This window comes from Harpia harpyja, chromosome 15 (genome assembly GCF_026419915.1).
Source record: "Harpia harpyja isolate bHarHar1 chromosome 15, bHarHar1 primary haplotype, whole genome shotgun sequence".
NCBI classification, from domain to species: Eukaryota; Metazoa; Chordata; class Aves; order Accipitriformes; family Accipitridae; genus Harpia; species Harpia harpyja.
In genome coordinates, this window is record NC_068954.1 from 1,226,555 (window position 1) to 1,367,834 (window position 141,280).

The 141,280-nt window shown below is 52.6% G+C and overlaps 2 protein-coding genes across 28 annotated transcripts; one reads left to right on the top strand and one right to left on the bottom strand.

The window, feature by feature from the left end:
• Positions 1–273: 273 nt before the first annotated feature.
• Positions 274–2,081, top strand: LOC128151891 (uncharacterized). Its single transcript, XM_052809680.1, has 2 exons — positions 274–1,256; positions 1,686–2,081. Exon 1 carries the CDS (start codon positions 329–331, stop codon positions 1,235–1,237), a length of 909 nt encoding a protein of 302 aa, XP_052665640.1. The 5' UTR covers positions 274–328; the 3' UTR covers positions 1,238–1,256; positions 1,686–2,081.
• OTOF (otoferlin) lies at positions 2,029–110,719 on the bottom strand. 27 transcript variants are annotated; one of them, XM_052809656.1, is made up of 53 exons: positions 110,475–110,719; positions 103,398–103,456; positions 92,390–92,478; positions 72,919–73,018; positions 67,753–67,964; positions 64,465–64,551; positions 56,903–56,938; positions 54,891–54,926; positions 53,891–53,911; positions 52,951–52,998; positions 50,654–50,683; positions 45,196–45,269; positions 42,518–42,644; positions 42,264–42,318; positions 40,372–40,503; positions 39,860–39,922; positions 38,907–38,991; positions 37,607–37,766; positions 36,196–36,382; positions 35,670–35,856; positions 34,852–35,075; positions 33,690–33,798; positions 33,017–33,200; positions 30,586–30,706; positions 29,843–29,943; positions 29,294–29,384; positions 28,327–28,443; positions 26,964–27,116; positions 26,294–26,483; positions 25,832–25,956; positions 25,038–25,172; positions 24,395–24,556; positions 23,082–23,201; positions 21,776–21,937; positions 21,317–21,479; positions 20,282–20,352; positions 18,690–18,719; positions 17,903–18,037; positions 17,422–17,488; positions 14,758–14,912; positions 13,931–14,065; positions 12,867–13,004; positions 11,526–11,653; positions 10,769–10,939; positions 10,039–10,199; positions 9,194–9,336; positions 8,578–8,666; positions 6,636–6,734; positions 6,304–6,402; positions 4,542–4,783; positions 3,991–4,169; positions 3,715–3,815; positions 2,029–3,177 (listed from the first exon to the last, which is right to left on the bottom strand). In XM_052809656.1, exons 1-53 carry the CDS (start codon positions 110,551–110,553, stop codon positions 2,997–2,999), a joined length of 6,348 nt encoding a protein of 2,115 aa, XP_052665616.1. In that variant the 5' UTR covers positions 110,554–110,719; the 3' UTR covers positions 2,029–2,996. The 27 variants fall into 27 exon arrangements, with proteins under 27 accessions (XP_052665616.1, XP_052665611.1, XP_052665610.1 ...); XM_052809651.1 differs by having other exon boundaries at positions 14,758–14,882; positions 20,282–20,412; XM_052809650.1 differs by having other exon boundaries at positions 20,282–20,412.
• Positions 110,720–141,280: the final 30,561 nt, after the last annotated feature.

Genomic DNA, 141,280 nt, shown 5'->3' on the forward strand with positions numbered 1-141,280 from the left:
TCAGCCCCTGGCCTGGGCTTGCCCCATGTTCCCGAGACCCCAGCTTCACCCCCAGCATCCCAGAGCTGGCAGGGCTGGCTGCGGGCAGCTGGGAGATCACCCAGGAGAAGGCAGCGAGAGGGAGCCGGGTGGGTCCTGTCCCGCAGCAGCCCCCACAGTCCCGCCGGTATGTCCCCCCACAGGTCGGGGAAGCCCCATGGAGGAGAATGGTGGGAAAGCGGCTATGGCAGGGAAGCTCCTCTCGGAGACCGGAGACATGGGTCAACCTGGAAATTCCAGTGCTGCCAGCAGCTCAGAGCTCCTCCGGAGCCAGCCCTCCATCGCCAACATGGAGGAGCTCGCCAGATCCCTGATGGAGTCCCTGAACATCACCCAAATCTGCTGCAACCTGCTGGGAAAGCTGAACATAGCTCAGGATAGCAGCACTCCAGTCCTGTGCGGAGCCACGTGGGAAGAATATCCCGTCTGCCTGCAGTGCCGTCGATGCCTCACCGGCAGCTGCCCGCACTGCAGCCAGCCCGCGGCAGAACCGGACCTGCCCACGCTGGCCGTCACCCTCTGCGCTGTGGACATGCTGGTGCACGAGGAGGACCTCCAGCTGGAACTGGCGCTGGGCTTTGAGCTGGCCATCAGCGGGGAGCCGGTCTACGTGTGGGAGATAACCCAGCGGCTCCCCAAAATCGCCCCCGAGAGATGCTGCGAGGAGTGCAACGCGCCTCTGCCCAGGAGCCCCGGGGACGGCAAGGGCTCGCGGGCATCGTTCCCCGTGGCCAGATCCCCGGGAACCCCAGCGGGACAGATGAGGCTGGGCAGGCAGGACGCGAGGGCTCCTCCTGCACGGCAGACCGGGGCAAAAGGCGGCGATACCAGCCGTGCCGACCTGCAGCCAGCCGGGCGGGGGGAGTCTGTCCCCGCCGTGGTCCCCACGTGGCCCCTGCCCCCCTGGGCACAGCCTCCCCCTCCCACGGCCCTGGACCGCCTGCGGAGAGTCGGGCTGGAGCCCCTGCCCTTGGTGGGCTACAAGGGCCTGCGGCAGGGGGTCGGGCTGCAGCGCATCCGGCAGTCCTGGTGCAAAGTGAAGAGCAGCGTGCGGAGGATCGTCGGGGCCGAGCAGGGCCGGCTGTGGCTGGCAGGGAGCTCGGCACCCAAGGGCACCATGAAAGGGGACCCGGAGCTGCCGTTCCACCTCCGGTTTCAGGTCAACGCGCTCTTCCACGCCATGGCGATGGAGGCGTGAGGAGCACCGGCGAGAAAAGGTGGGACGGGGAGGAGCGTGGGCAGGGCGAGCGCAGGACGGGAGGACGGGGACGGGTCTGGGCTGTCTTCTGCAGCCGTGGAAGCTGTGCTGTTCGGGAGGCGTTTCTGTGGGACGAGATCGTGTGGCGTGGGAGCGCGGGGGCGGCGGCGAGAGACGCGATGGCCTCTCGCTGAGTTTTGGTGTTGACACCGCTGGGGAGGAAAGCACGTGGAGAGGCAGGGTCCGGCTCAGAGCCGGAAAGAGGCCGGGGCAGGTGGGTGTCCTGCGGGGCTTGCGGAGGGCAAGGGTTAATGCCGGGGATGCCCAGGAGATGCCGCTTGGAGCCCAGGGCCCCCCTCTGCCCCCAGCCTGGGCCTCTGCGGGGGGGATCCTGCTCGGGGACGAATGGAGCCCTGGGGTCCCTCCTCACCCCCCTTCTCTCTTCCAGGGCAGGCCAGAAGAGACCACCCGCTGGGCAGCACCCCCAGCCGATGGGGAGAAGTGACTGGGGCTTCCCGGCCCAGCAGCAGCCCCTCTCGGTCCCCGTCGTCCCCAAGACATCGCCGTCTGCCTGCTGCCGTCCTGCCCAGAGGGGAAGGCAGGGCCATGCCTGCTCTGCTCCCCGTGCGGCTGAGGGACCAGGCTGCCGGCCGGGGCACGGACACTGGGGAGAGGCAGCGGGAAAAGAGGCTGCCACTGGGAAGGCGCGGGGAAGACAGAGGGAAGGAGGAAGGGGCTCGTCTGGAGAAGCAGCCAGCGACACGCCGTCTCCCCACTAACGCGAGAACCCATCAGGGAAACCCACCCTTTATTGATCGATTAAAATGGTAGCGTCTTAAAAACATCCCCGAGATCTCTTCAATTATTCAGTGAGGGTCTTGCACACTTGAAGCTGAGAAAGGTGACATTTCAACAGCTGAATATTGTAGTGAGCTGAGAAAAGAGCCCTTCCCTAATATACATGGCAAGAAAGTCTCCAGCCGCAGTATATACCAATCCACACAAAATAAACCGAGAATCAAGAAGACCACAGGGAGCTCACACTGTGTGAGAAAACCTGGCTCCCTGTGAGCCCCCAGGGATGTCCGGCCACCCCACCACCTCTGGGCTGGTAACCTTAGGAAGATGTTTGAGCGGCTGGACACTTCCCTGCCTCTGACAGAGCCGTGGGGAGGGAAGGGCAGGGAGTCCCCTTGCACAGCCCCAGGGCTCTCTGCAGGGCCTTGGCAGCTGCTGGGGCACATGATGCCTGGTGTTCCCCCGTGTGGGATGGGTCCCTGCACCGGGATGCAGTGACCTCCAGAGCTAGGAGTGGAGCGGGGACAGTGTTGGCAGCGGGAACGGGTGTTGGGGCCGCTCGGTGCCGTCCCCACACTGGTGGGGCTGGCGTGTCTCCAGCTGTCCCAGGTCCCTGCTTCACCCTTGTTCCTGAAGTCTCTCCAAGGAGCCTTTCGGGAGCGCTCCCATGGCCCCGGCCCCAGCTCTCCCTCCCTTTCCCCCGGGGCCGGGGGCTGAGCTCCCTGGGAGGGCTCCGAGACTCCCAGCCTGGGTGCCCCGGTGAGGGATGCACAGCCTTGTGATCGACGCCATCCTCCAGCCCCATTTCTCTGGGACTAAAGTCACGAAGGGGACCCATAGAGGAGGAATGCGAAAGAGGAGATGTCCCCAGAAGCTGCTGAGAGGCTGCGGGGAGGAGAAGGGCATGGGGCCAGGGAAGGTTGTGCCACGGGGCTGGGGACATGGGGGAGGGTCCCATGCTTCATGCTCCCAGCAGCTTCTTGACCATGTAGCCTGGCATGCTGTAGAGGAAGAGGGCGATCATGATGAGGAGCAACAGGGCCAGCACGATTTTGATGATAAGCCACTTGTAGCGCGTGCAGATGAGGTATTTGATGGACTTGAGCGGGTTCAGGAACCAGATGAAGGACGTGTCCGGGCGGCTGCGGGGGAAGCAAATACCCATCATTAATGCCTTGGCCATAGAGAAGGGAGGCACAGCAGGCAGTGCAACAATGGACATGGTGGGCAAAGGGAGGTGCAGGATCGCATTCCCTGCGTAAGCCTGCACAGAGTGAAAGAGCCCAACCAGGAGGATCAGGAGGGTGGACAAAGGGAGTCAGCACGACACATGCCAGATGGACTAATGCCGGTTTGTGAGGGAGTGTGAGGATTCCAGTCAAAGCTGGAATCTGGTGGTGAGGACCAGAGGGGTGGAGGAGGTGGTAGGAGGCCAAGGAAAGGGGATGGAGCCAAGAAGAGAAGCAGAGAAGGAAAAAAGTAAGGAAAAGCAGCAGGGCAGTGAATAGCAGGCAACGGGGGGAACCAGTAGAGATGGCTCTGCCCATGACTCTCATTCCTACATCCCCCCCAGTGCGACCCCTCCTCTCCTCCCCATGCCTGGCTCCCTCCCTGGGGACCACCTCACAGCATCTCCCAGAAGCCCAGGTGCCTGCTGGGGAGTGGGGTTTCCTACTTACTTGGGTTTCTCCAGTGGATCAGGCTCATTGCGAGCCAGCCCGGCGGGGGATTTCTCTGCCTCCTCTGCTGTCAGAAGGTGCAGTTCAGCCTCGACTTTCCCCTGCAGGGAGCAGAGAGTTGTGCTGAGACCTGGGCAATGCTCCCCACCTCAGCCCCCAAGACATGGTGACAGAGGGGACCTGAGGGAACAGAGGCAAGTGCAAGGGGGGTGGAGGTTGTCTGCAAAGAGTTGCCATCCCCAGGATGCAAAATCCCTCCCTTTTCCCCTTCCTTACGGTGACCTCCAGCTCATCATTCTCATCTCTGGCCACGAACGGCCACCAGCCCTTCACCCGCTTCTGCTTGAAGATGGAGACCATGGGCAGCTCTGCCTCGTTCGTCACCATCTCCAGGCTGCACTGTTTCGATGTCTTGGCTCCCCGGGGGAAGCGGTTCAGGTCCAGCTCGATGGCCCCTGGCAGGAGAAAGAGGAGCAGAGATGTTGGCACCCCCAAAGTGCTGAGTCCTTGGCTGGAGGTGCGCTGGGCCAGCATCTCCTCCCTGGAGAGCAACGTTGAACTAGCTCTGGGAACTAAAAAGCTGACATCTTGACTACAGGAGCAGCCTTTGAACAGCAGCAGCAGAGACAAGGGCTCTCATCCTGCCTGCTCTTACGAGCAGCTTCTAAGGGGGTTTGTAGGATGTTGTGGACTTGAGGAGCAGAGCTGCCCTTATGGGTTCCGTTCCTATATAGGCTTTGCCTCATCCCACGCTGCTCGCTGCTTGTCCAGCCATGGGGTCCCTGCTGGCTGCCCCATTGCCCCACCTCAGCGGACCCTCCACTTACCGAGGAAATCATCGGCAGAGAAGTGGTCAGCATCCCAGACCTGCAGGGTGAGGCGAGCTGGGATCTTGTACTCGGTCTCATCCCAGGAGAACATCGACTCCTTCTTGGAGATGACGATCTTCTCCTCCGCCATCAGGTAGTCAAAGGGGAAGATGTAGCGCCAGTTGAAGTTGCCTTCACCAGTGAGCGAGTGGTAATGGACGTCCGTGTCTTGCTTGTCCTCCTGCTGACCCTTCAGCCACCTGCAGGGCCCAGAGGGGTGAGAGGGGTGGCACGCGTTACAGGAGGGAGGAGAGGGCACAGGACCATCCTGTCCGTGCAACCAGGATGTCTCCAGGACAGACTGGAAGGACCTAAAGGGCACGAGCAATGGGCTGGGGCTGCTCCAATCACCGCAGCAGCAGCATCTCCAAGGGGTAGAATGGACACGGGGGCAGGAGGGCCCTAGGAGGAACGGGGGAGTTTGAGAGTGAGAAATGCAGGCGGGTTGTCAGAGGTCTTTCTCTGGGCAGGGAGATGTTAAAGAGGTGGACAGGAGCAAGGAGCATTGCTGGGGAGTCTGGAGCAGAGCATCCTGGAAGGAAGTCCCCATCCCGCACTGGTGGAGCGGGGAGGCTGTAGAGACCTTCTCACTCCGCCGTGGGGTAGTTAGGCCTCCTCTGATGGCAGCTGTCCCTGCGGAGGCAGCTTGGTCTGTGCTGGTCACCGCAGGCTCCCTGTGTCAGGGCACATCTATCCGAGCCCATCAGAGGTATTTAGCGCCTGCTGCAGGCTCTGCTTGAGGGTGGGGTTGTCTCTGCTGACCTAATCTCCAGTGAAGGGACCTGAAGTGCCCATTCAGACAGCCACCGTGGGCACCAGGTCACTGGAGGCAGTGGGATCCCCATCCTCCTGCCCTGGGAGACGGGGTGGCCGTGCTGACCTTGCCGTCGCATGTACTTCTGCCCCTAATTTTCTGGCTCTAGGGAGCAGGGTTCCCAGAGCAAAAGGGACACAGAGGACAGTCCATACCAGCAAGTCTGGGTCTCCAGGGAACACAGTTTTTTTTTAAAGACTGTGAGTGCCCCCCAGCCCCTTTCTCTGATGAGCCAAGGCATCTCCGTTCCCCAGGGTGCTCTCAGGTTTTTTGTGCGTCTGTTTGTCCTGAGGGGCTGCAGCCAGCAGCGACATGACTCCATGCTCGAGCATCCAACGCAGGGTTGGTCTCTCAGGCTCTGAGCATGCCGATGCCCTGCTTTGCCCCGCAAAACTAAAAGGTCAAGTGATCCCCCACCATACAGATGGGGAAGGGCTGGAGCATCTCAGATTCAGAGCCACTGCAGAAAAGCCACTGGGCTGATGGGACCCGAGACACCAAAACAGACCCAGTTTCCTGAAAGCAGCATGAGATGCAAGCAGAGGAGACCTGGCCTGAGCTGGTGAGGCTGCAGAGAAATCACCGAGCAGGTTAACAGACTGGTGGGAAGTCACTGCATAGTCAGCCACCAGCCTGAAATGCTGTTGCATTGATTTGAGGTCCTGGGAAGAATTGGGCTATGGGCAAGAGTGAGTCCCCTCACCTCTGTACAGGCAAGTTTTGGAAGGGCCTTTCCCCTGCTGCTGGGTGAGAGCAAAGCAGAGATGGGAACTAACCACAGTTTGGCTCCAGATGCTGGAATTGGAGGTTGCAGGACAGAAATGCCAAGTGGGGTCATCAAGACAAGCTCAAAAAGGGGTAGAGGGGCAGACGGCGGGGACCAAGCAGCGAGGCCTCGGCCATTACCCCCTGACATAGATGTCAGACATCTTCTCTCCCGCCAGGAAAGCATCATCTTCCAAAACCACCTCATCGGTGTTCCAGATAATAACCCGCAGTTCAAAGCTGGGCAGCCAGGCCAGGCACACACAGCGGGTCGTGCAGTCAGAGAGAGAGATGGAGAGGCAAGAAACACAGCACAGAAGACAATGGCAGCGTTGGCTCTATCCGACCCCGCACCACAGTCCACGTCATACCCCCCCTCCCCTCTCCAAAACCACCCCGGGGACCCCAGCCAGCACTAGCATCCCCCAGGGAGAAGCAGAGGAGCTGGCACTGGCATGCCACGCTGTACCTACCCCCTGACAAAAATGTCACTGGATTTCTCGCCAGTGAAGTAGTCATCGTCCTCCAGGATGACCTCGTCTGTGTTCCACACTATCACTCTAAGCTCATATCTGGCAGGAGGAAGGGAGACAAGGAGGTGAGGCACAAGGGCAAGAGGGAAAGGGGTGACGCTGCCAGAAACCAGGGCCAGGCACCGAGATGGCAGGGAACTGCTCACAGGGAACTTATCTGAGGGATCATGGGGACAAGAACAGGACGGGGAATCTCTGCATGAGCTCAGATTAGCCCAGGCAGGGTGAGCAGAGCAGCAAGGGGACCTTTACCTCCCTCTGCTCCGAACCTCTGCAAAGCCCATGCCAAAGGCTCAGTGGAGCAGCCCAGGCTTGGTCTTTGGTGGATTTGTGGCTAAAATGGTGTCTGCAAAACGGTCTTGAGTCCAGCTTTCTTCCTGGTTTCCCCACGTTACTCAGCAGGGCTGTCCCCCCTTAGAAATGGGCATCACAGTCCTTCTTAGGACTCCAGCAGGTTCAGAGACTCTGAGATATTCCCAGCCCTGCCTTTTGTGTGCAGCAACCCGGGGTTTCCCAGTCGCATTTGGCTTGGTTGGGAATTTTGGTGATGGAGAAAGCAGCTCTGGTGGGAGTGGGCGGAGGAAGAGCAGAAGCCAGATTCCTCGCAGGGCGCAGCTGCAACGTGGAAAGGCTGGAGGAAGGCTGGGGGACGGTGGCAAAGAAAGGCAGCCATGTGGCCACAAGCACAACTCATTGCTAGAAGTACCTACAGGGGAGGGGAAGGGGATTTACAGCTTCCTTAACCCACCTCCTCTGGTATCTCCCTCCAGCAATGCCCTGGCTGAGCCCAGCTGTGGGACTCCTGCCATCTCCTCCAGCCCCCTCCTGTCTGCAGCCATGGGTGGGAGCTTGTCCCATGCTGTGCCTCTCCAGCACCTACAGCTAGTGTCAGGTGGTGCCCAGTGCTCCCAACAAAGACAGAGGAGATGGATTCAACCCCTAGGATAAATAACCAGGCATAACCTTGCTTGAAACAGGCTATCTACCTGCAAACCCTCTCTTCAGTCCATCAGTAGGAACATCTCAGCTCCAGCTCATGGGTCACTGCTCAGCATGGCTGTCCCACAGACAACCCTCCGCTTTTCTGATCCGCGCTGGTGTCTGGACCTTGCCCTTGGCCTCAGCTTTCCTGCAGCTGCCTGCTCTGCTCCTCAGACCCCAGCTGCAGCCCACTGGGATCAAGGGACGTTCTCTCCATCCGAGGCATCATCTGTGCAAGGGCACAGGGGTGCAAGAGATTCCCACCAGGATGCCCAGTGCTGTCCCCGTATCTCGGCCCTGAGGGTGGGAAAAGGGGTCCAAGGACAGAGTCTAGCAGGGTAAGGCAGGGATAGGAAGGATGTCGAGGGAATAAATGTCTGTCTTTTCTCTAAATGAGTTGGGAGAGGGCAGGGTGGGGAGGGAAGAACTCTTTATTACCCTGCCTGTTGCCTGCTCTGTCCTGCTTGGATTGACCAACTCTGTCTCAGTAACCTTCCCTGCTCCGGGCTCTAGCCATCACCTCCTGGAAAGGGCCCGTCCAAACTGCCCAGGGATGCCTTGCCCTGGGCTAACCCAGGGTCTCAGGGCTGGCTGCACTGGTCTGCCCCGGCCCCATGCCGGGCACCGGGGAACAATTTAGTTTCCTACTCTACAGAGACGAGAAAAATCGGGAGCTGCAGGAAATGGAACGGGCATGATACCACCCTTCAGGAGCAGCGCTGGAAGGGGAAGACATCACTTGATGCCTCCAGTCTTGGGATCTCTGGAAATGCCAGCGCGGTCGAGGTACCCAGGCAGAGGGCTGGGCTGGGCCATGGAGCAGCAGCAGGAGAGGGGAGAAGCAGGGCTCTGTCCCCAGCCTTGAGTTTTCCCTGGGGCTGGCTGGCTGGGAGGTTCTTACTTCTTCGGTTTCCTGGGGGAAATATCAGTGGCAGGGCCAGGCGCTGGCATGTCCATGGGGAACATGTCCACCCACATCTCCAGGCGACCCTGCAAGGTTGGAAAGGTGCAGTCAGCTCCCCTGGTCCCTCCTTGCCCACCCCCCCCACCTAGCAGGGTCCCCCCCAGCTCCTCTTGCCCTTCAACATCAGTCTGGCCGTGCCAGATGTGGGGTAGGGCCCTGCAGCACTGAACTCTGCCAGATATGGGGGGCAAGGCAGGGCTCCCCCGTGCCATCAGTCCTTTCCCACCCCTTGCAGAAGTATCTCATGGCATAGCGTGGTGCTGAGGGGCACAGCGTGGGGAGTCAGGGGACCAAGGGACCTGGGGGGGGACGAAATGGACGCAGGCTGGAGCAGGAGAGGCACTAAAGACTTAGTTTGCTGGTCAACAGATGACTGTTAAGGGCTGTTGATGCCCAAGTGCCACTATTTGCAGGATGCCTCCCCCGTCTCCGCTGCCCATGACAAGGTGGGTTACGGCTGCTCTGCCCAGCTGACATCTCTGCTCCCTGCTTGGAGGGTCCGCAGGCTCGGCAGCGTGGGCTGCCTCCAATTCTGCTCTGGGACTTTGAGGACCTGCTCGATGCCCGGCTTGTCAGGGTTCAGCAGCGGACGCGTCTCCACGTGCTCGGGAACCAGCTTGCAGCCCGCCCGTGGGATGTCCTCCCAGTGGCGCAGCACAGTCAGGGCCAGGTGTTCATCTGTCTGCTTCTTCTGACCTGTATGGGCAAAAGGAGGGATGAGCTTGGAGGACCGGGCAGAGAGACACCAGGCACAGCAAACTGTTCCTCTACCCCTAACTCCAAGGGAGCAGAACTGCCTACTAGTTACTCCTCTCCATTTCCTTGTGTACGCTTTGTCCTTCAGCCAACACTTCCTAACACCTCTCTTTCTCCTCTCTCTAATCCGTGTCATTTACAGAAAGTCCAGATCCCCTGCCTGTCTGCATTTTCCCAGGCTGAACAAGCTCCGTATCCATTGTCCACGTTCTCCTCCTCTTCTGCACCCCTCCTGGCCTGCCTTCATCTTTCTTGAGCACACGTGAGTGCATTGGGACACCACCATTGTTTGGGGGTACAGTTACATGGAGAATGGCTTCCTAAACCCTGGGAAGGCCAGGGTGGGCTGTCTTCATTGCTCCTTGGACATACACTTCCAGGAGGAATTTCTCAAAGGCAGCTTCGATGATGCTATGCCACGGATACCCATGAGTGATTCTGAGAGCAACCCACTGGCCTGGGTGGTCTATAAGACTCTGACTGGTCACATACTGGAAGGTCCATTTAAGGTGGTGGATGGAGAGTGACTGCAGTGCTGCTTTGGGGTGATGGGGCCACTACATCTGTCTCCAGTCCTGGATGATGAGGGGACACCCCAGACCCCTGCTCCCCTCCACAACCTTCATCCCATGGGGCAGGTACCATTTTCATCCTCAATCTCCGTGGGGCCGGTGAAGACCCTGTTGGCAACTTTCACTCTTCCTCCTGGCCCAAAGTGCGGCCCATCCACCTTGCCCTCTTTGCACAGCTTGGACAGGATTTGGGAGGGCTTCATGGGGTCACGCCAGGTGTTATAACCATGTCTGTGAATAGGAGGGCAAGGTCAGTGAAGTAGTAGCAAGATTTGGAGGAAAAAGCCATTTTGTTCCCCTCTGCCAGCAAAACAAACGCTGCTGCCATGAAGGACCCGGGATTCACAGGGAAAAGATCTGAGTCAGCAAACGTGACACTTCAGAGCAGACCAGGTCCCTCTGTGCCCCCTCTCTACACTTTGCTAACACCCTTCCACCCCAGCCCCTTTACTCCATGCTGACTCAGACCTGAAATTCCCAGCGCACCCCACTTGATTCCTGATGCTCAACATTGCTCCTTTGGCACTGCTGCTATTTCAGCTCTGGCCTCACCCCTCTACCCAGTCCCACCAGTGCCCCCCAGTCCCTTCCTCCCTGCCCTGGGCTCCTTATAACCCGCTCCGCTGCTGCCCTGCCGTGCTGGTCACAAAACCTGTCTTAAGAGTGAGGGTACAGCACAGACTCCTCCATTAGCAGGCGATAAAGGAGGGAGATTCCTGCAGGAGATCTGGGCTTGGTGTGGCAGATGAGACAGGCATGGGTCCAGGCAGAAGTTTGGGCTGGGAAAGCTTTGCTCGTACATGGAGTAAGTCTGTGACACCCCGCAAGTAGCTCGGTGCTTGCTGTAGTAGCGGTTCTCCAGATCAATCTTGGTCTCTCCAATGAGGTCGTCAGTCCCCACCAAGTCCCAGTCGTACACCGCCACTGTCAGCATGGACTCCATGGGGAAGGTGGCCTCGATGTCGAAGGATCTAAGCCGGGGGAAAGCAGGTGAGGGGAAAGAGAAAAGCTGTTGAAGGGTTTGGCTGCTGCTCAAGACAGATACATGGGTGAGGTGGGTCTGCTCCAGTCTGCGGAGGGTGTTTAATTTGCACCTACCGCTGCAGGACATTCGAGGTAGGGGTTTTAACTAAATCTCTGCGTGGGCTGTTTCGGACCCAGCAGCCCTAGACAGGAGCTGGCACAGGGTGATTGCTTGGCCTGGGTGTCTCAGTAGCCCTGAACCTAAGTTTGTGTGTCACCAGAGAGACAGGCCATACCCTCGCTCGAGTTTTGGCCTAACAATTCCTAAAGTAGGTACTTAATCTTGATCAGATATGGACGTCTCTTAAACACCCTTTACTATATTGACCACACAGCTGGCAAAGAAGGACAGATGGCTGAAATGAGGATGCCTACGCTGCTTGCAAGGGAAGTTCTGTGTGATCATTCCCATCTTCTGAGCTCAAGCAGCAGCTGTGGGACAGCTAGGGTGCAGGTCCAAGGGCTGGCAAGCTTGGCTCAGGCTTAGCTCACCACTTCCAGATGCAGACAGGTAACAGGGCTGGGGCAACTCACTTTCCAAAGACAGGGTTCAACTGCTTGGAGATGTAGTTCTCCTTGTCTTTGATGTCCGTCTTCCCCAGCCTGATGGCAATATAGGGGTCGGCTTTCCCATTGATGTCAGCTGGGTGAAGGTCCGTGGCCTGTAGAGAACAGGTGAGATAAATCAGTGCTGTCCACAGTAGCAAAGAATTCAGGGATGATCCCATTCTCCGTCCCTGAGACCATCCGGCCTTGCCTAGCCATAGGCATGTGGCTAAGCACTTTGGTCCCCCTAAATGGAGTGTCTTGGTTTAAACTGGGGATAAATCCTGCCTTGTGTCAATCCCTGTCCTGATTTGGGGAGGGGTTGGGGCTGGCCGTGTCCCCTCAGAGAGACATAACCACAGTCGTCTTTGGCATCTCTTTCATCAGTGGAAAGAAACAGGCTCCTCTAAAGAAATAACCCGAGCAACAACCTGACCAAGATGTCAAGAAGACTGTCCCCTTCCCATCTTGTTCTCTCCGCTGACTACATTAGGGCCAGAGGCTTCTGGCTTCTCCCCATAAAGGGGGTGAGTATCCCCAGACTCTCCAGTCCCAACCTCCATCATGGCACACAACAGCAGATGCCCATGCCAGGACACATCCAGCTGGTCCTGGTTGTTGTTGGTGGTGGTGCTGACCAGGCTGGTGTCTACTACTGCAGCCTCAGTCTGTTGGTAGTAGATGGGAGACTCATTACCGCAATGGGGTGCAGCACTGGGTGGAGAATCAGGCTAGTGGGAAATGTAGCCGAAAGTAGGTTGCATTTGTAAAACACCGGGATAAGGTGGTGACAAAGAGCAGTCCCGGTGCTACTAGCAGGACTGAGATCCCTCTCAAGTGCCTGGCTATGGTACCTCACTCATGCTTGGGGACGCAAGGATGACTAGTGTAGGGGTCAGGAAAGGACTTTTTCCGGACCGCACTCCATACAAAGAAATGTGCATTAGCTGGATCGATCAAAAATGACCCAGTGCAAGTTTAAGGAGGTGCCATGCCCTTCAGCCAGCTCTACTAGCTCCTACCAGCTCCTATTCTGCTCTGCATGTACTTCACTGAGGTGTCGTGGCTATGTAAGGAACCACCACCTCATAGTCTGGGCTGATCCAAATTATTCACGTGAATTAAGCACTAGGACAGATATGCTGGACCGTCCTACACACCAGAAGAAAGGTCTCAGGATCTGGCAGGAGCTTGGATCTGGCTTGCTCCCAGTGCTTGGAGCACACCCCCTCCCCCCAGCATCCCTACAGCTTTGGGACCAGCTCCTGGATGTGTGCCGTAGAAGGGAGCGCAGGATCTCACCTTACCACACCACACAGTTATACTCACCCGCACAATATAGACTCGGACCAGCACATTGATGGGGTCATTGCTGGGGATCCCCTGGAACATGCCGAAGTTGGGGTCGTATCCTGCCTCCTTGGTGATATCATCAGGGAGCGGCACTTTGTAGACACACATGGAGCCCTAATGCGAGGGAGTGCACAGCCCGATGAGAGTCCTTCTGCCCAGGGGCTCAGGGTGGGCAGACCCATCCCAAACCACCCTTCCTGAGGACCCAGTCAATATCCTTGTTTCTAGCGATGTGCTGGAGCAGACAGGCCAGATCTGGAAAACTCCTCCACCGCACAAGCACCTCTTCAGAGATTGCAACCATGAGCAGAGAAACTGGACAAAGGGAAGGAGGCCTGCAGAGGAATCAGGCTAGCAAGGTGCTCATGGACAGGGATTTCCAAGAGTAAAACTGACAGGAGGACAAAATGGGAATGAAAGGGTTGACGAGGGATGGGCTGGAAAATCTGGGAACTACCACATGAAACACTGCTGATTTCTATGCACCCAAAGCATCTGATCCTAGCTAGGGTGGGGAACTGCCTGCTCATCTCCTCCACCAAGCAAACAAAGGGCAAAACTGGCATCAACAGGCTTCATCTGGTCAGGATCACACCCTCAAAAAGGTTCTTGTCTAAGAATCTTATAGCTGGCAGATGTGCTCCTACATTGCCTGGGGGCTGGCAATGGTGCAACATGGCTGTGAGCGCAGGTGACTGGTATTGGTGAAAAACGGTTCACAGAGATAACCCAGGGCATGATTTATTTTCACAGTGGGCAAGAAAGAGAAGCTGCTTTTCCCTTGGCCTTCTATAAGAACCGTCAAGGATCTGTTTGCCTGCAGATCACCACCTCTGTGGCTGCGCTTTTTGAAGCCATCTGATTTATGGGGCTATCCTTAGAGGCTTTCCCTCCCTGCAAGGTGCCTGCAGCTGGGTCAATGCAAATTGGATTCTATTGCATCCAACCCTTTCCGGCTAAACCAGCTTCAGCAGGGAAACCCGTTGGCAAGAGCTCCCCAAACTGTCCCTGCCCTGGCCTGACTCGGCAACCAAACTCACTTTGAACCTTCCCACTATCCGTTCTTCTTCTGTTGCATTGTCATCATTGTCCCCAATCTTCCCACGGAGCAGGTTGAAGGTGTGCAGCCAGTCCTCAAAGTTATCAAACTCTGCTTCCAGCTCTTTGTTGAAGACCTGAGATGACAGATAGTTAAAGGAGGGGAATTAGGTTTAAAAAAAAAAAAAAAAAAAAAAAGTGAGGAAAAGATATGGTGACTGCCCAAGTCAACTTAGAGGGAACCTGGACACCTCAGCTCTCAATGCCCAATTCTCTAGGAAGGAAAAGGATCTCCAGGATCATTGGTTGGACCTTGACGCCACAAGCACTTCCCTGAACTGATAACGTACAAGAGGGAATCTCAGCTGAATGGGCGAGGCGGCTGTCCCTGCTCTGTGCAAGACCCAGGTTCAAGCCCTTTCTGAGCCCCAGAATCACAGACTACATTAATCCTAATAAACACCATGGGCTCGTACATCGAACCAGAGCCCATCCTTGCCCTGAGTCCTGACTGGGCCAGCCATGGCCAGGCTGGAAAACTCTCCCCTCCAGCCAGGGCACATCCAAGCTGTCCCAAGGACAATCCTATCCCAGGGCAATGCCTTTTCCACAAAGCATGTTACCGCCGACTCCTTCAAAGTATGGAGAGAAGCTGGCGGTCCCAAGGCACATCTCGCCAAGGGGGGATACCCCTCGGATAGGCAAGGTGCCTCAGGCAGGGTTGATCCATCCTGCTCTGATCTCCAGATGGCTGGGACTGCCATCCTGCCAGACTTCCAGCCTGCCACCGAGCAGGCAGGACCTTCTCCTCCCCTGCCGACACACGCACCTTCAGTTCGTCAATCTTCTGCTTGTTCTTCTTCTCCGGAAGCTCGGGGGCTGACTGTTGCTTCTTCTTCTTATCGTCTTTGGGCGTCTTGGACTTCTCCTTGTTCTTTGCCTGACCCTTGGAGCCTTTCATGGGAGAGTCATCAAGTTTGATTTCTGAGCCCGAGGGGAAGCGGCAGGGAAGGAGGACATGGAAATGAGGGTGAGGAGGGGTGGAGGAGACAGGGAGGGGGGAACTTGATCAAAGTCCTTCAAACAGGAGGAGCATGAAAGCTGACAGCTGCTACTGCCTGCAACTCCCATCTCAGCCCTCTCCTGTCTTTTCTTGACTCTGGCCACTTCTGACCAGGTCACAGCATCTCCAGAAGACCAGAGGTCTCTGTGCAGGGAACTTCCAGAGCTGACCTGAGCAGAAGTCATTTGGAGGACTACAAAACACGGACTGAGAGTGCTGGACACTGGCTAGCTTCAACAGCAGTGAGAAGACCTGATCCTGCCCATAGCATCTCCTTTCCTTCCTTCCCCTGGAGACTTTCCCAGCTGTATGCAACCTGGAGATAAAACCCCAGCCTAGGTATTGCAGAGGGGACAGCGCTTGATGCTCAGCACCAGAGCACAGGCTGCTGCCCATGGCCAGCTGCAGCGGCAGGTTGTTCAGGTCTCTATTCAGAGGAACCACCAGCCAGGGACATCAACTACAGTCGGAACAGGCTGCCTGGAAAAGCACGTTCAGAGAACACTTCTCCCACCCTTCTACAATCCCTGTCCCTCACTGCCTCTGCCAGCTTTCATGACTGCTGGGCAATGCAGATGGGGACAGAGAGATGACACAGACTTAATGTGGAAGAGGAAAGGAGGAAGGAATGGGAGTGCCAAGGGAAAATGGATCCTTCTCAGAAGACAGAAAGAAAACAACGGGGGACACAAAACACCCTCCCCAGCAGCCCTGCCATGGCAGCAAGCCCAGGAAGAAGCTGCTTAGAGTTGTCTCCAAGCTCAGCAAGACCCAGCCTCATCTTTCTCGTGATATGAATGCTAGTCTTCCAAAAGAAACCAGGCTTTGTATTTTTCTCAGCTAATGGATTTTGCATTGCCTGGGCATGACACCAACCAGCTGTCATGGGGACATGGAATATATGGAGAGCACAGGTAAAAGTCCTCAGGGAAACCCCTCCAAGCCCCACTGGTGGGACTGGCAAGGAGCCTCCAGGCTGCAAATGGACAAAGTCACCCTTGACCAACATATCCCAACTCACCAGTATTCTTGGCCCTCATCGCCTGTGGTACAAAATTCATCTCACCCAACTTTAGACATCTGCAACACCCCATCTGAGCTACAGACCCCTGACTTCCTTCAGAGAAAAACGCTTTTAGGGCGCAATTCATCTTATTGTAGCATAGTATTGAAAATTGGTCAGAGAACTTGCCCTAAAATTGTGTATTTTTCTTCACTGCCTGTGCTAGAACAGCAGACAAGGAGGCCTCTGCATGCAGGTAAAAGCAGTCAGATTAGATGAATCCCAGACCTTTTGTCTGGTTGAATCTTTCCTCATAAAAATAAAGCAAAATTAAAAAAAACCAAAACAAACTTTAAGCCTCCTGCAAAACGAGGACAGAAAACCCCACAAAGGTGATCTAGAAGTATCTGTTACTTGGTGTGCTGTCGTGGTTTAACCCCAGCCAGCAACTAAACACCACGCAGCCGCTCACTCACTCCCCCTCACCCAGTGGGATGGGGGAGAAAATCGGGAAAAGAAGCAAAACCCATGGGTTGAGATAAGAACGGTTTAATAGAACAGAAAAGAAGAAACTAATAATGATAATGATAACACCAACAAAATGACAACAGCAATAATGAAAGGATTGGAATGTACAAATGATGCGCAGTGCAATTGCTCACCACCCGCCAACCGACACCCAGCCAGTCCCCCGAGCGGCCAATCCCTGCCCCCCCACTTCCCCGTTCCTATACTAGATGGGACGTCCCATGGTATGGAATACACCGTTGGCCAGTTTGGGTCAGGTGCCCTGGCTGTGTCCTGTGCCAACTTCTTGTGCCCCTCCAGCCTTCTCGCTGGCTGGGCATGAGAAGCTGAAAAATCCTTGACATTAGTCTAAACACTACTGAGCAACAACTGAAAACATCAGTGTTATCAACATTCTTCGCTCTGAACTCAAAACATAGCACTGTACCAGCTACTAGGAAGACAGTTAACTCTATCCCAGCTGAAACCAGGACATGTGCTCAACAGACTTCAAGCACAGAGTCCTATAGCTAACACATCTGCACGGCCAAAGCAACAGGACTTTTACTGACATACTGACTTGTGATTGCACAAAAATGTCCATGGACAATAACGTGGATCCCGGTCACTAGTCTGCATTACTTGCACATGGCCTTCCTCCCAGCACGGATGGGCTGGAGGCTGCCACAATACTGTGCTCTGATTTGGATTCACCTGGCATTAGCATGTTAAACCAACACAGCCCACACCAGACCTGCATTCACAAAAACTGATCCTGCGTGGGGATATACAGCACGCTGCGAGCATCTGGTTTGGCAGAAGAGCAGCGGCAGGCTCCGAAAGGGATGCCTGAGCACCAAAAGGAGTCCTCGTCCTACCTTTCCCTGCCATGCTCCCTCTCTCGTTCGCAACCTGCTTACCCTCTGCAATCTCCATTTCTTCCTTCTCCTCCGCTTCGGCTGCAGCCGCTTCTTGCTGCCGGAGTTGCTGGGGAAGAAATGAAGCGAACAGGGAGTGGGTGCTGGTGCCGAGGTCTCTGTGCTCACTGGAAATGCCTGTAACTCAGGCTCACAGCTCGCTCTTCCCATCTGAGCCACGAGCGAGGTTCTGGCAGTGCTGGAGAAATAGAAATTGCTCACTGCAGCCTTCAGCACCGATGCTGTTAAATAGTCGTGTCCGGGTACAAACCAGTCACAAAGTCCACCCAGAGTGCAATCAAGGAAGGGGAATCCTGTTTAGCTCTGCCAGCTAAAAAAAGCCTTGCTGACAGCCAGGCACGATTAGCGAGGGAAGCAGCACAGCCCAAAGCCTTTGGAAGTAGCTGGAAATAAGCGAGACCTTGCAGGCAGGAAAAGTTTTCCTCTCCCCCCCACATACACCCCTCCTCTGCTCTGCACCCACCTCCTTCATAGTCTCAATTGAAGCAAAATACTTGGACCACCAGTCCAGCATGCTCTCGTCCGGCTCCTCCTCTTCTACTTCCTCTCCTCCTCCTCCTTTCTTCTTCTTTTTCTTTTTCTCCTTCTCTTCCTCAGACTGCAGGGATGAGGGAAGCAAAGACAGAGAAGAAGAGGGATCAGATGAAAGCAAAATGTCTGTTGAAGGGCAAACGTGGTGGGCGAAGCACCTGAGAAGGCAGAACTCTCCAGCACTGTCCCCCTTTTACAGATGCAGACACTGAGGCACAGAGCAGCAAAGGAAGATGCCCAAGGCTCCGGAGAGACACAGTGTCAGAGTCCTGAGACATCCCCTCCTGTCCATCATCCCTTTCATCCACGCTTTTCCCAGGCTACAGCACCCGAATCTTACACGGTAGCCATCCTCCCTCTGCCCGGCAAAGTACCCCAGGTCCACTCAGTGGTGCAATAAAGCCTTTTGCAGCTGGAATCTGGTTGTGGTGGGAATAACCAGCATCTCTCCCACAGGGCGCTGCCTGCCCTGCTCCTCCCAGGACAGCTGGATTGAGAAGTGCTGGCCCAGAAGAGCTTCCCCACCTGCAGGAACCAGACCACTGCCATATCTATTGATGAGACAACGCTGCTCTGTCTCTGCCCTGGGATGAAGAGGCGCTGGTCCCCCCCCCATCTTCGGGTTGGTGAGGATGCATGGTCCACTGAAAGCTGCACGGAAGGGTAGGATGGGGTGTGGAGGGTTGGGAGCAGGGATGCAGAGCAGATCCATCACTTACCACGTCCACCTTCACCACTGCATCGGAGTTCTGCCGCCCGGAGAGGAAGGGAACAGGGAGAGGGAGAGCAGGTTAGCAGCGCAGCCTCAGCTGAGTACAAATACACCCCGGCACACACATGCATTAGAAGTCACGGACAGGTCCCCAAAGATGAAGGAAGCAAACACCTTGGAATGAAGAGCCCTGGCTGGGAAAGCTCTGCATACAGGGGAGAGGTCTGCCGGGACACACCAAACCCACCTCCGCGTGGGAGACGTCTCTCTTGCATTCTACTAAGGGAGAACCACAGTCCCCGACAGCAAGGGACTGGGGCTGGAAAGACACTTTGGCCTTCGGCGTGGATAACACCTCTCTGCTCTCTTGGAGCTGTTCTTGTCTATCTGGGAAGGTCTGCAAGCTACTGTGGTAGATTTCAAGAAGCATGTGTGTGCTGGGGCATTCCAGACATACCCACATACACATACGTGTATGTCTGGGAGCAGACATACACGATACAGCTTCTTGGGCACAGACGAGGAACTCTACATACAGGTGCGTATGTGAATGCACCAGGGACCTTGTGGGGGGTGTGTATGTACCTGTACATGTGTGCTTGTGAGGCTTTGTATGTGCCATAGCCTTTCTGTAAATGTGCACATGTGGGCTCCAAATATGCATTGGCCCTTCACAACATGCCTGTAGGCACACATATGCACATGTGCTGCTTGTCTGGGGGGCTGTGTGAGCATGTTGCTGCAAAGGGCCTGCTGCAAAAAGAAATCTGTTTCTTTCTGTGGAGGAAGCTCTGGACCAGAAAGGTATGAGAAGGAGCTGAAATTCTTGTTCCGGGCAAGAAAATGGGCACAGGCACATTCCGTGTGCGAACAAAGCCTGATGCCTCTGGGGCACATTGCCGGTCCAATGCATACAACGCCAAATTTTCAGGGCAAGCACAATAGGTCCAAAGAGCTTTGGCTGCCTCAGACTGACTCTGTGTGCCTGGATCAGGTCTACACCACGTCCATCTGCTGTGTCCTGTAAGGTGCAGGCTTGCTGTACAGCAGTTGTTCAGTGACACTGTGCTGACCACCCATCTAGAATGCTGAATGGGCATTTCAAAGAGCTGATGTAGCCATCTGAATGTCTCAAAACTATTGTAAAAAGGAAAAAAAAATCAGGGAAATCTGCGTGACCATGGCTGCTTGCAGAGACTGCGCAGTGTGCGGTGCTTTGAAAGGGCAGGATCGCTGCAGCTGTGCAGATGGGGAATTTCTGATGGGTCACTTGTGTCTGTGCTGGTCACAGACAGGGACAGGGTTGTGCTCGTGGGTGCTCATTCCCATCTGACTGTTTTTGAAGGAAAACATAAAGCTGTCTGATTTGCATAGCCCAGGACAGTCCTTTTCTGAGCAGCAAGCACCGGCTAATTTCAGAGAGGACAGAAAGAGGCCAACTTGTAGGACTGACAATGACCCAAAGCCCTTCATTCCAGACATCAGCCCAACTCCATGTTCAGCAGGACAAGGCGGCCTCTGTTTGGGTTGGGTTACTCAAAGACTGGCAATTCAGTGAGGAAAGAGATGCTAAAGTGGTGCTGACATACGGACACTCACAGCTTCCAGCTTCACCATCGTCTCCATCTTCTTGATGGGAACCTCAGGTTCCATATTGACAACGATCTCCCCTGTGGGGCGAGAGCGATGGGCCCCGTTGGCCATTGCCAGGTAGCCATTGAGGTGTTTTGCTGGACAGAGGACAGAGAAAGAACAAGAGAGAAGGATAGCATAGAGGAGAAACGGAGAGCTCAGGAGAGATCCTACAGGATTCATGCAGGAGTGATGTGTGACTGCCTTGTTCAGAGAAGAGCAGAGGAAATGAGCACAGACCCTTACAGCATGAGTAAAAAACCCCTTCCATAGCAAAGGAAAGCAGATGGTGAGAAAGAATTGGTTTTTCTCACCTGCACCAGTGTCCAGAGGAGAAGAGGCAGAGAGGGTGATTGCTCTGAAAGTATCATAGCATGGACACAACCACAGGTCCAGACCTCTGGCTGGAACCAGGGATGGCCCTTGGCAATCCCCCCACAGACCTCCTGTCTCTGCCTAGCCAAGAGACCCTCCACTTCCACCGAGGACTGGGAGGAGATGAGCAATTCCTGTGGCTCACCAAGCCCTCCGCTGCTGTGCTGGGTGCAGGAAAAGTGGGTTTGTGATGGGTTTTGCTGCGGGTGCTGATAGATTGGGTGGTGGTTGGGACTGAGAGGGTGGCCTCAATCTGTAGCTTTCTAGTCTTTACTTAAATAATAGCAGCAGCAGGCACTGAGCATGGCAAATTCAACTCCCAGTCTTGAGGAACATTTGGGAAGTCTAGAGTCATGAAGCTGCAGAGATGTTAGAGGTGAACCAGCCTTTCTTGTCTTACAGGTGTCAGGGGGGGCACACAGTTTTCGCTGTGAGACCCACAGATCAAAAAAATCAAAGGGGAATCATGGCCTCACACCCCCTTGACCCAGAAGCATTTCTTGCTTAACCAACAAGCAGGCAATATCCCATTGTCCTTACAACCCTCTACCCATCTCCCTCTTCTCTGTGCACAACCCCCCACTGATGACCCATACCAGCCAGGCCCCCATGGCCCAAGCCTGGTACCTGTCATATTCCAGTGCTGGGCATTCTTATCTGGTGGGCGGTAGATGAACTTTCGGAGGGAGCTGACAGCGTGGGACCCCACCAGGGTGTAACGCCCAAAAGCCCGGCAGTCCACCACACGGATGTTGAGGGGTGGATGGAGCAGCTCATTTTCTGGGAGGTCCTGGGAAGCAACGGTGTGCTGGTTATCAAGGGCTGGGTGTGGGCTGTGGGATGTCTACTTTGGTAGTTGGAAAGGCCAGTAGGGACTAAAGCAGGGATTGTGTTGGAGGAAGAGGTCTAGAGCAGCTCCAGCAAAGCATGGCTTGGGAGCCCTCAGAGAAAGGCCATCACCAGCTGGGATGGAGCTCACGTCCTCCATTGCTGTGGCAAAACTGAAGCAAGGGCTAGGAGCCATGGTTTGGGCTCCAGAAAAACTGGGTTTCAGTTGGTGGCTCAGAAGGAAGAGGAAACACTCACCACTTCAAACCACTTGACCAAAGTGCTGAAGTTGGGGTTTTTCTTGTAGTTCTGGATGAGGGCTGACTGGACCCCCTTCCCAGCACACTCAATGTCCACACGGGGCCGGTCCACCTGGGCCAGGTTCACTCTCTTCAGATCCCTGAGCCCCCAGAACAAGATCTAGGGCAGGAGGAGGAAAAGAATGAACATGGATATGAGAGGGACTGCCCCTGGCTGGAGCCAGGCCAGAGTCAACGGAGTTGGTTCTCCGTATCCCCCAGGAGCAGGGACCCTACTGCGAACGTCATTGTCCAGGCAGTGGTGGATCCCTGAGGTATCTTCTTCTCCACGTGGCTCAGGGCTGCAGCACAGTCTCTCTCTGACACCCCACATAATCCACCCCATACCTGACCTGCAGCAGCCTAAGGTCTCCAACCTGCTGCCCTAGATACTCTTCTGCCTTTCTCTTTTTCTAGCCTTTTTCTGCCGTGGGACTCCATGGAGCAGGACCAGACCAACTTTGGCCATCCACAGTGGCTCTTGATTCAGCACTGGCAGCATTTTGTCAAAATTATATCAGTATCACTGGGGAAACTTTCCTCTCCCTTCTTAGGGTAACAGACTGCCACCGTGACCAAAAGTTCCCCTAAACTGAGATTTTTCCACCTCCTGATTCCCCATGGCTGTATTCACCTTGCACATCAGAGGAATACAATTTATTTAACCAGATGCAAATGTCTCAAAGACCAGGAACTAGGATCCCTTTAGAGACTTGGAGATCTGGTCAGCAGCATCTCACCTGGGCAGAGACACCTACAACCATGGGTGAACTGTGCACAGAACGTCACTGACTGTATTGCCTGGATCACCACCATCTACCAAGACAACCAAGGGAAAGGGATGCTGATTGGATGCATCGCCCTTTAGATATCTACAGATACATGAGAGGCATCTTGCCCTTGATGCCTGATGTTGGTGGGATGCAGCTCACCTACCCTATGTGACTGCTTCGCGCGGAGATGTATTTCATGTGTATCTCTAATGTGCCCTGCATTGCATCTCAGCCCAAGTGGCATTCACTTGTTATGGTGCCCACATTTAAGACAGCAAAGAGTGATCCAGTTCCCTGTTCTTTTAGGGCTGCTGCAACCTCGCTCCCTGTGCAGACAGTACAGACAGATCCTTGCAGTGCAGACATCTGGTCTTGGTGCCCAGCTAGTCATCAGAGCCTCAGAGATCCTGCCTGGCCTTCAAACACCCATGGACGGGCTCTCTTGCCCCACACAATGCTGAACATTGAAATTTGGTGCTTCGAGGCAATTACCTCCACTCTGTATTTACTCAGCACTGGCCGAATCCCCAGTGGCACTGGCAGGATGGGGCCCCGGTCCATGTCTGTGGGTCCATCGACTGGGGGCAGGTCTGACTTGCCCCCAGGGCCAATCTGGAAGAGATGCAGCATGGATTAGGATCTGTTCCTCTGAGCTGGTGCTCAGCTCCTGGGAAGCAGTTTTTTGTCACTCAGCTGTAACTGGCACACCCTGGTCTCACACATCAAGTCTGTGTTGTCTCAGAGGGTGCAGGAGCAACAAGGGTTGCTGAGCATCCAGCTGACTGTACAGCGCAGGTACTTCAGGAGAAGGCAGACGTGAGCAGAAGGTGCTGGGCAGTGCTGTGCTTCCACACAGGACAGACCCAGCAGCAAAGCAAACTTCTCAGCCCACCAACATACCCCAACCCCAAGGCTGTTCCTTTTCTTCCTGCAGGGAATCGCATCTGCCTGGGCTGGGTGTGAAGAGATGCAGAAATGGTCTGAGAGCTCAGCCCAGGAGCAGGTTTCAGGTCCCGTTTCCAGCCCAAGGCGTGAGGGAGATCAAATATCCCACGTGAGCCATTCCCTACAGAAACCACCCCGCTGCAAGGAAAGTTGGGTGAAAAAAGGGCTTGGATGAGCACCTGCCCTGGCAGACAAAGGAGATGGGAAAAGCACCCTGGGGAGTGGGACACCAGGCTCAGCAGCAGCCTGCAAGGCTGCCCTGATCTCACCACCGTCATAGGGCATCTGACCACATTGCAGACAGACAGGCAGGTAAAGCAAAGTCTCCTTTGAAGTCTCCTGCACACCAGGAGACTGCCGAGACACGTCCATACAAATACAACAGTGACAGCATATGGGAAAGGAAGTACGAAAGCAGGAGGGTTTAACTCTGCTACCCCACAGACTATGTGGCTAAAATGTCACCATATCCTTGGGATGCTGCTATAAATTCACACCCCTTTTTTCCTGAGACCTTCAAATTGGCATCACTGAGAGCACCAAGACTCCCATTGGCATCTCCTGTATCCCAGTGACGTTGTAGAGAGTTTTGGCTAACACAACACTTTTAGTGGGGTGTCCTGTCCAGCAGGATACCTGGGATTCACTGCACATCATCTTGACCAGTGTATCTGGGCAGGATCTGCCCTCTCACTGGGTTAGTAGCTGTGCTAAACCCTTCTAGATTTTCTAGGATGTATGAACTACCTGTTTTTTGCAGCACCTAAGATATATAAGCACAGGTTAAGCCCCGCTCCCTTGCAACCCTCCATCCTGTCCTTTTCCTCCCTTGGTCTGGGGTGGCTTTGGCCAGCTGGTACCTGGAGCAGCTCGAAGGCAGCCAGCAGGTCACCGGCGGTGGAGTTGCCCCGGTAGATCTGGTAGTACTCCAGCTGCGGGGGGAAGCGCGGCGGGCAGTAGTGCTCATCCGACATCTTCACCACCGGTTTGGCAAAGGTGCGGCCCATGAAGTCAGCTTTGCCCTGGAGAGGCGAAGAGAGCACTTGGGTTTGCTGACCCAACAGGAGGTCTCCTAAATTAGCTGTGCAGCTCTCCCCATCGTGATCAGGACAGGACCAGAATAGGACCAGGTCCCACTGGGCCTGGGACACCAAAGCTCAGTGACAGCTTTCACTCCTGGCTTCATCGAATAAGGTGAAGGAGGTGGCCTAGGGCTGGGACAGCAAGGAGACCAGGGCTGAGGAGCTTTTCTAAAGGGAAAGACTCAGGTAATGTCTCCTTGCCTCCAACCTCACAAAAGCTCTTGCTTCACTCTCCAAAAATAAGATATCATTAAGTTGAGTCTGAGGTCTAATGAGCAGCGGAGGCTGCTCATGCCACGGGAGGTGTGGTGGGGACCATTTTCCAGGAGTAAAGCTGCTTCTTACCCCTTGCACCCTCTGACTCAGGACTGATTGCAGCATCTAAATCATAAACATTTTCCTTTGCTGGGATTCATCTTACCACTGTGTCCTGGTCATAGATCTCAATGACAATTATGGGAGGGTCATCCCGCATCTCATGGGCTTCTCCATACAGCTCCACATTGTCAAAGACCAGCAGCTGGTCCCAGGTTGGGCAAAGGGTCTCATTGAGAACCTGGAAGAATGGGAGAGAGACTTACTGCTCCAGATAGAGGCTAAGGCCCTGGTGCAAGGGCAGCAGACTGGGCATTTGTCTCAGCTGCCTGGCAGCACTAGTGGGCTGCTGCATGTTTTTTTTTGGACCAGCGAGGCATGGGGTATCTCCCAAGGACCATTCTGAGAAAAAAACCCCCAACAGCAGGCAAGCAGACACAAATTATATCATAGAATCATATCATAGAATCGTTTGGGTTGGAAGGGACCTTAAAGATCATCTAGTTCCAATCCCCCTGCCATGGGCAGGGACACCATATCCACCTTTTCCAGTGTCCACCAGGCTTGCTAAAGCTTGGCAGCCCTCAGCCCAGGAAGGGAAGACACAAAACCCACTTCAACATGCTCCAGTTTCTCCTAACTGGGCAGGTGAATCACGGCCCCAGGGACACGGGATAGCTGTGTGCTGGTGCAGGGGGACATGTCGTGAAGGTGGTCCTGGGGAAGGGGCTCCTGGAGACAGTCAAGCCCCAGTGCCACAGCTGCTTTCCCACTGCAGGACCCCATGATCAACCTCATCCTTGATTCACGAGCAGTCACAAGACTTGTGGCAGGGGAGCAGGATGTCCAGGGACATGCAACTTCAGAGCCCAGTCCTCCAGGTCAGGAGATGGTGCTTACCTCGGTGCATTGGCTCTGGGAGATGAAGAAGACTCGTGCAAAGGGGTCCGAAAGGCCACTGCTGTCAGCTGCAAATAAACTCCTGGCTTGGTACATGTGGGCTCGCAGCTGGAAAACCTGCTTCTCTGCAAGAGAGAGGGGAAGTGAGACAGCTTGATACGCAACCCTGGAGCCCAACCGTGGGGCTCAGCCTGCAGAGCGAGGTCTCAGGGACATGCTTTTGCTCAGGGCCAGCACTGCTGAAGGGTATAGACTCAAAGCATGAGTTTGAATGGATAGGGACTTCCTTGGCATCCTGCTCGCCCAGTGCAGAATGACAGCTATAAATGGGGTAGGGAAGAGGGTGAACAGTTCCCACACCCCAGCTCCTGGAAGCCCTTGGTCCAAGTGGTGTCCAGCCAGGGTCCCTCCTGCCCTCTCCATGTCCTGTCCCCAGACCCACTGCAGGCAGGAAGTTCTTACTGGTGTAAAGGAGGCTGATGGGTGGGAAGGACGGCAGGTTTTGGCCTCTGGTGGTCTTCTTCTCCTCAAAGCCACAGGGCAGGCCACTCAAGAAGTCTTTACGCTGTTTGTTGAGACCCAGCCACAAGTACATCTCCATCTTGGCCTGAACTGTCCAGCCAGCAGGTCCAAAGCCCCTTTTCCCAGGCAGCTGGGCACAAAGGACAGAAGAGTTTACATGGATATAGGGAAGGCCTTAAGAGATGGACAGACCACCTCTTGCAGCATTCATCTCCTTCTGGTGCATTGCTTGTACCACTGCCCCTTAAAACCAGGGACCCAGAGCTCATCATTTTGGATCATGACACTACTCTGGCTCATGCATTATCTGCTTCCCACCATGTTGGCTTCCTCTTTCTAAGCCAGCATCCTGTTTTGTGGCCAGCAGGATCAAACATCTCTCTCCTTCCAAGCATTTCTCACTTACTGGTCTGGGTAAGATCAGTGGTTCACAATTTCTAGCAGCAGACTTCCACCCCTACCAGTAGAGTATGGGTCTGTTTTGCCTAGTATTCAAGCCCCAGCAAAACTGGATACACAGCTCTCATCTTCATCTCCCGTCCTCCCAGTCTGTCCTTCCTCCATCTCCCTCCTCCTGGCTGCTGTTCCCCCAGGAAAGACAGATTAGCACCTTGAGGAAGATGGTCTTCACTTTGGCGCAGTCCTTGCCCATCTCCTCATCCACAATGGAGTAGAGGATATCCTTGGAAGGGACACGGGCGTAGGCAATGCGCTTGTTGTTGCTCATCATCCAGATGAAGATGTCAGGAATAGTGTGCTGGGGCTGTGAACACCAGCAAAAAGCCCTGTCAGTGTCTCCGCTCTTTCTGACCACTGAGGCACCAGAGGAGCTGGAGACCTTCTGAAGGCAAATTCAACAGATACCACAGGAGATGGATGTATCTATTGCCACATTAGGGCCATTGAAATGGTTTCGAGCCTCCAACTGCAGAAGCTTGTCTGCTTAAGAAAAGCTGCTCAGAGCTAAGCTCAGCAGGGTGAAGCCTAGCAGGAAGGAAAGTGGGATTTATATTTGTTCTAGTTAAAAAAAAAAAAGATAATTTTGGATTAAAAGACTAAAGATTTTCCTCCTCTCTTCATTCAGTGGCCATGGGGACTGTAGGGCAGGGGCAATACCTTCATTCCTTACTATGGAAGAGGTTCCCTGTCTGGACAGGTCCCATCACACCTTATAGTCTGGTTTATGTTCTGCCGTGGTGCGTCAAAGCCAAGGAGGGCCTTGCAGTAACAAAGGATATGTAGTCGAGGCTGGGAGCCTGCCATGGGAAATGAGGTGCAACAACTACAGCTCCCATGAAGACCAATAACCCCCAATGCCTGACTCAGTCCTAAACTGTAAAAATATCAGAGGAATGGTATAATTTTCTGAAGGAAGTAAAAAATACTTTGCAGATACAGCATCCCTTTGGAAATGCTGTGAGTAACTCTAATATATTGGACTATTATATCTCATCCGTGAGCTGGAGTGAAGCAAGAAAACAGTTGCATTGCTAAAAATTAGTTTGAGTTCCGTGAGAGGACAGGGCTTTATCCCACAGCCCTTTGTAAAGCCACTTATTTTAACAACTCCCTACCTAGCCAGGATCAGAAACGGCTCCCTGCTTCTGACTTTAATGCGCTGTGGACACGTGCCACCTTCCAATGACTGATCCCCCAGGGAACTGCATGGCCTTGCCATGGCTGAGGCTGGCAGAAATGCCTTCAGCTCAGCTGCAGGAGGACCCAGCTCTGTTACTGGCTGGGAAGGGCTCTTAAATTTGTTTTAGCACCGACTCGTTCCAACCCAGCAGTGCACGGGCAAGCCCGGGAGGCATGGGGCAGTGCATAGACTTGGAGCGGCTCCTTGCACAAGACCCGTGCTACTGGGGACCTCTCCTGCCTACAGGGTTTGCAGAGAGGTCTCCATCCATCCCATGCTGCTGTCGCCACATGCTGACCCAGCTCACACCGTCTCTACATGCGGAGGGACTCACCTCGTCTGCCAAGAACCGGAGTTTCTGCAGGAAGTTTTGCACCAGCTTCAGCTTGTCTTTCACGGTGTTCTTCTTCACCTGCGACCGCAGAGTCGTGGCTTGCTGCCCCATGTTCTCCTGTGGTTGAAGGAGAGCCCAGGACACCACGTTAGCAAGAGCAGAACGGAGCAGAGAGAAGGGAGCAGCACCGGGCAGGTCGCCGGTGTTTGGGAAAGGGTGGTGAGGAGGCAGATGCCTTAATCCCACCATGTGCCTCCTGGTGATGGTACTTCTGATGCCCTTTCAGCAGCCTTGGCAGGATGCAGGGAGGGCCCCTGACAGTGCGGAGACATCTGTCTCAGCAGGAGGTGTGCAGGACAGAGAGGTGTCAGCTGTGCTTAGTGCATTTTGGGATGGCTTCTAGCCTGGTATTAAGGGTAGTCTCTCCCCTTCTGCTGACCCTGCTGTAATTCAGCACCTGACCATTCAGAAAAGGGGACGTGGAGGCTTTCACATGTTAAATTCATCGCGCTCTAGTATGCAGCTGGCTACTGAAGCCAGTGTCCGTGGCTGTGCCAGCTGGATAAGCCACCTGCTCTTTGTGCATCTCTTTTGCACATTCAACTCCTTTGCAAGGAGCTGGGCTAGCAGTCCCAAACATCTAGGCTGTATCTATCTCTGGAGCAGCTGTGCCCTGCAGGGTTCCCTTAAATTATTTCTTCCCAGTTTCCTCAGCAGCAAGGCAGCTCCTCCTCTGCACTCCCGGATTTCTTTCCGAGGCAAAGCAGAGTGTGGTGGAGGTGAGGCAGCAGCATGGACCCAAGTGCCACCTGGGATCTGTGCAAGACCCAAATGCTCTTGGGCTCCTCTATTAAGAAATAAACCCCAAACCCTCAATCCACAGAGCCTGGAAATCAGCACGCCTAAGGACCAAAGTTCCCCACTTTTGTCATGAATCCTCCTCCCTGCCCAGCTGAATCCCACTTACCAGCTCCCGCATGCAGGACTTGAGTCTCTCCCGGTCCAGCCTCGTGCGGGAAGAGTGGTGCTGGTCTTTGTCAGCCAACATCACGAAGCGCCTGGTGGAAAAAGGTCGGCAGCATGAATCCCACAGGAGCCCGTGGGCTCTCCCCAAGGACCCGTGGCCAGCTGGATCTCTGCCAGCAGGACAGCACCTCGCTGGAGGAAAATGCCTTCGTTCCTCCCCAGTCTGCAACGCAATGGCGGCCAAGCAGCCTGTTTGCACCCAATGCTGAGTGTCATGCATGGGGAGTAGGTGCTGATCAGGTACCAGCCTGTGGAGGCCACAAGACTGAGACTTTTGCCACTGGTTTGGGGTCTTTGGGGTGCAGATGTAAGCACCACCTCACCCTTGCTCCAAGCCAGAAGGCAGCTGACATGGCATTGTGTCAATGCAATTAAATGCTTGCCCATCACCCAGACAATAAGGAAGGTGAGCTTATGCTCATGACCTTGCCCACAGACCCACAGAGAGCAGGGATCTGCAGCGTGCCACCTCTGCCCATCTTTTACTCACAAGCACCCACTGCTCAGCTCCTCCAGGACCCCTCGGAGCCGGCGCTCCGGGTGCGGCTTCTCCGTCTTGATCATTTCCTGCACGTCGTTGAGCCCTTCCTCCTGCAGCATCGACGGGGGACTGGTGAGGGGGTGGTGGGGCAGAGCCCCTTCCTGGGACAAGGTCCCCCCTGAGGTCCAACCCTGCACAGAGCAGCCCTGTGTGGGCTGCCAGTGGGAAACATCTGCTGCTTCTCCAGACCTGCCGGCCTCAGGGCTCAGGTCGGGCACACATCTGGCTGAGGGGAATGGCTCCACCGCCCTCCATGGGACTAGTTGGCCAAGGTCCACACCGTCTTGGCTGGACCTGCCAGGCTCTCCCTTTGCAGATCCTGCTGTGACCCTGCCGGCATGGAGCTGTCACAAAGGCTCCTTGGGAATTAGCTGAGACTATTAAGGAGACTCTGCCGCACAAGTGGTTCACCCCTGCGGTCCAGGGGGACAAAGCCTCCCTGCTCCTGCTGCCCTTGGTGGGCACACCTGGGTCTGACCCACAGAAAAGTCAATGAGTTCTTAGGATTTGGACATTCAAATTATGGAGCATTTAGCACTGGGAAACTTCCCTCTTTCTGGCACAAGTTTGCTAGTGGGTGCTTGCACTGTTTGTCCCTGCTTTGTGACAAGCTGCAGAGATGCGCAGGGAGCCTGGATGTGCCTCATGCCAGCCCCCTCCCCAAGCTGTCCCCCTCCCCAGCACGTACTGACCAGCTTGTCCGCAATCTTGTCCATGATGTTGGCATTGTACAATCTGCGGCGCTGGTCCTGCCACCAGCTCTTGATATAGATGCAGGGCTTCTTCTCAAAGTATGGCAGGTGGAAGTAGTTCCTGCAAGAGGAGGCATAAGAGATGCTCCGTGGTAGTAACGCTCCTGGCCAGGAACAGCCCATCCCACACCTCTCCTAGGAAGGCAATGCTGTGCTGGGGAGCGGCATATATAGGAGGTCAGGCATGGCAGAGAGGGGGCCGAGGTGAATTACACCCTGAAGGACAGAGGCTCCAGCTCTCCTAGCACCCTTCCCAATGCCAGACCCAGTGCCCAGGGATTGCAAATTTACTATCATCTCAGACTTGGTGGCCCAGAGAAAAACTAGGGAAGCTCCCACTCCCACGACCTCAGCCATAGTCCAGCAGAGAGCAAACATCTCCGGCGTGGCAGCAGCATGAGCAGGGGCACAAGAGAAACCGAAACCGTAACACCCTTTTCTAAATGCTGGTAAGCATCTCCTATAGTCCCCTGGCCTTCCCAGCAGGCAGAGGGCTCTGCCCTTTGCAGAGCTGACAGCTTTCCGTATGCTGGTGGGATGGAGCGGTAACAGTCGTGGGTACAGTTAAAGGAAGGATGAAGATGAAGAATGGGTTCATGCTTCTTGGCTGCCATGAGCTGGGATCCACCCAGTGTAAAGCCACTGCAGATCCTGCTGTACCCTTAGTTAAAAAGCAGCTTCAGCTCATCCTTCCGAAGCCACCGGCGTGTTTCCAGCCAGAGGATGTCAGCAAAGCCCCACGGTTGAACGTGAGGCTCCCAGCACCCAGGGGCTGGAGACAGCAGGGTAAACAGCATGAAAGTCAGATCCCAGGGGACAGGCTCAAAAACCTTTGGGGATGCTCATGTCCACGCGACGTGGGCCTTGACAAGGAGCTGGTGAACTAGCGAGGGAACCCCAGGTAGACATTTTTGTCTGGAGTGCAAATACCCTCAATTCAGTGTGGTTTGTTTCATTTCCCAATTGAATTAAGTCAGGCAGTTAATTCTATTAACATCTATCTACTGGTATAACACGATTAAAATCCACTTTAAGCATATCTCATCAGGTTAAATCCAATTAGCTTTCCTTAGTACTAGTCCTTTGTATTCAAATCCAGGCTGTGGCTGAAGCCCAGCCCAGACGTCCCAAGCCACATGTGCTGATCCTGTTCAGTTTGGGGCTTTCTGGTCCAGCTGCTTGGGGTGGAAAGCACCAGAATCACACTTGCCACTGTCTGGATCTTGTCTGAATTTTAGGATGATGGCTACCTGCACATCAGAAAGCAATTTGTAAAGCAGACAAAAAAATTGCCATGATTTTATAGCTGGAGAAACTGAGGCAGAGAAACCAGAAGCGATTTGTCCTCTGACAACCAGCTGTACAACGACAGACCCAGGTAGGACCCAGTTTTCCAAGTCCTGGTTCTGTTAAACACCAGAGTGTGGCTGTCAATGACTGTAAGCAATGGGGACAGACAGACTGACCAAAAGAGAGATGCTGTAAAGTAGGGAGGCTGAGAGGACTTAGAGTCTTTTACCCCAATCTCCTGCCTAACACATTCTCAAGACCTTTTTCCAGCAGTTTTTGCATCCTCTCGTCTCTGCGTGTCAGTGACTTTGTCTAGCTTTTAAGACCCCAAGTGATGAAGAAAAGCACTTTGTCTCAGCACAAATTACCCTCACTTCTGAAATCTATGCTGTATCTCTAGATGGACCTTTCCTTTTCTCCACATGGTGCTCATGATGTTTTTATATGTCGGGCAGCTAGAGAGAGCACAGATGCAAAGCCCAGACCTCTCCTCCCTGATGTGCATTACCAGCTTGTGCCAGGGATCTTAAGGAACGACCTGTTTATAGACCAGTTTCCTAAATGTACAAAACTTACAGGTACAGGAGTTAACCTGTTTTTTTCAGTGCCCACCAACGATTATTTGAATCCACTTCATCCCTGTTTGCCATAGAGGAAGAGCACTAAAGGTATCAGATAGCCTTAAGTTTTGGGTGCACATCTGGCCAGGTGTATGAAGGACAGCCTTTGTAGAGAAGCCTGGGAGATGAATTCAGCCCGTATTGGACATCAGAGAATCCACAGGAATGCTCAGAACTGTAGGGAATGGGGTGAGGATTCAGCTGGCAGACTGTAGTATCCAAGTTATCTACATGTGGTATCTAAACTCCCTTTACAAGGCGTGGAGATCTGGTCCCCACTGCTGCTTCCAGGTCTGTTTGGCCAAACGAATCCAAGCCCAGTGTGGGCACTGACTTCACCTCTGCAGACAGCGGTGGGAGCTTGGACACCCAGCGCCTGTGGGAACAACTACAGACCATGTCTGAACTGAAAGCCACATCTCTGCCCCGTGGCACTTCAGTGGCCAGGTGGGCATGCTTACCTGTCTGTGACCAGGGGCTTCACGGGTTGAGTTGAAGAAACAGAGACCAGCTCTCCATCCTCATCACCTTCATCCTCACTTGAGTTCTGAAGCAGCTCAGACTCCTCCTCATCACCATCCCCTCCCTCTTTCTTCCTCCGTAGGATGGGTTTGGCCATGCCATCGATCTGGTTCCCGTAGTTACCTCAAGGAAAAAAATGTGAAATAAAGTCACAGGGTTGTAACTCCAGTCAGGCTCAATCTCTTGGCTTCAATTCAGGCTGGGGAGAAGTTTGCTCTGCAGGAACCATGGGGGACAGTGGAGTTTAACTCTCCGAAACCATGCCCAGGAACCGTAAATTAGTGATGGGCGTCTGTCCCCTGCTCATGTCCCCTCTCGAGCCAGTAGGAATACACACCCTCCCTTGGGTGGTCAGCCTCAGGAGACACAAAGCCAGGATGAGAGAGGGAGCAGCTCCACTGGCCGCAGCACAGCACGCGCACAATACATCATTTGGGGCTCCGTATGGCTTGTGCCAGTAGAGTAGCCATCACCTTCTCCCTAAACTGAGGGCCCTGCATGCTCTAGCATGTGTCGGAATGGAAAATGGGGAAGAAACCCGGCTTTCAGCCTTGGATACTGCATTCCCCACCAGGCATGCTTCAAAACCACCCTCCACAAAAAAGAACCAACCTATTGTGACTTCGAAGTTGATGGGTTTGTCACCAATCTTCCTGTCGATCATGGTAGCTTCCAGGAAGGCTCCAAAGAGAAAGAACTCCTCCATCTTCCCAGTGCAGTTCTGCAGGAGAGATCACGGGGATCCGTGCTGAGGTCAGTCAGAGGGACACCTAGGAGGGCAGGTCCCCTTGGACTGAGGGGTGCGTCACCTGGCACCTCTGAGCACCCTCATGGGCTTTTTGAAGGTGAGATGTCACTGCTCCGGCTTTCAACGGGACCATGAGGGTTTTCACTACCCCAGCCTGAGCCATCTCTAGGCTCATTGCAGAGAGAGTTTAATTAAAGATTTTAGCCTAACTTTTAAATGTGTTGAGATCAGTCATCCCTTGCACGTGAGGGACTGTCTAAGGGACATTCAGGAGTACGAGCCTGAGTTCACTCACAAATTGAATTAATCAAACCACACCGAACCATCTGCCTGGATGCTCTTTCAGAACTGGAATGGCTTTATTTCCAGGTGCCTTCATTTCCCCTGGAGGTGAATTAAGGCCACTTTACTTCTGAAGGAGAGCTTTCACACAGAGGGTGCGCTGCCGTCAGACTTCTCCATTTCTACTTCATACTGTTGGCTCATATGGATTAGCATGTGTAGGCATCCCCAGGTAGGACAAGCCTGGATGTGTCTGTTTACGCAGAGCACAGGCAGCAGCCTTGCGGGCTCTACATCTCAGGACTAAAGCTGTGGGGCTTCTCTTGTCAGGAAACAGCCATTCAATTCCTCTGACCAGTTCCACCCTGCCAGAATTGGTTGGGAAATAGATTAGATTCTTGGCTTCTGTCTGAAATCCATCTTCGGGATAGGAGCGAGACAGCTGGCATTAGGAGATGGCTCTTTGTCCTTGTCTAACTCCCAACTGGAGAAACATCTCAAAAGTTTAGGATTCTCCCTCACTCAGGTATTCCTTCTGTCCAGCACTCCTAAGAGGTGAGCATTTGAACGATCATAAAGTATAAAATCCTTGCAAGATTTGCATTCATTCTGGATCCCCCAGGATCCAGAACATTTAGGACAACACTAAATGGAATCCTCAGTTCGTGAGACCAAAGGTAATTAACCAAGAGGCCTGAGACCCATGACTCACCACTGCCAGCTGTAGGATTAAGGGTGACTTACGTCAGCAATCGACGTGGCCTGCTCGACTTGCACCTCGGTGGAGCTGTTGATCTCTGGGTTGCTGGTGTCCAAGATCTCCACGGCGAGGCTCATCAAAAGCCTGGCCCGGAAGGAGACGCCTTCACCCAGCCCCTCGTTCAACTCTTGGTGCTCGTCCATCAGGGTGTAGTTCCGAGTGGAGCCGTACATGTTCACCCACGCGGGGCCAAAGGTGGGCAGGAAGCCTGCAGCAGATCGGGCACGCACGTGAGGAAGGGGATGTGCGAGGAGGAGGAGGGCACGTCTTTGCCTCGGGACACAAACTCAGTTGTGGATTGGCCTCGCTCCTGGTCTGCGTACGATGACGCAGGCTTGAATATGCATGTGTGTGGGCATGGAAATGCCCAGTGGATGGTTGCAATCGTGCGAGTTACCCAATGTGAGAGTCAAGAAAAAAGAACCCCCCCATTAGTCCCCTTTCTAGAGCCATCTTTGGTTTCACATTGGTCCTGCCTACATATGCTGGTGTGTTCGTGTGTGTGTGAACAGGGAAACCTGTCAGATATTCGTCCATTTATGGCAATGAATTTTTTGTTCTTGGGTGTGTTTTCTTTCAAGTGGTAGACTGGAGGCTTGTGATGAGACTTGGTTTTCAAAGAGTGCACATCCAGCGATCTCAGAAGACCACTGCAGTGAATCAAAGTCTCTCCAGTTGTGCACCAAGAAACAGCTATCTCCAGGGGTGGGGAAGGATCCTAGGCTATTTTGCTGACTCTGCCAAAGGGAAGTCTCTTTATCATGAAGAAGGTAGCTCAGTCTGCCCCCCACCTTAGCTTTACCTTTGTCTCCTTCGTTAGAGATCTTCCGCAAATCAATGAAATGGGTACCGATGGCCACATCATTGACTTTGTCTGAGTCTCGGATCTGGATCTTTATCCGCTTGCACAATGGGGGGAACATTTCTGTGAAGACTATTTGCTCATTCCAGAGAGGCTCATAGCTGCTTTTTTGTATGGATGTCTTCCCCTGCCGAGTGAGAGGAGATAGACGCTTGGTAACAGTTTGAGCTCCCAAGCCATCCCTCGCAACCTGAACTGCTCCCTTGCTAATGACCGCTGAAATATGCATTCTGCCTTCTGACTCTCCTGTCCCAAGTAACAAGCTCCTTTCCTCAACTGGAGAGTCCTGCAAACCCATCATAGTCTGCACAAGAGAGGGGAAACATAGCAAACAAGGTGGTTTAGCCATGCACCTCAGCATCTACATGCCAGGACAACTGAGATCATCTCTGGCCACCTGCACAACGGCTGGTCCTGCTCACGTTACCTTTCAGGGTTACCCTGATGCCGCACGCAGCTTGCTCACCTTCTGCCCTGCAAAGACCACCTGCACATAGGGGTCTACCAAGTCCTTGTTCTCCCCAATGAAAGCCTTCTTCACATTGGCCATGATGCTGGTGTTCATACGGGGCAGTCCCTCCGCTCGATAGATCTTGATGTAGAAACGAGCCCACTGCCTCTCCGGAGGGACCCCGTCTGGGAGGAGGAGGTTCCTACAACATCAACGGATAGGGTTGGAAACAGCTGCTGGGGCTAGCAGGTTTGTCAGGAGAGGTTTACCAAAGAGGGAAAAGCTGCCACGCTTTCTGAGCACTGGCTCTGTGGAGGTAGAAAGATGACCATTTCTGCAGCCGTACATTTTAGTGCTGTTCTGTTTCTGCCCATCGTCCTGTTTTGGGGTGGGGAGTGGTGGTTTTGTAAGCAAAATCTTAGAGGACTCCCTTAAGGTGCCCCTGGGACAAAGTGCATTCCACTAAAGGGATATAATTATTATTGTCAGTGGAATCTAGGGGACGAATAAACTCAGCCTCATTTAGACATCTAAAGCAAGCCAGATGAATGGGATATTAGAAGAGCCTTTTTTCTTTATCAGGTCACAAGGGGAGCTCCACCAGATTGGTTTTCTTGGCATATTTGGCCTTCCTCTTCTGGGGGAAGAAATGAGAGCCATGGGGGATGCTGTGAACAAAACAATTTCTAGAGGAATTGCTGGAGTTGTCCATGAAAAAGTGGGATAATATCACCACTGCAGCACGGAACACTGACCCAAAATAGTTCAGGTGGTGCCTTGAGCCAACTAGTCCCCAGCAAGTCAAGAAAGCTGCACTGGTATTTTACTACTAGTCTGTGTTTCTGACTATGTGATGAGAGGCTGAGAGGTGGACTTGAAAGCCTGTGGTTGCATGTGGAGATATTTAATCAGCCTGAAACGTTTTGAGGCTGGAACTAAGTTTTAAGCTCTCCTGATTTTTCTTCCATGGCCTTTTAGATGCTCTGGGGAGTCAGAGAGCCCTGCCCACCCATGCAGCCTGGGGAACCTGATCCAGACCCTGGCAGTGAGTGATGAAACCTCATCCCATCCCATCCAAGGGCCGATAGGAGCATTATGTAAACAGTGGGGACATGAGGTTGGTTGACATCAGGCCAGCATTGGTATAGAGAGGTCAACGACTAGCAGATGGTCTGACCCGACAGCAAGGACTGGTCTGTACTTGATATGACCTGGATTTGCACCAGTAATATCTGCCATATGTTGTCTCTCTGAAAAGCAACTTATTGGTCCCTCTGGTTTCATTGCACAGGGTAGGTACGTGTACTAGAGGGGCTGTCAGCCTGATGTGATAGGGATGCTGTCCTCATTGTACGATCCAAGGTAAAGAGACGTGAAAAGTCATTCCCAAGAAAGTCTGTGTGACGCTGGCTCTGCAGATCCTTACCCTTCAATATCGTCCTCTTCTGTCTCGTTGGCTTTGTGGGGTGTCTTGATGTTGTCCCCTTTCCCTACCACAGCGATGTCACACTTCAGGTAACCTTTCAGCCCAGCGGTGAGATCCTCAGGGTCAGAAAGGATGGCCCATTTGTGGTAGAACTGGTGCTCTGGAAGCCAGGGGATAAGACAGTCATTTATCAGAATGAGACAGAGCAATTGCGGCAAGGACTGGAAATGTAAGAGACATCTTCAGGTGTGAGGAATTCAGATGGAAACCCCTGAAAAATTCATTAGGAAGATGTGTCTCATGTTGAAGACTGAGAAGCAATGGGATAAACTGTCTGAAGGGGAGTGGAGTCTCCATCACTGGAAGTCACCATCCCTGGAGGTATTTAAAGGACGTGTAGATATGGCGCTTAAGGACATGGTTTAGTGGTGGACGTGGTAGTGTTAGGCTAACGGTTGGACTCGATGACCTTAAGGATCTTTAGCAACTTAAATGATTCTACAATCCTAAGTCTTCAAGGTCTCAGGTGCCTTTTGGATGGTGTTAGAAAGACTTCACCCTTCTGTGGAGCAGGGAATCAGACTAGATGCTCCCTTAAGGTCCCCCTTATCATCTGCTGACCACCCCTCAAGTGCAGACTCTGGAGGCTTCATTTACATCTTAGCTCTCAGGCTTATTTATAGAGGCAGAATGCTGCAATAGGTGTGACATAGGAGCAAGGAAAATAAAAAAAAACAAAACGCAGTGATTTTGGAGGTATCTTTTCTGAAGGGGTGTTGTGTGTTCAGCTCTGGCATGCTGCAAGCACCGGGCCCTCAAATGGCCATGGCTGTTGTGTTTATCATCAGTGAGCAACACAACAGCAGTTCTAATCAACGTCTCTCTCTTTTCCATTGCACAGCAGATATCTTCCCTTCTTGGTTTAAATGCCAGCCACAGAGGGCAAGATCCAGCCCATGACCTTCATCTATCTGGAAGGCTGATATCTTGCCTAAGCAAGTTGCCTTGGGCTTCCTTCTTCAGCAGGTCGGTGGATAGAGACCAGCGCACCCAGAAGGCATCTCGGCCTCTGGCTGTAACACCTTATTTCAGGATGGGATATACAACCTTCTCTGGAGGTAGAGTGTTCTTTCCTGACCACAGAGGGTAGCCCAGGTGACTTGCTTATGTCTAGGATACTAACATTAAGTTAGATAAGCATCACCCAAGGAAACTAGCACCTGCCCGGCTACCTTGCAAGGACATTTATTCAGCGGTGCAGGTAGGCACATAGGACTAGTTGCAAACAATGTTTACATACCAGGTTGGGTATAAACAGTTCCAACGTCCATCTTGAAGGAGCCTACCAACGTCCCACTGCGCAAGAGGTTTTTTGAGTGGATCACCTGGAAATTGAAGGGGGAAAACAGGTCAGACTGTTTTTCCATGTCCTGGGAACCATAAGGCTCTTTTCAGAGGCGTTCAGTGTCAGACAGAAAAGGAGCTATGTGTTTTCCTTGGTCTGTATAAGGACACTAAGAGGCACGGTGCGGTTGGCAGCTCTCGCTTAGCGGTATTGCAAGCAAGTGTATACTTGGATTGAATACAAAAAAATGCAAAGAAATTAATCTTTGAAACAAGATGCAGTTTTCCAGCCACTATGGGAACAACCACTGGGACGTTTACCTGAAGGAAGGGTCTTTAGGATGCTCCAAATCTGTGGTCTAATTCCCTTTGTGTGAGAAATTGTACAGCTGGTCTGTGCATGGGATAGATATGGATACTCCTAATTAGCGTGCTTTGGTCAGTGAATCTCCAAATCTTGTTCGTCACCCTCCCCCATGGCTGTGGGGAGGGCTGCAGTGTCTGCTTTGCTCTCAGCATCTGCAGTCCTGAATTTCCACAATACCTCTGCCAGCCTCGTGCCCCAGGAAATCCTCTGGCAGGCTTGGGAAGGTCTTGCTTCTCCCCAAGCCTAAACACATCCCAAGACAGCTTTAGTTCTACCTGGCTCTGAAATACCAGAGATCAGCCAGAGAGAGAGATAGTGAATACAGGAGTGGAGCTGTGTGGACACAGCAATGAAGGTCAGCAACAGACAGAGGGACTGGGGGTCTGCAAAAGAGGTTAGGCTTGTAGGACCAAACATCTCAGCTCCTGTTGGGGGGGGGGGTCTCACATCAAGGACCTTAAATCTATCCCCAGTGCATATACAAAATGGGCTGGTTTCTTCCAAAGCCCCACGCAAAGGACAACGCAACCATGCTCACTTACAGACAACTTGATGATCTTGTCGAACATGACATCTGGGGGGACGTGGAAATCAAAGACGAAGTACTGAAAAGGAAAGAGCAGTCGTGAAGGTAGGAGAGCTGGGGTGGGCTCCTTTTGGATTGAGAGTATTACGGTGCATGCTCCAGCTGGAGCAGCTGACTGCCTGGAGGAGCATCCTGCAGTACATGTCACAGCAGGGATGCACCTGTGTAAGCCCCAATGCTTCTAACCTCTGCAGTCTGGGGAATTAGTAGGAAGCACTAACTTCTTAGAAAAAAGAATAATTCAGCACAGATCAAGTGAGAGCACTTTTTACCATTTTTGCAAAATATCAGAGGGCAAAGGCTTCATTTCTCCTTCTGTGTGGTTTGAGATTTCATCTTATTCCAACAAGAGGTGACAGAAGGAAAAAAGAAAAACCCCAAGTGACAAGAAATTACATTTAATTGACTAACGGCAACATAGACCCCGAGGAGCAGGTAGCTGTGAGCATCACTGGCAGACAGACCCACCTCATTGTAGTAAGGGCAATTGGTCGATTCCTTCATGGATGTGTATTTCTTTTCGTCTCCAACCTCCACGCAGACCACGGGGTCCATGTTAAGCCCAACAAGCTGCCGGGCCTCGATGATGGTGATGCTGACCTGGGGAGAGGGATTTGTGCACCTTCACCTCCTGAGAGCAGCATCAGATGCTGCCCGCTGCCTTAATCCCCATCTCCCCATCTCCTGTTTTTGAGAGATGCCTCTCATCCATCCCTGCCTCCCATCCCCTCTGCTGCCACAGACTGAGGCAGTGTCTTGAGGTTTCCCAGGGATGGAGCCTGGATGATCAAGTCCTTTCCTCTTAATTCTCAGATATTCCACAAAAGCCGGTTGTCAAAGGAAAGCAGACATACAGAGGTCAGCAAGGCATGTACCTTGTTCATAAACCAGCCTAGCACGGCAAATCCTGTTATACTCCAGAAATTAGCCATTCCCCATGAACACCAACCTTGTGATCCTCGTGTTTGCAGTGGCCAAATAACTGGACTTTGTGTTCCTTCTGCCTCTTGGTTGTAATTTGTTTTGCACCTTCCCCCTCCTCTTCATGTTCTTTATGTCCCCCCCCTCCTGAACCAAGCACATTCATTCCCTGTAAGCCTCACAATTTGGTCTGCAGTGGATGCTGCAAATGTTATGTAATAAATCTCTAACAACAATCATTATTTGCATTGTTCCAATATATATTGCTGTGCTGAGAGGTGAGGACATAAAACTAAATCGCTGCTGAATCAGCGGGACTTGGCAAAAATGAGAAGACAAGCCAATTTATGAATCACGCTGGCACCAACTAGTAAAAGAAAAGGGAGCAGCATGGATCATCTGAGCCTTGGGAAACTAAATGTGTAGTTCTAATTCTAGATAAAGTGGCAGGAATGGAGCATCACTGAACAGGACAACAGCAGCCATGTACCAGCCTATCCGAGAAAATCCAGTGAGCAACCTACTGCCAGCCAGGGCTCACCAATCTTGAATCCTAAACAGCATACTGAAAGCTCTTGGGGAGTGTCCTGGTTTCAGCTGGGATAGAGTTAATTTTCCTTCTAGTAGCCGGTATGGTGTTATTTCTTGGATTCAGTATGAGAGTAATGTGGATAACACACTGATGTTTTCAGTTGTTGCTAAGTAGTGTTTAGACTAAGGCAAGGATTTTTCAGCTTCTCATGCCCAGCCAGCAAGAAGGCTGGAGGGGCACAAGGAGTTGGGAGGGGACACAGCCAGGACAGCTGACCCAAACTGGCCAAAGGGGTATTCCATACTGTGTGAACTCATGCCCAGTATATAAACTGGGGGGGTTGGCCTGGGGGGCAGATTGCTGCTCGGGAACTAACTGGGCATCGGTTGGTGAGTGGTAAGTGATTGCATTGTGCATCACTTCTTCTGTATATTGCAAACCTTTTATTATTATTGCCATTTTATTATTGTTATTATTATCATTATTAGTTTCTACCTTTCTGTTCTATTAAACTGTTCTTACCTCAACCCGTGAGTTTTACTTTTTTTCCCGATTCTCTCCCCCATCCCACTGGGTGGGGGGGAGTGAGTGAGTGGCTGCCTGGTGCTTAGTTGCTGGCTGGGGTTAAACCATGACAGGGAGTAAGAGAAATGTATTGGAGCTAGCTTGTTTCAATCACAGATTAATTTGGGCTTTCTGGGCTTCACACGATGGAGAGCAAAACCAATTAATTACTTAATCTCGAGCTTATTGCTCGAACATTTAAATGCCAGCTCTTGGCAAGTCATGCTTTGTGAGTGCAGTGCATTGAAACCCAGCATGAACTTGTGCCCTGCAAAACGCTCCCCTCATCCCTGGAGTTGTGATCCCCGTGAGCTGAGGTTGGGGGCACAACATTGTCACCTACCTGGTAATCCATTGGCCTCCCAGCACTCGGCTCCATTTTGATGTCAGGCTTGGACCTTGGGAGGGGCAGAAGAAACTCTCAGTCAAACCACAGATGGACTTGCAAGCTGTGACACAGCATTTGCAGGGTCACCCCTCAAAGCTCCTGCCCTCTTTGAGTCTGAGGAATAAAAACCCCTGAGAACACACGGTTGTGGGGTGTCTGCCAGCGTGCCCTCACCTCCTGGTTTGCACAAGCTCACATCTGGACCTCACCTCTTGTTCGAGACATTGGTGGTGACAGCTGTGACGGAGGCCAAGGAGATGGTGTCCGGCTCCAGTCTGCCTCCCTGTCTCATGGCTTTTCGGTCCAGGTCTTCTGCCTCCAAAACAGCGGGTTCATCTGCATAAAGGAGACAAAAGAATGTCTCTTATTGTTTCCACTCGGTGAATAATTAAAGGCGAAGAGAAAGGTAACCAATATGTCCTATCAACCTCACCTGATAATACAAAGAACAATGGTCACCAGGTCAGGTCACAATCAACCTGGTCTAAAAAGGGATTAAAAAAGAGGTATTGCCTCCTGTGACACATTATTCTGCCTGGGCAGCATGCCCATACATGGCTTTGTGCAGGCAGAAATCCAAAAATGACAAACACACCAGACCTCAAGGGGTGAAAGAGCATTTGAGCACGTGTTGCCGCTCTAACTACCAAAAGAGCAGTTGCAAAGACAACCAAATGTCTAGCTTTGGGGTAGAGAGGTCTGAAAAAAACAGGAGAAAAGGGTCATTTCCCAAGAAGAAAAATTTCTGCAGGGAGAGTCAAGACCCCAGATTCTACTGGCACTGAGACACAGCTGTGTAGTCCACTGGTCTGCGTTTCTATTGGAAGAAGCTGCTGAGATACTCCTTTCCTGTGCACAATCTGTGTGCATGTCATGCCTGCTCCTCCTGCCTTTGCTCTGGTTGATAAATGACCACAAAGCAGCAATGATTTTTTTCTGTTGGGACAGAAACATCAGTATAGTTGTTGGGTCACTGGTTTGCTTTGGTGGCATGGCTGTATGAATCCACTCATACAGCACAGACACTGCTCCTGGGAAACAGGTTCCCTGTCTCCTTACTAACCTAGGCAAGCTTGTAGCTTGCTCCAGGAGATTGGCATGCTCCAGGAGAGCAGAAATCAGGTTTTTCACCATAGTCTGGATTGGTTTTGTGAGATAAGATGGGCTTCAGATGAAGCGAGGGAGATCTAGGCTGGGTGTTAGGAAAAGGTCTCCATCAGGGTGGAGAGAGACGCACTGCTGCAGGCTGGGTGGGGAAAGGGGGTCCTCAACTCAGCTGGGAGTTTTTGAGGTCGAGTCAGAGCCACGCCAGCCGCGAAGGACTTAAGCGGGTTCGATGCTGCCACGTGCAGGTGGGCAGACAGACTCGCATCCTCCCAGCTTGGTTTTCGGTGATTCAGTGGGTCTGTTCGACCTGAGCAGGACCAGCAGTCTATGGGAGGAAAGCAGACCACGGCACAAGAGGGCTGCTGGCTTGGCCAACAGGCAGAGGGTGCGACACATCCACCCCGTCCCATCACCAGCTGGCCAGACCAAGGGTAGGAATCACAACTGAGCCGGCACGGAGGCTGAGAGAGGAGGGTGGTGTAAAGAGAGCAGAGCCCTGGTGAGGTGTGTGAAAGCCTGGGGAAGGTGGAAGAAGGAGCTCCACAGCTGCGCAGCACTGACCACACCATGCAATGCAGCAGCTGCGTTGCAGCCATTCCCTGACCACGGGTAAATCCCCCTCTGTGACGGCACTCTACTACCTGACTGTGCACCCTGTTCCTGCCTTTGCATCCCAGGTGTTTTCCCCATGGTCTTGCGTGAAGCTTTAAGCACGAGATGAACACTCAGGCACTGGGGAGAGAGGGAGGCCACCCAGGTTTCAATGCCGTGCCTTCCCACAGGCTGCAAATGCTTCCACCTACACTGGTGTCCCAAGCCAAATTCCCTTTTTCCTACCCTCAAACCTGGCTGAAAAACAGCGGAGATTTGCCCAGAGACGTTATCTAAAGCAATGCTTTGTCCTTGCTCACAAACATGCGTTCCCTCATTTCTTTGCTGTTGAAACTCAGTCCTTTGCTCTGAATGGAAACAACAACAAATTTCCGATCGCTGACCCTCTTGTGCGTTTCCAGAAAGGCGTCCGATTTCAACGCCGCTGCGGTGCCGAGCCCGGGGGGACCGGCAGCCCTGCAGCAGCTGAGCCCTTCCTCTCGTGGTGCTGCTGCTGCATCGCACACCTGGCAAGGGCTAAATCCTGCTTTGCGTTATCATGTTTGCAGATCGTCCCCTCAATATAATCCAGAAACTGCCTGGGTGATTCCCAGGGGTTGTCACAGGTGGGATGTCACAAGGTGGGTGATACCTGGCCAAGCCTTCAGCCGGAGACTCTCTCCATCAGTTCCTACTTCCCATTTCCCTGTGGACACCCTCTCTCCAGCTCTCCTCCCAAGCACCCAGTGCTCCCTCTCTAATCCCTGAGTTACTGACTGGCTGTGCCCGACGTGAGCCACTTTGGGGACAGACGTTTTAGTAGGGCCTGTAGCGATAAGACAAGGGGTAATGGTTTTAAACTGAAAGGGGGCAGATTCAGACTAGATGTAAGGAAGAAATTGTTTACGCTGAGGGTGGTGAGACACTGGCCCAGGTTGCCCAGAGAGGTGGTCAATGCCCCATCCCTGGAACCATTTGAGGTCAGGTTGGACGGGGCTCCGAGCAACCTGGACTAGTGGAAGGCGTCCCTGCTCATGGCAGGGGGATGACCTTGAAAGGTGTCTTCCCACCCAAACCATCCTGTGATTCTGTAATTCCATGGGGTCTCTCAGGTGCTTTCCTGGGATGTGGAGGATAGCCAAAAAGTGGCACTGGAGCAGGGAACAACCTCTTCCCAGGAGCAACGTACCTTGTTTCCGATGGTCATCCTTTGGAGGGCGCGTCTTGCCAAGCTTCATGGCTGAAAAAACTCCTTTCCCGGCTCTGGAAGAAGAGATGGAGAAATAAAAAACCCCATCAATTACTGTATTTTTCATGCTGTTTCTGGGACTTGGGAGTGGGAACAGGAGGAGTCTTTCACAGCTCGAAAGCAAGAGAGGAAATATCAGCTGAAAGACTAAGCAGGGGCTGCTGCAAACATGCCACAGGGCAGAGTCAAGACTGCAGCTAAATGCACTGCCGTTGAGTCTTGGGTCTCCTTTTTTTTGCCTCAGGGAATGCCCTGACTTGGAATAAACCACAAAGCTGGAGCACAGTGTTAGCAGCCAACAAACTTCCCTGAGACCCGTGCCTCCTGTCTCTGCTGCTGGCCCCAGCTGCGCACAGACTTCTCATCTCTCCCAACCCGTTTGTGCAATTGCTCCCCAGTTACCTAAAACCATTTATTAAAAATGAAAACAGCCAACCACTTCCCCCAGCACCTTGCTGTGAAAAATCAATAACCTCTTTGGCTAGATCAGCAGCAAACCTATGCAGATCCTAAAGTTTTTCAGCAGCCCATTGCAGCAACATGATTTTTCCCCTTCCAGCATGGTAAACACCAGTACCAGGTCAGTCTTAGCTCCCTGTCTGAATCTAGGCTGGGGTCAAATTCACTGAGGACAGTTTGGGCTGGATTGTCTGACAAAATAATGGTTTGCAAATGGCTTGTCAGTTGCTCTCTAAAAATAGCCATCATTTCAAGACAACTTTAAGAAGTAGAACTTCTAGCTCCGAATGCTTCAGTGGGGCTAGGACCGTTACTCCAGCTCAGAAATCAGCCCATGCAACCACAAGTGCATTGACAGTCTGGACTCCTACATTACTTGGCATTTGTTACATACACGTACAGCAAATATACACAAATACAGCATTCAGTAAACGATAGGATTTCTGCACTGCAACCTGGATTGCTCTCAAATGCAGATCTAGCAAATGGGCAGGTATTGTTAAAGACCATAAAAGCCTTGCAGATATTTTCAGGAGACTGTTCCCTGTATTTGGAGGTAAATCTGTGCTGCTGTTGCAAAGAAGTGGGATGTTCCGAGTTACCCCAGTGAAAGTTACAGAGTCTGGACGTGATGTGGATTTTTAGCCTGAAGATTCAGCTGAAAACCTCAGTAGGAAAGAACCTCCATAGTACCTGTAAAACTGAAACCAGCAAGAAGTACAAGTCAGACCATGCGATAACCCTGTTCTGATATTAAAGAGCAAAGAGTTGGAGAGAGATTTGAAGGCAATGGCCTGTGACTGTCCCAAAAGCAGAAGGTGGTAAAGCTGAAGGGGAGTTTTTTTGCTTGTAAAATTCCCATTCCCTGAAAGTGTTGCTCTTTGCAGAAGCCTTGCAGCTTGGATGGATGTGTTCTTGGGCCAGCTTGGAAGCAAGGGGGGACCTCACCTCCAGCCTTGACCTCACCTCCAAGCTGGCTGCCAGGGCAGGGGAGCCAGGCCTCAGCACCAGCCCTGGATACAGCAGGATTGGGATGCGCTGCCCACGAGCCAGGCAACAGCACGGAAACTGTGGGATGCCCCAGTCTCAGCTTTGATCACATCTGGCTGGGGCCAAAGGATGAAGCTGCACCTTTTTTTTTTTTTTGCAAAACAAAGAAGTCCTGGCATTGCAGCCAGCCTGATGCATTTGTTGCATTAAATAACAACTGGAAGTTTGCAGGCTGCTGACAGAACCGGAGCAAATGAGAAGAAAATTAAGGAGAATAGGAGGATAATGTATTCACCAAGTAAGGGGGAATTCAATCGGGGCAGAAGGCCAGCATAAGATACAGGAACTATTTATAGCTGAGGTTTAATTGGGACTAAAGCAATGCTTGGGCCTCAAGGCAGTCTCTGATAGCTGTGATTAATTCACAGGATCCTCAGTGAAAGGGCAGTTTCTCAACAGATAGGAGGAAAGATGAGGGCTAGCTTTCTGTATCTGTAATCCTGCCAGGGAACACCTGCCTTGAGGTGCTACGGGGGAAGTAACACTTTCAAGCTATTTGCAAACTCATTTTTTTTACGAACAAATGCTGTGATAAGAGCTCAGGCTGTGAAGCTCTGCTCCAAGACCACTCTCCATCACTGAGTTTCCTTCCAGCAGCTGTGGGAAATCCAGCAGACACACAGCCCCTCCATAAGACAACATACCTCCAGGGTCAGTTACGTTACATTCGCTTCTTTCCGATTAATTTCTTAAAAATGGAGGGTGGAAAAAAATCCCACCAGCCCCAGAGCTGGCATGCAGGCAATTTTCTCACTGATGGTTAGTGATAAAATCACTGTATCTGTCCTGGGAATTTCTGAGGTCTCTTGGGAAATAAAACAAAGCAGAAGAGCAGCTGGTGATGGAACCAGTAGGACTCTGCAGGGAAGACACTGGCAGTGCTGGTCCTCTACCAGGACCCAAAATAACAAAGTTCTTGCGTGGGCACTGAGGATGCATTGGGTCCTGGTTAGCACAGCATCCGATGCCCCTATCAGTAAAACGATCAAGCTGGTTTTGGGCCATGTGGAACAAGACTGGGATTAAGCCCCTGGGCCAAGCAGCGTGCACTGAGACCCGTCCCAGCAGCACCAGCCCAACCCAGCTCCTTCCAGAGGGATGCACGTGGGAGCCGGTGTCAACCCCATCCCCTCCCGGAGCGATGACCCCTCGCTGCCAGGTGAGCCTCAGTAAATGTGCTGGGGACATCGGCTGCAGGAGCCTCTCGTGTGTCCCCAAAGGTAGTTTTACTGCAGAAGAGGCCCCAGAAATGGGAAATGGCCTCTGGCACATCCACAAAACGAGCCTCAGCTCTAGCTGGTTCAGAGAGCCAAGTCCAGAGGGCACAAGGTCCCTCGCTGGCATAAAACTTCAGGTGCTGTCCCCACGCCTGCATCCTGGCCACAACTCCCTGTTGCTCTTCACAGCCCACAACATCTGGTACTGCCTCCTTCCTTCACCACTGCCCTTACCGGTATTATTGCAGTGGACTGGAGTCCCAGGGAGGCAAATATCTAGGAAACAACAGAGTTTGAACATCACTGAGAAAAGAAAAAAAAAAAAAGAAAAAAAAGGAAGAAAAAAGAAAATAAAAGAAAAAAAGAAAGTGGATTTTGGCAGCATACTTGATACGTGCTGAGGAGAAGGGAAGAAGCAGGTGAAGGATGAGGAAGGAGCCATCCCAGATGCTTTGGAGGCAGATGCCCAGCGGCTCACCCTTGTTCCCCAGCCCCTTCCCAAGCCCCATCTGTCACCTTTTCCAAGCCAAGTGAGCACTGACACGTCCCATACACCCCCCTCCTTCCCATCCCGTGGGAGTACTACCTTCACCCGCTGGCTGTCCAGGACTTGGCTTCCCCCAGGAGGAAGGAGATGCTGGAAGAGCTCAGCCGAGACAGGATAGTGCCCAGCGGCACATCTAGGGTGGAGCGGCCATCCCAGTGCCAAGGGCAGAGCCGTGCCCCACGTGCCGGTTGGGACGGAGCGGGGATGGGGACCCCGGCCAAGCCTCCTCTCTGGGCACAGCAGGGTCTTTGCAGCATTAAACAGGGGTCGTGCCAACCCCTCCACTGGTCCTGCCAGGCATCCGAGGGTACGGATGGGAAGCCGGCACTGGCAGAGAGCTGACACCGTCCCCACATGAATATTACATGAGGACCCGCGAACCTGAGATGCCGACACAGTCTGCGTGGTGGCACCAAGAGCCCCCCCGCCCTTTGCCAAAGCCTGGGTTTAGCCTGGTTTCCTAAAGAACTGAGATGCTGGAGAGGATGCTGCTGCCCACCTGCCTGCTCCTCTCCAAAGCAGTGCAAGCTGCTGGCCTGTTGCAACCCAATTTGGCAGCAGGGTCAAGACTGGGTTCCTGCAAGCTTGGGGGTGGAGGACCAAACACCTTGACTCTGTTCCCAAGCAGGGACAAGCCTCCAGACAAGCTTGAACCTGTATTAGACACCAGAGTCTCCACCCAGCCTCCCACAGCATTGTCCCTTTGGATTTTCTTGTGTCTAATACAGGATTGAGCAGATGAATTCTCTTCAGTTGATGGCAAAGCACACATCCTCTGTTTGGTTTGCTGCTCCCAGAAGCACTTGGCTTTGTCCTTTAGGGTTTTGCCCGTGTGGGTCTCCAGGAGGGGAGCACGGAGGAACAGACAGATTTTGAGACAAGGTCAGAGAGGTGGAAGCAGGCTTTCTCCTGGCCAGCTTCTAGTTAAAGATACGGTTGCAGGTTACTGGTTAATTATTCATGGCTAAAAAGGACATTTTAATCATTGCCTTTTACTGGGGAGCTGGGAGCAGGGAACACGGTTTCCAAGGCTCAGTTCTTTGCAGGAATTATGCCCGTCAGGCAGGTGCTGCCTCCATCACCCCTGTGCTAAGGAGACTTCCAGTTCTCCTGCCTGTACTGGGGACAGACCCCACTGCCAGCCCCACAGGGTCATCCTGCACACACCGCCCTTGAGCCCAGGGAAGACCCTGACCCTCAGACCCAGTCTGCCTCTCCCCCTTCCCCACACAGCCAAACTGGGGAGGGGAGCCAGCAAAGGCCAGGCTGCCTGGTGCAGGGCGATCTCTTCCCATCTTTTCTTGAGTCTGCCCTCTCCCTGCTGACTGCTTGAAGGCATTTCTCTCCTTTCCCCACCTCATCTCTGCCTCCTTGCTTTACACCATTAATCAGAAGAGTCCATCAGTAAGATACTGCCCTAAACTGGTCCTTCAGCTGCAGTGCAATAAACACGAGCCAGAAGGGACCTCACTGATTGGGAATTGCCCTGCGGTGACTGCAGGGATCGTCCCCTGGACAGCAGGAGATTAGCCTGTGCTCACAGGAGACTGGAGCTTAAATTTCAGCAGATCTGCTAAGCCAGAGAGCTGGAGGATGCTGCTGTTGGGAGAGAGCTCAGACACAGCCCGGTCTGGTATCAATGCAAGCAGCTGCAGATAAAAGAAAGGCAGGAGCTGAAGAAACTTGTCTACATGGATGATGTGGCAGCCTGACCTGTGGGCACAGGAGCTGTAAAGCTGGTGCTAAGTCCCATTTGCCTGCACCCAGACCCTCTCCTGCCCTGAGCCCTGGCCAGGCTGTCCATGCCCAAACTGGGAAACTCACCCCCCAGCCAGGACCCATTCAAACCTGATGGGAGCCAGGCTTCTCTCGAGACCTCACAGTTCCTTTCCAGTGCTGCCAGAGACTGCTCCAAGCCTGTCTTTTACATTTGGCTTTTGCTGTAGATAAATATTCCCTGCAGACTCTGAAGCCTGAGGCCACACATCCAAGAGACCCAAGCTCCTCCAGGGCTGACAGGCTCGGTTTTAGAGAAAGGGAGAGCACACCATGTACGGGATCAGCCACGACATAAGCTAGGAAAGCTGGAAACAAGGAGGAGAAGGAGCAGGGAGAGCGAACCTACTTGTGCTCCTTCGTCTTCTCTTTGCCTTTGCTGGAGCCGGTGGCCACGCATCAAGGGAACAAAAGGCAAACAAGCTTCAGTGCACTTCAAGTGCTTCAAATCAGACCATAAAATCAGAAGAGGCTGCTCTTCCCTTGTAGCTTCCCTGCTCCTCACAAGTGCTCCAAGTGCCCCATCCCCAGGCTGCAGTCATGGGCAACCTTCCTCGGCAGGGTTGACCCCAAACACCCCTGTCCTGCCCACATCTGTAATTTAGGTGGATAACATCTCTGCATGACCCTTTGCTAGGCTAGAGGGGCTCAGGGGAACCGCAACTCCCTACTCCAGGAGCTGGAGGTGATGGGCATTAACTGGATGTGTGTATGGGGCCAGTAAAGCAGCTACAGCTGTCTGTGCATGCACACTTATGAGTGGGTGCGTGCACAGACTGGGGATGCTGCCGGGGCAGGAGACAAGGCTTCTTCTCCTTTTTGGTAGAGGGGAGCGGTCTTCCTTACCTCCCACAAAGGTGTATTCATATCCTCCCTCCCGAGAGGACTCAGCTGGAGGAGATGGGCTGGATCTGGGGGTCCTCATCCCTGTCCAGACTGCCACTGCGTCCTCCTGCCCTGATACCGTGCAGGAAGCGCCGACTCCTCACCTCCCTGGTTCGCTTTGCAGACCCCTGCTCTGCCTCTGCTTTCTGGCTTTTCAAACCTGTTTTCCTTCTCTCACGGCTCCCGCATTTCTCTCTTTGTGTCCTGCCCCACCCCAGTCACTCTTTCTTCCCTGGCTAATCTCCCCCATTGTGCGCCAACAAAGCAGGGAGGAGAAAGCAATTAACCAGCTCTAGAAAGTAATTAGGAGGGTTGTTTTTTAATTACAGCCTGTTACTCTGCTTCACCCTATGGCCGTGTCTGTGCTGAGGACGTGGGGCAGGAGGATGGCTTCAGAGCATGAAGCTCCAGCTCCCTGTGCACTTAGCTGCTGGAAAACCACATAGGAAAAAAAAAAAAAAAAGTTTGATGTGTTGCTGGATGGGTTTTTAGAGAGGCGAAGTCCAGAAGACGAGCTCCAGCACAAGACAGGGGGCAGGACCCAGTGGTGGGTGGGAGTCTGGGAAGAGCAGGGTCCTCCTGTTCAGCCCAGCATGGGCAGGGATCAGCTTAGAGTCTGGGCTGGAAAACGGCCAAGGAAATCCATCCAGAAGCTGCTTCTGAAACAAGCAGTCCTGCTCTCTCCCTGCACAGACACTTGCTCTGAGAGCAAACCAGCAGAAATTATTCCCTTGCCAGCTGAGCTTGCCACGGGAGCAAGCAAACACCAATGCCAGCACCTCAGCTGGTTCGCCTGCATTGTAAAAGCTGCCCTAGTGCCCTTGCCCAGTGCGGGGAGAGGATTTAAATCACTCCATGCTTTTTCCTGCAGCTCGTGGATGTGGTCTGAGCTCCCTGCAAAGCCATGGTTCATCACCACCTCACCCCACAGTGTGGCTGGTTCATCTGGGTCTGAACACACAAGCCCTTTGAATCGCTGCAGGGATGAGCATCTGCATCCCCCCGAGCGACTCACTGGTGCAAGACCCTTCCCTGCCACAGCAGGGCTGGGAAACTCTCCCTCCCCACCAGTGCCCCTCCGAAATGCCCTGGGAGTGCCAGACTGTCTGGTCTTCCCCCGTGCTGGGATGGGGAGCAATATTTTCAGGTGGGTGGGACTGGGCAGTGCTTGAGCCTGCATCCTTCCCCTGTTCATTTCACTGGTGTACATGTGGTCTGGATGAGGGATGCAGGAACACAGCAGTGGTTGCCCTCTTGCTCTGAGGGTCTGCCTCCTCGTGCAACTCTCTGCTCTCCTGGCTCCCCTATGCAGCAACGCATGGTGCTTCTGGTCCTGGGCACTTGGATCATCAGTGCCTGGGTGAACAAGCTGATTGCACTACATGAGAGATCCAGAGATTCTTCTCCAAGGGCCTGGTGGAGCAGCTAACACCAGATTACTCTTTCTCCCTCCCCTCCTTTACCCCTTGCCCCTTCCACTCCAACCCTCACTGCAAAAGGTGCCTCTCTGACTCCAGACAGCCACAGTCTGGGCTCTGGGTGCCTGAAAAGGGCACAGATTTCCCATTACTGGCACCACCAGAGAATTCCCATTTTATGCCTTCAAGAGACTTGGTCTTAAGCGTTCTCACTAGCACAGAACAACTTGTGGTCCTGCCCTGCAGCCGTTTCAGGGGGATGCAGTGACACTGCTGCGAAGGGCTAGGGGCTGGAGCTGGAAAGTGAGCATGGGCACAAGCAGGGACAGGGGAGTCAGGGTACCTGAATGGTAACACGAGATGTCTTTTCTCTTTCCCTTTAGCCTTAGCTCTGCAATCACAAAGAGCAATTCATTCAGACGCGATTCATCCTGCTGCAGTGGCAAAGACCCTTGCCCACCTTCTCCCCTCAAAACCCCCACCAGCAACATGCACCAAGCAATCAACCAAACCCAATTCGCAAGCATGCCAGAGGGAGACCTTGCTGCATCAGGACTTCCTAACCCACTGGCATCCAGGGAACTGGGTACAGAGAGAGTGACAGTACTGGTGGTGCTGGAATGAGGAGGGAGGAGAGAGATTGCATGAACAAGATAGAACAACTGACAGAAAAAGAGTGTGGATGGATAAATCATATGGCACTGGGCTGGCTGGTGCTATGCATAGATGGATGGACAGATAGCATCACAGTAGGATGGATGGATGGAATGGCACTGGCATGAATGGACAGATAGACAGACCTGTACTGGGATGGATGGATGGATAGATGGATGGTGAGAATTGCAGTGATGGATGGAAAGAAATGCAGTAAGATGGATGGACGCATAGGACTGTATTGAGATGGATTGATGGACAGGTGGACAGATTGGTGGATGGTGAGAACTGCATTGGGATGAATGGGTAATGGGTGGGTGGATAGCTAGGCAGACAGACAAATATTATCCTTGAAGGTCCTTTGGAAGGCCGCTGACTAGAAGGAACATGTCCTTGCTGGGCATAGAAGATAATAGACTGAACACAAAGAAGCCCTGCTCTTCGGGGAGGAGGAGATGGGGTGAATACAAGAAAACCCTGCCCCGCATTAAGAAGAGGGCAGGAAGCAGTTAGGACCTTTCCCTGGGTCCAAATGCCATGCAGGGATTGGTACGCCAACACGCATGTCACATACATGCACACAGCATGCCCAAAGGGCCTGAGTGAAGCAGGGATACCATGACCAGTACCTGGGATCTTCAGGGTCTTCGCTGTTTGGAAGAGACACAGCCAGGAGGATGAACATGAGGAAGAAACAAACCCACCCAAACAGACATACCCTCCCACAGTCCCTGGGAGCCGGCCAGGCCAGGGGAAGGGGCTAACGGCTGCCACCACCCCCTGGGAGGATCGTCCTGGGCTGATGCCGAGAAGGTTCGTTCAGGGCAATGCACACCGGTGGGCAAGGTCTCACTCTGGCCTCGGCCAGCACTGCGTGGTGAGGTACTGAGGAGCCGCTGTCCCACAGCTCTTTGCAGAACCACCCAGGTCCTGCTTGCCAGTGGCAGGACAGCACTCTTCTGCAGGTTTCTTCTGCATCTTCTGCACCTCCCCCAAATACTGAGCAGCAGCAAGGAAGAACAGACTTAGAGGGATGTGTTGGGGCTGGGATCATTGCCCTGGACTCACCCATGCCAGATAAATTTACTTATACGGATGTAATCTTATTGATGGCGTCTTTGGGAGTCCACTAGCCCTACAGATGGGGTGACCATCATCATATTATGTGGGATACGGCTGTAGAGGGACCACAGGACCCTCCTCTCTTTTGCAATGTGTCATGGAGGAGGTTTGCAGGTGTGGCTGGGTCCCACAGAAAGCTCCAGGAGCACAGGGCTCGTGTGCTGCTATACAGCTCTTCCTCCCTTGCAGGCTTCAGCTCCAGCTCCAGAACACCCACGTGTGCTGTCCTGCACTTGCAGAGAAGAAGTGCTGTGATGCTGATGCATGAAGCATTGGCTTCACCCAGGTCTGGACCACATACCCTGCTCTCCTGGCTTAAGATTCGGGAATTAATTTGAATTAAGGAAGATTTGGAGCTTAAACCACATTGGCCTGTATCCCAAATCCTGGGCGTATTTACGCCTGGGCAGTCACATATTTGTGGGATGTGGGGTGACTGGGATGGGCTGAGATGAGAGCAACCCCCCCACAAAAGCCAAGATCCCACCAGTCATGACATATTGGTACCTTGCTACTGACTTGTATCCATCGTTATACTTAATCCTGAGTGAGGCACCAAAGAGAAAGAGAGAAAAAAAAAAAGAATACCAGTGTCAGGCTTCTTGAAGCAGCCCACCAGCAGCAAGGGAAACGTTGACAAGGGACATCCCTTCCAAGGAGGGGTGGTGGTGTGTCCAAGCCACAGTTCCCTGCCACAGGGTGCTCCAGGACAGCTGACGGATGGTAACTTCAGCTGTGTGCACCCAGCCCAGGGTGCTCCGCTCACACTGTCCCCAGGAAAAACCTGGCTGGTGACAGGATCTGCACTTCTGGCACAAGGCACAAGAGCCGTCACCACCCTGGCACAGCCAGCATCATCCATTGCTCCTGCTCGGTCTGGAAGATCTCCTACACTGGAACAGTTTGGGGTCGATCTAGATCACAGGTGCTAACAGCTTCCAGGAAATATCTCAAGCTGCTGGAGGCTCTGCCTTGGGACTCACAGCAGCACCCAGGCCAGTGCTTTGAACACCTTTTCCTAGCCCTTTTCCTGCTTTTCACGGTCCTCAGGATGCATTTTTTTCTAGCAATTTAATGGTACGTCAGAGGGGTTGCAAAAAGGATGGGGGAAACTTGACAGGGACTGATAGACTTTGGGAGATCATTTCACTTTTTTTTGCTCAGGATGAAAAGGACTCCAGACTTGCCTGGTTATGCTGATGGAGGCACTGGTCTGGTGTGTGACACCCCTAAGATGTGTGTCCAAATGCCACACTTGAGTTAGCAATTTTGGACCCTCCTTATCTACTTGGACATGGAGGTTATGAACTGTCCACACTGGTCTTCCACGAGAACTGAGGATGGAGGGACATACATCCGAAGGCTGAGTCAGATTCTATGTGGGTAAACATCCCTTGGGAGATTCCTCTTTCCTTTGACTATAGGCACAACCTAGGAAGACTGGGATCATAGCGAGAACCTTGCTGAGCTTCCTAGGACCATGCAGGATGGTGCTGGAATGCACCTCACAGCACTATGTAATTTCTACCTCCCTATAGCCACAGCAGCTCTGGAAAGCCACCGTGAGCAGCAATAGCACCAAGCAAACGTGTTTGCACCATTGAGCAGCACAGGCTGACCAGCGAGGTGCCCAGGCCTGACAGAAGCAGGGAGTCTTGCCTCTCCCAGACTCCTGTCATGGGTATTTTCATCACCAAGTTCAACTCCAGTGCTTGGCAATGACCCCAGCTTTGGAGCAAATGACCCACGGGGATAATTAGTGGCAGGCAGAGGATTGAACCCAGTCAGACATGTCTTGGATCCACTGGTACACACAAGAAAAGACAGCATCAATAATTCACCATGACCAGATTGCTTTCGGCTGCAGAGCTCTGTCCTGCCCATGAATATTTCAAGGTCAACAGCTATCAGGTGATGCTCCCTGGGATCTCAGTTTCAAGGTGGCCAGGAGCCATGACATACACAGCTGTATCCCATCCAAATTTTGGCAGTCCAGCGGGGTCCCTGCTCTCCCTGAACCACCTCTGGAAGTGCCCATGTCTCTTTACTGGCCACAGAGGGAATCTAAGGATATGCCTATATTGGTAAATAAATGGACCAGGGCTCCTTCTCTGGCCATGACAGAGCTGGTGTCCCGCAGGTAAAGTCCCTTCCCTCCGCAAATGGCATCCAGGCTACTTGTTGGGGGTGGTCCCTGGTCTATCATATCACAGTCATTGTGCTATCACAAACTATCCCAGACATCTATTGAGCCAAAGCCATGCCAGGAACCATGCTAACAACCTAAGAGATGGGAAGGTGCTACTGCCTGTGTCCGGGCTTGCTTCATCAAATGGACACTGCGTGGGGCGAGCGAGCTCCTAGCCTGTCTAGACTTGACAGATCTGGGCCTCCAAGTTTTGACATTTAAGCCTGGATTTAAGGAAGCGCTCTCTGGAGAGCAAGACTTTGAACGTCTCAGCACTGCAGAGGCAGGATTTCAGGGCCACCGTCTGAGCAGGGCTGGTGTGGGTATTTACCTGGTGTGCTGCTCTTCTCCTGCATCATCTCCAAGGCTAGGGCATTTACAGAGAGAGAGGAAAAAAACCACTGTGATATGAGACAGAGGGCTCTTCCATTGTGTCCGCGTTTTTAAAAACAGGATGATTTGCTTCAGTACAAGAAGAACTTCAGGACATATCAACACAGCAAACCACTCCATGCATGTCTGAGAACACACAACCACCTTGCGCAGGGCTGATCCTCCCTCTGCCACCCTCACCACTCCTGGCTGCGCCTGCAGGGTCCATGCATGACCCAGACTGGTTTTCTGTGGCTATTTGGCTGGCCAAGCTCCACACTAGGGTGAAAGTGAACTGGTTCCCTACACCCCGACCTCCTTCCTCCCCTCCTCCTTTCTGCTTGGGGTGAATAAAAGATGCTTAGGCTGGAGAAAACTGTGCTGGGTCGGTGCTGTACCCTGTGCGAGGCTGCCTGGAAGGAGGGAAGATGAATTACCAGCTGCTTTTCCCTTTTTTGTCCCAAGTCCCGTGTTCCCAGCACACAGCCTGCTTTCTCGGCTGCTCCTGTGTGCTGAGCTGCGTTCACAGGGACCAGATTGCTCCTGAGGGGTAGGAGCCAGAGCCCAGCGTGGCGTGTCTGCAGTTAAGGCTGTTTCTCCCCAAACCATGTTGCTTTAGTGCACTTTGATGCGTGAGACCATCTTGCTGGGGGCTTTTTCAGCTGGGGTGCTAATGGCTTTCCTCCTCCTCACTGGTATCAGCTACCTTCTCCTTGTCTCATCTCCAACCGGCTGCCAGCTTGCCCGGCCACCCAAACCCCATGAAGAACACAGAGGCAGCCCACGTGGGAAAAGATGAGCAGTCAGAACTGGTCAGCACGGAATTACTGCTGGGTTTCAGGTTTAGTAGGGCTTTGATCTGCTGTAGCACTGGTCACCTGCATGGTGGGAACCTGGTGCAGAGACATCCGTGTGGCTCCGCAGGAGCAGGATCAAATGCAGTGTGTGGACCTTTTGCTGATGCATATGGACTTGGTTCCCCTGGTACTGGCAGCATGAGGTGAAGCCCTAGAGCACAATCCCCAAAATCCTTGGTGAAGATTTGCAGGCTGGGACACTGCTCTGCTCCATGGGAAGGTGGCAGGGCTGCCCTGGACCGTGCTGGCTCTGCTGGGGCTGGAGAGGGCCCTACCTCTGCTAGCAGACCTGCCAAAGCTGCGTGATCTCTGGGCTGAGCCATCTCGGGGATGTCTGTGTCTGAGTCCCAGCAGACTGACTGGGGGAAAAGGAGAGCATCAGGTCTCAAAGCTGGGAGTGGGGTGAAAGAAAGGCTGAGCAAGGAAGGAAGATGCCTGAGATCATAGGAAAGGTCATTGGCAAAGATGGGAGTTAAACCAGGTCCCCATGTCTCAGGACAGACTTTTTAGTAGGTCCTGTAGTGATAGGGCAAGGGGTAATGGTTTTAAACTAAAAGAGGGGAGATTCAGACTAGATATAAGGAAGACATTTTTTATGATGAGGGTGGTGAGACACTGGCCCAGGTTGCCCAGAGAGGTGGTCGCTGCCCCATCCCTGGAACCATTCAAGGTCAGGTTGGACGGGGCTCTGAGCAACCTGATCTGGTTGAAGGTGTCCCTGCCCATCACAGGGGCGTTGGACTAGATGACCTTGATGGGTCCTTTCCCACCCAAACCATTCCGTGATTCTATGATTCCATGTCCCCAGGGCTGTAGACTGGCTTGGCCCATGATCCCTTAGGCTGCTCCTGGGACATTCAGGGACAGAAGGGGCCATGCCTTGTTAATCCCCCTTCTCTTGTCCTTCCCCCCCCGCTCCTCTGCCTGCTCCTGAGCCCAGATCCAGCTGTCTGCACCCTGGTCCAGCTGCCCTGGTGCAAACTGTCCATCTTCTGTGCAAGACAGAGAGTCCAGGGGGTTCCTTGGGCTGGAGGAAGGACACCCTGGGGCATGCTCGGGTCTGGGATACTCTCGGCACAGCCGCTGGGAAGGGGATGGGGGGATGAGGATGGCCAGGAGAGGGTCTAGCGGGAGCCCTCCCCAGCCACACTGAAACCTGGGTTTGAAATGCAGAGCTGGCGACACCAAAGCTTTCTCTTCTTTTTATTCTTTTGGTGCAATTTTGTCTTGGGTCTGGGATCTGTAACTGATGGAAAAGTAAAGACCTTCCAGAGGAGCCAGGACATTTTTGTTCACACGAACAAAAAAAATTTTAAACAAAATGAGTCCTTTTCTTTGATTCAAAAGGATGGTTCACATCAAAGTGATTCTTTTCAAAAGCCTGAATGTGGAACATCTTTTCTTTCCCTTGTTTGACTCATGGTAAGCTCCAGCACAGGTTTGCTACAGCCCAAGCCAGGCTCAGCTTTGCACAGTGCCCCAGACATTTCTCCGAGCATTGTGTCCTCCCATGCAAAATCCTCCTGGCACCCGGGGAGCTCAGTGAAAACACGGTCAATGGTAAAATGCCATTAACACCTTCAGAGGTACAATGTGTAAGGGGATCGATCCCAGTGCAGGTTTGGGGCGGGGGGGCAGCTAAACCCTCCCCCTCCCAGGGATGGGGCAGAGCGTACCAATATTTCTTGCATCTTCCCCTTCCTGCTGCATGCTTGCATGGACACAGCTAGCCCCATTATCCCTGAAAAAACCTGTCTCATTCAAACAGGTTTGCTCAACTGCTGCCACCTCCCTCTCTCTAACTTTTTCTTCACACACTCACTCATCCATGACTCCCACAAGCACGGACCCCAGCCTGCCAGTGGGAACCTCTTCCCTCCCAGCCAGGACCCATCCAGACCGACCAGGGGGTGGTCCTGCCTGGGCATCCTGGGGTGGATGATCAAGGTCCAGCTCTCGTCTTCTGCCCTTCTATGCAGACAGAGCCCTTGGCCCCAGCCAAGCCAAAGGCAGAATAGAATAGAATAGAATAGAATAGAATAGAACAGAACAGAACTATTTCAGTTGGAAGGGACCTACGATAATCATCTGGTCCAACTGCCTGACCAATTCAGGGCTGGCCAGAAGTTAAAACATATTATTAAGGGCATTGTCCAAATGCCTCGTAAGCACTGACAGGCTTGGGGCATTGACCACCTCTCCAGGAAGCCTGTTCCAGGGTTTGAACACCCCCTTGGTAAGGAAATGCTTCCTAATGTCCAGTCTGAACCTTCCCTGATGCAGCTTTGAACCATTCCCAGGCGTCCTGTCCCTGGATCCCAGAGAGAAGAGCTCAGCACCTTCTTCTCCACGTCCCCTCCTCACGAAGCTGCAGAGAGCAATGAGGTCTAGAGGAGCCCATCAGCCCACCTCCTCTGCCGGAGGGAAAATGCAGAGCACCAGGAGTCCTTGCTCCTGGCTGCCAAAATAACAAGAGCTGTCAAAATAATTAGAGCTATCAGAAAAAACTGGAGCTGGCCATGCTGTGCCTGGGGAGGATGCTCCAGCCACGATGGCCCACAGGGACCCATCCCTTCCACCCACCACTCCTTTGGTCCATGGAGTGTCAGGAGCGCAGGAGCTCTCTCTGGAGCCCGTATGAAGAAGTGTCACAAAGAGATCACGATTAGCACCCTGTGGGACTTGGCTAATTAAAAGTCTTGCTAATTTTGGTAACAGATCTAACATTCAAGTATAACAGAAGTAAGGGACTAATGGCCTGTCTGTAATAAATACGCAAGCTTACAGTTCCAGTTACTGGAATAATAAAAGCAGTTCTTGCAATGCCTTAAAATGCCAGCTTGGACTGTCTGCAGGCATTTCTGAGGTGGGAATTGTCTCCCTAACCTTGAGACATTTAAACTTTAGGTGGAGAGTAAACCTCTCATCTAGGATCCCCCACATAGACTGGTGAAGCAGAGGCAGAGTGGATGGCGGATCCTCCACTTGCCTTGAGCTTGGGTACAGGGGGGACAAACAGCCTGTGAAGATGCCCCACTGCTCTCCATTTAACTTTGAGGGAGCCTGGGAAGGCAGCTTAGAAAAGACATCGCATATTTGGATGGCAAAAATTACAAGCTGTTCCAGGGGGTGGAAAAAAAACAGAGGTGGAGTTGGACTATGCCAATACCAACTGGTTCACGGTCTTGGCAAAGTTAAACGCCAATAATGATGCTGACACTGCATGAAAGCACCATGCGTACAACCAGAGGATGAGCCCAGGCTCCCAAGGGATCCATCAGCAGGCAAGGGTCAAGCCATGTGGAAGCATAGCTGTGTTTTAAGAAGAATATTTTCAGTGAGGCAGCAGCCTCCAACAAACTGCTTCCTGCAGGTCTATTGACTGCAGTCTTATTTCTTGGTGTCATATTTGTCTCTGCCTGAATCATTAGCAGGGAGCTGGGGAGGTGCTCCAGGCCCTTGGGTACTTTTCCTTGTCACGGAGGAAAAATAGCAAAAAGAGCTTTGCATCTGCACTTTCTTGCCAGGAATCCTGCTGGGACTTTATGGGGAGCAAATGGCCATCCCTGAAGGATTTGTTCCTACTACTGAGGGCAGAGTGGCCCCTGCGCACCACGCACTGGGGCAGGGCTTTCACGTCTTGCTTTGCTGAGGGAGATAAAGCACAGACCGGCAAAGGGAAGACAAATCTGGCATCCCTTGCTCGCTGCTGCATAACAGCTCAGTGCTGTAACATCCCCACCAGCTTTCCCTGGAGCGCTGGATACCTCCCTGGGCAGCCCCTGGACATAAGGACGTCCCCACCTCTAAGTGACCATAGGGAGGTGACCCTGGCTAGTAACCTGGCCAGACCTCCACATCTGCCAGCATGCAGGTCTGAGCTTCTGTGTAAAAATGCAAAGTCTGAGGCCAGGCAGAAGTTCAGTGAGTTTCAGGCTATGGATCAACAGCAAAGGTGGTGTAAGGTTTGGAGCCAGCTCCTTTGGTGGTCAGCATGTGGTCCCACTGTGAACTGGAAGCGATCCAGTTTTGAAAAAGACATAAATAAAAGCCTGGAGTGTTTATTTATTTACTGCTTGACTCTTTTTGCCTGGTGGATCCGTGCCCTAACCTGGCTGTTGGCTTAGCCAGGCAAACAGAGGTGTTGGCAGGAGAGGGGTGCTGGGAGTGATGAAGGATGCTGGCAGCAGAGGGACCTTGCTTGATCTCTCTGTTCTGCAGCATCCAGCCACAGCGACGCTCAGAGACCATTCCTCAATCCCTGCCCAGCAGGTCCAAGGGATTTGGGCACCTCTTTGACTGAAACAGTGAATTGTGATGGCACTTGCAGTTTTTTCTGCCTTTTACTGTCTCAGAGCACAACCCTCACCTGTGCTTCCATTTGGACCATTGATTTACCCCGTACAAACTTGTTTCTCCCCCATCTCACTCCCTCTCCTGAGTTTTTGTCCAGAAAACAAGAGAATTCACCTTGTGCAAATGTCTTCTATGAATTGAAGTCATTGCTCTGGGCATGGAGGAGTTACAAGAGCAAATATGGTATTTCCCTCCAAGGTGTGTGTCTTCTCCTGACAGCACAGGGACTGAGCCTGGCTCCAGATAACTCTGATATAATCCCCACAGCCGGCACAAGTTTCCAACATGTGTCTCACCAGCATCGCTGGCACCTCTATTAGGCTGCAAGCGAATGGCTGAGAACTGCTTGGCAAGCCCAGCGCTATTTATATATTCCTTGTTGTTGCTGCTGCTTTTCCCATTTCAAGGTCTGCTTGTTTCCCCCCTTTTGCCTCCCCTCAGGAGAGGGAATCAGCTGAATAACAAAATAATGTCCCTAATGAGCCAGGGGAGGAGGTAAACAGCTTTGTGATGGAGATGACGCTGACAGAAAGCCTGTAGAAATCCAGGGAGATCTTTCCACTGCCTTCATTTGGATTCAGAGACCCCCCAGGGGGACACAGAGGACGGAAAGAGACTGTGAAGACACACAGAATTACAGGCAAAGGGGCTGCCAAGAAGATTTCAAGTCCAACTTCTTCCCCAAGAGGGATCAGCTCGGCCCAAGCTGTTCCTCAGATGTGCATCCAGCTTGTACTTAAGCATCTCCAGGGATGGGAGCTGAACTCCTTCCCAGTCAGACCTGGGATTTCTCTCCCCTTATTCCTACAACATGTCTCACTGCCACCTTGCAGAAATTTGATTTTTGGCTGCCCTCTGTCAAAAAGATGAGCAGCTTATCCCAAACCCAACCCTCAAAGGCAAGGTGGGAGCTGGGCTTGGCTTTGAACTTGGCTTCCTTGGTCTGGTCAGGTCCAAAGGTCGGTGTGGCACAGCAGGGCTGCCCATCTCAGCCCCCCCACCGAGCCGTGGTACCCACAGAAAGCTGAAGGCATTGCACAGCCATGCCCCATCCAACCCATGGAGTGATGGCTCCCACACCTGGGCTTGGCCCGAGTGGCATTTGAGCTTTTGGGGGACTCCCAGGCACCCAGCACCCTTGTCAGAGCATTTTGATTGTCCCTCCATCTCCAGGCACCCAGACATCCCAGAGACACCTACAGCCTGGGGCACGTGCAGGAACAGACATGCTTCTGGAGTGCCCTGCTCACGGGGCATGTGCTACAGCCACGAACCTCTACGCTATGACGTAAAATGTTCAAGGGCACAACTGGAAGCCAAACTGCCCGGCACGCATCGCACCCACGCTAATGCTTCCCATTCAAAGAAAGGGTTTGGATGGGCAATCCCTAATCCGTCCTTTGGTACTGGGCCATGGCTGTTGTACCTCCTGACCCTGCCTGGGGATCATTCGGGTCAGTGCTAGGTACCCAAAACCTTCTCAGAGACTGTCCTAATAATTTATTAAGGTTATGGGCACTTCAGATGCTTGGCCTGGCACTGTCTAATTAACAAGACTTGACAGAGGTGTTTACCAGTACAGATGTGGCCATAAATTCCCATGACGGAGAGTCAGTATCTTCATGCTAGTGAAGCTTGAGGCACTCGCGACAGGCTGCATGGGAAGCTGCTACGAGAAATGAGCTCCCCAGAAGCGCCGGGTGTAGGAAGGACCACCCTCATGTGCTTTCTGCCATCACTGGACCCACATGAATTCAGGATTCCTCCCCAGAATGCTCCTTCCTTTGGCCGAGCTGCTCTCAGAGGTATTAGGTTGTTCCCTGGGTTTTACCTGAACTTCTCTTTGCTGCAGCTCCTTCCAAACTCTTCCTGGCACACGGTGGGCAACAACTTACAGCACTGCACTGCAAGAAAAGCCACTGCAAACAGAAATCAGATCTTCATGCACATCACGAGGAGCTCCTCCCCATGCACTGGACATGGCTGGACTCTGGTTCTGGGGACAGCTGTGCCTGATGTGTGGTGGGACCTGGAGAAGGAAGGGGGCCTCAAAGGCGAGGCGGTACCCCAGTTACAGCCTCACCCCAGGGCCCTTTCTCCACGCTGGATCCCAGCACACCTCCGGAGCATCCTTTCCAAGGATGCTTTTCCAGCTGCTCCATCGTTTCTCCCCACCAGCTCTCCTGCAGCCAAGAAATGGGAATCCAGGGGCAATGCCTGTGGGACATCCGTAGGGACAAGGCAGTAGCAACACAGCACTGCAAACCCCACTGCCACCAGCACGAGTGGGTGCTGACTGGCTCCCTACCTCGTGTTGAGGGATCCCTGGCTAAGGGTGTCCCCCTCTCCCAGAAGTTCATCTTCACTGTGGTAATACATCTCGTCCTCTTCCATCCTGCAAGGGTGGTGACACGGAAAACATCAGCCCTTTCCCTCCCTGGTATTTTTAACGGTAGTGGTGGTGACATTAATGACCACAGCCCTTGGGGCTGGCAGAGGGGAGTGCAGGGCAGCAAGGCACAGCCGAGCCTGACAGTCCCCTGCGCTCAGAATGATCTGCTGTGGGACAAGACTCCAAATCAGAGGACATGGGGAAACTCCTTGGGACAAAAGCAGCAGATGAAACCAGTTTTAGTTGAATTGTCCACACGCAAACTTATTTGGGACAGCGGGACTAGCATGCCTTGCTTTTTTGGCGTGTCTGCTGAGGAATGCTCCTCCCTCTCCTCCTTTAAAACAGTCGTGTATTGCTCAGTGTAAGCCCTATATCCAAAGGGATTTTTTTCTAAAGCATCACGGATCTGAAGGAGAGACTGAAGCCAAGTATAAAGGGACTTTCACCAAGCTGTGACCACCAGGAGCCACTCTCCCCCCTGCTCAGAGACCCTGACCTGTGGGGGAAAGGCAGTGCAAGGATCAGTGCCACAGTACCATTTGCAGATGCCACAGTGATATTTAACCTCTACATGTCCCCGCTGCCTGTTTATAAACAACTGTTGCATTTACTTCAGCTCTCCAACAGGAAGGATTTTTCACCAACCACGTACGAACCAACCTCAAAAAGTCCTTCTGCTCGGCACTGTCTGCATGCAGCCAGCGCAGCTCGGCAGCCTTCAGCCACGATGCAGCTCTGTGCGCCGGGGCAGGGGTGCTCACAAACCACACATCTCCTCTTAAAAACTGCCCCAGGGTGGGATCTGTCAGGCTAAATGTGGCTGTCCTCACCCTCCAGCTGAGCTGGTCACCTTAGACTTATGTTACAGTCCCTGGAGACCTAATCCAGAGCCTCGATTCATCCGACTGCCTGCTGCAGGCGATGATGCATCAGCTACGCGGCGTTAATTACATCTCAAGTCACGTTCACCTCATGCTGCCCGTGCCTCCAAAGTCCATGTGGCGCAGGCAGGACGCTGATTTCCCGACATACGGGGCTGACAGACAGACTGAAACCCACTCTGCAAGCCGGGCTGTGCCTGGTACGCTGCCCTGCCATCCCCCTTTTAAATCCTTCAGCATCTTCCCTGTTCAGCAACCTCACGGTCCACTGAGCCGGGAAACGAATCTGCACTTTCAATTTGCTTGAAAATCCACAGGTTTCAGCCCAATTCACATGGTTAATTAACTGCCTAGGAGTGATGCGAGCGACTGGAGATATCGTCCCTCAATCTCACACCGTGGGGAGAAAGAAATTTTGCCCTTATATGGCCTCAATAAAGTGCTAAACCCAGACAGAAAGCAAACGCTACTTCAGGACACAATTGCATAAACCCAGCATGGGGGATGTATGGCTGCAGCGGCGCCTGAGATGTAAATGGTATTAAAAAAGCAGCCGATTCCTAGGGGTACGTTTGGATTCACACCACCAGGCTGGGCTCCCACGTGGATTTGGAAACACAAGGGCTGTCCTTCTTCGATCCACCAGCACTTTGCAGCCCTCGGACAGGGGCTGTGCTCATCCCAGGAGAGGGCTGGGTGACATGAGGACCCAGCTCTGCCTGGGCTGCCTGCACCCTCTGCCTGTCCCACTTATAGGGTCTCTCCCTTCTACCAGTTTATCTCTTTCCACAAGACTTTTAGCAAGTTCAGGACTTTGATGTCTCCACTCTTCCAACTGGAAGAGGCCAATGGGTTCAGGAGATACTGGAGTGGAGACCGACAGACAAAGTCACTACTGTGGACAACACAACTACATAAACTGTGTAAAGCTGCCTGAAAATCTGGCTTAGCAGCCTGTGGAGCCAATTTATTTATACACAAGTGGGTTTACACTTGCAAAACTCTGTTGTCTGATGAGCTGGGTGATGATTTGAGCACGGGGTTCAGAGCACCTGTGATAGGGTGGGCTGAATCTGGCCCAGCATCCCTGGGGCCGCAGTGTTCGTCCATGCCTTGCCCTCCTGGCTGCATATGAGGTGGTAAAGGGACGGTTCCTCCCAGCCAGGACTGAGCCCTGAGCATCCATAAGCAACAGTTTATGGCAGAACTGGTTCCAGCTTGCACTTCAACCCAATGGACAGCCAGCTGCAGCATCCCCAGTCCTGAGCCCTCTCTACCCATCCCAGTCACCAGGCTGGATTTGCAACTCATTACAGCAGCTTTTGGTCACAAAACAAGAATACGGTCCCTGGGCTTGTTTTCATCCAGTGTTAGGTCCCATGAGCTTAGAAAGACACAACGGTGATGCTAAGGTCCCTTCAATGAATAGAAAGCTGGTAACAGTGTCCCTTAGAAGAACTGGAGGTGTCCCCTGCCATCACAGGGTGAGGGGTCCCTCAGCTAATCCAAACAGGGCTCACCTGCCCAGGCACTGCCTTCGGTATGGGATTTCATTTCATCCTGGTGAGGTACAGAAGCCTCGACAGACCGCCGTGGAGGGAGCTTTGATAATGTCTTGGTGAAGCTAAGTGCCTGTCTGAGTGCCAAGAGAGGTGCCAGGGCTCATTCCCTCCAGCTGTGCCACAGCAGCCATGGTTTCTCCTCCAGCCTCTGCTGTGGCACCTGCCTTGCCATGGGATGTGCACACTCGTACTGGCCCCCAGCACGCATACACAGGTCAGAGGCACTGTCACGGTCACCTTCCACCCCAGAAGCATCCACACTGGTATGGTTTTGTTGCCGACATGGCCTCCTCCCCCTGCCCCTGGCTGCAGCTGCACTCGCCCCTCAGCACACCTGCGGGTCAGTTCTGGGGGAACCACGAGCCCCATCAAGGTGCAAGACCCCACATATGGCTCTACACCCCACGCATGGCTCTAATCCCATCCAATATGAGGCCTGACCAACAGCCAGACCCTTAATACTCTCTGAATCTGTACCTAATTGCATTTGATCTCTAGCATCTGCCGTGTGCCACAAACCTCAGTGCTTGCTGGAAGACTTAGCTCTGTGCTGGGCTGGCGTGGTGGGACCTGCTGGCACCGGTGGGTGGATGCTTACAGCCCATCCTCACCTTGAGCTGCGGTAATAGGTCTTCTGAGGGCCAGGAGATGTGATGTACCTTAGAGGAGCACTGGGGCAATGCTGCCCTTTCACGACAAGCCAAGCCCTCCCCGTCCCTGCTGCCATCACACATTTCAAGTGCTGAGCTTCACATTACCTTCTGAAGCTCCTCTCTGCGGACTGCTGCTTGGATTTGCCTGGAGAGACGTCTGAGCCCTGCCGGTGGCTGGAGAGGAGGCTGTCTGTCTCTAAGGGGTACCTGCCATCCCCTTCTGAGTGCATGCTGGGGGTCTCCAAGAACTCCTTGTCATTCCACGCACCCACTGTCCCGTCCAGAGCCTGGTACCTGATCTCTATGGAGATGCTGGTCTGCAACACACAAGGAAGACACGATCAGCCCCCCAGGGCAGCATAGGGAGGAAGGAAGGTCCTGCAAAATCTGAAAGGCAGGAAGAGCTGTTGTGTCAGCTGGCTCGATCTCGGAGCCTTACTGACCCCAAAGTCTCTTCTTTCCTAGTGCATGAGATGGAGTGCAGGTCTTTGGCTTCAGGAGGTGGTCCGACCCAGCTCGGGCACGGTGCTGCAGCCTCCCTCCCGCTCAGGGACCTGATTCACTTGGAGTTGCTGGTGCGTCCCAGACCAGCCACATCAGATACGAGAGATATAAAAAGCCCTGAACAGCAGACCAACCCTTCAAGCAGCTGAAGGCACCATGAGCAGATGAAGCCATGTCATGTTGGTGGGTTTTTCCCTGTGGTGCATCACCTTGTTAAGAATTTGTGCCCTGCTGTTAAGTGCTGGGCTGCCAAGCCCCACGGGTGCATGGTGCCTTGCTCCTGCCTGGCCCCATCCCATGCCCAGGCAGGGCAGGATTTGGCAAGGGATGGGCATCCCTGGGAACGTTTGGATGGATCCTGGTTTGGGGAGGGGGTCTCCCAGCCTGGCCACGACCACCCTGGCTGGGGCTCAGGGACGGGAAGGGACCTGGCTCTGGTACTGGGTCTGTCCAAGCTTCATCTAAAGCTTCTTCTGGATGAACTAAGTAAAAGTAAGGTCCTCTCCCTCTTCTACATGGTCATTCCCCACTTACCTACCCAAGATTGCACCTCGCTGCTGCAGCAAATTCAGGGTTGGAGCTCCCAAATGTTTTTTCCCCCAAAAATATTTCTCTGGATTTAAAATCCAATCAAATATGTGCAAGTTCATCTTGCTGCAAAGAGCTGCTGGCACTACCTTTGCCCTGATGACCACAGTCCTTGTAAAACCACTGCTTTGGACAAAGCAGCCAGAAAAATCTCTCTCCTAAAAACATATCTATTTTGAAAAGCAAACAGCTGCTACAAAGATCAAAGCAAAAGCAAAAACCATTCTCCACCTCCACTCAGCTTCCACAGAGAAATTATAAGTTATATTTGATGCAAAGGCAATCGATTTTGGATGCAAGGACAAAACGAAAAGGCTAACAAGCCAGAGCAGGAAAATTTATTACAAAATCTTGCTTTTTTCATCTACGTGTTTATGAGAAGGTACAGCATCCTCACTCGCTCCAACTGCAGCTTGTCAAAGGGATGATGAAAGGCTGGAAAATACAAGATATGGCCTGGAAGGATTCTGTACATTTAGCAAATGACAGCTAAGGGGTGACTCAAACCCAGCTGGAAACAGAGCTTTGTGGAAGGTTTTGACTGATTTTATTCTTCATATGGCAAAATACAAATTTGAGTCAATCAAAATGATTTGCCACAGTGTGCTGACCTCACCAAGCTGTTTCGGATTGTTTAAAAAAGCAAATGCAAAGGAGAGACAAAAAGCCATGTCGAAACATTGATTTTTCACATTTTTCAAACCACCTCAATGCTGTTGTGCAACACTTGATTTTGAAATCTCATTTTAAAACTGTATTTAAAAGTTGAAAAATCCTTTAAAAGCAATGAAAAATTATGGGTGTAATAAACTGAAAGATTTTGGTTTGGGCTGAATAAAATCATCACTTGTTTGAAAGGGAATTAGTAGGTGTAAGCTGAAACCAAGAGAAATTCACACTGGAAAAAAACTTCTCAATTTAACAGTATAGAAAATTAAGGAGAGGAATGATTCACAAAAGGGCTGGTGGATTGCTCTGTCACTGGACAATTTAAAATCATTCTTATTTGGTTGGGTTTTTTTCACCACTGGAGATAATAACAAATTCTGAGACATCCCAGAGCTTCTCTTGTAGGAGGCCAGACAACATGATCGTCATATCCCTCCTGGCTTTACAGTTCCTGGCTCTTTTAATCTCTTTGCTAAGGCAAGTCAATAGTTTTATTAGGGCTGGCTGGAAGCTGCCAGTGATGTTTTGCAGTCAGCCCAGAAAAGGCAAAACAATTTTCAACCCTTCCTTTGCCTTTGATAACAGAAAGATGAAGTTATGCCTGGAAACTGCTTTCCAAGAAAGGACAGCAGTGAAGAGGCTCCTCTCGCTTCAGCCAGAGCCGGGGGCTGATGTCTGGAGCTGGAGATGCTTCGCACCGACGTGTCCGCAGTGTGGTCACCCCAGGGTGGGTTTGGAGGTGGGATGGTTGCGCTGGGGTAGGACCCTCGGGGAGCACGGTCTGCAGGAGGGATCCCTGGTGCCAGCTCGGCGTCTTGCAAAAATGGAGCTGTGCTGCATTACAGCACCTTGAGCATCTGTGCCGTGCTTGCCAGCAGCCCTTCCGGAGATAATGCAATGCCAGGACTTGCTCAGGTGCCTTTGCAGAGGAAACATGCCTTTAAAATCACAGGTTTGAGGGAGTGGAGAGAGGCGAGGCTTGCCAAGAGGGGACATACGGATGTTGCTTTCTTTCCTAATTCTGGAGGTGATTTTTGCAACCCTTGCACATGATTTGTCTTCGAGTTTGCTCAATGTGAGGAACATGTTGCTTCCAAGCAAAACCTTTTTCTTTGCATCTCAAAGGGCAAGGAGTGCAGATGGCCAGTTATCCCATCTCATCTGATGGGCAGTGGCTTTCCATACCTGCCCACCTCTGCCTTCTCAATATGTCTGATCATTTTTGAGTCCTCTCTCCTCCTGCAACAGCCCTCACTGGCTGTGGTCCACCCCTATGCCTACTAAAAAAATCAGCATCTTTTGAGTACGGGAGAAAGTGGGTCACCTCTCCAGGAGGGCTGACGGCTGCCCATCAGGAGCTATTCCAGATCTATATTGCCACTAACATTTCTCCATGCAAAATGTCCCAGGCGTTGCCCTCTGGATTCTCTCTTCTCGAGGCTCCCTCAGTCCAAATTTATCCTCTTGCTGGAGCAGAGGCTGGGAGCAAGCAGTTTGGAGAGGAAATTTATGAAGGTGACTTGTCTCTGAAGTTGCAATGGATGCTGCATGGGAGAAGGGGTTCGAAATCCTGATGAAAGCCCAAAATGCAAACACATACCCTCACCTCCCAGCTCTGGTTTGAACAGGGGTGACCTGGGGCTAAGATGATGTCCCAGAAATGCAGGGGAAAGAGGGGGACGTGGCATTTCTGCTCACAGCAAGCACTAGAAATGCAGGATTTGTGCATGTGCACCCATATGGCTTGTGGTGTGCAGAACATGGTGGGATTTATTGCCTTATCCAAGGGAGATCTGCACTCCTGTAAAATCTGCCTTGCCCAGGCTGCCCCAATTTTGTAGCAATAGACAACAGTCAGTATTTATGCTTTCCAGAGCACTCTGTGGATACCAACTAAAACAACTCCAGCAGAGCTGCCATGACACAGAGGAGACATAGACATGAGGTCCTCGGAGGGGAGGTAATGAGCGCAGGTTATCCAGCACATCAGGCACCAGCTGGGGCAGGTCGTTTCTCCTCCAGGTGCCTCCAGTTAGAAGCACACAGCTTATAAAGAGGCGAAGGGTAGCAGACTATTTGCTTTGACCTTCTATGCAGCTACACCAAGCTCCTGGCCAGGCTGCAAGGCACCAGGCAATCCAGGTACCTCTAGGTTGGTTTGTTCTAAAAACTTCATCATTTTCAACATCAAGAAGTTGCAGGTATTTAATTGTCATCCATTGATTTTCCTCTCTCCCTCTGTGATACTGAAGGCTCTTTTTTAAAAATATGGGATTTTCTTCCTTTGGTGGGTCCTATGGACTTTAATCAGGCAACTTCTCAGCCTGATAAACCAAGAGAACAGCCGGAGCTGTTTTCTCCAACCCTGAAATTATTTTTGCACCCCGGGTCTGCACCCCCTCCATTTTTTCTCCCACCTCAGCACTGTGTCCCTTGTACTTTTATTGGTTTCATTCCCTCTACCCCCACAGGAGAAGTCACCTCCTTTCTCCTCCTAATGAAACCACTCATCTTTTCATAGCTAATTGCTTGTTGTTAGCACAAAGGGTTACATGCAATTACACTTTTCCTTTATGCTGAGTATAGGAAGCAGCTTATAAAGGATTAAGAAAAGGGGGGAGGCTGAGTTTTCATCTTTTAATTAAAACACCAGGGTTTTGATAGCCAAGAAGATCAGAAGTAGCTGTATTTCCAAGTGTGCTACAGAACTCAGTCTCCATGGGAAACAGCTCCTGAGAGATGTGTTAACCAGATGGAAATGCACTGAGTTACACAGCAGCTGCTCCGCAGACAGGGAGCCTTTTCCTTGGCATCAGGGGCTCTGGATGAGGGCTGCAGACCCAGACCGGGTGGTATTTCTTATCCTGATTTTCCCAGAGGGGTATAAGGAATGAGACTTCAGGGGAGCTGCTGCATGAGGTATTTCTCACGTGCTACAGGGGTCAGATAAAAGCAGTGTTGAGGTCAGAGACAAATACGGTAAATGTTGAGCATTTCAAACAACCAGTACTACTGGCATGGCTTAAAGCTGATATACTACTGGCCGGGGCAGAGCCAGCATGGGATTGCTCAGGTGCAGGAGAGCACTGGGAGCCGAGCTCAGCGTGGGACTGTGGTGAAAGCAGCTGCTCAGCATCTCTGCGGGGATCTGAGGACCACGCTGTGCTCTGAGCTGCCATGGGTCTCCAGCAGCAGGACACTTGCAGGCTATTTCTGAGCTGTGGGGCATGAGCAATTGTACCCTGTCTGTTTGCAGGTTAAACTGGATCTGTTCCTGCTTTGCCCCCATCCTAAACTTCTCACAGCATGCAGAATATCCAGCCTTTGCTCTGCACCCTCAGGACAGTCCTGGCTGCCTTAGTCCTTCAGACCAAGAGTAATGGGATGAAGGAAAGGTTGAGGATTCAGGTGCATAACTCTGCCTTCGCTGTTCCCACAGAGTCAGCAGAAATACGGACAGATGGACCAAGACTGGAGGGCAGCAGGGGCTGCTTATTCCTCATGACCTACCTGAATGGCTGAATTATTGTCGTCTATGAGCGTGTCCGTCACCTCTACCTGCCCTTCCTCCACCACCTTTTGCAGGACCATCCGGAAAGTGCCAATAAGCCTATGGAGAAAAGAAGAGAGAAGTCAGGTGAGCTGTGGTGAGCACCAGCCAGCATTCATTTTTAATGGGAAAGGGCTCTGCTGGCCAAGTTGCCCAAGCACACGTGGCTGGTTTTGCTTCCCGTTTGCCTTCAGAGGAGGTAGCCGTGAGAAGCAGGATCAGAGCATGGCCAAGGACTCTGGCAGCTGCAGCCAGTGACCCCAGCTCAGTGGAGATGGTGGGCAAAGGAGGAGCCAGGAGAGAAGCCATTACAAGGTAACACTGTTGGGATAAGAAGAGGAGACTTTGGGAACCATTGCTCTTGCATTATTGGGATGCAACTAAGGGAGCCCAAACTGGCCTTCTCCATCCTGAATGTCTACATTAGTAAACTGAGCAAGGCAAGAACCAGGGCACTGTCCCTCACCCATTTGCACCAGAACATTGGACGTGACACGGGGAGGTCCCAGGTCAACATGCCTGACCTCAACCCACCCCCCCCGGAGGGGTTGTCCTGGGGCAGGGCATCCCTGGAGCAGTTTGGATGTGCCTGGTTGTGTGGGGGGTGAGTCGAACAGCCCAGCTGGGTTGGCCCAGGGTTGGAGAACAGGGCTTATGTTGGTTATTTTACTTGCATGGACGTAGCCTGAAGGCGCTGCATGTGAGTCTGAAAGCTGCTCAGGGGAGAAGACTGACTCCCTTCTGCTAAGGGACGTCTAATCATAACTGATGCCTGGAGGCTTGTGTCCTTGTCCCAACCCACTCCCATCCTGCTAGGTATCTTCAAGCAATGCAGCAGGGGCCCAGGGAGGTTAGGCTGTCTGCATCCTGGGGGCTTTCACAGAATCAATGGAAAGGACCTTTAAGATCATCAAGTCCAACCATTAATTTCAAGACCCAACTGGAAAAAGCCGAGAGCCAACTGCTGTGAGGTCAAGCTGACCCAGCTTGGAGCATTAGGCTGGACTAGAGATCTCCTGAAATGCCTTCCAGTCTGAATTATCCTGTGATCTTTTGATATGATCATTGATCCTATAATTATTGCTGTGGTAGGGTGTGGGGCAAGCTGCATGCCAAAGTTCAGTCCCTGTGTATTTGTCACACCTCATGGAGTTGGTGACAGCCTCACCTGAGCCAGGACAACATGTCCCAGAGCCACAAGGGCTTGTTGTGGCTGAAGGGACACATTTACAGCAGGCATGGAGCGATGGCTTAACGCTATTTCCTCCTTCCCAGGTTCTTCCCAGTCTTGTGCTGGATGCTATTGGTCCTGACAGCACAGCACTCCGATCTTTCCTTCAGTGGAAGACAAGCTGGTTTCTCCAACCCCACTGCTGCACTGAGCAGCCTGCCTGACTCTGCACAGGAACAGAGGAGGAGGACTCGCATCTCTCCCACCCGACCTGCATGTGCTGACTCTCACCATGGGCTGAGATGAATGCTGAGGTGAGGGCATATAACACCTTCCAACCACCATGGCCATTCCTCCCCCGAGCACCTGATCACCACCTAAAATCCCCCAAGATGAGCAGGATGAAGGCATCGAATTGCTCTTAGTGGCTCTTGCCTGGGCTCGCTGCAGCCAGCCAGGGAGTGCAGCACTGTGTGCACTGAAAGCAGCCACATTTGTTAAATCACAGGTCCAAGTAGATACCACAGAGAGTGGAGAAGCCTGGTGCTCTCTAATAGAAGCCATTACTTATTTGCCAGCTCATGGCTTGTCAAGGAGCTGTGGCTTTATGTTCTTCATGTTCTGCTGTGGCACCAGAGGGACCTTCCCAGCCTGAGAAGAGCCAGCTATGAATCAACAAGTGACTCCCGACGCAGAAAAAGCCCTGAAACAGTGAATGCGGAGCTGCCTTACCCCATCTGCCTTGCATGTCACCTCCAGTGCTGCGATCCCAGATGACAGTGAAGATATTATGTGGCACATCAGGAATATGCCTGCAGTGCTCAGCCAGCTGGGGCCAGTGAGAAAGCTGCTGCTGATTGAACTACTTCCTTGCAAACCTTAAGGCGTTGCTTACTGCGATGCTGATTTATTGAGATGTGGTTTCAGAGACAGAGACAAGAACTCCCTTTGCTGTGTGGTGGGACAGCGAAGGCTCCTCTCCTGCTTCTGCCCCTGTGTAATACAAGCAACCGATGCTGCGCCTGGAGACCCAAGGTAAAAGCAGGGTTAGCAGATTTACCCTAGGTCGGTCTGTGGCAGAGCTGAGGATGGGTTTATCTTTCTCAGCCCTTAAGCCTTCCCCTTATGCTTTGAAGCACCCTCTGAAATGCAGCACAATGCTGGATGGAAGAGCAGGGTCTGCTCAGCCCTGCTCAGCTCCCTGGGGTCTTCATTGGCTTTGGGGCTTGATTTGCCTGGGTCCTGCCTCTGCCAACCCTCTTTTTTAACTTCCCCACCCAAATGACCTGTCTTTGCATGGTCCCTGTGTCCCCTTGTGCACACACCTGCAGGCATGGGGATCAGACAGTATTGTTGTGGGTGTTTCTCTGACCAAAGAAATCAAACTGTGCTGTGTAGTTATCCCACTGTACACCACTCATAATAATAAACTACCTGAGGAAATTAATAAACTCCCTGAGGAAAACAGAACAATGACCTTACTGTTGCTCATCTACTTATCTAGCTCTGTCTGTCTTGCAGCAGCAGCAGGGAGGTCCTGCTTTCCAACAAACCTCTGATGGGTCCTGCTGTAGCTTGCTGGTGGTGCTTGATGCTCCAGGAGCAAAGGAGAGCCATGGCAGACCTGCCACGGTGTGCTGTGCAGGATAGGGCCCTTCCCTGCAGGACCTTCACCTCCCCTCCTCAGCTTCCATGTGCTGTGCGCAGGTGGATCCCAGCACTGAGCTCCTGTAGCTCTATCTCCAAGGTGCCCTGTTGGGCATTGAACATGAACACCTTTTCTTTGTGTGCTTTGCATTGCTTCATGCACAATGAATAATGCATCATCACCTCCCATGGAGACCTGCTTCTTCTCTGAGATGGGCTTGTTGGGGGAAAAGGCTGTTGTATCAGCCTGGATTTCAGGATTTGTGAAATAATGTTATTTGCTGTTTGCAGCTCTCTTGTTTTGGAAAGGCTTCCTTGAGAGAAGTCTGTGCTTTATCTCTCCGGATTTGAGCAGAGACTCTGTTGCAGGGCTCTGGAGGGCTGTCCTCTGCCTATGGCTGGATTTGATTTCAGCAGGTCAGTTTGGAGGGATGCTCTTGTGGCTTGAGCTCTAAAATCAAGTTATTTTAGCACAGTTGCTGATGAGTTAGATTTGCCTGTGAAGGTTGCTAGGTTTAGCCGGTAACATACCACGCAGTTCTTGCTCTTACATGTTTGTAGGTGTTGGTATTATTTAACCTGTTTGCTCATGGCACATCATAAAAATAAATCCCCTTGGAAATGCCACGCAGCTCTAAGATGTGGTGGTGGCTTCTCTGCTCCTCTTAGATCAAGGTGGACCCAGGTACCTCTGGCCCACAGGTGCATATTGCCCCAGGGTGACATGATGAAGGAACAGAAAGCTTCTTGCATGGACAGAGCGATGGCAGATGTGTCTGTAAGTGGGAACACCCCTCAGTTACGAGGAAAGTCCTTACTACTGTGATGGGAAGTGCAAAATGACCTGGAACCAGCCCAATCTCTGCAGAACTTACCCCGGGCTCAGACTCCCTCCCAGCTCCTCTAGTTTACTGAGTTACCCTCAGGGAAGAGCCATGGTTTCAAGACAAGGTGTGCTCCTTTGCCGAGGGACATGGTATGATGTCTGTGGGACTGAGGAAGAGGTAGGCTTTTGCTTGTCTTTGCAGTGGGCTATGAGTATGCGGAGATTCTTCAAAGCTCAGCTGTTGTGTGGTAGCTTGCTTGGCTACCGTAAACCAGGCATGTGTCTGACACCAGAAGTGTGTTCACCAGGTTCAGACAGATAAATGAATTTTCTTGATCAATTTAATACTCTAGAAAAGCTGATTTACATGAGACTGCTGTCCACCTTCCACTTCAGTATCCTCAGGCTGATGGAGGATGAACACCAGTGAGACTGCAGTACCGCAGCTTTGGGCACTTCTGCTTTCTATTTAAGCTGAGGAGGCTGCTCTAAAGCGGTTTCAAGCTGCCTTGCCTTATTTTTGCAATTGCAGGGGGTAGGATGTGCCTGTACCCAGTTCTCCTTGCCTGAACATCTCTCTGTTTCCCATGTGGAATCTGCTGCAGCCCAGCGCTCACAGCTGCTGATTCAACAGCAAATCAGCACAGAGCTGAAACTTCTTCTGAGGGGTCTCGCACTAGAATACAGAGCTTTTTGTTCAAGGGCCAGTATGTCTGAATCACAGACTCGATGGGTGGAAGGGACCTCCTGCATTGAGCAAGACCATCACCAACTCTAGATGAGTTTGGCCATGGCTTCATCTAGCCAAGCTTCAAAAACCTCCATGGGTGGAGATCCCCCACCTCTCTGCTGACCTGTTGAGGCTGCACCACCCTCCTGCGGAATAATATTTTCCTGATATCCAACCTGAACCTCTCAAGCCACAATCTGTGCCTGTCGCTCCTTGTTACCTCACCTGTCACTACTGTCATCTCTGCAACTCCCCTTCAAGTAGCTGCAGGCTGCTGTTAGGTGGTCTCTCGGTCTCCTCTCCACCAGACCAGCCAAGCCCTGCTCCCTCCACCTCTCCCTGCGGGTTGCATGCTCCAGGCACTAGTCAGCTGAGGGTTCGTTGATGGTGGTGGTAGTAGTTTCAGATGATGGCTGGTGGTGCTGACCTCACCAAGGAAACAACTGAAGTCTTAAATGAGTCATGACAAGACTTTGCAATGAATTGGTGCCTCCAAGGAACTCCATTCTGTGGGAAATACCTAAAGGTATCCTAAAGCATACACTGGGGGAATGAGGGGCTCTTCTGGGTCCTCTAAGTCCCCTTGCTGGTGGTGGTGGGACAGGGCACAGGAGAGGCTGGTCTGAAAGAGTGTGGCTCTGCTTCATAGCAGCAACAATGCATGTGCATTTCCCTGGTGCTTTACAGTTAATGAAGCCCCCCTGCCCCAGCTGGCAGCTGTTCAGCCCATCTCACAACATGTCATGTCTTGATATCAATGCCACCTTAGAAAGAGGAGTCACTGGGGTGTTTCTCCAGTCTAGCTGCTGTGGCCTTGCCAGGAGGGGTATGAGAGCTGTGGCAGTTTGTGTGCTCAAGGCTTTATGGCATGGCAGCAGCCACACACCCATATGGTGGCTCTCCCTGAGAGCATCTGGATCTGGCCCTGTCAAAATAAATAGCAAAAAGAGTGGTGGTGGGGGGAAACCCCAGGAGTCGACAGGGTGCAAACATCTCCAAGAGACGTTTTGTGCACAGCCTTCCCGTGCTTGCTCAGGAGTGTGGTTGTGGGATGGGGGACCTGGGGTTGGTGGGGGAGACCCCAGAGTCAGGCAACATCTCTGCATAAGAATAGGACAGCGGGGATGTCCCAGGCAGAGGGACCCATCAGGAGAGCACATGCCCCAGCTGCAGCCAGGGGCCCCTCCTGACCCCCCCAAACTGACTTTCCAGACACCTCCTGCTTCTCTGACCTGCTGCAGTGCTGCCTCTGCCTGGGACAAAGTCACCTTAGAGAAGCCCAGCAACATCACATCCATCTCCAGCATGTCGATGCTCTCCCCACCTGAGCTACAGTCGGAGGTGCACACTGCCTGTGAGTGCTTGCAATTGCAGACTGTCGCTACCGTGGCAGTGGATAAAAGCAGGTATGTCAGAGCCAGTGCTAGCCCCATGGCAGCTTTTCCCCAGCCTGGACGGTGGCAACAGGCAAAGAGCAGATGCCCCCATCTCCTGAGAAGATGGTGAGGTGCAGGCCCTTTCACTGTCCTCTTGGCACCATGTCTTTGCAATCCTTTCAGCCTGACTTATGTGCTTCTGCACTCCCCAGCTCCGCTCACAGACCTCGGGCCAGCTTGTCTGCAAGTGTGTGAATTATTGGGAAGATGTCCCTGTGTTAGGCTTGGGACAAGGCGCTCCTTCCTCGGACCCCTCCCAACCCACTTCCCCGGGCAGGCAAGAGCCAAAAAAGAGGGAATTAAATATTCAGCACTTGTCTACACAGCCTTTCCTTTCCAAGTGTTTCATAATTCATCAAGTGCCCTGCTCCCTTCCCTGGCATTTCTGCTGATGGAAAGAGAGGGTGTTTTTCTGGGTCACTCGTAATTTTATCAGACTGTAGGAACATCTCTTGTTTCAAACCCAGCCTGGCTGGTTCGGTGCTTAGAGCTTGCTCAAAGCCTTGGATCAGGGCAGTCTGGGGCTGCTGCATACCCCATGACACACTTTGCTCTTTGCCTGTGCATCTTGGTCTGACTTTGCTAAGAGCATCCTCCAGCCCATGAAGTCCTGTCCCCTCTTCTCTGCTAGTGTCCCTTGGATGCTGTTTGCTCCCTGGGCTCCTGTAGCCAGGGAGAGCCTCTGGGTGTGTGTGGGATAGCATCTCCATCCACCCATCCATCCATCATCAGATCCTGGGAAGTGACAAAAGGCAAATCATGGCATCTCTGTTTGGTCCCTACCTCCAGACACCCCTCGCAAGGTAGGGTGGGAAAGCAGAGGGCTGCCACTGCTTTTAACCCATTACCAGGCTGCAAAAGCCGAGGAGATCAGACTGAAGGCTCAGCTGCCCGAGGGAGGATCCAACTTGCAATTACAGTAAAGACCTCAGGGAGAGCCGGTCTCTGCTCCTGAACCACTCAGAGTTGTTGGCTCCATCTAAATTAATGAATTAAGTGCTGCCTGGGCACTGTCCCTCGCCCATCCACACTGGAATGCTGCCTGCCAGGGTCAGCCAGGCCAATGCATCATCCCTAACCCATCGCAGGGATGCAGGGGCAGGGGTTAGCCTGGGGCTGGGCAGCTGCAGGGCGGTTTGGAGAGGAGACGTTCCTCACCTGGCCATGGCCAACCCACCTGGGGGCTTGGGACAGAAAAGGACCCTGGTGATGTCTGTGTTGGGCACTAGGATAGATGGAGAAACTGGGTCAGACCCAAATCAAAACTGGAATTGAAATCAGGATTGTAATCTGATGTCAAACAGGCAGATAATAAATAAATAGAGTTATCTTGCTGAACCATTACACAGCCCATCCCTGCAGCCTTGGCTTCTCCCCACCTAAGCAAACTTTCAACGCTCGTCATACTCCAGAGTGTCTGAGAGAAAACCAGGAATATCGTGGTGGGGGGAGTAGGGCAGGCAGGAGCAGCCATATTGCATCTTCATGCATCCCCCTGCCAGGATGCCTTCCCACCCCCTGACACCAAGAGCTGCAAACACCGAAGGATTTGCTCACACCCCCCAACCCAAAGCAGCATCTCCGAGCTCCTGCACCCTGGCTACAACCCAGGTGACACACCGAGCGCTGCCTTGCTCAACCTGTAAAGAGGGCTGAGGAGATCTGGGGGCTCCTGGTCGACACAGCCTCCAACCTGGAGGCATGGTGGGGAGGGAGAGCAGTTCTCCCAAATGCCTGCCCCACCGTCTTCCCTGAATTAATGAGCTATTGCAATGCAAACCAGGCAGCACAGGAACATGGCCAATGCCTGGCGGCTCAGAGAAGTGATCATGGGAGATGCTAATCTTTTGGACCATCAATGGGGCTTAAATGAAGGAGTGGCTCAGCCCTACTCAGCTAAAATCTGCTGACTTGATGAACTCCTGTGGATTTGTCAGCTCCCAGAGCGATGGCCACCAAATTCCTGCTTCTTGGTCCATGGTCAGGCCACCTCTTCCTTTCCTTACCAATAAGCCAAACAGACAGAGCTGCTGCTGACTTCAGGGTAGGCAGATCTGCTAAGGTTTTAATGCCTCTGGCTGCTCCTCTCTAACCAACCCCACTTTTCCAGCACCTTTCTGAAGCAGCGGGCTCTGAAACTAGGCACGTATTTTTTTTCAGACTGCAATGAAGCACATAATGCTGTTGTTCCCGGGCTGCCAAGCAGTTGCAGGAGCTCCCTGCCAGCTTCCCTAGAGATGCCTTCCCCAAGCTCGGCATCCTTGCCCATGCTGTTAGCCATAACCGCTCCCTGCACCCGGGGAAATGCAAACTGCTGTATGACAAGGTCTGGTCCCCACAGGGTTCCACTGCCTGCCAGCATCCTCGGTGACGAATCCCTGCCTGTAGTCGGTCCCGAGCACTGCTCACGTGCATAACACCTTCAGCACCTGCCGTGTCAAATTTCTGCATAATTTTTCCTTTCTTAATCAAAATATTGCGTGACACCAAGTCAAACACCGTGCAAAAGTCTAAGTATAGCCAAATTACCACTTCAGCAACCAGATCTGTAATCTCATCCCAAATTAGTTACCTGACAAGATATATTTCAATACAACAGGGCTGCTGGCACTCATTATGCTATTCTACTTGTCTTCAAGGGTGAAAGAAAATCTATTTATATTTAATGAGAATTTTTGCAAGGGTTTGCTGAAAAAAAAAGATAATTCACTGAAGCAACGTTTAATATCTGGAGGCTGCTGAGATGGAACTGCTGTCGTGTCCTACATTTCACCAGGTTATCCAAATGATAACAAAACAATACTAATTACATACACTTGCAAGTGTAATCTCTGACTTGCCTACCGCACAGGCTTGGTGCAAAGGGGGTAATTAGGAGGGAAGTGATTTAGGAAGCTTTAACTTAAAGAGTCAGATGATTACAGATGAAGCTGCAATTTGGCTAGACAGTGAAAAAGGCTTTTCATTTTGATCCAAGCTCTAGGGCACTCATCACGTCAGCTGCGAGAGGAAACAGTTTGCATTTATCGGTATTGCCCAAACACGGGTTGGTACATAAATGCAAGCATGGCAGCTTCCAAACGTACCGTCAGCTCCCCCAGTATCCAACAGCAACTCCCTTTCAGCTCATTCACTTTCTGCTTTTCCAGCCTGAGCTCCCAGAGAGCCATTGCCTCTCCCTGCCAGGTACCCCAAAGAGCTTCACCGACCAAACCAACCCACCCAGATGCTCATCAGAGCCGCTCCCTGGTTTCTCAGCACCCATTTTTGGACCCCTCGCACATCTCTGGTCTCCCAGCCAGTCTTGCCTGGTTGCAAAGCATCACAGAGTCAAAGGACAGCCATGGCTGTGGGCTGCTGGTGCAAAGTAAGAAGGTCCCACAGCGAAGAAACCTTTCTTGGAGGCAAGCTGCCCACAGCTTAGCCCCTGGTGCATGTCCTCATGTGCTGGGAGACAGAGAAATTATAACACTAGAAAATGTTACAATGGCTAGAAAAAGAGAATCACTGTTTTCAACTTTTCACCCAGTTTTGGCAAAGGAGGGCTTGGGTTTTCAGTTGCATGAATCTAGAAGCTATATGGAAATGACGGTAACCCATGAAGGGTCATTTTACCAACCCAGATCTGAAGAAGCAGGGAAGGCTTTGAGGCAAAACGCTCAGCAAGCATGAACTCTGCAAGGTGAGAGGGATGGGCCACACCAGGGCAAAGAGGAAAAGCACAGCCAACTCCATGTGACCAACCAAGTCGTGTTTGGCACATCACCGATGGGCTGTGACTGAGGTTGGGACAGGGTAAGTCCAGGGCAGGGGCTCACCGGTCCCCTTTGCATGGCTCTGCTGCACAAGCCTTCTTCATGCCCACCTCCTGCCTGGCAGGGCTTTGCTCCACCCTGGAGGCAGAGCTGCCAAGGTGCTATCATTGAACATCTCAGGCTGCCTCCAAGGAGGACTTTGGGCTCAAGATTCTGCCCAGAGATCATTTTAAAGCTATCCTCGATGTAAAAAACATGGTGTCAGGTCAGGTGGTTTGGGGTCTTTGTGTAAAGAATAACAGAAGTGCTCTCTTCTTTTCCTTTTTTTCCCTTCTCCAGACACCCAAGTTGCCAAGGGATATCAGATCTGGCCATTGTTGCAGTTTGTGGGAAGCCCACCTATGCTCTGTCTGCTTTTAAAGCTTAAATATAAGTCTGAGGAATCTTGAAAGACTCCCTTTCTCCAAAATAGACTTTGCTCAATGACCAACCCAAAACCAAACAAAACCCCAAAAGGCAAAAAGCCCTGATGCAACTCAAAATCATCCGGGTTTAAAATGTGCTGACGATTGCTCATTTTCCTCACTCCCTGGGGAAGGGTCCATCCCAACTACTCATCGCTGTCCTGCAGTTCACCATCAGTCCCTGAGCTCTCTGTGCTCAAATGGAGGGACTGTCCAAGCTTGAAGGAAATCAGTCCCACAGGCCTTAGATGTATTTGAGTTGGGGAGAAAATGCTTGTGGGAGGTTCTGGTCTTTCTCTGCTGACCATTGGACCTAAACCCAATGCCCAGGTTACAGGCAGGCAAAGCTGGGTGGTGGGAATTGTCCTGTTGCTGCCAGAGATCTCCATGAAATGTTTTTTCCTGGTGATGCAAAATGGTTTTGGTGGGGATCAGTCCAGAGAAGGAAGGTCTCCTCTTGAAAGTGCCCAAACACAAACTCCTCCAGACCTCCAGGCAGAGGACCTGAATTTCTAGCGTTACAAAAAGCAAGGGGTTTGAAAGCCAGCAAAGTATCATTTCCCTTAGGAGACAAACATCCAGCCTGCCTCAGATGGTAATAAAAAATGAAAGAAAGGGCTCAAACCTCTTCGTCTGCAAAGCTTGCACTACACAAGCCACATCATCGCTTGCTGGCCACATCCAACTTGAGCACAGCCAGCCATCCCAGCTGCCTTCTCCCCTGCTCGCTTTACTCTGGCTCTTGGTGAGCCAAGATGATTTGCAGCTCCTCCTGGGAAGTCTGGACTCTGCTCGTCTCTGTCTCTGCAGCTTCCCTCCTCCAATGGAGCTCAGCATTTCAGCTCTTTTTTCATGTGCCAGCCTTGCCTGCAAAACTGGACAAGTTGTATGACATGGTATCACTCGCAGAAAGGCTGAGCTGATACCTCCGTAGACGTCTCGGCTGATTAGCTTGCACCTCTGACATGGTATGGAAACTTCTGCCTTTCCAGGCTCCTGCCCCTGGTGACATCAGTCCTCTCAGGTCATAACCAAGCACACCCAGTCCATCTATCTATTACCTTCCATGGAAGCTGATGCTAGAAAGTCTTAATGACACTTCAGACTTGCTTGCTGCAGCCATCCCATTGCAAGGAGCTTCGTGCAGGAGAAAGGTTTCAGGTAGATGATACACCTGCCTGTGGTCCGGGCAGCTGCAGGTGTATCACAGACACCAGTCCTTAGGGCTGGGAAGCTAAGCTGGGCTTCACGAACCTCAGGCACTGGAGCACTTGCCACCTACCCTACTTTGTGGAGGGGTATGTGGGAGGAGACCCTGCTCACTGGACTGGTCCCCGCCATATCCATTTTGTATCACCTGGAAAAGAAGTTGGACTAGGACCTTCTTCCTGAGGTGAATAATCCCACAGCTCAAGAAGAGCAATGGAAAATGGAGAAGAAATAAAAGTGCTGGTTTAAGAAAGAACATGAAAAGAAAGAGTGCAGCCCATGGATCAGGAGGATGGGGGAGCCTGGGCTCTCAGGAGGACAAATCCGTTTGTAATGACAACCCAGATACATCAGGAAGGACCACAGTTCATCACACCTTGTCATCCAGAGTATGAGTCTTCTGGCCTATGTAAGATGTCCACCTTAGGACTCCTGGGGCCAGAGGGGATATCTTTGTGTTCAATAAACTCGCGCAGATTTTTCTTCTCTGAAGATGTCACACTCAGTTTTGAACCTGTAAACCTCCAGTATCCACCAGGTCTCGTGGTGGGGCTCTCCACAGCTCACCCAGCATCATCTGAAGACCTACTTCAACCTGAGCCTCCCTCCCACTGTCTGTTTTCATGTCTTCCAAGTTTTTCTACTGAAACAGATGATGAATAACTGCTTCCTCCCCAGTTTAACCTTGTGGCTATTCATTATGTCCTCTTTTGAATTGGACTAATTTAATTTATAGTTCCTCATATAAAAGCTGTTCCAGAGCTTTTGTCTGTTCTATTGGATCCTTTTTGCTCCTGCACAGTTAATAACACAAACAAAAGGACTCTTACGACCAACAGTGTGTTGCGAAGACAGCCTATAACAGCATTGGAGAGCAACTTTCTGCGTTTCCAGTGCTGAAAGCATTAGCAGAAAAGCTTGTTTTAATGATGTTTGCATAATCAAGGTTACTGGATTGCTCCCAACTACTAAGACAGGCGTAAGATCCCCCTCAAGAGACCTGCGCAGTCTGGACTTCACACAATAAAGTCTGGGGATCCAAATCACATGCGAAAATGACAAACATAAACCCTAAGTTGTGCAGGTGGCCCTAAGATCTTCCCGTACATTTTTTTTTGTCTTACTGGTGAAATTAGGAAGGGACTCCAAAAAGTTGTTTTGGATGGAAACAGAAGCAAACCAAGCATGAGGCCAGTGTGTCGTGATCTTATGTAAACATTTTGTCTGGGTTGCAAGCATATTCAGTTTGATTTGTAGAGATTTAACTGTTTTCTGCCTTTTAGCAATGCTCTAGACAAAAATAACATCTTGATGTGTGCATCACTCATCCAGTGGTCTGGTGAGTCAGACACAGACCCCTGGATTTGACCTCAGGATATCCCTGGGATCTTCCACACCGAGCGGGAAGAAGCTAGGGAGAACTGAATCTCTTGCATCACCGACGATGCTCCAAGGGCTGCAGCTCAGAGCTCTGCAATGTTTAAGCAAGCTGGGCAGCAGAAAGGCTTGCTCAGCTGCGGTCCAAGCACTGTCTCAAGGAAACCGAGGCACCTTCTGGTTTGCAAAATGCAGCTCTTGCAAATCCCTACCTGCCCAGAGTCTGAGTGCTGCTCTGCACGGGGAGGGCACTCAGACAAGGGGGGAAACTACTGTGCCAGAGTTGTTAATTTTTTCCATTACACTCTTTCTACAGTGATTCTGCGCGGATTATTTTCTGTGGATGAAGTGGTGAGCACCCTGGTTTCTGCAAGTTGGAGGCAGTTTCATACGAAAGACTTGAATTCTGCAAAGATCTTAATTGCTGGAGAAGCCAGAGTACAAAGGACAAAACAAAGCTCTATTTTTATCCTGGAGAGCACAGTGCTGTATTAAAAGCCTTTGGTATTAGTCTCTCTGTCTCTCTGTCAGGTAAGGAGAGCCAGCTCCCGCCTCTTCCCCGTGGGTATCGGTTTTCTGCAGGGGGATGTTATCTGTGCCCCCACCCCTGCAGCACCCATCAGGCCAATGCAGAGCCGACGGGTTTGTAATATGGCTTTCAGCCTTTGCCCAGCTCCGGTTACTGCTTCTTGCCCTGGAGAGGAAAACAGTGACATAGAGGAAAACAAACCACCTTGAAGCAAAAGCCCTTCGTTTTTGCACAGCGTTCCTCATCCTTAAGGGATGTGGTCATTGACCGGTATTGTCCTTGTTTTCTACACAAGGAAAATATGTGGCCCAGAAGAGGCTTGTCCAGGCTGTCCCAGCAGTTCAGGAATGGGAGCAGCAGCAGGGACCAGACCTCCTTCCTCAGGGGTGATGCTCTGTGGCCGCTGGACCGCACAGCCATCCTCTCTGATGTCTCACCAGGACAGCATGCTGCCCTGGCTGCTGCCTCCACTTGCTTCTTGCGTCTCTGCCCTCTCCTGTGCGTATGGTCCTCCACCCACATCACTCATACGTGTCCCACAGTGTCTTCTCCTGCTCAGACACACTCAAATCCACATCTGGGACCTCACACCATGCACCGTCTCTCTCATGCCTTCTCCCAGGGCCCTTCACTGTGGGACCACATGCTATGAATTTTCACCCATCTTGAAGGTATTTTGTAGGTATCCCCAGGGGACCAGAAGACAAAGGACAGAGGTGAACTGACTTCCAGTAGAGTCTCAGTATTTCTACCCAGGTCATCCCACCATGCAGCAGTTATTTGGCTTCACCACCCGCTTTCCAGGATGGGATACGTGGCATCAGATGAAGCATCTCATGTCTGCAGGGTGGGTGTGTAGGACCCACGATTATTGGTCCTTCTCTTGTGTGGAGAATTTTCAGTCTGCATCTACACTAGTAAATTAACCATGGGCAGGATTTGGCACTGCCCCTCATCCACCTGCACTGGGACAGGGCATCCCTGGGGTGGTTTGGATGGGTCTTGGCTGGAGGGGAGAGTTTCCCAGCCTGGGGATGCCCTACCTGGTCAGGGGCTGGAGACAGTTTTCTGGGCTGGCGGCACTGCTGGTCTGGCCCATTTGAGCTGTCCTCATGAACTATCTTGCTAACTGCATGCTCTGCCCCTTTCTTTGGGCACTCAGACACGCCGGGGAATGGCTCCAAGGGACAGCCACTGTCCCAGAGGCGAGACCCACCAGAGCCCACAGCCCCTCCAAGGAGCCAGCATGTGATCAGATGCTGTAAGGAGGCTGAGGCACCCAGCCGAGGCCAGGAAAGGATTATTTTACCAGCTAATTAGCTGCGTGCTGATGGCCACTGAGGTGGGAAACAAAAGCAACTCAATGAGCCACGCAGCCACGTCTCAGCACTGGGCCCCTCCATTATTCAGGGTGGACCTGCATCAGGTGTCATGCCTTTATCTGGGGCTTTGATAAATAGCACTAATCAGCTGCGTGTGAATTATTCACAGAGACCGGGGCTCACCTTTCCAAAGCCCAGCGTCAGGGCTCTGCTTCTCGCCACTCCTCTCCCTCCTCTCCAAGATTTATGTCTGTCTGTCCTCCTCCAACTCATTGCTGTACAAGAAGGATGGGCTGTAGTTACAGCACTGGCTTATGACCCTGGGCTTTAATTTTATTTTTGTACCACAGATTCCCTGCATTCCCTTGAGGGAGGTGCTCAGCACCAGCTGCCCAGGGGTGGGATGGGGCCAGATTCATGGGTTGTACCTTGGCACCAATATCCTGGTGTAGACATTTCTTAGCCAGCAGGAGAAATGCTGTGAGTCTGAACAGAAATCCCTGGGTAATCCCTTTATATTTATGACTTGGAGTAGTCTATTCTGCAGGTTGATTCCTGCCACTGATGCTCAGGTCTGAAACTTACTCCTTCCCCTGTCAGTAGGCAGCTTATAGGGTTGAACTAAGGCTCTCCTGGCATTGCCTCCTTTGGGCTCCTGGTTGTCTTCTGCATCAGGGAACTTCAGCCTTTTCAGCCCATCCTTCAGCCACAGGCAGTTCTCAGTTCCTTGTGCCCAGAGCACGTTGCCTTGGGTCAGGGCATGCCTTGCTGCTCCTGGCTCCCCCAGACCCCTCTCCAGAGGTTCAGCTCCATCACCTAAACACGAGTACCTGCTGCCGCCGTGCAGACGTCCTGGGATGTCTGAGACAAACACAGGGCTGGCAGACACAACTTTGGATCTAGAGGAGACATGGGTCCTTCCAGAAGCTGGAGACTCAAAGGGCACCTGAGCTGAGCCCTGGCTCCCCATGGGCACCTATGTTGCAGCGAGAGGAGATGAAGCCCCTTTGGGGATTCTGCTTCCCACAGCTGTCAAGGCAAAGCCAGGGGAGATGTCTTGCTTGGCGTTTGCTGAAGGGGCTCTTTGATCTCGGCTCCTTTCCTGGGCTGGGCTGCAGGGCTGGGTTGCTCCAGTGGCCCAAAGCAAAGATGGGCAGCAAGGACAGTTCTATAATCAGATGATTCTATGATTTCAAGGCAAATGCACCCCAGAAACAGGAGCAGCAGCTCCTGTTCCAGCCTGTAACGATGCAAAATAGGCAAATATGCTGGATAAATATTTCTGTTGGTTGTTGCAGGCCAGGGGTAGTTTGTGGGTAATCAGCACAAAAGAACCAGCAGCCTCTGTTCCAGTGATATCAATTCTTAATGAAGTTGGAATAATAGAGAAATCCCAGCACAGCAAAGAGTTCATACGGGGTGAATGAAGAGAGCCAGGCTAACCTGGCAGCCATCCTAGGAAAAGAATAGGGAAGCTTGTACAGGATTCAATGGAGAAGCAGTTATAAACTGGGGTGTAATCAATGACATTCAAGGTAGGTTTATGAGGAGATAGAGCCTGTCAAAACAAGCTCGGTTTGCTGCTTCGGGGTTGGTTTGTTTGGTAATTGCATGGAAGGAGCAGGTTCTTACAAAATGTTTGGTTTAACACTGCCTGCTACCAGTGCTACACACTAACAAGAGCAGATTAATGGAGAAATTCTAAAAATAGGACATCAGCTGAAAATCATCTTTGAATGACAGTGCTACGGTGCAATTTTGCTATTAAGCCCATGACTACTACATCAGTAACTGGGATGTAAAAATAACTTACAATCAAATTTTCAAATAATGTGAAGATTGACAGACCTGTCAACCAGGAGAGAGTGGAGGCAGCCACGCAGAGCAGTGGGGACCTTGGGATATGCCCGAGCCAAACAAAAAGGGCAGTCATGTGCCAAAAGCACTTCCAAGAAGCAACATCTGCACCTCAGGCTCGCAGAAAATGGACTCGACTTCCATGAACGCGACAGCTCCAGGGAGTGTGGTGCACCAGCAGCCCAGCACGGTGAATAAACAACCAATTAATCCATAACTGCACGACCAGAGGAGGGATGGGGGGAAGAGAGATGTATTTCATCCTCAGTCTGCAGAGCTGGGGAGATGCAGTGGATGCATCCAGCCTGTGCCTGTACTTTAGAGGGAGGACGTTGAAAGTTGAACGTTAGTGGGATAAAGAACTGCAAAGATGATTTGAGATGGTAAAAACCACTGTGCAATGAGAGGTGCCAAGAATGGCCTTCTCATAAACAAGATTGGGAGGTGCTTTGACTACAAATGTGCAAGAGCTTTTGAGGGCAGAACATGCCTGCCGAGCAATGGGCAGAGATGCTCCTGGTTTCACGTGCTGCAGACACCCAGCTGCCTCAGCTCAGACTCCTGGGTCCCTGGAACAAGAAACACGGCATGTGGGGTTTTTTTTGTACCATGGGGGGACTAAATTGATGGAAGAAGGCAGTTCTCATGGGGCGTTGGAACCAGATTCCTGCCCACTGCAGATCTGGCCATCCCTGAATGGTAAGGAATAAAGTTAATGGCACTGCTCAGTTCACGTTGAAGACGGGGTTGCGGCACGCAAGCGTCAGCTGAGCTAGCTGAGATTGCAGCAGAAGATAAAGAGATGCAAGCTTCATCCTGGGCAGTGCAAGCCCAGCCAGGACACTGGGACATGGCTGCAGCCTGCTCCCCTGCAGCATCAGCAAATGCTGCTCAAAGGTAAGGCTGCTCCTCTGCAGTAGCCCAGGCCCTCAGGTGTCAAAGACAAACTGAGGAAAATATCTAAAGTGATGAAAATGATAAAACAGAAGGTCATGTTGGAAGTAGAAGTGGCTCTCGGCTGGCTGATACATGTGCAACTCACCAATGGAAAAAAGGCACTTTAAGCATTTTGGCTGAACTAGCTGGATGTTTATTTTGTGTTGGGTGTTTGGAAATTTCTGAGACTTTGGTCACATTGAAAGTAGAAGGAATTACCTGAGTGATCACTTTCTCAGCCTCTAATCAGCGCAACCTGCTGGTGTGCCCTGGCCTTTCCAATTCTCAATTCCATGGAGGAACAGTTACAGTTCTTCATTTCCAGACACAGAAACACCACTTTCTGCTTTTTATTGCATCTTTCAAGTGGATTTTTTTTCAGGTTTTAAGACGGGGAGAGAAGGGATTGCTTCTTTGTGAGCAGAGCACGCAAGATTGCTGTCCAGGAGGTAAATTGGGTACATCCTGACATGCAGTTTGTTGGGGCAAAAGCATCTGATTCAGGTGGCATGATTTCATTCAATTCTGCCGGGTAATGAAGACATGAAGCTTCAAGCCATCATGGATGGAAGGATGCTCTGACCCTTCACGTTGTCCAGCTGCTGGCTGCACTAAGCCTGTGCAAATTCATGGCAGTATCCAGGCTGCTTGCTCACACCAGGGGTGTAGACAGTGAAGGAAGGCATTGAAGGAGCATCCAGTCGAAGAAAACCCACTGCTGTCACAGATGCAACATGAAGAGCAGGTTCCAGAGGCTGGAGCTGACACTGGCTGGGGAAGGAGGTGGATCTCCAGGTCTGCATCTGTCCGTCTCGGGCTCCCGTCACCCATCTGCTGCCCAGAGCCCCTGAGGAGACCCTTCTCACACGGACCCGGGGGCACTTCAGGGCTGCAGAAATGAGTCAGATCTCCTATTCCATGCGCCCATCACTCATGAACTTAGTGACCACCACAACTGCACTATCTCAATGCAGGTGCCTATGGAGGTGATCTGAACACAGCTCAGAGTGACTTGTACTACGTGTGGCTCCTGTGGCAGAGCTGAGATCGCCCCACAAGCCCTGGACCACTCTTCTGCCTGTATCCGCCATCCGTTCCCACCCAACTCATCCACCTGGGCTGGGACCCTCTGGGCACTCCTTGCCTTCCTCCTCCCAGCGACTGACTGAATAAAACAAGTTTTTTCAACTGTCCTTGTGCTATTCAAGCTCCTACTTAAAAGCAAGACAAAGGTAGGTAATTTTTTTTTTCTCATTTTTTTGTTGCCTCTTTTTTTTTTTAAATCATGTATATTTAGCGTGCCTGCATTGCATGCCATCTGTCTGTCTCCTCATTTTTTTGGCTCAGAAGCAAGCTTTTGCATGCACATGTGCCTGGGAGATGTTCAGGAGACCCTGCTGAGCTCCAGCTGGGGAAGACACAGGATTTCAGGGCAAAAATGTTAGTGCAACATCCAACCACAAGCAAGAGCCCTTCCTCAGCTCTTTTTTCCTTTCCCCTCTTTAATGTCAATGTAAATGTTCTGTAGGACAATTCACATATGCCACTCAGGTTTTTGTGAAATGCTCCCATATTTTTGCAATGGCAACATGGACGAATGTAGGATATATACACTAAGGCTGACAGAAGGGACAGACAAGATTTCCTTCTCTCGTGTTCATTATTAATGTGGGGGCAAAATTAGACTGTAAGAGATGTTAAAAAATGCTCATAACACTGCACATAATACATAAGGCATGGCAACCACCATAGTATTTATGTGAGAAAAAATTACAAGAATAAGATAAATGAACAGGTGGAGAATTTGCAAAAGCTGAGGCACTACATTTAGGTATCGACTTCCACCTTGCTAATTAACCAAAAGATTTCAGTTTCTCTTAAAGACATGCAAATTGTATTGAACCAAATGGCAGCACCTTGGGAAAACCATGGCATGGACATGGCACTGACCACCATCTACTTGCTGGTGGTTAGCAACCTCACTCGCTGAGCTGTACACATCGCATCTGAGCTTCCTTGCCCTTCCCAGGAGACATCAATCACCAACGTCTTCCTCACCATCCAGTCTCCAAACCAAATGGGGATGTTGCTGCAGCTCAAGCAGGAGCTCCCCCTTCCCACCGGAGAGGACCTGGGGGGTCGGTGGGAGGGAAGGACAGACCACGCTCTCACCTGTTGGTGAAGACTTTGCTGTAGTTGAACACCTGGATCTCCAGGATCTCATTCCCATCAATATTGCTTGCCACTGGCCAGCGGAAGGTCTGCAGAGAAAGGATGAGAGGGAGATGTTCAGGCTTGTTTCAGGGAGCTGCTGCAGAAGTGATGAGGATGGAGCTGAGATGACCATGGAAAAAGGCTAACTACCTCTTTTCCCCAGCAAAAAGGCAGGCAGGGCTGTTTTACAAGGGTCTCACTAAGAATGTATCTCGGTGCCAAATATTTTCTAGATAGATATACCAATAGGTAGATAGTATAAATATATACATACATTGTATAAATGTGTGTGTGTACACATATTACACACACACACACACACACGTATATTATATATATAAAAACACATTTTTAATACATATAATCACTTTCATTTGTGGGGTTTTTTTTGTTTCCCAAGGCAAGAAATCAGTCTGCCAGGCTAAACCACCTGAGCTGCCTGCAGTTTTCCAAGGCACAGGTCTCCTGTGACCTCCCAAAGCAAAGCACACCCCCTTGCCAAGCTGCTCTCGGTGCATCGCGGGATGGGAACGTGACACCCTGGATGTGGAGGCAGCAGGGTTGAGCCCTGCATCACTTACAGGAGCGGCAGAACTGCATTCAAAGTCTTGAAAGGAAAGTGCTTATCAAGTGACTTCACAGGAAGAAATTAGTGACTCTTCAGAAATATGCCAACACTCATTTTTAAGCTATTTTTTTCCCACTTCTACGTTTTCCGCAGTGAGTCAAGGAAGCAAATGAAAAAAAATCATGAAATATGGAAGAAAACTAGAAATGGCCCCATGACAGTGATACCATTTTGCTTATGGTCCAGCCTCACTCCTCATTCTGCAGCCAGATTTACTCTCCATCATGAAGATGTAACTCAGCCCTTCCCCTTACAGCATGTGTGTGTGTACTGCTCTCTGCTCGCTCCTTCCCACTGCTTTGATTACATTAGCCATTATTAGCTAGGTTGATAAATACAACCAGCAATCCCAAGATTAATTACGAGCTGCCTGTTCCCTCCTGCTGTCACCATGCCTCTCTGGCCCGAGAAGTTGTCCTGTCTTCACTGTTCAGGGCTCTGCAATGTGTACAGGTGGAGATTCATCAGCCCGATGCTCCTACCACCCAGCTTCTCCTCTCTACCACAGCCCTCAGACACGCTGGTGAAGGGGACAGAGTACCCCATGTCACGAGCACAGCAGCAACCCGTCAACTGCCCACACTGCTCTGGATGTTAAACTGGTCCCATCTATTATCTGCAGTTTCAGCTGGGCAGAGGAATCCCCATTCTGCCTCGCAGCAGGAGGTGATGTTCCCAGTGTCTGCCCCGAGACGGCCAACAAGACCAGAGCTTAGACCTTCTCAAGGGAAACTCTTAACAGCAGTGGCGGTTTACTATGGGATAAGACGCTCTGCCAAGATCAAGACTTCTGGTTGCTTCTGAGATGGAGACAGAAAGCCCAAGCACAAGGGACCTGATTTCTGCCTGGATCATGGAATCATCAAATCACAGAACGGTTTTGGTTCGAAGGGACCGTTAAAAGTCATCTAGTCCAACCTCCTGCCATAAGCAGGGACATCTTCAACCAGATCAGGTTGCTCAGAGCCCCGTCCAACCTGACCTTGAATGGATCCAGGGATGGGGCAGCAACCACCTCTCTGGGCAACCTGGGCCAGTGTCTCACCACCCTCAGCATAAAAAAAGTCTTCCTTATATCTAGTCTGATTCTAATGTCCTTTAGTTTAAAACCATTACCCCTCGTCCTATTGCTACAGGCCCTGCAAAAAAGTCTGTCCCCATCTTTCTTATAAGCCCCCTTTAAGCCCTCCTTAAGTACTGAAAGGATCCTGCTGGTCCTTCCTGAAACCTCCTGTCTGCATCCTCACCAGAGGATCAACAGAGCCTCAGCTTTGATCCCTCTGTCCAGAGCCTTGGCCAGCACAAGACAAACCCAAACCCCTCCACTACCTTCATAGAAGAATAAACCATGGTCCAAGGACAGGCTTTTTTTCTGCTTACACAGACTGGGAGTTTAAAGAAGTCTGGAAGCACCTCCTGAAACCCCAGCAGAGCTCTGCTGCTGGACACAGCCAGGTCCTGGGGTGTTTTTCTTCCTTCCTCAGAAATAGCATTCTCTGTCCACAGACCACATTTGGGGGGGGAACTGGAATGAGCAGGCATCCCTGCCTCTGTCACAAACACATTTGGGTAAGTCTCTGTTCCCCATCCTTGGGTAGAGGGTGGAGGACAGGGGCCATCCTTGCTCTCTGGGTACGCACAGCACTGAGTACAGGGAAGTCCTGCTCTACAGTTAGGTCCTCTGCAACCCGCAGATCCCAAAGCTCGGGTGTGGCTACCAAAATAAGGCTCAGAAATAACTATGTGTAGGCACCCCTGCCTCGGTTAGAGGTTTGTCAGGAAGCAAAATAACAAATAAGGTCATTTGGAAAGCGCAGTGGCCTAGAAAGGCTCCCAGGATCCCCGCTGAACAGCCTGGCCGACAGCTTTCCGCACCAAGAAGCTCGTCCGGGGATGTTGACGCTGCAGCCCATCCGCTGCTGCTGCTGCAGCAAACCCTGGGGGGCCGGCAAGTGATGCACGGCGGGGAGGAGCACGCTTCCATCTGCTGTGCTCTGCGATGTGCCGTATCGTCCTGGGAGCACTCCCTGCACATGTGCCCGCACACGTGCTTGCACACTTCCAGTTCCAGAGGGACCCACCTGTCTAGAGGCACTAAAGCAATTTGGTTAAAGCACTTGGAGTTTTGCCTAAAATCCTGGGGAATGTAATACAGGGTACCATTTTCCACCGTCAGAAATCATCCCTTCATGGTGTAATCCCTGGTTTCTTGGGGCTGGGCTTCAGAAAGGGGCTCAGATCTGAATTCTGCTGCAGATCCGCTGAATTTGGCTAAATCGTTTTGGATGGAATGCAGATGCTCTCTGGGCTTCAAAATCAGGGTTGGGATTCCTCCACCTTGACTTAGAAGCTTAGAGGTTACCTACCTAAATCAACACCCCTCGTCTGGGCTCTCCATCGCTGGAGAAACTCTGGCACATCCAGGGTACAAACCGAGCCATGGCTCACCCTTGGGAGGGGGTCACACTCCTTTTATCCTTTCTGGACAGACTATCTAGCCATGACTATATACCTCAGATTAAGGAGGACACCCTGTTCTGCAAGCTGTCCAAAATCCCCCCCAAAAAAACACAAACAGGACAAGGAATGGGCACTCAGACCCTCAGGCTATGAACAAACTTCTGCACGATCTTCCCCAACCCATGACCCATGCTCTGCTGGTCTGCCCAGTCACCCTCAGTCTCCTCTTGGTTTTATTCCAGTGCGTGCAAAACCACTCACATCGACTTGTGGCACCCAGCCATGAGTTCTACAAACTTATTCCCCCCCCCCCCCCCTTCATTTTATAAACATGTTGTCCTGTGCACTGGTGAATCCTGGGGCATTGCTCCCCCTAAGGCTGCTGTCAGCTTCTCCAACTGTTGTTCGATTTTGAGTATTTTGGAGAGGCGGGTGGTGGGTCTGGAGCACCCAGACCACATCTAGCACCTTGTGGGTGGAGGTCTGACAGTGGCAAGTCAGCCTGGCTGGGAAATGAAAATGCAGGTCTCTGTGCTTTATCTCTCTGAGTTAACAACAGCCACCTCAGCCTCGGCACAAAAAAAAAAAAAAACCCAGCTCAAAAGAACTGAGTGATATGCTTTCCCTCCTAAGATAGATATTTTTTATTATTATTATCTTTTAAGCCTGGAAAGGATTATTACAGTCGCTCAGCCTGACCTCTTAAGCAACCCAGACCACAGATTTTCGTGTTTCACTCAAAGGCTCCTAAATCAAACAGATAAGCCTCGTAGCGCAGTCAGAACATATTTTTATATGGAAACAGGGAAACAGGAAAAGAAGACATCCCAGAATTCAAGCAACAACATTTAATTACACTTTCAGATAAGTGGTTTCCACAGCTGATTGCCTTCTAGCGATAAACATTTGCACCATATTTCTGCTTTGAATTCATGGGCTTCAGCTCCCCAGCCTTTGCCCTGTGTTCTCCCACCAAGTAAGGTGCTACCTAAACTCTTTCATTTGGCTTTTTAGATTTCATTCCTCGCTGCCTGTGGAGATGCACCAAGGGAACTGCCCTTGGGCTGAAGACGGCGCTCCCTTTGCAACGCGGAGAGGCAAAGCAATGCCACCAGCCCAAGCTAAGCACCTCCAGAAAGGAGCCTGGAGACAGGCACCCTGCTAAAAGCCCCTAGCACAGGCTCTGCCGGGGCAGGCATCATCGCACCGCAAATTTTTGCTGCTCTCACTGGCACCGAAGCAGCTGCAGGTCACCCAGGAGCTGCATTGCATTTGTGCAGCCTCGGCTCTTTGCAGGCAGGTTTTCCTTCCCTCGACACCCTCGCTGGGTGCTGCCCTTCATGTAAGCGATGAAAGAGGGTAAATGTTTTAGAGCTGAAGTTTTCTCGGTTAATTTATAACAGGCCCTGAGGCGTTATGTGCTCTCAATTCAGAGTGCCTGGGCTGAAGGGAAACACTGGTCGTGTGGCAGGTAACGCAGGCTGGGAAGCGAACACAAACCGTTCCCCGGAGTAATTCAGTTGCAGGGGCTGCAGTGCCTGCAGCGAGTCCCACGCCTGCCTTCCCAAGCTGCTTTCCACCAAGCCACTAAAACCCAGCAGCACCAGGGACTGGGATGCACCCCCAGCCCTAAAGTGCTCCCCAGATGTGGCATCCACGGAGGTGACCCGTCTGTCTTCCCAGAGCCTGCCCGTCCTGGGACAGTCCAACCTTTGCAAGGGGCTGCACTTAGTGGCTGCTCTTCACTGCGACTATGACCGTGGCAGAGGGCTCCTGCGGCAGGAGATTGTGCAGGGACTGCTGCAAAAATGCATCTTGTGTCAATAGAAAAGCTTGCAACGAGCACTCTGCTTCAGCACGAGCGCTGGAGTTGGCTTGCAGGGTGAAAGCCACAGACTTTACATTTATCCAATGCAATTAGGCAGTCTGACGGCCCACGGGGTCAAAGAAGCCCAGGGAACGAGGCTGGAAGGTCTCTGAGAGCACATCCCTCTGTCCCTCCTCCCCCGGCAGCAGCAGCAGCTCCACTCAACCTTTCAGCCCATTTTTACAGAGAGATGAACATCCAAGCGTTTTGCAAAACATGCCTGCGACGTCACGGCGGGTGCCAACTAAGAAACAAAGCAAACTCATGCTAAACCCTAACTTCACATCTAACCAAGGGATGCATTCAAGGAGATGCTGCATGCTGCCAGGTGGGGACAAAAAAATCTGCCGCCTGTGGGGTTTTCTATTTCCTTCCAAGCCAGACGGTCGCTCATCTGTCACAAAGATGGGCATTTGACCCTGACGGTCTCCCCACCTTCCTGGCTCTCCACAGCTGATCTCCTGGGACTGGTGATCTCATATCCATCAGGAATTCCTCCAGCCGTGGCACGGTCTAAGTACTACATCATTATTAAAGTAATAGTATGATCCACAAACCCATTTTATTCCTTCTCAATGGTCTGCCTAGCAATTGGGGGACAGACTTTTTAGCAGGGCCTGTAGTGATAGGACAAGGGTAATGGTTTTAAACTAAAAGAGGGGAGATTCAGACTAGATGCAAGGAAGAAGTTGTTTACGCTGAGGGTGGTGAGACACTGGCCCAGGTTGCCCAGAGAGGTGGTCGATGCCCCATCCCTGGAACCGTTCAAGGTCAGGTTGGATGGGGCTCTGAGCAACCTGGACTAGTGGAAGGTGTCCCTGCTCATGGCAGGGGGTTGGACTAGATGGACCTTGAAAGGTCCCTTCCCACCCAAACCATTCTATGAAATAATTGCTCTTACTTCACATTTTTGTAGGGAAAGGTATTGGGGATGCCATCGTGGGAGAAAAGACAAGCGTGATGCACCAAATAAAGAGGTGAGAATTGGCAACCAGGCAGCATTTAAGGCTCAAGGGAACCACAGAAAGTGAAGAACAAGATCCTGAGCTACCAGACACTGTTGTGATGGGGGGGGGGTTTACAGTGGGATGGCTGGAGGAGCCCCTGCTACCCCCTCCCTGCCCACACCAATGCCTCATGCTCCCGGACACATGCCAGGAAAAAAACCATCCCTGGGGGACAGCTATGCCAGCACTCCCCAGGAGGGCTGGTCCAGCTGTGTGCCAGATGTGGAAGAGGGAGGGAGAGGGTGCACAGCTAAGATCAGCATCTCACAGTGCCTGCACTGCTGTTGATAGCCAAGTTGATAGCAAGCAGCTCTCAGCATGGGGCTCAGCACCATCCTGAACGCCCATGGGATACTCTCCCTGCTCCCTCCCCACTGGTCCCATTAGGAAACGCCAGCAGCACTGGTCCGGGAGCCCATCCACCACCACGGCACTGCTTGGGGCTGGGGCTGCTCCCAAAGGCTTCCCTGCTTTCAGTACCCTTCCTCCTTCCCTGGCTGGCTGCCTGTTTATTCTCCTTACTGGTTTTATTGTTAAAAGCCTTTTAAAAAGCCCTGTGCAAAGCTAAGCAAGTGATACCTGCTGGGTCGATTTTATCTGTTTTTATTAATGAAGGGAGAAAAAAAAAAAGATAGAGGCAGAAAAATGCCTTGGCAGAATGCAGAAGCCAGACACTTACACTGATACTGCTTCAAGGGAGCTGGGAAAGGGCATCTTTGCAAGCCGTGTCACCCCTCTTTTTTAAGCCATGTCACCCCTTTTTAAGCCATGTCACCCCTGTTTCTGCAGCACCTGGGAGCCTCGGCTGGATGCTCATCCTGCCTGTCATCTCCAAGCCTGATTAATCGGGGGCATTTCCAGATGTTTGGGTCGGGGCTGCAGGTCTGGGTCTTGGCTTTCTTGACAGCAGCACCTAAGCCTGTCCCGGACCCTTTAGGAGAGACTGAATGCAGGCAAGGAAGACCACACAGGACCCATCCACAGCTCTCCATGCTCAGCACCATCACCGGAGTCCCCTTCCCTCCTGTGGGTGCCTGCGGGAGAGCTGCGGGACAAGCCCCTCCAAGAAGAAACCCTTTGGGGTGCAGGCAGCACACAATGCAGCCAGTCCCAATTAAGTCAAATACAGCCATAGTGCCGTACATACCCTCTGGAATAGGCAGCAGATCATCTTCCCCAGGCTCTGGAGCAGCACAGGCTTTGCATAATTCATTAAACAATGAATAAAAATAATTGCAAAAGGAATAGAGTGAAACCAAACAAATGGAAACCACTGGGGCAGCCCAAATTCAGCCTGGTAGTGGATCCTCATGAATGTTAAGCGGTGGCAGGGAAAGCTGATGTCCTTGTTAGTGCTGTCAAAAAAACCTTTGGCTTCACATGAACCTAATGTGACTTTTCTGCAGGGAGGGAGCATCCTCTTCATCCTCACGCCATTTCATCTCCTCTCACAGAGATGAGAGATCGGCCAGCTCAGCTTCGGAAGCCTTCCCCACACGGGGGATGAGACATCCCCCCATCCAAATCACCCCCCAGACACAAGGTCACCATTTTACCCCATTTTGAGAGGAAAGCAGGAGGAAATACGGTCATTTCTGAAGCTTCTGGTTCATAAATGATCAGTGCAAGGAACCACGTGAGCACTAGGAGGGTGCACGGGTAACTGGAGAGTAATGAGAAATAACACCCCACCTCTCATCCCACCGGTATTAATTCATTGCAACGTTCAAGGAGAACTAGGAAGCTGAAGAGGGAATAAAACCGCTCCTGCAGAGGGACTGGAGGGCAGGCAGACCCTCCTGCTCATCTTCAACTGTCCCAAACTGGCAGTGCCCCCAGGCAGACCCCTTGATACTGCTCCAGCCATCAGGGCTCATCTAGAAGACAGCTCAATTTTGTGCATCACAAGCATTACAGACCACATGCACCCACCACCTCCCTGCAAAAGGTCCCCGTGCGATAGCCTTGTGTGGGGGAATAGCAGAGGAATAGTTGAGTGCTGCAGTGATGCAATAATAAAATTTTATTCAATAAAGTTCATCAGCTGGGCTTGTCATCAGTGGCACGATAACTTGCCTTGTGTGTACACTCAAAGGGCAATATCTGCTTTCCTGGATAGCCTCATCAGCTAATTACTCCAGGCAGCTCAAGACACGTTCCCTAGCTCACAGCAGGTTTGTCGTCCGTGGCCATTGCATCAGGGAGTCCTTCAGCAGCATGAGATAACGAGAGATTTAATAAGGAAAGAAGAAACAGGATTGCACCTCTTTTGCTGTGGCTTGTGCTCTGCCCTACATGATAAGGATGATGCATCTGTGCAAGTGTCCAGCCTGTTCCTCCTAAAGGCAGCTAGCTATCTCCAGCCCCAGTAACCAGCTACGCGCAAGCAGGGACCAGCATTCAGCCTCCCAGTGTGCGGCAGGGCTACAGCACCGGTATTACTGCTCTTACAGAGCTCTCTGCAATTTACAGAGAAGGGCAAGCTGCAGGTGCCCCATTCCTAGCCGTACAGGAGGCATGGCCCACTTGGGCTGATCTTGCAGACGTGGCTGAATTCCCAGCAAGCCCCCAGCAAAGCTGGGAAGGCGAACCCAGAAACGTAGGCTTGCCTTCCCCTCCGAACTGCAGTAATGTAGATCTCACTGGCAGTCCCCCCCGTCGCTTTCTGCGTGGTTTTTTGCGTTGTTCGCTCCGTGCCACCAGAACACATCAAACTATCAGAACACATCATGGCATTAGCACACGTTTAGGTAACTGAATGCCTCACGGAGTGGCTACACACATGCCGGCTCATCTGTTAGATGCTGTGAAGACCTTGCGTGACCCAGAGGATAAAAGCCTGACTGATGGGGCAGTCGGTCAGGGCATGAGCACTCTCCTACCGACACGGGAAAGACTTAAGAAGGTGCTTAACTTAAAAACCACTGGGATTACTCATTTTTGGCAGGTCTCAAGACCTGGAGCAACCAGCAGTTGCACACCCTCATGTCATCTCTGCCAGGGCTCCGTGCTGACCTTGGTCCCCAGCGCAAAGCAACCTCTGATTCACGCTGGAGTTTCCTCTGGCTGGAGCCAAGTGGTTGATGAGAAAAATCAGGGTATTTGCAGTGTGGGGGAGCCGGGAGCTGGGTACAGCCTAGCTGCTGCCAATGCATCGCCTATCACCCGGCGCAAGGAGATGAGAAGAGCCCAAAGCTTGGTCCGGGCATGCAAGGTTGCTCCAAATCAGCTTGCCTCACTCTGCTGCAATTCACTGTGTAGATACTACCAGGCTGATTCTAACCAGGTTTACTCGAGGATTTCACAGCAGGAACTGTAATAAACATGATCTAAAGAGAGAGATGGGGACAGCCTGGGGCTCATCCCCACAGATGCAGTAAGAGGCACTAGAAGAAAATACGAAGCACACTAACATACACCTGTAGCTCAAGGCTTTCTTATACCTGCTGTCTTTTAAGTTCTCTAGTCCTTGTCCTGACATGCACCAAGTGCCCATTTTCTCCTGCACGCTGCCTGGGACCACAGGGGGCTCCGAGCTTGGCTAGGATGCTCCAAGCTTGGCTGGGATGCTCCAGGATCACTGTGCAGCACCAAGCACTCGGAGCAGCTGCCATCCGGCATCCCACCGAGCCTGAGAGAGCCTGAGAGAGCAAGCGGAGCCTCCAGCTCTTCAGCCCCGGCAGGGAACGGTCTCCTCATTCAGATCACAAAGCATTTTGAGACACAGGCAGCTCCACCAGTGCACACCTCCGTGGTTGTTATTCAAATCAGTTATTATACTAACAAATTGCTGTGTGCAGATCTATAGAAATCTGCATCTCGTTACCATCAGCAGCTTCCCCCGGCTGCCTCGGCTTTGGAGGAGCGTGGTTGGAGCCACATCTCCAGCTGCCTTCTTGCCGTGCCTCACCGATCCCATGCAAACCTGGAGCTATCAGGGGCAGATCCTACGCAGGCTTCCCCTGACCCTTAATCCTCCCTGCAGTTTAGGGGAGCCTGAGATTAAGCTCTTCCCCTAAAACTTGGAACGAGGACTAACCCATGCCAGGGGCAGGGAAGAGATGGGCGTGCTTCTGGCCACACAGGCTGGGAACGCCACGGGATTTATCACCACATAAAAACATCCCATGCCTGGAACCAGGACAAAACCTTATTTGCTAAAGGTGGAAAAAGCTTTAGAAAGCGATAAAAGATCTTAGTATTCCTCATAGCCTCTTGTATTCTCCAGCCCCTGGGAACAGGTTATCTTCTACGAGAAACACAAAGCAATCAGAGGAAATATCCGTTCTCTTTTGAAAGTATATTTCCATTTTGAATGTGACTTAGCAGCAACTCTATTCCCTGCTTGTGTGGGTGACCTTATTTCAGTCATCTCAGAATATTTTCTTGGTAACTGCTTAAGAAAAGGCTGTATTTTAAAACCACACAGGACTTGGGTTTCAAATCCTTCTCTGTCCCTTTCCAAGCCCCAAACTGAGCACTGAAGGCCAATACAGAATCTGATCGGCACCTGAAGCAGATCAATCGGTTTGTTACCCAGTGTGAGCTGAGGGATGCAGACGAAGGGGCAGGCTGGCAGGGTGAGCATCAACAACTGACGCACCAGGGATTTAAAACAAGGAGGAGTTTTTCCCCCTGAGACAAGGAAAAGGAGAGCCAAGAGCCCAGTGGGATTTGCCCAGTGGAGACAAGTAATTTTTTCCTGAAACTTCAGTGCAAACAACAGGGTGGGTTTTTTGTTTGTTTTTTTTTTTTTTAATTAATCGCCCCATGGAGAAATGGTGTAGGGCTGTTCCCAGGTCACAGGACAGCCCGTGTCCTCAGCCCCAGCCAGACCACGGCCAAGAGACCCATTTGGTACCTGCCAGGAGAAACCCTGGAGCAGACAACGAAGATGCCAACACACTTAAATTGGGGAACGGGGATCTTCATCCAGAAGGGGAGTCACGGCAAAGCAAACCAGATGTGTGAGACAGACCGGGAAGAAAACACGTCTTCTCTTACCTCATCAAACCTGGCCTCGTCCTCGCAGTTTTCAAGCACTCGGGTGTAGAAGGAGAGCCCTGGAGAGGGGAGAGGAAAAATAAGGTTGGTTGCAGCCAGGCGAGGGGCAGCCGGAGCAGCAGACACGGGGTGGGAGCTGCACAGCACCGGCGGCAGCGAGACCCCGGGGTCGGGGTCCGCAGGGGTGGCCTCGATGGCACACGGTCCGTGGGCATCACCCGGGGTGGGGAAAAGGCGTCTGCGAAGGTGTGAGAGCACTGCAGGCACGTGTGCGTGTGTGCAAAGGGGGGACAGCCCACGCAAGAGGGTGAATCCAGCTTCAGCTCGCCCGCACCGGCACTAAACACCACATTAACCTCTTTTAAGAGCTAATTAAGAAGGTTTTTCCGGAGTACGCTTAATTGGTGCGCTCAAGTCTTGTCCCATCTATTGCAGAGCAGATGAAACAGAGCAAGGGGAGGGGGATGGTGGCAGTTTCTGCATTGGTTGAACAGGGGGTCCTCAGGCTTTGGAGTTTTGGGATGCAGGTCTACACACCCCAGAAGCACGCTCGAACCCCAGGGATGAGATTTAGGACCGGCTACCCCAAGAAAACCACCCCAGCTCCTGCAGAGAGCAGAGGATCTGGAGGTTTGAGTCCAACCATGTGGATGCAGCCACACGTGCCCACCCCGACAGCAGCATCCCTCCACCGCCGCACCCCCGGATCCGCCGGGCACTGTCCCAGGGCAGGGATTTGAGGAAGGTGAGGAGCTGAGGCTGCTCTGCCTGTGCAGGCAGGGGAGCCTCGAAAGCCCCCGGTCAGTGATGGGATGAGAGGAAAAGCTACTGTGGAGGGACAGCCCAGGGAGAGCAGCCAGGCATGTGCATTAGTTATTGAAGTAATCAGGTTTTCCCAAGGAGCCCCAGCTCCTAGGTTGCCCCATGCTTTCAGCTGCTCTTGGTAGGATAACCTTAGCTACACACACTCCCTTGAATCAATATTTCTAGTTAATATCCACTTCATAACACTGCAGGAGGAAAACTTATAAAAATGCTAATATTTAATCACTGAATCACATTGAGGCTTTCCCTTCCAGAAAAGAAAACTGTCTCCTGGGTAATTAAAAACATCTCTGTGCATGAGCCTGGTTTGGGCCCAGCATTGCACAGACAACCTGTGGTCAGGGTAAGTGGATGCCAGGGTACCCCTTACTGCTGCAGGGTCAACTTTTACTTGGTTTTACCAAAGACTGAGACATCCTGCTGACACGGCTCTTGGCAGGGAATGCCCCATCCCTTTCTAATTTAACTATTACCCAAGGAGAGCCAGAAAATGATTTTGTCAGGCTTTCTGCTGTCTGCAACATCCGACCTGGGTAAAGCAAACCCAGAAGGTGTGTCCTGTATCCCGCCGAGTTTCTCGGCGATATAGGCAGAGCACCGTATTTTTCTCATGCCAACCGACTCCGGGTGAGGGTGGAGGAGACCCACAAGCCTCAAGGGCTATGGGATGGCTGCCCACCCTCGCCCTGTGCACACTGGCTGCCTCCCAGTGCAAAGGGACCCAGTGCTGGTTCCCTCCTCGCTTTCCCTGGGGTGGGATGGGAGCTGCAGTGGGATGCAGCCCAGCCCTTCCTCACCCAAAGCAGGGGAACCCAGACGGGGAATGGGAATGGGACCAGTCCTCCACTGGGATGGAGCCAGCAGGAGTAGGGCCATAAAGATGATCAGGGGGGTGGAACACCTCTGCTGTGAGGACAGGCTGAGAGAGTTGGGGTTGTTCAGCCTGGAGAAGAGAAGGCTCCAGGGAGACCTTACAGCAGCCTGCCAGTACCTAAAGGGGGCTTATAGGAAAGATGGGGACAGACTTTTTACAAGGGCCTGTAGTGATAGGACAAGAGGTAATGGTTTTAAACTAAAAGAGGGGAGATTCAGACTAGATATAAGGAAGACATGTTTTACGCTGAGGGTAGTGAGACACTGGCCCAGGTTGCCCAGAGAGGTGGTCGCTGCCCCATCCCTGGAACCATTCAAGGTCAGGTTGGACGGGGCTCTGAGCAACCTGATCTGGTTGAAGCCATGAACCCCATGGCAGGGGGTTGGACTAGATGGACCTTGAAAGGTCCCTTCCCACCCAAACCATTCCATGATTCTATGATTCTAGGACCCCCCCAGCCTCCCAGGTGACGGGAAAGGCACCGTGTGCCAGAGGCACAGCCAGCATCTCAGCTGTGGTGTGAGCTCAAGGGGAAGCTGCAGAGCACCCTCACGTAGATACGGGACCAAACTAATGAGGGGACGTGCACGGGTCAGGGGGTGACTCGGCTGTAAGTGAACACACATAAGAAACAGTATCTGGGAGAAGGCACTCCAAGGGGGACAATTTGCCACCCAAAATATTTCTCCGAAGAGCACGACTTAAGACAAGCCAACACGGTGGGACCCCCCCTGCCCCATCCTCTCCCAGTCCAGTGAGCATCATGGTGATGTTTCATTACAGCAGTATCATTACCCACTGGTGCCTAGTGGTGCTCCAGGAGGTATCCATGAATGATCTCCCTCATTTACACACACTAATCCAGAGAGAAAGCCTCGCCAAGAAGCTCTTTATAACTCCATCTGTGATCAATTAGCTGACAAGCACTCTAATTGCACTGGGGCAGAAGTTCCCTCCTTTGCAAATGCAATTAGGTTGGTCTAAGAGTGAAAACTTTGCTATGGGCAAGTGACCCTGTACGAGCTCAGACCCCACTGGGGAACAGGAGCAAGCACCCCCAAAAGTGGGCAGGCTGAAGAAAATTCACCATTTTTCTGCTCTTCCCCTGCAGCCAGCCTGAAGAGCAAGTATTTGCAGAAAATCCCAAAGTCACCCCTAGCTGAGTTTCACCTGCAAAGGAAAGAGGTGGAGAACTGGAGAGCTGCAATGGCAATGGAGTTGGGGCTTTGGAGCCCTTTTCAGCCAGCCTGGAGCATGCACAGGGCGGCTGCTGTGGAGTGATGGGTACCTTACAAGACACTGAAGTTCAAAACCAGCCCCAAATCTCCTATGAATAACTGGGAGGGTCATAAAGGCAAGGGATCTTGTTTGTCACTCCCCCCACCCGCAACCTCCCAGGGTACGAGTGTCCCCTGGGAGTTTGGTGAGTCAAATCCAGCACCATGGTGGGAGATGAGTCCCCGATGCTCAGGGGTGGGAGTGGATTTTGGCTACCTCTCCCTTCCACTTCCAGACTAGGAGCTGGATAACCTGGCATCTCTCCCTGGCTGCTCCCATGGGTCCAGAACTGGGAGCTCCTGCCTGTGCCTCAGTTTCTCCTATTTGCAAAATGCAAATAGTGCAGCTACGGCTCACAGGGGCTGCCAGGAGTGCTGGGATCCCTGGGAGAAGAGAAGCAGCATTATTCCATAGCCATCCCACACAGCTGTCAGTCTCAGCCCTTTTCTCAGGAATGCTTTTATCAAGGTTGTGATTTATTCATCTCCCACCTGAGCGGAAGTCAAGCAGCATTTCAGAGCACTGCCCACCTGCAGAAACGCACATGGCAGCCTGTCACACTGGAGTCAAACTCTTTCTTTAACTTCTTTTTGTGCAATAATAGATACTTGTGGCTGAACGAGCAAACACCCACTCGGGGAGCTCTGCCCAAACGCCCCAGGCTGTGCTGCCGGTGGGTGAGGAGAGGGAGAAGGCTGGATGGCAGCTTGACTAGCGAAGAGCATCCCTCCTTGCAACGCTCAGTAACTCCAGGAAAACCAGGGTACTGAGGAGTATCAGCACAACACTCAACCTGTGAGTTGCTGTGAGGAGCACCGAGGGATGCCAGACTGGTGGAGGTCACCTCACTCCATGCTAAAGGGGTCTAAAGCTCCCTCTAGAGTCACCGGGGAAAGGCAGGAGACTCTTCCCTCTAGAGAGCTTGGCACCAAAACCCAACCGTCCACAGCGGGATGTTCTCCTGGGTCTGGCTCTGAGGGTCCAGGCCATCGTGCCTGGCCCCATCCCATCCCAGGGCAGGGGTTAGCCCGGGGCTGGGCAGCCCTGGGGCAGTTTGGATGGGCCCTGCTTGGAGGGAAGAGCCATGGCCAGCCTGGATGCGGATCATGGTGCAGCATCATTTTAATCAAACAGCAAAAGTACAGCCAGGGATTTCAAGAGTTGGTCGGAGAGGATGAGGGAGCCAACAGGACAAATGACGCAGCTTCACAGCAGCATCGATCTTGCCATGCCATGACTCTGCTGCCCATGATTCCCAAATTCTCATGGGGCAAGGGGACAGCAAAGCATTGCCTGAGCCACTGGAGGAGCTCTGCACCAACCACACGCAGTGCTGGGACGCTTCATGGCCACCTCCAGTGTGGGACCCAGCGGGGAGCAGACCCTGTTCCCAGCTCCGGGATGTGCTTACGCACCCGTCAGTACAACAGCCCCAAGGCCACCTGCTAAACACCCTGGAGGCAGGAAAGCCTTCTTGCAGAAGGTAATGCAACGCAGTGCTGTGCATCTTCAGAGATGGGTGTCAGGAGCTACCTGCTGAAACCCAGCGCCAAAACCCAGCGGTGCAGGTCAGGGTCCAGCCCAGGCACCTGCAGGACCTGGCCCTACCTCATCCAAAGCAATTAGCAACCTGGCATGAACCAATCCTCACAAGTACCACCAAGCACATCAAGAAAAGACCGAGAGCATGTGAGAACTCCTATCTTACTATTACTACAACTGTTAAAAGTCAGAAAGATACTGTTTATGTATCCTCATGGTATGATAATTCTGGTCCCTTCATCCAGAACAAGGTCCTGTCCCTGATTCATGTCTTGTGTTAGCTGGCATCCCAGGCTCAGTGCGCTCCCACAACCTAAAAACGATGCTGCTATGTGTCAAAGAGGTACCCAGGGGATCTGCCCCTGGACTTCCCTGTCTGCAGGGCAGACATGGAGCTGTCTCCACTTGTTCCCCTTATGGGACAAGGAATTTGGGTAAGATGTAGATAGGCTTTGGAGCTAAATGTTAACATAAGGTGTTAAACTGCTGTTCCCTGTACAGGCAAGGCTTGCTGCAGCTTTGGACACACACCGGGTGGCATGAGCAGGGAACAAGACCAAACCCCTCTCCATCCACCATCCTATCTGAGGGATGGGTCAGTCCTAACCCACCTGCCTGCTGCCTTCACTGACCCAGCCACACATGGGATCACTTCCTAACCCACCTCGACCTCCCTTTTAGCAGTAGGATTTTTCTAGCCATGATCTCAGGATCCAGCCCTGCTGGGTCTCATTACTGGGAGCCTCTCCTCTAGGACCGAGCTTGCAGAAGACAGCAGCATCGGGTGGCCGCATCACGAGCTCTGCGTCTGCCCAGGACGAGTAGGGGAAGAGGGATCCCTGCCTGCAGGTATCGGTGATGCCTGCTACATTCAAAGCGTGAGACTAAACCTGCTCTTTGCACAGAAATCGGTTGCAGCAAACTATCAGGAAAAAGAATTCCGAACCCTGACCCAACTGTCCTCGAAGATGACGCCAAATTTCTTCCTTGGGAAAGAAATGTCCACAAGGAGCTCAGCTCCTCACAGCTCAGCACCGGGGAAGGAAACACAGCTGTGAAGTTTAGTGTCGTCCTCCCTGGACAGCGTGACAGCGATGGTGATCCTGCGCCACGCGGGAGCCAGCTCACGCCTAGGAGGACGGTGGAGATGGGATCATGGGGGGGCCTGGAGAAATGCCCTGGTGTCCCGTAAGGGCTCTGACAAGGGAACTGGCAGGAGCACGAGACGGGGGGGTGCAGCAGGAGCACAGCAGGCACAGCGCTGATCTCAAAGCATCTCGAAGTGGGTGTCATTCCCATTGCCCATCGGTTGGACCGCAGGGTCTCACAGTGGCTCTTAAGTAAAGATGTCGAAGCAGGGACGGTTCCTGCACATCCTACAGGGATTGCGTCCCAGGCTAGGGGCCAGGCACACTCAGGACTGGAAACATGGGTCCTCCCGGGGCTCACTGGGAAAACTCGCAGTGGCCTTTGGCTCTCCTGCAGGTCACCCCTCTCCACTGCCAGGGGAGGCGGTGGGGGTTTGCCGGGGGGTGGCTTAGGGCTGGGATGGCTCCAGGCTTCACCGTCAGCCGGGGATATGATCTGTTCCTGCAGAGGTTATTTAATTGCCCCTGCGCTGATGCTGGGAGGCCGGGACAGGGAAATAAGGGGATAATTACACCTTTTTAATGACACTATGGTCATTAAGGCAATGCAGGGAAGGCCATTTCAGGCAGTGCTGGCTGGCCTGGCTTGGAGGTCATGAAAATACCTGCTTCCCCGCTCTCCCGCGGCACGTTTGCCAAGAGAAGGGATTGCTATTCCTGATTCCTGGTGCTGTCAAACCATCCCACGCCCGCCTCTGCCTGCCGGTGGGCTCCCACACGCTGGAGGATGGATCCGGCACCATGCAGCGAGCTCACGCAGAGCCTTCCCCATGCCCTCAGGGACTTGGAAAAGGTTTGGCTGCTGCTGAGGGTATGCACCCCCAGAGAGTTTTTGCTCCTTTTGCAAGCTTCCCTTAGAAAGCTTTGGAGCTGGCGTGGATCTGAGCAGAAAAACCAAAGCCGCAGCATCCTTAGAAGAAATCCAGGCACACGTCGGGTCCCGGCACTAGGCAAGTTCTCCTCCTGGCCCTTCCAGTGACACTTTCTTGGTGGCACAGCTTCATCACCAAGCCCTTGACCCTACGGCAGGAGCCCAGTTCCCTCCAGCGGGGGCACGGTCCCGCTCCTGGGGGGGGGGGGGTGTGTGTCACCCTGGGACTTCACCTACTTTGCCCTGGCTGAACCCCCCTCCCCAGGGGCTGCCCGCGGGGGAGGTAACGTGGGGGCTGCAGTGTCCCAGGCTGGGTGCCAGCAGGCGGGGAGACGCCAGGAGAGCAGCTCTGGTGGCGGTGGGGGGGCTCATGCCCCAGACAAGGAGGGGTGCGCAGCCCTTAAAGCCGGCAGGCTCGCGTCCCCCCTTCCCAACCCAAGCAACGGCCGCGGTGGGGAAACTGAGGCAGGGAGTAGCGGCGGCAGGGAACAACCCATCCCGGGACAACCCCCCCGGCACCCCCCCCCCCCCCCAGCTACCTCGGAAAGCCGCTTTGGCGATGCGGTCGGCTTTGCCGCGGAGGCCGGAGACGGTGCGGAGCTGCAGCAGCAGAGCCATGGTGCGCGGCCGGGCGCGGAGCGGTGCGGAGCGGTGCGGAGCGGTGCGGAGCGGTGCCGGCTGGCCGCGGTGCGGTGCCCGGTGCCGCGGTGCGATGCGCGGTGCCGCGCTCCCAGCTGCGCTCCGAAGCGCGGGGCGGTGCGCGGAGCCGCGGGGCGGTGTTCCCCCCCCCCAGCGCTGAATTATTCAGCAGCGGCACCGCCCGCCCTCCCCTCTCCCTTCCCTTCCCTTCCCTTCCCTTCCCTTCCCTTCCCTTCCCTTCCCTTCCCTTCCCTTCCCTTCCCTTCCCTTCCCTTCCCTTCCCTTCCCTTCCCTTCCCTTCCCTTCCCTTCCCTTCCCTTCCCTTCCCTTCCCTTCCCTCATCCTTCCCTTCCCTTCCCTTCCCTTCCCTTCCCTTCCCTTCCCTTCCCTTCCCTTCCCTCATCCTTCCCTTCCCTTCCCTTCCCTCATCCTTCCCTTCCCTTCCCTTCCCTTCCCTCATCCTTCCCTTCCCTTCCCTTCCCTTCCCTTCCCTCATCCTTCCCTTCCCTTCCCTTCCCTCATCCTTCCCTTCCCTTCCCTTCCCTCATCCTTCCCTTCCCTTCCCTTCCCTTCCCTTCCCCTTCCCATCCCTTCCCTTCCTTTTCCTTCCCTTCCCCTGGGAAAGTGGGTGGTTGGGGGGAGCGATGGGACTCTGCAGGGAACTTCCCCCTCCGCTTGCAGGAGATGATTGTGAGTGAGGAAACTGAGGCAGGGTTCCTTGGGTGCGCTGGAGCCTCTGGGACAAGACCATGTGCAGCCCCCCCCGCCTGGGACCACCAAGGGCCAGCAGCACAGGGATCCCGCACTGTCATCAGCATCTCCTGGGGTCAGGTGCAAGAGATGGGTGGGCTATTATCCATGTCCCCCCCCACCTCTGTGACAGCCAGCAGTGGTGGGATGCAGAGCTAAGACCACCCTGCGCAGCCCACGGCTATGGCAGCAGGGCCACTAGATCACAGCCCTTCAGCTGGACCATGAACAAGTTTGGACCAGAGAATGGGACACATCTGGTAGCGTTGCTGGGTGCAGGAAGGTCCTGGGCAGCGCAGGCAGCGTCGGCACACCGCGGACCTGTGGCATCCCAGCCTGGAAGAGCCGCTGCCTAAACGTCGGCAGTGCCGCGCTCTGCTGCGCGCTTATCCGAGCTGCAGCGTGCTCCGCGCTCCGCTCTGCGTTTGCCGTGTGCTAGGCTGAACCTCAACAGGATTAAGTGGAATTTCCAGACATAAGTGATAGCTTTACAATCCGGGCTTGCAGGCTCAGTTTGGAGCGGGTCTTGCCTGTAGGTTTGCTCATGAACACCTTTCCTGGGGTCTTAAACTTGTCCTTTATTTCAGGGAAGACAACTAACACACATGTTTGGGAAGAGGAAGAACATAGACACAAGGGTCTTTGAGACTCACACATCTGCCTTTCCTGCTTGGGCACTTCCAGGAAAAATCCATCTGTGGTGAAACGTGAACCCAGGAGACCTTCAGAATCATCAGAGAGAGAGAAGTGAGGATGAAACCTTCACAAATGGGTAATAAAACACTGGAAATAAGACATTTGTTTCCATCTACCACGTCAGGTTCTGTAAGTGAGTCTGGATTGCTGTCCTCCTGCCAGCAGAAAAGATCGTTATGCTCATTCATAAGTGCATGAGAGTGACAAAACTTGTGGAGGTTAACAGTGTGGGCCGTTTCTCATTATGTTCATAATTACCTCCTGGCAGCATGGCCCGGAGGGGAGAGTGCTGCAGCACGGAGGGAGGAGGTAGTGGTGAAGGCAGCAGCTCTAGTGGGACGTAACAGCCACGTGAAACCCCTCAGCCAAATACTGCTCATCTTTTGTGGCAGAAGATGGCCTCACCTTCATCGCCCCCAGCTCCGCTTCTCCAATTCACTCGATTCGAGAGCAAGCAAATTACACCAGTGTTTCTAGGAGGCATCTTCAGAGCAACCCACATTGCCCTAAAAGCACAAGTACCACAGAAAACACCTTCTACATCATGTAGTTAATTTTAAACCTCTTACTCAATATTAGAAAGTAGATAACTAAGTAAAAAAATCCAGTGGAAGGGGTGTTGGCTGAAGATATTCATTACAAGAGGCAGTAGGAGGGATCGCTTAGAGCTGCAGCATGCAGTTAGGTTATAGAATCATAGAAGCATAGAATCATAGAATCATTTCAGTTGGAAAAGACCTTCAAGATCATCGAGTCCAACCATTAACCATGCCCCCTAAACCATGCCCTGGAGTACCCCGTCCACTCGCTTTTTGAATATCTCCAGGGATGGTGACTCAACCACTTCCCTGGGCAGCCCATTCCAATGTTTGACAACCCTCTCAGTAAAAAAATTTTTCCTAATAAAAAAATTTTTCCTAATAATTCCTTATGCTGGATGGCCACCATGAAAACACCAGCCTGAAGGACCTGATAAGGACCGTGACTTCTTTTTTCCTGATTTTATTTTATATGAAATCCCAGACATGATTTAACTGTTCCTGCTGTAAAAGCACGCGTGGAAGGCTCTTGGGGAGTGGTAACCCATAGTTTTACTCCCAGACTTAAAGAGACACAGCAAAGCGAGAAAGAAGAAATTAAGACAGAAGACGATATGCACATGGGTCTTTAATACGGTGCATTAAATCTGACTGCAATCTGGTGCCTGTAGTCGCTGAAAGCAGCGCAAGAAACTACTGCCCTTTGGCTGCTGGACATAAGCATCCTCTTGGGATGCTACAACTCAGCAAAGTTTATCCTCTCATAGCTGAAGAGACCTCTAGAGCTCAATGCTCTTCTGGACGGTGGAGGATCTACACTTGCCCCCCTGGTGATTTATCCACCCATTATACTCGTAAATTGGATAATGAAGATGAGCAGGAGCAATGTGGGAACCCAACGGCAACAAAGTCAACAAAACATAAGGACTGTCAAAGTATGGTGTGTTAAAAATGTTCTCTCCAGCCTGAGAGCTAAAGAGGCCTGCCTGTGACTAACTGAGCAAGATGAGAAAATGCCTTTTTTAAACATTAATTCCAGTTTTTCACAATGTCTCTGCAATTTTCACATTGCTGCATGTGATTAAAATTACACACCCACCTCTGAATCACTGATGATTGCTCTTATTTACTATGGCTTTACACCAAAGGCAAGGGGGAAGGCACTTCTTGCCATGGCAGAATCAGGCCCTAACTAGTCCTTCCGCGTACACCTCCCACAGCACCAGGATCCCGTTGAAATAAATCCAATTGCACATGCTGAAGCAATAGTCTTATGATGCTACGGAACGTTAAGTCCAAAATTAATGAAATTTTCTCTTCTTAACTCTTTTTCTCTATTTTTTTCCAGCTCTTCTCTTCCCAGGCTTGGAAAAATCATATCAGCCTCCCCATTTGTCAAACCACTAAAATCCTCTATATTAATTACAGAAAGTTGTTGTATTTTTCTTTTCCCATTTTTTTTGTGTTGCCTGAGAGTCGGACAAAGACATCACACTTGGGGGCTGATTTTGGCCCCTTTCATCAACTGGAATCTCTGGGACAGGCTTTGAGTGATGTTTAAATGCTAATGGGGGATGCTAATATATTGTGTAAGAGTGTGAGTGCCTATACAGAGCTGTATATTTTCCTGTGTTATGTTTCTCTTCTCTTGCCATCCAGGCTGCTGCGTAAAATCCCCAGGAGCCCGCTAGCCTGAGCGGATCCAGGCTGCGGCAACACAGCCTGAAGAAGGCAGTTCTCCTTCCAGTAACATACCCGCAATAAATGTGCCGAATAATCCGCTCCAAATTTTCTTCCAGTTGCTAGAAAACCTTAATGGGTGCCTGACCCATCCCCTTTCCTTGCATCTGCAGACCGGCACGGTGATGCTTCTTGAGTCCTGCCGAGCAGGAATTTGGTGTTTTAGTGAAATCAGCAATAACTGGGGGGTCTTCTCCTGCCAGACGTGGGCAGGGAGATGGTCCTGTGCTGGAGGCACAGCCATCAGGTGTCCCAGCAGATTGCATTGCATCCCGCTGCTGCTCTCCTCGCTCCCGGGAAGATGCAGGCAGCGCCGGGCAGAGCCCGGCGAAGGGGCAAATGAAGCCGGCTGCAGGCAGCAGGCTTTGGGGACAGCAGGATTTGGGGACAGTGTGCTTTGGGGGCAGCGCGTTAGTATGGCAGCGGTGCTGGCAGGGCAATGCCGCAGAGGGTGGAGTGAGGAAGCAGAGAGCAATCGTGCAGCTCTGGCTGATGGGCTCCTTTCAGATGTAGAAAATACCCTTACCAGAGAGCTCTTGAGCCGGGACATGCAGCAGCTCTGTGCGAGGAGGGAGAGGATTTCATTTTCCAGTGGGTGATTTTGCTAAAAGAAATATTCCCTGCCCTTTCCTCCAGGCTGCTTTATTTACTTGTCAAAGCCTGCAGCACTTCGCTCTGCAGATTCCCACGCTGGGTCCACTCTCTGCCGAGGTCACTGGTGGCTATGGTGGTCCTCTTTCCCATCGGCAGCTAAAGTCCCAAGTCCTGCAGAACAGGAGCAGCGACCAAACCAGCTTTTCCATCAGCATCAGCCCGGAGGGGAGCCCTGGCTGGGTGGCAAAGAGGCTGTAGCTGAAGGCACCACGAAAAAGGAGCAGAAAAACCCCTTTCTCCTGCAATGCAGGTGTTCCTCAGACCAAGCCCAGGGCCCGCAGGTGCAGGCAGCAGTGCCAGAGCCTCCCTGCCCTGAGGGACAGCAATGTGCATTTCTTCATTTCCCATTGGACTCACTTTTTTTTGGCCCTGCTCTTCCTTGTGCTGATGCTGCCCCTTTGCCCCAGTGACAAGGACTGAGCTAGAGCCTTGGAGGATGAATAACAAGGAGAGCCCTTGCTTTCAAAGAAAGCAATATAGTCAGTCTAGCAGGACTGACTTTTGGTAAATCCGTCTGGCCTTTTGCATCATTTTCTGTTTACTTTCTTATCTTCCCATTGTATCCTCCGAGACAGATTGGAAAGCCGTGCGGATGCCGGGTCACAAGCCCACAGGGAGCCAGACAACCTTCTCATTCCTTCTTAAATGCCAGAGCTGTACTTGTTACTCAGCAGCTGTAGCAATGCAGCAGCTCTCAATGAGTGGATTTTTTTATTATTATTATTATTTTTAATTCTCACATGGGGGGTTTCCCATTTTCTTGAATTCAGTGCAATTAGCAAACCGAGATTACCTCATCTCTCCTCTCAGAGAGGAGCCAGCTGTAAGGACACGCAGCGGTTTTCTGCATGAGGTCTCCCACGCCTGTAGCAAACTCCCAGCGATGGATCCCACCCCACCAGTTTCTCCCCAGTCCCACGGTGGCTGAATCCACATCTCACTGGGAGCTAGAGAAGATGGCAGCAGAAGCCTGGCCAGCTCGACCACTGAGCCGTGGGGTCCAGCTCACGGGGATGCACAGCTTGACCTGGGAGCAGCCCATCGACTCCCCAGCGGATCCATCCTCGAGGGAAGCAATGGCACGTGGCTTTTGGAAATGCTGAAACCTGAGGCTGCATAACCTGGTGAGACCAACACACGCCTCTGCTTCACAACCCAGCTGGGAGAGAAAGCGGCTGGGAGACCTTCTCCAGAGCTGGCACTGTAATGTCCTAGCATGAGGTGGGTGCTGAAAGCCCCTGGATTTCTATTTTCTTTCCTTCTCTTTTTCTTTCCTGCTATTTTTTTTAATTTTATTTAAAATACCTCAGAGCTTAAATACAAATCAAGAACAGCCCCTCCAATTCCCACACCTTCCAGTGCCCCTTACAAGCAAGGATTATTTTACTAGAACATGCAGATCTCTGTGTGCAATTATTTTTTTTACATTGGTTCTTTATAGGCAACTGACCCTTCCCAAAGCCTTTCCAGGACAGGTCCCTGGTTGCCCTCCTGGGGCAGGAACAGAGCCCACTACTCCCCTTACACAAGGAGCTGGGGAAAAAAACCCCAAAGCCTAACAAAATGCAAACCTGGGGATATTTCTGGATCCCCTGCAGCAGGAGGGTCGAGGGCAGGGGGTGCAGGCAGAGGGTGCTGGGGTGGGTGCAGCGGTGAGAGCTGGCTGGGTGCAAGCGGTGGGTGCCGAGGGGGGTGCGGGGTATCTCAGGGTCCCGGTGGGGTGCAGGGGGGGCCGGGGGGTTGCTGGACTCCCGCCGTTGCCCAGTGACGGTGTTTGTGACCCGGCTGGACCAGGCAGAAACAACCAGGACAGTTCTGGGGGCAGCTGCAAGGCAGGGACCCTCCACAGCCCGGACACGGCTGGCAGCGGGTAGGGGCTGAGCACAACCAGACCCTCACCCCGGGACCCTGCACCCTGCCCTATGGACACTGCACCCTTCACGGATCCTGCACCCTGCCCCAGGAACCCTTCACGGGTCCTGGACCTTGCCCCAGGCACCCTGCACCCTCCCTATGACCAGACTGTGTTTAAGACGGGCTGTAAGAGCCGAGTACTGCAGGGACTCCATCTCCTGACTGCTCTGCTCTTGCAACCCCACGTCTGCGCGTTTCCTCGGGTTGTTTTACACGGGTCAGGGGTTATCTTCTTTATCGGGGGTTGTAGAGGGACAGACCGGTGGATTTTCTCACCTCCTCATGCATATCGCACGAGGGCAGTGAATAATGCACGCAGCGTTTGAGAGAGGCAGACTTCTCAAGTGCACCCTGCTAAAACACCCGCCTGGTCCTGGAAGGCTTTTCCTCTCCCCGATAGACCCCAAATGTCTCTTGCCTAAGCGAGTTTCAGCTCGTCCTGCCCTCTCGGGTGAGGCAGCTTCCCCAGCCCCTTCCCATCACCACATATTTCCCCCCCCTCCTTCTCTTGTTTGTTTTCATGTCTCCTTTTATTTCGTGTAAGCAAAGATTCCTGCTGCAGCCAGGGCTGGTCCAAACTGCGGCGGGATGCCCTTGCCCCGGGCAGCCCTTGCCCTGGGTGGGCAATGCCTGTCCCTGGCAGCTTTCCCCTGGTATAAAGCCAGGCCGGGTGCCAAGGCTGCGTGTCCCGTGCACCCAGGAGGTGCACCCGCACCCACGGGCTCCTTGCTGGCGGGGTTTTGTGTGTGGCTGGCATCCATCCCTCTTGCTGCTTCTCTCCGTGCTGCTGGAGTCCATTTCTCCCTTACAGGCAGAGCTATATTTGTAGGAGATATATACATATTTTATTTTTATATGTATATGTATACAATTTTTTTCCTCTGGTCTTTCGAGAGCACCATTCAGCCATCCAGCGCTCTGGTTGACAGCCCGCTCCCGGTTCACATCTCACGGCTTCAACCCCAAAGTGGGTTTGCTGCCAAATCTTTCACCTTTTCTCTTCTTCAGCTGCTCTGGCAAACAGCAAACTGCAGCCACGCTGCAGAGACAAACACCCAAATGCCCTGAGCTGCAGGGCCTGATGCTCAGGCGCTGGGCTCTGCTCTGCCTGCCCTGGGCTCCAGGCTGGGTGCCCTGGCTGCATGGGTGCTCGCACGTTTAAATTGCATCCCGCGTTTTTTGGCACCTGTACCTGTTCACACAAATATTCCCAGGGTGGCAAGCAGCAGGGTACTTGCATATCAGACGTCTGTCTTTACTGCTTTGCTTTGGATTTGTGGCCTGTTGATACCCATAGAGGTGAACAGCATTGCAGGGCTGTGTCACCAGCTTCACGTCATCCCCTTTGTGTCTCAAGAGGCTCAGAGAAGAGAAATGCTCGTTATTTGGCTGTTAAACCAGAGCTGAGCAGAGGGAACAGGCCAGCACGGCGCTCTCGTCCTGTATGTTGGTGAACGAGGGTGTTTTCAGTCAAAGGCAGGGTATTTAAATGTGCTGCAGATCAGGTGAAGCAAACTGTGGCCGGTTGATGCTGGGCTGGGTCTGGCCACTGGTGGCCTGATGGCCTTATTGCACCAGTGGCCATGGCAAGCAGAATCCATATTAATGACCTTATCTTGTGAAAAATCATTTGAGTCCTTAAATGAGCAAAACCCCTGGTACCCAATCTTTTTCAAATATGAGCCAAATTTGTGGTGTGTAAATCGTCATTCCTGGTTCAAGCTACACCATGGGAACTGGGCAGGGTCAGGCAGAAATACTCACGTATAATGGATGGGAAAGCTGGGGGGTTTTGTGCTGTGTTTGTCCCAGAATGCTAATTGGAATCTTGCTGTCTGCCAGACAAATGAACTTGTGCTTGTACCTCGGGTGTCTGCTGGGTGTTAGTGCTGTCCCTGCAGCAGGACCGGGCAGGGACTAGGCTCAGCACGGGGGGCTGCTGGGACCACCAAGCCCAGTTCCCGCGGGGCAGGCAGCAGGACAGTGGTTTCATCCACACAGACTCAAAAAACAACTGCGGCAGCATCGCTGGGGAGGGGGCATAAGGCAGAGGACTCAGCGAGCCCCAGGGTCTCATTGACCAGAGGATGCGCTAAGTAGTTTGTCATTGATTTTCGCCTTCAGTTATCTCCTTTCTTTGGCAGCTCTGTTTTCTCTGCCCTGGCAGCAAGGGGAAAGGGTTATATTTCCTTCTTTTTCCCTTAGATATTCCTTTTCTCCTCCTGGCTTTTGCAGAATGATACAGCTCTGTGCTCAGAGCCAAGGTCTCCTGCACCAGCCTAAACACTGGTTTCAGGTTATAGGCAGAGAATCTCAGACTGCAGGAAAATTAACTCCAATATGCCTTGGGTGAGTTTACTTGGTGAAAAGAAGCAGTTTCCACTGACTGCTGTGAAACGCGGCAGTGTCTCGACACATGAGGCTTTGCAGGAAACCCAATTGCTCACGGCCATTGCAAGAAGCTGGAGGGAGAATAATGACATATATCCACGCTCTGGGAACACACGGAGAGTCCTATGAGCTCTCCAGGGTGGCTGAAGGGGCAAATATAGTTTATTTTTTTACCACTCATTATTAGTGTTAACTGAATTTTCAGCTCTGAGCGTGCAAAGAGCTAAGGGAACTTCCAAATAATGTCTTTATGGGGCAGATGAAGTGGTAGAAATGAGTCTGTACAGCCCTCCCCTGCTCTCAGGGCCAGCCAGCGCCACGTCCTGATGAATTCCCTGCCCCAGCCCGGCCCCGGGTTTTGGAAAGGGTGCATCTGTGGGGCTGTTCCCTGATTGAGAGAGGTTCCTGGTTGCTTTATGGGAGGCAGCATCAGAGGGCCTCTGGGACCGTCCCAGCAGAAGACTGGTCCCCTGAGATGCTCTGCAGCATCTCCCCATCAGCCCTGAGCCCTCCGCGAGCTGCCCGGTAGGAATGAGCTGAGTTTGGTACCACGTCCTCAGCCTGAAACCCCGTGGTTTGTGGGAGGTGAGGCCACCAGAAGACAGCTGGCCAAAACACATGCTGACCTTTCCTGGATGCCGGGGGTCTGCATGCTTGGAATAGAGGGGTCCCATTCATTCTCCCTCTTCCTGCAGGTTTTCTGCCAGGAGAGGGACCAGCTGCTCCCCTTTCCCACTCCTCCGGTGCATGGCCAGCCATGGATGTGGTGAACCCTGCTCTGCTGGCAGCAGCTCCCTGCCTGGGGCACCTCGAAAATGCAAGGAAGGGTGCTTAAAAGGGAAAATGAAAATGGGCTATGTCCTGGGTCATGAGGGCACCGTTCCTTCCATCACCAGGATCCCTTGAGCAGCAGTTTATCCTCAAATGCAACACTGTGCATCAAATGTGGTTTTTTGCTAAAGTGGCATTATTTAAACCCAGAGAGGTGGGTGCTGGCTCCCACAGGCATTTTGCAGCTCGAGGGAGGAGAAGGGAGCTCCTTGCTCCCAGAAAGCCCCAGCGTGGCCCTCGTTGACCACATTTCCCACGCAGGTATTGAAGGCACATCCCGAACACAATGTTTTCCTTCAGAAACACCCGTGGGAACGCCACCATGAGATACCCCCAGGGTCCCCAGACCGTGATGGCATGCGAAGCAGGGGGCTGGAACCCGTGCCCGTGCCCCCCACTGCACACCCGTTTCAGCCTGGACGGCGGTCGATCCCAGGAGCTGAGCAGGTTTCACCAGGTGAGGACACGAGGGACCGTGGAGGGGAGCCAGGGTGGCCACAGGGTCCCGCTGGCTGCCGGGGGCTGCGGAGACATGACCCCTCCTGTGCTGCCTGCACACGGTGAGGCTCGCTGCCCGAAATCCATGCACGGGCAGGAGGCAGGGATGCCACCTCAGCAGCCAAATTTGATTCCCGGCAGCTCGAGTGTTCGGGTGCTCACAAAACTGAAACAAGCCTTGGCTGGGGGCGGGGGGGGGGGGGTTAATCCCAGGCATCACACGTGTGTGTGCATGGGGGGGTGCACCGTGTGTGTTTAACAGGCAGCCGGGGCTGCCGCTTCCAGGGGCACAAGCACCGGAGATAACTCAGCATTTGAGAAGCAGGGGGAGCGTCTGGCTGCAGGAGCCCCCGCCACGAGCACCACACTCGCCCCATGCCTCGGCCACGGCAGGGCCCATTTCTTGCTGACACCTTACGATGCATCACGAATAACTCAAGCCAAGCTGCCAAATTAATGAGGCGAGCACAGATGCTGCTTATTAATTTGCCTGTTAGCACAGCAGCCCGAGTGTCTGAGGCAGGGCAGCTTGGGAGCAGGGCTGTGACCGGCGTTTCCGCACGGTTAGAGTGGGGAGGTGATTGCCACGTGCTTTGCAATAGTAACCCCTGCAAAATGCTGGTGCAAACATGACTGGGAACACTGAACTCAGCCAAAATGCCTGGGCGTTTGCTTTTATCTGCAGCTGACCCAGCAGCATCGTGAGTTTTACCGGGACAAGAGCGGGATGCTGTATGTCCTTCCCTACTTTGTGCTGCCCTCAAAGGAAAAGGAGAGATATCCTCATCCACTCGACCTGTGAGTACTGACAGCCCTGTGGACAGTCCCTAGGACATGGTGGCACCCAATTCCCAAGGTCTGGGCTAGTGGGATGAAACTGGAGAAGTATGGGGGAGTGCCAGCCCCATACCTGATCCTCCTTCTCTTTTTCACCCAAACCTTCTGTCTTCAGAAAAATGAGAGCAGAAGAAACCAGATTAACTTGAAAGGAAAGAATAAGTGGGAGGCATGCCAGGCTTTGAGGCTTCTTTCCCAACTTAGCAGTCCCAGGGTTTTGGTTTTTTTAAAAGCAAGCATCCTCCTGGTTGTGTGTTTGAAATCCTGGATGTTTATTTATTTCATAGCCCTCACAAAAACTGGAGCAGCATCCTGGGGGCCCCCTGTCCCATCTCCTCCCCTCCTCATTGCTATGGGATACCCTGCAGGGTCTGCTGCTCCCTGGGACCTTTCCCGCCACCCATGGACACCCATGGCACCGACAGCCCCCACTGCCCTGCTCAACCCTCCAAGGACCAGGGGAGCTGTCAGAGGAATGTGTTGCTCTGGACCAATGCGGGTTATAGCTGGCATCCAAAATCGCCTCTTGCCTTGAGCTCTGAGCACAACACTGGCCTCCTGGGATGATTATATAGCACCTGAAATGGGCTGAAAATGCACCTACAGAGCTGCCAGTCCAGGACTGGGAGCTGAGCTGCGGTGGGAGGCAGCTGGAGCCAGCCGCCAGCAGAAATACGTGGGTGCCCTCTAGTGCTGTGTTCCTGTGGTCCAACAGGAGTGTAAAATCCAGAAAAAACCCCCCTCTATTCATCTTCAGAGGGCTTCGGATAAAATATCTTCATATATTTTTCTTATATCTGGCTGGATCTGCCTATGCTGTAACTTGTGCCTATCACTGCTCCTATCACCGTGCACCTCGAAATTCAAGGTGCATCCTCCAGCCTCCTATATCTCTAGATCCTCTCTTCTCTGCTACCTGCCCTTAGGTAGCTGTAGACAATTTTGCCTTCTCTTCTCCAAGCTGAACAACCCCAACTCTCTCAGCCTGTCCTCACAGCAGAGGTGTTCCAGCCCTCTCATCATTTTTGTGTCCCCCCTCTGGACCTGCTCCAACAGGTCCATGTCCTTCTTATGTTGGAGGCCCCAGAGCTGAACGCAGGACTCCAGGTGGGGTTGGTCCACATCACGTCCTCCAGCCCATCTCGGTGGCCCTTGCTGCGGTATGTCCGTGTCTTCCTTGCACAGAGGAGCCTCAGACCGGCCACAGCACCGCAGGCACCGACCGGGGGGGCTGGATGCTGCCGCTCTCCTGCTTGCACAGCCCAGGAGGTGGCTGGACCCTCATTGCTGAGAGATGGGAAGTCATGGTCGTGCTGTGAGCACAGCAGCGAAATTAGCTATGGCCAGCCCTGGAAGCCTGGGACTCTGCAAAATTTTGTGTGTGGAGCTCAGAGAAGCTGCTTAAGTAAGAGGTTAATTGATGGGCATGGAGCGCGTCGTCCCGGCTGTGTGCTGTAGCTATCTAGGCCGGCTCATGTTTTCATATCAACCCTTCGGTACCCATCCAAAACAAACAGGAGTGGGGGAGGCTGTCCTTCACCCAGTCCAGGTCTCATGGCAAGGCAGAGAAATGTGTGGGACGAGGAGGATAGATGAAAGCGGATGGAGTAAAACAGATGCTGTCGGGGCCATGAGCGCATCCCCCTTCCAGGATTTTAGCTGGCAGAGGCCAAGGTCAGCCCCAGCGCTGATAAGAGCTGTTATGAGCAAAGCTGGAGGTGATGGCTGGCACCTCCTTTCCTTTGGGTTCTGCTTTTAAGCCGCAGATTTATCACCGGCCCCCACCTTTGCAGCTGTGCCACAGCTGGCTCTGTGCCCGGTCTTGGACCTCCTCCACTCCAACCTGGACCCAGATCTGGGCTTGACCTTGGACCTACCCGCTGCTGGGTGGCTCTCGGGCCGTGTCTGACCCTGACCACCGTCTTCGGACCTGATCCTGACCCTGACTTGCTGCTAACGCACCCCTGCTCCTTGTTGCTGAGGACCTTGCTGCTCCCTGACTCGTGTCCGCAGAAATGATTTGACTTTGACCTGTTCCTGGAGGGACAGGCAACGTGTCCCCAAAGAGGCACAAGCGGTGGTGGCCTCAAAAGTAATCTGTCTTTTCCCTCTGTCCCTTCAAACACTTCCCCATCCCCAGGGTTCTTCCCCATGCAGTGGTCTGCATTAGTATTTGTGGCCTGGAGGTCACGGGTGTTTGCAAACAGGAGAGCATCGCTTGGCCTTGCAACACCAGCTCTGAACATGGCACAGACAAAATATCCCAGTTCTGCCTCTGTTTTCCTTGCACTTATCAGTAAGCAATACCTGTGCCCATGCGATCCGTGACAGCAAGGCTTTGGGTGCATGTGAGGGGCTCAGGAGCCGGCAGAGCCAGCGGGAGCACAAGGTGAGATTGAACAAGTTCTCCTGGGGGAACAAAAGAAGAATTCTCTTGGGGCTGCAAGCTCCCCTGCTTCTGCAGCTCTACTGGGCTGAATGGTGCCAGGACTGCGGGTGCCCCAGTGCCCTTGGAGCACACCCCTATGGCTGAGCCCTGCCTGCACCTCCGTAACCCCTGCCTGCACCTCTGTACCTGCTGCCTGCACCTCTGTAACCATCCTTGGTGCCCTGTTGCTCCCCAGCCCACCGCTCAGTGCGAAGACACGCTGCGAGTGTCACCGGTGAACCTGCGGACCTACCAGACCTTCCCCTCGGGGAAGAGAGTCACCTCCCAAGAGGGAGAGACCCGAGACAGCTTTTTCGAGTACCGAGCCTAAGCGATGGCGTCCACCCTGCCCGCGGTGGAAACCGAGTTTTCCAGCTGGGAGTGGAGCAACAGGAAAATAAAGGAGAGGGAGCTGCCGGCTGTCTCGGGCTCTGTGTGCCATGGGGACCTGCCCGCGCGTGGCAGGGATGCTCTTTGTCCACGGCCTCCAAGGAGAGGAGGCAGCTGCCCACCATGCAGCTCCTCTTGCCATTTGGGATGATCAATGGGCTGAGGCTGCGGGCAGGCAGGGGATTAGCTCCGTTTGATGGGGTCACCATCTGGCAGGCAAAATGCCCCCCCCCAGCTCTGTCCCTGCTCATGGACACTGTTGCATCTGCTGGGGGTGAAGGGAACCTCTGTCCCAGCCTGGGCTCTGTTCGCGGTGGTGGGGGGTCACCCAGGGCCCTCTCGCCTGGGTTGGGATGACTGCTGAAGTGTTGCAATGGTGGGGAAGAGCACATAGACTTCAGCATAGTCACCAGTGACCTCAGACGGGGTGATGAGCTTGCAGACAGCATGAAATCATCCAGGTAATGAAGACAAGGCTGCAGGAGGGTCTCTGGGGAAGATGCTGCTAAATCACCCATGGGGTTCCCAGCCCAGTGGTACCACCCAGCAGCCAGACCATGGGTTTACAGCAGGCGGGTGGCTGGCAGTGGCCAAAAAAGCAAATCAGACCCCAGGAATTATTAGGAAAAGAGTGGAGAGCAGAGCAGGCAGCATTGGGAGCCTATGGGGGGTTGCCCTCCCTGCTGCCTGTGCATGGCATGGCTGTCCTGCCTCTAGGAGGAGATGATGGAGCAGGAGCAGGAGAGGGTAAGATGCTGGAGCGGGAGAAGGTTCAGGGAAGGGTATTGGAGCAGCTGGAGGTCCATGTGGCGTCCGTGCAAGAAACAGCCATGCCACATAGAGCCCATCAGCCTGGAAGAGAAAGGACAGGGGGTCGGCGGGGTCGGTTGTCCACTGTCTCATCCCGCAGAAGAGCTGAACAGGACCACAGGAGGTGGCCATTGTCAGGTTCAAAGCAAACCCAACGGGGTAATTCTTCCAAACCACTGGAGTCCCCTTCCCAGGATGCTGTGCACAGCAAAATCTGACATGGTTTCAAAAAGCTACCAGAGAAACTGGTGGAAGAAAACTACTCTCAGGATGACTGACTACAAGGACAACGAGTCTAGGGAGGATGTGCTTTGCTAGGAGGAAGGGGAGCTTAATTCCTCCATCCTCTGGGAGGCCTCATGCTCCCTGGAGAGCAAGTTAGGATGGGTTAAGCCGTGCCAGGGCTGGTAGGACAGTCTCCCAGTGTGGGCAAGGGGCAGCACACAGCCTTAGTCCTGCTTAATTTATTTGAGAAGACGTATTTTCTCCTGTGATTTTGGAAGTGGATGACATGGTAGGGCATGGACAGAGTCTGTCACTGCTGCTGACGACCGGGGCTCTGCCCCCATATGCCACCCACCCATGAGGGGTCTGGCACCTTTAGGCCACCAGTGAGCACCCTTGCAAGCTGTGCCAGTGTTTGAGAAATATCTGCTTACCTCTGAAGAGTATTTGCCTGGGTGTCAGCCTGTGGCTTTTGCCCACGGGGCTGGAGAAGGGGTCCTGACCCCACTTCTGCACCATTACAGGCAGATGTCCATCTCCTACCCCAGCTTGGAGCTGCTGGGAGGGAGGGCAGAGGCTGGAGGTCCAGCTCAGCCCTGGCACTGCTGCCTTGCCAGGGACAGGAGCAGCCTCGCGTCCTCACCCCACTTCCACCCCAGCCACATCCCCAGGCTCTTCCCTGCTCGGCTGGTTCATAACCAGCCTCCTGTGTGATTCCCATGCCTGATTCGAAACACGAAAGTAGCTTAGCAATGAGGGGCTCTTTGTAGCAGCTATTTTGGAAACCCAGAGATGGTTTTTTTCATAGCTTTTTATTGACTTTTTTCCCCCACTCGCTGACATCTGAAGTGAAATAACCCTTTTAAACTTATCTCCTCCTCACTCCCCAGCCAGCACATTTCATCCAGTTAGAGCAAGTTGATGGGGACTAACTACTGCAGCACTTCAAAAGCTCGGGTTTAACACACCAGGGAAAGTCCTCATGTATTCTAGTGCGTTACTAAAAATCACTTTAAACTCCTGTCAGGTCATCATTCGCAGTGAGACAGAGTTGTGCATGCTTTTTACGGCTTGTTCCTCGGCCAAGATCAACTGCGCAGCATTTATGGGGCGGGAAGGATGTCTGCAGCAGCCACAAAGAAGAAAGTCACTTTGAGCCAGTGGTGCAAAGGCCAAACAGCAAGAGAGATCTATTTATTTGAACTATAAGACAAAATTAATTAATGGCATCATTTCCACCAAATTTCATTTGCCTCCCTGGAAGGGCTTTGCATGTTGACTCAGACGTGGCTGCTGAGGTGTCCTGGGGAGGTTCTTGTCTGGGTGCTGTATCACACGATGGACCCCTGAATTAAACAAGAGGTTTGAGATCTTTAGTGCAGAGGGCCAGGCTGCGTGGAGATCAGCAGATCACAGGGGTCACCCCTTGCAGGTCCAGGATCTGATCCTGAGATTGCTTTTAGGCACCCGGAGGGATGCTGCAGGAGTGGGAACTGAGCATCTGCCCACCCTCCCGCATGGCAGAGGGGGGCTGTGGGTATGTCACCCCTCACCCTCCTCCTGTGAGCTCTCTGGTGGGTTTGTGGGGGCTGCTGGGGTTCATGGAGCACCCCTGCCTGCTCTCCCTGACTCACAGCTCCCACCCGAGGTGGCCAAGCCAGATCGTCCTTTTGCTGACGGCTCTGGACCGTGGCCAACTCGGAGTCTAACATTTTAGATGCCAAGTGAAGACTTTTTTTGCCTATTCACACTCTTGTGAGACCCCTCTGCAGCTTCTCACCATCAGCCTGAGCCCCTCAGCATCACCAGCCCCCTCCCCGCAGATGCTGGAGGAGCTCCATAACCCTGTCCTTGAAGTTCCCTGGAGCTCCCCTGCACATCAAAGCCAGTGCTGCAGATAGATGTCTCTTATTTTCTTTGCCCTGGCCAAGCCTTCTAAGACGAACTCATCCTTCCAGCCACGCTGGCACGTAGAGAAACCCCTGGTCTTTATTTCGTGCACGGCACAGTCCAAGCACCAAACCCTACAAGGTGGTTCCCCATCGTGGGGAAACCTCTCTCTCTTTTCCCCAGTCCCTGAAACGTGATGGCAGCAGACAGGCAGCCCAGGGGTTACCAAACCACGTCCTCAGGAGATGACTCGTCCGTCACCGCATCTCCTCCAAAGGGCTGCCTGGCAGGGAGCTGGCAGGGGAGGTGATCTTACCGCAAATGCCCAACGTGGGGTCTATTTTTAGCCTGGGACATGCTTTGTCACTGCCTAGCACGTCCTCAAGTGCAGAAATGTGGTGTGTGGAGGGCACGGTGCAGATTCGGTGCCTGGCAGCACTGACCTGCAGGCAGGGAAAAGAGGGTTGCCTGAATACACCCTGCAGGGTTTAAGCACAGGAAAGCAAATGAAAACAGATGCAAAAGAATCCCATAATGAAGAACCTTCCTGAGAACATCAGGGTGGTTTTCCAAGATTTAAACCATGCTGGCAGTTATTGCATCCAGTGTAACAGAGGCAAGAGACGTTTCAATCACTTTCCTGGCTCCTTCTCCCTCCACCTCCCCAGCACTCTCGTGAAGGCACCAAGAATATCTTGGCCTTTCCAGGAGATATTTTGAACAGCCAGTTCTGGTGACCGTGTTTCAGTAGCCCTTTAATGCAAAGAGAAATGGAGATGTTTTCAGCATATGAGCACCTAAGCCCTGCCAATGGTGCAGACAATCCTTGCCACATTTCTGAACGTCTTTAACAAGAAATGTTGAAGGTAGGGGAAGGTGAGCCCCTGCTCTGGAGCTCTCACACCCATAATATCTGCTCTCCATCAGCCCAGGAGGGTGGGTACATCTCCCCTCCCTGTTCCCAAGCAGCACAGATCCAGCAAACAGCCCCATTTTCTGGTGTTTCCCCCATTGCATGGAGTTTTGGGGCTGCTGCAGCAGACGGGCTGGCCCCTGCAGCGGGTGACGTGCCAGGGTGGCAATCTTGGCGGGCTGAGGAACAACACGATCCTGATGAAGTACATATTTGTTTTGGCCATTTCAAGCTGTACAACTCTCCCTAGGACAAGAAGCAAATTAAAACCGCCTCAAGTTTATACCCTTAAAGTGTCTCTCAGGGTTTCTGAGGCTTTCTTGTGCTCACCAGGGCTTTGATAATCAGGTCCCTTTGCTCTGCAGCCCTGGCTTCTCGCAGGCAGGCTTGGAGCAGGGGCAAGACCAGGCTGCTTGCGTGGTGCTGCTGGTGGAAGGAGCCCCCCCTGCCAAAATCCATGCCTTGTTTCTGAAGCAGAAGACATCTGTCTTGCAGCAGGGTGGCTGTCCTGCTGCGGCTGGGGCCAAGCTGCTGGGGATTTTTCCCTTTGCTTCTCCCTTTAGAGGGCACCAGCAGCTTGCAAACTGTGCTCTGTGCTCACTGGCAGCTTGGTCAGGCAGAAGGTGGGTTATGGGACCCCCAATCCTTTGGGCTGGTTTCCAAGCTGGCTGCTTGCACGGACACCGAATTTACCTTGCTGCATCTCCGCTCAGTTTTTGCCCCACGCTCGTGCCGTGACGTGGGGCAATAGTGCTTTGCTCGGTGCATGGACCCAGCTGCGGTGCAGGACATGCGATGGATGTGCAGGCAAGGGACAACTGCTTCTCCTGCCTCAGTTTCCCATATCGCTTCCCTCGCTGATTCAGACTATGCAACTGGGGACTCGCCTGGGCGTGGGGGGAGCCCGAGGCACCCGGATCCCGTGGGGACCATGCCTGCTTGTATGGGACCTGCACTCCGGCATCTCTCTTGCTCCCGACACGGGGCAGGGGTGAGTGACAGAGGAAGGGCAAGGTAGAAATAACGGGGTGCCTCCTGCCCGGGCGGCAGAGCTGGGGCAGGGACAGGCTCCCTTCTGGCAGGGGAGAGTGCTGAAGTTTGCAAAACCGGGCTGCATTTTCCAGCTGCTTTGACTCCCAGCCCACCGAGATGGTGTTGCTTGTCTGCAGGGCCCTCTCCAGGACCTGGGTGCCTGGGGAGAAGGGAGAAAATCCCTCGGGGGACAGGGAGCCCTGTGGGGCTGTCACCATCTGGGGCCTGGGGACTGGGACAGCTCAGCCATGTCTGGAATTAAAACCCACCATCCAAACAAGGCTGTTGCATGTCCCTGGCACAGTGGGATGGGATTTTCCTTTGCAGTGCAGACCGATCCTGGCTGTCATGTTCTGCTGCTCCTGTGGTGCTAGAAGGGGCTGGAAGAGGTAACCCCAAATGTGATGGGGTGATGGGGAGCAGCAGCAGCCAGGTTAGAAATAAAGGGTTGGAGCATCCCCTCTGCAGCAAAAGCCAAGGGCAGGATATGAAGATGGCCTTGAAACAGCCTGAGATGGCTGAAGTTCGTGGTGGAAAATGTGTTCAAAAACCCCCCTTCACCAGCCCTTCAGGAGTGAGACCTCCCCACGCTGAGCCCCCCTGGGAAATCCCACCAGGCTGACCCCAAGCAGCTCCCTCAGGAGGTGGTGGTATGGGGGGGGTTACCTGCAGACCCCATAAGAGGCATGAGAAACCTGCTGGGGGTTGTCCTGTGTGGAGGAGCTGGTGGTCTGGGACACCCTGAGCAGGGACCCAGCACCCTGCTGTGCAAGCACCACTGGAGCCAAGCTGGAGAGCTTGGAAGTGGAGGTGCTGGGAGAAGGTCCCCCATCCCGGAATGTTCTGCAGAGAGGCCAGGCAGAGCCCATGGACCTGGCCTGGGCACCAGCGAGAGTTCACTGAACCTGAGATACTGAAAAAACAAACCAAAACATGTGGCGCTCCAGGGACCAGCATTTTCCAAAAGAATTTTACTTTGCTGGAAAAGCTCCAGCCATCAAAAGGATGATGTAGGGATAAAATCCAAAGTGTCAGGGAGGACTATATAAGGCGGTGCGTAGACGGTACTATGTCATCAGTCATTAAAACATGCTAGGGAGCTCTGAGGTACTCTACTACAGCAGAAATTTGAGGGTCACCGCCTCAAAGGCTATGCTGGTGTCACTGGGAGCACTCTGTGGTTTGCAGGTCCAGGAGCTGCACCGCTGGCTGGTGGGAACCACCACCGGAGTCAGGAGGAGGAACGTGGACACGGCCACAGCCTTGATGGGGAAGCGGTGCCCACTGACGGGGACAGTGCAAGCGTCACTGACACACCCGGTGTCCAAAGAGAGTGAAATCCTCATTAAACCTAAAGGACGTGCCAAGCACTCTGCTGCAGCCCTAGAGAAGGGGATACCAGCTCCTCCACGCTGCGGATGGAGGGGAAGGAGCTCCTCTACCCTTTTGCATGGCAAAGAGGTCTGCAGGGTGGGACTTCCCCCCCTGGGTTGGGCCCAGGCTCTAGGATGGGTCTAGCCCACAGCAAGGACCGCTGCCTATTCATCTTCTTCAGGTGGCCCCGAGCCTGCAGGCCTCGCACCCTCCTGAGCTGCCCCTTTTCTGGGTGGAAGACCCCTGCTCTGTCCTTCCTATTTTCCTTGGGCAGCCAAGCCGCTCCACTGGCCACCCTGTGCCATCTAACACAGCTTTCCTGGGGACGTGCTTTCCAGAGCTGCATGACACCCTCAAAAGCACAGTTGGAAGCAATGTCCTCCTTAGACACCCCCAAACACACAGCTGGAAGTGATGCCCTCCTTAGACACCCCCAAACTCACGGTTGGAAGTGATGTCCTCCTTCTCTCACTCTTGCCTTCCTGGGAACCCCTAACGTGAGTTTTACCCTAGAGCCTGCGCACCTCTTCAACCAGTCATAGCGTGTTTAAAGCCCATTGTGGGTGCCTCTTTCCCTGGTGTGTTACTTTGTACTCGTCAATGTTGAATTTCATGACCCATCTCCTGCCAAGGCAGCCTGCAGCGAGAGTTCCTTCTTCACCTTGCCTGGCTGCAGGCTGGGTTTGAGTGTCCCAGCCCACTTGGTGCCACTTTTCCATGTCACCTGTGGGTGCTGTTGGGCACAGAGCTGCAGAGAGCCTCACCAGCAGCTCTTCTCCGTTAAGAAGAGGACCCATGCCCGCCCCTGCTCACTTTATCTGCTGGCCTCCAAGCAGCTCCAGAGCCGCAGGAGGATGCCCCAGCTCATCCATGTGGCTTTAACAGCCCCCCTGTGGGTCTTGGTCAAACCTGCCTGGGAAATCTGAGTATACCCTGAATACTAGCAGAGATTCCTGCCTTTCACACAGGCATGGGGAGAAAGGGAAGGAAAACCCTTCATTGCCCATCTTATTCCCTTCATCCCTTCAATCATATGTTTCCCAGAGAGGTGGTAGCTGCCCCATCCCTGGAAACATTCAAGGTCAGGTTGGACGGGGCTCTGAGCAACCTGATCTGGTTGAAGATGTCCCTGCTCATGGCAGGGGGTTTGGAACTAGATGATCTTTAAGGTCCCTTCCAACCCAAACTGTTCTATGATTCCATGATTCCATGATTCTATGACATGGTTGTTTACTGCACTCTTCCCACCCTCCAGCATGTCCCATTAATTAAGTCAGGCTCAGTGTTTTGCAAATGCAGGCTGATTTTGTCCAGACCCAGCTTAGCTCCTAGCAAGCCCTTTCCTCCTCTTCTGCCCCTGGAAAACTGCCTCTCCCGCTGACCACCGCTGCCCCTTCCCCACCTTGTCTGCTCCCAGATCCCATCTCAGATCCCTCCTGAAGGTGGGGTCCCCCTCCGCCACCAGCCCGGGCATCGGCTGGCACAGCCACCGGCACCGTTTAACCAGGTAAAGGTTAACCCAGGTAGGCGCCTGCCCTTACAGCCCCAGTTCCTGTCCTGCTGTGTTTTTCCGGCTACGGAAGCGGCGGGTGGATGTTTGCTGGATCGATCTGATGCTCTTTACCGTCTTTGACAACTTCTTTAATCTTTCCGTGCCCCGGTTACCCGAGCCGGTGACATTGGCTTTTTCCCACCTTTCTGTGTTTAGACTGGAGCTTGTTTGGACTAGAGATGTGTTTTATTGTGTATTCAGCCAGCCAGCGGCACAAAGCACGCCTGGTGTTAGGCAGGGCTGTTAGATACTTGAATAAAACAGATGATCCATAATAAAAAAGTGTTTGTTTTCTGACTCCCAACGTGAAAAAAAAAACCCTCTCTGCCCCCAGTTCTGTGCAAAATCCAGTTGTACAAAGGCAAACCAGAGCTGCTCCCTGACGGTGCTGCTGTGCTCGGTGCCCGGTTATCTGCATAAGCAATCAAGGCAGGCGAGCGTGAGCTGCCTGCTGGAGCCCTCCGTCCTGCTATTATGGGAACATGCACAGTTGTGTCTTCTTTATTGTCTGTTCGGCGGGTAATGACTGCAGAGGCAGCCCGGGGAAAGGCTCGCTTGAGCATTTTATAGCCCTCCCGAAAGGCAAAGTGTTCATCTGAAATGATCCATGGCAGACGCGTGGCGAGACTCTGACTGTCTCCGGCTCGCTCTGCGCTGGGGATGCTGCAGGAATAAATAAGAAGGGGGGAAGCTCTGCGCCAGTCATCTCTCCTGGGGGACTGGTTTTGTCTCCCAAGGGGGAGATTTCTGCTGGGGAGGAGGGAGAGAGCTGCGTGGCATCAGGGCCAGCACCCCAAAGTCCTGCCTGCGGGAAGGGGTCTTCTGCAGATCCAGGAGAAACCCCTCCGGACAGGAGCCTGTTGAGTGGGTGCAAGGCAATGGGACGCATCCTGCACCTCCTCACCCTCGGGGCCATGCTGGCTCTGCAAAGGGGGACCCCGCTTCTGGGGAGCCTCCCCACCCCATGGAAGGGGACCCGCAGCCGAGCGGTGAGGGCGGTGGGAGTGCTGTGCCGGCACAGAGCAGGACCCATCCCAGTGCTGCCATGCATGCAGCGAGGACATCCTCATCAGAGCTACTTTTTGGGGCAAGAGTCACATGAATTTGTTCCAACGGCGGCTCCAGGAGGAGGTAAATCGCACCCAGGAGACATCTCTTCGTCCCCACCACCTGGAAAGACACCTGAAGCTGGACTGTCACACTGACCATGCTCCCCGCAGCATTTGTGAGCCACCTCTCTGCCACAGCTTTCCTGGGTGATTCCCATCCCTTCTGCCTTGCTTGCCAGGACAGCGAGATGTTGTCCCAAAGGGACGAAAAGCCCTTCACACATCCTGCCGGCAAGCAGGAGAGGGACACAGAGTCACATTACCGAACGTGAGGATGGGGCAGACCGGCACTTCGCAGGAGTAAGCAACCAGCCAAGGATGGGATTGGGACAATGTGGAGGGGGAAAGCTGTGCAGAAAAAGTCCCAAGAGCTAGGCTGGCTAGAATTCCCCAAAGGGGGATTTGGCAAGAATCCCCCAAAGCAGCAGGGCTGGGGGCTGGTGGTGCTTCCACGCATGGAAGGAGATGCTGGTGGGAACCCCCGAGCCATCCGGCAGGGACGGAGGGGTGGCAGCACATTTTGGGGAAGGCACGGTTCTCTCAATGCTTGCGATGCTCCTCACTGACATGCTGCTGGCCGCCGCGGTCGCGGAGGTAATCTTAGCAGTGCCGTTGAATGGAAAAAAGCACAAAGTCTGCCACGGCTCATCGTGTTTACATAACTCCAAATGTCAAGTGGCGAAGGCGAAAACAGCGGAGAGGGATATTAAAACACAGGCTAATTAGCACGGGCTCTCAGGCAGCGCAGGGGTGACCACGGTGACACGGTGCGTGGGACGGCTGGCACGGGGGGAACCCGCCTGGCGCCTGTCCCGGGAGGTTTCGGCATCGTTGAGCTTGGTTTTCCCCCCCGCAGCCGGTGGGGCACCGGCCGGGCATGTGGCTCTGCCTGGCACGAGCATCTCAGCCCTGAATAAACAACTTCATCTGTGCTCTCTCTCAGCCCAGCTGGGTTTTGGGAGGACGGGACGGTGATGGTGTCTGCCCCCGCTGCCAGCTCACCGCCGCGCTGTCGGGGCGAAGGGATGCGGGCACCGCGGTTGCAGAGCGCAGCCGGGTACCAAGTGCAGCGCCCGATGGGGATGCGGGAATGGGGCATCTCCCCCAAACCTCTGCAGGATGGCGGGGGGGCGGATACCAGCTATGAGCTCCCATCACAGGACCCCTGCTCAGAGCAGGTATCTCACTCAATCGATATCTGGAAAGCAAAAAACCTCCCCAAAACGCATCCTTCTGTCCCACCCCACCTGCCCCATGCACGTGGGGATACAGCCTTCCTCCCATTTTTTCAGTTTTCTTTTAACTTTCGATGCCTCTGAGAGCTCTTCACTCTTAAAACATTTGTTCCAGGAGCTTGTAAAGTTGAGCTGTGAGATTTGTGCAGCCCGTCATGCAAAGAACTTTAATTAAACATGTGAAAGTCAAACACACTTGGTGTAATTCAGACTGACAGTGTATCTAAATATATTTAGTTCCTGGATTTTAATTAAGTCCTCCAGAGCAATTGTCTGATTCCTTAAATACAACTCAGAATTTCTCCTTTTTACTTTTTGCTGTTCCTCGGGATAGCATGTTTCCTGCACAGATATTTGCATTTGTATGTTTTCATATATTTAAGTCCCAGACAGGTGATGGACGCTCATGGCATCAGGAGGAAATCTGGATGGGTCTCAACAAGAGACTCTCTCTGATTATAGGAATGGCGAGGTTGCTCATTTTTTGCCTTTCAAGAGAAACAATTTTTTTTTTTTTTTTAAGATCATAAATATCCCAGTAATGAACCCTCAGCACTGAAAACCCCTGCAGGAAATCTACAAAGTACTTGGATGCTCCCAAGATGAGCTCGAGGGAGACATCTCAGTGGGGTTTGCTTTGGTCCATGGCTGGATTGGGATGAGGGATGGAGAAACGCCTCCGGAGAGGGTCTCCACCCCCCGCCAAAGCAAGCTGTCCCCAGATGCTCCTCTCATGTCTGAAAGCAAATTTGTGGTATTAAGTGAAATAGCGGTATTAAGTGAAACATATTTCTTCCCCCTTGCATGTGCCCTGCTTTTCTCTAATCAGTGTAATCCCTGTAATTACACGGTTAGGGCACTAGAAATCAGTGATGGTGATTGCTAGATCCTTGTCAGGACTTCTTGGCCTCCAGGACAGGCTTGTGCCCGGCTGTCCCAGGGCACTGCCGGGGTCTGGGCAGAGGCATCCTCTTTTCCAGTATCTCCCAGTTGCTTGCTAGGGCTGGGGCTTCATTTGGGAACCACCATGTCTTGCTGTGGGCTCGCAGTGAACATCTGTCTCCCACCCCCCTCCATGCCATCTGTCCTGTGAAGGGGAAGTAATTAAATGAGATGATTGTTCATTAATATGTCCTTGATGCTACAGCACCCTGGGAAATGAGAAGCTTCTTCCCTAACAGGGACATGCAATTATACAGCAGCACTGAGAGTGGCACAATTTTATGTGTAAGGCTTCCATGGCCCCTTGAGTATAGGTGCAGTTAAGGAAACTTTGGGGCCACCTTATTACCATTCTTTTATACCTCTTATTAGCATCCTTTGACCTTTTTCCTCCCTTCCAGCTGGCTCCCTTTGGCTGTCCCCCTCTTATTTGGGGCAGTCCCTGTGCATCATTGCTTTTAGGGACCTGCACTTTGGCTGCAGGTGATGCAAGGGGCAAAGCACATGAGGCCACTCAGTGGTGAGCAATTTGGGGGTTTTTTGGCAAGTAAGCTCCAGCGCAGCTTTTGTCTCTCTCAGGAGTTGCCTGGGAGGGCCTGGAGGAATCTCTGCTGGAAAGAACAGAGTTGCCCTGGGGTGGGGAGCATGAAAGGCAAGCTACAGCTGAAAATGCAAGGTCAAGATTTAACCAGGATGATTGGAGCTGGCGGGGGGGGGGGGGGGGGGGGCAAAATCCAGGAGCAGTTCTCAAACAAGTGGATGGTTTTCTCAGTTTTGCCTTTAAGAAACAGCTTTGACAGCCCCTTTCACTGCTCCGCAGCTTTCCCAGAGCTGGAAAAGCTACAAAGCAAGAAAAAAACAAGGGAGGAAAAAAAAAAAAAAGGAAGCAAGAGGGAAGATGTGAAAAGACCTGAGTCTCCAGCATGATTAACTTGTGTTTCAAGTCAAAAGAAGAGAGAAAATCCCAGTAAATCCTTTCTGGGTTCTGCAGATGGTTGAGAAAGCCATATGGAGGTGAGGTTAGGGCTGGCCAAGTCCCCCCATAGGGTTGATTTGGCAGAAGACAACCTTTTGCATGAGTTTAGTGCCAATTCCCAGCTCCCCACAGATGCAAAAGCAGGGCAACCTCACCGTGGCCAGGACACAGCAGCTTTGCCTCCTCTGCAGCTGCCCCAGGTCTTGAGGAACTCATGGTAGGTCTGGCTGCAGAAACCCGAGTTTCTGCATCTTCCCGAGTTGCTGCAGTCAGGAAGGGTATTTGCCCTTAAAGGAACTTTTGCAGTGTTGCATGAAAGTCCAAAAGATGTCTTTAGGAGAACAGTCGGGGAAGTTCTTTAGGACCAATGTCATGCATACCAAGCAGGACCGCATCCCCTTCCCTGGAAGTGCTGCATAGCCTTCAGCCCTGGAAATTACATACAATGCTTGTATAATGATATCCAAATGGTTCACACCCTGCCCAGCCTTAGAGGAGCTTGGGCCATGGTTAAGGGATTTAAACGTGGTGCTCAGGCCAGGCCACAGGAGATGTCTGAGCACGGGTGGTGGGGAGAAGATAAGATGTTGAGAGCTGAGCACGGAGGGGGCTGTGGGTACCAGGAGCACCGCACCGGACTGGGGACCAGGTCCTAACACCTTCCTCCACCCCATGCCATACACAGGCATTCCGGGTGGTCCATGTCCTGATGGGGATCAGAAGATACACCTCCTGAGCTGATCCCTGCAGAGCTCCATCCGTGGTTCATCCTTGAGGGGCTTGAGGAAGCCTTTGTGGAGGTTTCCTAAGTGGATATGAAGGCTTCATTTGAATCCCAGGGTAGCCGGTTCCCTTGGAAAGGTCATCATGGGAAGCTCTGATCTTATTCCTACTTTCATCTTTGCTTGCTCCAAGTTTAGTCTCCAGCTCTTTCAACCTCCCGTTGCCTGCTTGATTAAAGAGCCTCCACTACCAGTCACTTCCCCCCAGGAGAGGTCATTATATGCTGTGACAAGTTTTCTCCCTTACCTTTATTTTGATGAGTGAAAGCCTAAGCACGCTGCGGGAAGGACTTTGCAGACTGGGGATGTTCTGGCAACTCCTAACTCTAGATCTTTGTTGTCCCTTGCAGATAGGGACCTGTTGGGTACCGACATGATGCCCATGCCCCCATCCATCCCCTGACCCACAAGGGGGATGTTGCAAGGGGCGAAGAGGAAAAAAAAACTTGTTGCTATTTCTGCCTTAAACCCTGCGCTGCTTAATCGTCCCCAAAGTGATTCGCCACTGTTCTGCATCGGCATCGCAGCTCGGCCATTATTCTCCCATCCGTCATTGTGTCAGGCAGAGGTAAAAGCTCTCAGGAAGGATTTAAGGTTGGCTCTGGGCACGTCGAGGGGAATACTGAGCAGCGCGGGGCTGGGAGCCATTCATTAACCTTGCTGCAGGAACGTGTGCTTTCCTTCCCGCTGGGCAGATAAGGCAGCAGTATTTCTGAAATCTTAACATGTGTAGTTTCTCTGTTAAGAAAATATAGACATTATTCTTAGCACATATAGACTGTTTGGATCATGTCATCTCTTTCAGGGACAAGAGATACACGTAACATGAATTTTCTAACAAGGCGTTTAATCCCTAAAGCATGCCAAATGATTAAAAAGGGAAATGACAAAGGGAAAATTTAAAAAAAAAAAAAAAAAGAAAAAAAGAGCTGGCTGCATGCTATGCGTATTTAATCCCCTTCAGCTGGAATGTAGGAGACAGGTTAATACCAGATACCTGCCTTTTCTGGACTTTCTGGGCTGTCTGCACTGAAGATACTACTCTCTGTGGACAGGGGAAAACGTGTTAAACCCCCGACCCTCAGTGGGAAACTCAAAATTATTTTCAGATTGTCCTCCAAGGCTCTTGCGTGTCTCTCCGTTGGCAGGACAGATGTTTTCCCAGGCGGGAGGTGTCTCGAACAAGCTGTGCTCGCTTGCTCCTGGACTGCTGCTGGTGTTACCTCGCATGACCTGAGCGTGTGGCTTGGGCAGAGCTCGGTGGTACCCAGAGAGCCTCCACGAGCCTCCGGGTCCTCCGAGACCACCGTGGGAGATGCGCTGCTCTTCCCCCAGAGATGGGCACCGGGTGCAACATCTCCAGCTGGACCTGGTGCCAGAGGGGGAAGAGATTTTGTGTTTAGTTCCCTGCCTTGTCCCCCCATGCTGCTGTGGTGCAGCCTAGGGTTTGAAGGGATGTGGCTAGCTCCCCAACTTCTTGCACTGCTCCTTGCATAACACAGTAAAACTCCTTGTTTTTCCTTTTTCTCCATCTTTGACAGCCAGATTATCCCATTGGGAGGCATAAGAAAAATCCAAACCAAACTCTGGCTTAATGAATTTCCCTGTTCACAGAATAACTTGGAGTTTTGACTCCTCAGTTCAGTCACTAAACCAAATTATCCCTTATTTACCCTGCTCTGTTCAGCATCAGTCTTGTTAGCATCCTCCTTTCAATTATGACAGCTTCAGAGATCAGTGGGTTTCCAAGGGCAATGGATTAGATGTGAGTAAAATAACCCATTTGTTTCCCTCATGCCTGCTGCTTGTGGGAGGTAACTAATGAACAAGGGCTGCAGATCACACTTATCCTAAATACAAATCAGTATGGGCAGTTGCACACAGCGGAGTTAAAAGGGAGCATCCATCCCAGTTGACACTGGGCCAGAGCCACAGATAAAACAACCCCATTTAAATGGGATCGCTGGGCTTCTGCTGGATTTGGGGGAGATTAACGGGCAGGCAGGTGGCTTTGTCTTGAAATAAGAAGCTCTGCTCATGGGAAATGGAGAAGTTGGAGCATTTACCCACTTAAAGAGCTGGAGCCTCACGACACGCAGGGCTGAGGATGGTCACAAAATACCTCTGCAGCCTCCCCGGAGGATGCTGGCACTGAGGGGGTAGAGGGAAAAGTGATGCTTGGTCCTTTTCTGTAGTTTGTGATAAGCAGGGTTAGGATAGGAAGGGGCTGGCAGCACCAAGGTCACCCTGCTGCCACCTTTGAGCCCGTGCAACTTTGCAGAGCCACATGGCACCAAAATGCCATCCCCAGGAGAGCTCTGCAGCGGGACACTTCACCCCATGGGGATGGTGCCACCAGGCTGGCAGCATCCCTGAGCGCATCCTCCGTGGCCCTGCCTTCACCTGCTGCCTGCACTCCAGCTCTGCCAGCTCGCTGAGCCCAACACCGAGTCCTGGGGTGAGACCAGCCTCCCTGACCTTGCTCTGCTGTCCTCGCACTGATGTCCTGGGGTCCCTGCTTGCTTTGGGGTCCTGGCATTTCCACAGACATCCCAGCCTCAGACCCTGCTGTTCCTGACCTCCTGAGCATTGCTGGTGCTTCAGGGCTTCTTGGCACTGGGTCGTCTCCTCCAGCATCAACCCTTGTGCTTTTATCTGCAGGCTGGCTGCTCACTCATGCCCAGGACTTTGCTCTCCATGGCCTTTGGGACACTTCATCCCATGGGGCTTCATGGGTGGTTGGGACACCCACCACCCCATCTAGGACAGGGACAATTTCCCTCCCAGCAGTACCTGCTGCCCCATACCATTAGTTTGGTCTCCATGGTTTCCCTGCTGGGTGTTACCATGGTTACTTGATTCCTTTTTTCATTAGGAGACACAATCTCTGATAGTTCTGGTCTTTGCACCTCCTTGAGCTCTCTGGGCTCTTGCACAGGCTGGTTAGAGGGGACGGAGTGAACTTCACCTGGGACAAGGGTGGCAGCGGGGCATCCCTGAGCCAATGCAGTGACTGGTCTGGGCAGACCTGGAGGCTGTTGGTGAAAAGCTGAATGGCTTGAAAGACTGTGTTAACTTGCTGCATCTTGGTTAGGGAAAAAGGGAATGGAAAGGGGGTGCTATGACCTGGATTTTTGTTCTGCAATTAGGTTGCATTGGGTTGTGCCTGGGGTAAGGAGCATCCTTACTCAGCAGAAGTAAGGCTATCCTAGTCAAAAGCCTTCCCAGAGGCATGAGCTATCACCAATGTCTCCATCTCCTCGTCCAGGTGCGTCTTTTCTCTGCCCTCTCCCCTCTCATAAACAGTGAGCAAGGCAAGAAGACAGGCATGCTTTTAGCAAATCTAAACAGACTTCACCTCACTGCATCCATTTCCTCCTTGGGCAGCTGGAGGACAGACGGATGGATGGGCTCGCGCATCTGTTGACTCATTTCCAGAAAGTGCTTGGAAAAGACGGAGGAGGAATGCTATCAGTACCTGCCTAAAAACATCCTCCCTGGCTGGGACTGGTGGCTGGGGCAGGAGTCCCCTCCAGATGTAGGTCCCAAACTGTGTCCTGGCATCTGCACGCGCTCTTGGTGCCCGGCTCCCATTGCAGCCCATGGAGATCTGACCCAGGCGGCAATCCGGCTTGCCTTGGGCTTGGGCAGCTGAATTGCTCTGGGCTCAGTCCCGAAGTCCAGACAAAGGCAGAGGTCTCCCCTAAAACCTTCTAGCCCCACGTGGATGCCTCCAATACACATGGGCATCTCTTCTTGTTATGATCCCTGCCATCCCAGCCTCACTCAAATAACGGAGCATCTGCTGAGGGAAACAGCTCCAGCCTGGTTAACGGGATGGAAAGATGCTCCTGCCAGCTTTGTCCCACGCACCCTCCTGAAAGGCTGTGTGTGGAAAGCACTAGTAGCCTAAGTAATACATTGCAAGTGCTGTACTTGGAGGAATTAATTTCTCTGGGGAACTGGATAGATAATTATTGCCCTTTTAGTGTGTTACTGGGACATGTTGGCGCTCCCCGGCCTCGCTGGCCCTGCCTTAGCTTGCCTCCATTCTCTCAATCATCAAACACATTTGGGCAGTGAAATTTCCAAGAAAATGTAATAAACTGGCCCTTAGAGACTCCATTTCATGTCGTGTTGGAGATGAAAGCTAAGAGGAGCTGGGTCACACGAGAACTCCCTGCACTTAGAGACACTG

Coding starts and splice junctions, on each gene's coding strand:
- LOC128151891 (XM_052809680.1), top strand. CDS start 329: ATGGAGGAGCTCGCCAGATCCCTGATGGAGTCCCTGAACATCACCCAA.
- OTOF (XM_052809650.1), bottom strand. CDS start 110,553: ATGGCTCTGCTGCTGCAGCTCCGCACCGTCTCCGGCCTCCGCGGCAAA. Junction 42,645..45,195: donor GGATGACCATCGGAAACAAG/GTACGTTGCTCC, acceptor TCCTTTATGCAG/ATGAACCCGCTGTTTTGGAG. Junction 18,038..18,689: donor CAGTGGTGAAGGTGGACGTG/GTAAGTGATGGA, acceptor TCATCCCTGCAG/TCTGAGGAAGAGAAGGAGAA.